Source organism: Rhinopithecus roxellana, chromosome 15, assembly GCF_007565055.1.
Source record: "Rhinopithecus roxellana isolate Shanxi Qingling chromosome 15, ASM756505v1, whole genome shotgun sequence".
Classification (NCBI taxonomy): domain Eukaryota; kingdom Metazoa; phylum Chordata; class Mammalia; order Primates; family Cercopithecidae; genus Rhinopithecus; species Rhinopithecus roxellana.
The window spans coordinates 111,974,017-112,118,195 of record NC_044563.1 but is presented as its reverse complement, the minus strand read 5'-3'; the positions used below and the strand labels follow the sequence as shown (position 1 = coordinate 112,118,195).

The 144,179-nt window shown below is 45.1% G+C and overlaps 2 protein-coding genes across 4 annotated transcripts; one reads left to right on the top strand and one right to left on the bottom strand.

Moving 5' to 3' along the window:
• Positions 1-78,109: 78,109 nt before the first annotated feature.
• Positions 78,110-125,847, bottom strand: WT1 (WT1 transcription factor). Of its 3 annotated transcripts, none has more exons than XM_030918917.1 (10): positions 125,018-125,847; positions 118,921-119,043; positions 118,382-118,484; positions 107,935-108,012; positions 106,841-106,891; positions 89,963-90,059; positions 86,596-86,746; positions 83,018-83,107; positions 82,332-82,424; positions 78,110-79,517 (listed from the first exon to the last, which is right to left on the bottom strand). In XM_030918917.1, exons 1-10 carry the CDS (start codon positions 125,457-125,459, stop codon positions 79,396-79,398), a joined length of 1,350 nt encoding a protein of 449 aa, XP_030774777.1. In that variant the 5' UTR covers positions 125,460-125,847; the 3' UTR covers positions 78,110-79,395. The 3 variants fall into 3 exon arrangements, with proteins under 3 accessions (XP_030774777.1, XP_030774778.1, XP_030774779.1); XM_030918918.1 differs by having other exon boundaries at positions 82,341-82,424; XM_030918919.1 differs by lacking the exon at positions 106,841-106,891 and having other exon boundaries at positions 125,018-125,706.
• On the top strand, positions 125,548-143,432 carry LOC115893643. The gene is made up of 4 exons (XM_030918653.1): positions 125,548-125,587; positions 125,964-126,160; positions 128,773-128,877; positions 143,356-143,432. The coding sequence occupies exons 1-4, from the start codon at positions 125,548-125,550 to the stop codon at positions 143,404-143,406; spliced, it is 393 nt and encodes a 130-aa protein (XP_030774513.1). The 3' UTR covers positions 143,407-143,432.
• The last annotated feature ends 747 nt before the right edge of the window (positions 143,433-144,179 follow it).

The window sequence follows — 144,179 nt, the reverse complement described above, 5'->3', positions numbered from 1 at the left end:
AAGAGGATTTTGATATTTTTCTTCTTGGATGTCTCAGTGCAGTGCTCCAGTCTGGTAAGACCATGCTGAATCTCTGCTTGGTCATGAATGGAATCTGCTTCTCTCCCAGTTTTAAGTCATCTCTACATTGCAGGGGAGCGGGTGTATCCAGGGCAAAGCTATATGCCTCTAACATCCCATTTCTTTTCATGACCAAATAATGAAAGAGGGAGGAGATTTTTCCATGCAAAGCTAAGAACCAAGAATCCAGGGGTAGACACAATGATGGGTAAGGGGAGGCTCTATTGTGCCAAAAGCACACAGAAGCAAAAAACTTGGCCTTTCAGGTCAGAGGGATCAGAGTGAGTCCAGTTTCTCCATTTTCTATGTGGTCTCAGCCATGTGACCTAATCTCTCTTGGCCTCAGTTTCCTTTGCTGTAAAACGAAGAGAACAATAATGCCCACCTCATCATAATACTAATTTCACGGAGTCCTCCCTGTAGACCAGACACTGTGCCAGGAGCTTTGTATGCATTATCGCATCCATCTTCACAACCTCCTTGTGAAGGAGATGTTATTCTCACCATATTACAGGCAAGGAAACTGAAGCCTAGAGGAGTCAAGCAGCTGTTCCTAAAACACACCATAAGTTGGCAATGGAGCTGGCATGAGAACCCCTCTCTCCTTACCTGGTAGGGTCGCTGTCAAAGTGAATGAGATGATTTGCAAAAATATGAGCATAGGGGCTGGCAGGTATGGTAATTACGTTATCATTGGTTTTGGTAGTAGTAGTAGTAGTAGTAGTAGTAGTAGTAGTAGTAGTAGTAGTAGTGATAATGTAAAGTTTGGTCAATTCAGGGCCCCTGTCCCTCCTGCTATTCACCTTTGACCACATTTTCATAATGAAACCCAAGCAGGATGTGGCACAGTAGGACAAGCACAGGCTAACAGCCAGACAGTTACCAGCTGTGTGACCTTGGGAAAGTTATTCAATGTCTCTCAGCCTCAGTTTTCACATCTATAACCTGAAGATCATAAGACTACCACTAGGACTGATGCAAATTGTGAAGATAAAATGAAGTGTTTGCATAACTATATAGTTATAGGCAAGGCCCATATACATTTATATTATATATTATATATTTTTATATTATGTGCATTATATAATATTATATAATAATTATATTAACATAATTATAATCTTTATGAAAGCAGATATACTCATGCAACTTGTTAATTGCTTTAGTAGAGGAAAGATAATCCAGAGGAAAGAGCATTGGAGAACTCTCAGAGCTTTTCATCGGAGTGGAATAAGCCTTGAAATCCATTTAATCCTGGCTCTGACATTTACTCCTCCATGATCCCAGTCAAATCAATGGGACTACAGAAAAAACTACCTCAGTGGGGAGGTTGTGAAGGTCAAATGAGAAAATACATGTAAAAAATGACTTACAAAATCAAAAGTACAATTATAATGATCCTTCTCCTACCTCACACACAACAATAACCCCCAATGAAAAGACATAACATGGGGTGTTTCATTAAGTGACACAGCCTGGCAAAGAACTGAAATAAACATTTTTAAGCTAGTATTTGTCACTCCTCATAGTGAAACTGAAATCTGAGTCTATTGACTAATGACCAAATTATGTCAGAGCCCCCAAATTGCACACCATTTCCATCTCCATGGCCTCCAACAGGCTTTAGCGCCAAACCTAGTCTAACCATGGGGAGTTATGTTTGTATTTTGTTTAAGGCCAAGTTATCCATTGGATTTGCCAAGACGGAATAAGCCCTGGCAGCTCCATGTGCAATGATAAGTGATAACAGGATCGTTTCTGGGGGCTGGGAAGCTCTCCCCATAGCAAGGATATCAGCAGGTTAGGTCACCCCACAGCAGGGAAGGCGGAGGAGTGTATTACCGGGGTTTCCAGAATTGGATAAACAAACCATCAGCGCTCAGACCCCATGGCTAATGCAGAGCAAAGAGGGTCTTCAGAAAGAAACCTCAGGAGAACTAGGTTTATTTAAAAATTCCTCCCCAGGCCATCTTTATAATAATTATAATCTTTTTTATTGGTTGGTGGTTATATTATAACCACCAAGCGGTGGTTTCTGTAAAAGCCAGATTAGGTCATCCTGGTCTGCCTTTTAGAAGTTTCCACAACAGATGGAGAAACACAGCTTTAGAGGAAAGTATGGCTCACATCCGTCTGCATTCATTATAGGCCCAGTTCTCCAAAATGCTATATGTTATCTTGAGCCTGTTTGTTTTTATCTGTCAGAGTGGTTTATTGTTAGGGAAATAGGGTGTCAGCTGTCTCTTCCCCACCATCAAAGCCGCTTCATTAAAGTTAATAGTGTTTGACTTGCAGAGATCTCTTACCGTGGTAACCCAAGAAAGCCCCTGCTGGCTGTTATTTTTCCGGCAGTAAAGGCACCAAATGGATGCAATAACTGCATTAATCTTTTAGGAAAAAGAGAGAAAAAAAAAAAGTTGTATGACTCTTCCTAGTAGGTGCTCAATAAATGTACGTTGAATTCATGAGGCTGACTCTACCCTCCTATGTGGGACGGGATACAGAACCGAATGACCTGGGTCCAGATCCTGCCACTCAAGGTTCTGTGGCCTGTGGCTTTGTCACTTCCCCAGGCTAAACTTCAGTTCATTTATCTCAGAAATAAAGGGGATGGATTATGAGGAAGCCCTTTTTTCTTTTTTTGTTCAAGAGTCATCTCACAAGGAAGCATGATATATAAACGCAGGTAAAAACAAATTTACTTCTGGATAAAGGGAGGGAGACCAGAAGTCCTACGTCCTCTGCATTTTACCTTCCTCCACACTCCCACCACCTAAACCTCATTCTTTTCCTTCCCCCAGGAGGTCCTGAGCAACCTCTGTGGGCTGCCATGCCCACCCTGGACTTCCTGGAATAGCATTTGAAATCTACTAGTCTGAAGGAATTCTCACTAAGGTCTTTTCTGCTCAGACTATGGCTTCAGTGCTTAAGTAGGCTGGAGTCAAACCACATGAAGGCAGTTTCTAGTCAGCGTAATCATTTTATGGAAGAGTTTCTGCTTAGTGCCTTACAGACATGAAACAGGGTTTTGCTTTGTTTTCTGTGTTTTGATCTTCTCATCACTGCTTTCAGCTATGTGCTGTCAAATCTCCCTTCCCTCCTTGAGTCGTGGATCTCGGGCAAGTTCCATCACTTCTTGGTCCCTGTCACTTACTGCTAGTTAGTTCAGTTTTTGTCAATTGTGACTCAGTTTAAGTCTCATCCCCTCGCTCCCTGGCAGGGCACTGGAGCTGGAAGTGTGACTCTTTGGGGTGCATCTTCACCGCGTGGGTCACCCCTTGAGTGGGAGAACAAGCAGGAGACTCAAACCTGAGAGCTCTGCACCAGTATGCTCCTGACTGTGACACACTCAGGCATCCTTGCCACATCAACCAGTGCTGTGCAGGCTGCCCCAGGGCCGGCCCTCTCTGCACCTTGCCGTCTGTCTCCAGTTCTCTTCTCTGCAGGAGGCCAAGGGACAGATCTACAAGCCCTCCGACCAAGCACATGTCCAACGGTAAACCTAAAGCCAGTTTTCCCTTCTTGCAAGTAAGAAGAAATATCTCCCCTCATTTAATTTGTTGCAAGAATTCCCCTGCCCATTGTCATTCCCTCCCTTTGGAAAGAGGAGAAAACCATGAACACTATTCCCCTAAAAGGGAGCAACCAAGAGAACTCTCTCCCTCTTTGCCTCCCACCAGCACCTTTGCAAAAGGCCTTCAGGGTAAGAGGCGACTGAGTCAACAGCTGGAGCTAGGAGGTCTGAGTGGGCTGCCTATAGTAGACTGGCCGATAGAGGAGTGAAGAAGGGAAGGGGCAGAGACCACAACTGCCATTGGCTTTCTTTAAAATGTTGCATTTGCAGCTGGGGCTCTAGTTGCCAAATCCAATACTACAGGAAAAATCCCACCAAACAGCCTGTACACATGTAATACTAGGATGTCTATCAGAATATGTTCATGTTTATGCATGTGGCTCAGACTTGGATGGGTACCAGCACAGTGCACCTGTGTAAAACTCTGAAGAATCCTAAACCACATGTTTAGTTTTATTTTTTGGCCCAAGCCTCTGAGGGAGAAAATAAAATGGAAGCAAAGAGAACCAGTCACTCATTCATTTATGCACACTGTCCACGAGCCTTTCCTTGTACAGGCAGGTGCTAAGCACCGGAGTGAGGCAATAGAGAATAAAGCATGGTTTCTGGCCATTATTATTCAGAACCACAGAAATAATTCCACTGGTATAACAAGAAACTTTCATATCCCATAGCTCATTAGGATCCTAACAACAACCTCATAAGATGGCCAGGGTACATACAATCACCGTTTTAAAACTGAGAAATAGAAACATGTCAAGGTTAAGTGACTTGCCTAGTCCCACAGCTAGATAAGTGCAGGGCAATGATTAAAATTTAAATCATCTGCTGGTCCCAGACTGTTTCTGTTTGGCTAAACCATAACAAAATGAATCTGCGACTTCCTTGTATCTGCCATTACAATGGCTCTACATCCCACATTTTCAAGGTTTCATTCAATTTCTAATACTCTGTTCCCTTGTCTTCCAGATTTTCCTTGTCAGACCACTTGTACTAATTTTGAAAATACAGTCACTCGGCCCGGTGCGGTAGCTAACATTTGTAATCCCAGCACTTTGGGAGGCCGAGGTGGGCAGATCACTTGAGGTCAGGAGTTTGAGACCAACATGGCCAACATGGTGAAACCGCGTCTCTACTAAAAATACAAAAAGTAGCTGGGCATGGTGGCGGGCGCCTGTAGTCCCAGCTACTCGGGAGGGCTGAGGCAGTAGAATCGCTTGAACCCGCGAGGCAGAGGTTGCTGTGAGCCAAGATTGTGCCATTGCACTCCAGCATGATGACCAAGTGAAACTCCATCTGAAAAAAAAAGAAAGAAAAAGAAAATACAGTCACTCATATTAGTTTTAGGTTCAAAAAATACAACTATCATAAACCATCTTTATTATTTCAAATGGACTAAAGTCCAATTTAGACTTTATAGTATCAAGACTAGGCAAGACTCAATTTTTCAATCCATCATCCTTTGGTGTAGAAAATGATTTCACTACACACATTATTTAAGCTATTCTGAAAACCACCCTAATGTTCTTTTTATTAATCTTTTTCTAGTTTCAAAGCTTCCATCAGGCATTTCTGTCAGGCTTCTGAAGGGCCCCATATGCACACTTCCAGTTCAGAAATGTGTTCTTTTTTGGTTCATTGGAATTCTTCAGAATATCTGGCACTGAAACATATTGGCTTTAATTAAAAGGCTATGATTTCTGTGAATTCCCATTAAGCTAGTGAAAGAAATCTGTGTTTTAAAAAGGTTAACACATTAAGATACAGTTGTACTAAAAAATGGTTCATGTTTAAAAGGCTACTTAAGTAGATGAAAATAAGCTGCCTGTTATAAAAATCTGCTCATTTTTAGTAAAATCCTTCATTTCTAAATAGAGGGGTTTTTAGTACATATGTGCCCAATTAGCCATAAAAATTCAACTAGACATGAACCATGCAATCCAACCATCCGCCTGTTGATGTTAAAACACAGATCCTATTAACAGAAATGTAATTTGAATGGTTAAAAAGTGATAAAGTACATAATTCTAATCTGATAGGGTTTGAAATATGATACTGCTCTATACCAATGACAAATCAGTTTTGAATTATGATTCCAGTAAAGTTTGAAATAGCTCAAGCATGTTAATTAGTGATCCAAAACTCAGGAACTGCATTATATATTATATTCAGTCACACCTCTTTGCCCAGGAGCAAAAGCATATTCTCTAACATTCAGAGAAAGAGAAAGCCATGTAAATTGTCTTCAATTCTAGGTCCTGGATGCCCTAGAAATGCCTCACTTAATTTTCCCCATTCAATTTACTTACGTTTAAAAGGTGTTAGAACTCAAGGTAGTTTCTAGGGAACAATATTTAAGAGGACCCTTACCTAAAGTGCAAAGAAGTTCACTAGTTACTGAGGAAATGCACAAAAAGACATCAGTATAACCACTTCTCTCCACATCTGTGCCCCTATGTGACATGGTCACATTGGCATGGAAGGTAAGACAGAACTGGAGTAACAAAGCTGGAGGTAACAAAGAACTGGGAGGAAGACATCTGAACCATTTCATACTCGCTTTATCAGAGACAAATGCAAGCGTACACACCCAACTTTTATTATAAAAGTAATGCCCTATATATTTTAGGGATAGGCTCGAGCCCATCAAGAATATTCTGATGGCTCTCCAATGAACTGCAGATCCTGTTTTGATCATCACTGCTGTAGGTGCTTATAATATTAAAGGCAGGATTTCTTTTATAAGTATTCATAAATTAGATAAAAATTTGATTGTTTTGGAAGACAAAGTGAACTCCAATCATCTCAATGAACTGTCTCATCTTTTAAAATAGCCATAGGCTGGGCACAGTGGCTCATGCCTATACTCCCAGCACTTTGGGAGGTCAAGGTGGGATGATCGCTTGAGAGTAGGAGTTCAAGACCAGTCTGGGCAAAATGGCAAGCCCTTGTCTCTACCAAAAAAAAAAAAAAAAATTAAAATTAAAAACTAGTTGGATTGGCTGGGCGCAGTGGCTCACACCTGTAATCCCAGCACTTCGGGAGGCCAAGGCAGGCAGATCACCTGAGGTTAGGAGTTTGAGACCAGCCTGGCTAACATGGTGAAACCCCATCTCTACTAAAAATACAAAAAAATTAGCCAGGCATGGTGGTGCACGTCTGTAGTCCCAACCACTTGGGAGGCTGAAGCAGGAGAATCACTTGAACCTGGGAGGCGGAGGTTGCAGTGAGCCACAATAGTGCCGCTGCACTTCAGCCTGGGCACCAAAAAAGAAAAAATAAATTAGCTGGGCACGGTGGCAAGAGCCAGTAATCCCAGCTCCATGGGAAGCTGAGGCAGGAGGATCCCTTGAGCCCAAAAGTTCAAGACTGCAATGAGCCATGATCACACCATTGCACTCCAGCCTGGGCAAGGGAAGCAGACCCTGTCTCTAAATAAATAAATAAAACAAAATGGCCCTAAAACAGCGTGCTGAAGCACCCCTTGATTATGCAGTGCCGGTACCTCTCACCCCCAAAATCAGTTCTTCAGGTTTAATCCAAATCCCATTTGCCCCAATTCAGTAAATTTCCTCTGTTTTTTTATCCATTGGGGAAAAAATAAACATATTGTAATGCCATTCTCCAAACACCATGCTACCATGGCAAATTTAGAGACTAGCTAGGAATAGTGTGCCCTAACATAGGACTTGGTCTCTGGCAAAATTACCAGAGCTGAGACCAAACAGCTGAGACCACCAAACTAGCTGGTGTCCTTAAACTATTTTCTTAGAGAAGGGAGTACAGGGGAAATCTGCATGTGAACACTGGTGAATCGATCTACTTAGTTCTTATAAAGCACGCCCATTGAGTATGAACACTTCCATTCAAAGTTCACCAAATGTTACTGTGGCTTTACGAGAATAAAATGTGAAACTCAAGAAAGAGATTCTGTCATTGCTGACAGTCCTATTAAAGCCCAAGTTCATTCTCTCCTCTCCATTTTCTGTGGTACCTCTTCAGAGTGGCATTAGATCCTACCTGGACCATTGCAGTAGCCTCCTAACTGGTCCTTCTGCTCTGAGTCTCTCATCCTTCACATTGCTGAAAGGTTAATCTCTCCAGCTCTGATCAAATTACCTCCCCATCAAAAATGTGCATCACTGGTTCTTATGTCTGTCAACAGAATTAGGGTCACATTCCTTAGCCTGGGTTCCTATCCATGTTTAAAGCCCTAGATCAGAAATATTCCACCTTTGAAAAGATGAAATATGAAAAACACAAAAAAGTAGTTCCTGGGCCGGGCGCAGTGGCTCATGCCTGTAATCCCAGCACTTTGGAGGGCTGAGGCGGTGGATCACAAAGTCAAGTGTTTGAGATCAGCCTGGCCAACATGGTGAAACCCTGCTTCTACTAAAAACATACAAAAATTAGCCGGGTATGGTGGCGTGCACCTGTAATCTAAGCTACTCAGGGGGCTGAGGCAGGAGAATTGCTTGAGACCTAGAGGCAGAGGCTGCAGTGAGTTGAGACTACACCACTGCACTCCAGTCTGGGCGACAGAGCAAGACTCCGTCTCCAAAAAAAAAAAAAAAAAAAGGAGTTCCTAGATCATAAGCACTCAGTAAACGTTCTCTGTTATCGCTGTTGCTGCCTCTGTTGTCAGCGTGTCATGAAGTCTTTAGTCTTCATAGATGGATTATGGGATTTTAACAATAGCTTTCTGATGATACCTAATTACTTTTTCTTTTCTTTTTCTTTTTCTTTTTTTTGTTTTGAGAGACTCTTGCTTTATCTCCCGGACTGGAGTGCAGTGGCGCAATCTCGGCTCACTGCAACCTCCATCTCCCGGGCTCAAGCAATTCTCCTGCCTCAGCCTCCCTAGTAGCTGGGATCACAGGCGCCCGCCACCACGCCCGGCTTTTTTTTTTTTTTTTTTTTTTTTTTTTAGTAGAGACAGGGTTTCACCATATTGGCCAGGCTGGTCTGGAACTCCTGACCTCAGGTGATCCACTCTCCTTGGTCTCCCAAATACTTTTTATTTTCTGTCATAGTTATTTAACTATATGTGTAATCTCCCCTAGTAGACTATGAGCTCCTAGTGTAGATCTTATTTCATTCATCTTTATATCCTTCATGTCATACATAATACAGGGCCTTTACACAAATACATTTGAAGAAAAATGTTAAATATTGCATCAAGCCACAAGGGGGCACAGTTGAGCTACACTTAATAGTAGAATCAGCCTACAATTAGTAATAAAGGTTTTAGAATTGAGAGGTTTTTCTCCCTTGAAAGTGTAAGTCTGTTTAAAGTAAACGTATATGCCTTATGTATGATTACAAATATATACATGTTAACACAGAAAGATGACTGTTATATAGTTAATTTTTAAAAAACAATAAATAGTAGAATGTATATGATTCAATTTTTGTAAAATACCTATCTTAAATACATATAGAAAAAGGCCTGGAAGAGGAACCTGGAAGTTGGCAACTGTTATATCTCAGGGAGTTGGGAATATGAACGTTTTAATTTCCATTTTGCACTTTTCTGGATTTTTAAAAATAACCTATACATACTAATTTTATAATCAGAAAAATAAAGGTATTTACTTTAGAAATATCTTCATTTTATGGCAAAATATTTATTTTATTTTTCTTGCCATCCCATCTCCAATTCCATGTTTAATGTATTTAAAAGCAAATATACAATTTGGGGTATTTTCTGAGAGATGAAAGCAGAGATTCCCAAATTCTCTTGGTACACAGTGCCCTTAGGGTCTTGGTAATTTTTCATGGTACCTCAGGGAGGAAAGGAATACCTAACAGTTCCATTTGTTAAGTGGTGAAGTCCAAACGACTTGAAAAGCATTTATGTCCTAACAATTGAGTAGCCATTTGAAAGGTTAATACACACACATTGAAAAAATTTTTCATTCCATTCTTAACTAAACACAATTACTTATTGATTGAATGTGTAAACCTATTGGTCATTTTGGAAATTTCTTAAACTCTGGAATAAGACTGAACACTGACTGCTACCCTGATTTTCTATTCCACCCTGCTTTTCATGCGGTACTCAATTTTTATCACGGCAACTACCAAATCCCAGCTTCAAAAAGAAATGATATCATTGAAAGGCATGGAGCACGATCTAATTCTGAATCTATGAACACCTCAAGCTAGTAGTTCACGGGTATCCCCATGCAAATACTGAATATAATTGTGTTTTCCGGCTAGGCGCGGTGGCTCACTCCTGTAATCCCAGCACTTTGGGAGGCCGAGGTGGCTGGATCACGAGGTCAGGAGATCGAGACTATCCTGGCCAACATGGTGAAACCCCGTCTCTACTAAAAATCCAAAAATTAGCTTGGCGTGGTGGCGCACACCTGTAGTCCCACCTACTCAGGAGGCTGAGGCAGGAGAATCGCTCGAACCCGGGAGGCAGAGGTTACAGGGAGCTGAGATCACACCACTGCACTCCAGGCTGGTGACAGAGCGAGACTCCATCTCAAAAAATTAATAAATAAGATAAAATAATTGTGTTTTCTTCAAGAACTTAAAAACATCTCACAGAACCTCTGTGGGTTTACTGTAGCGCTTCAAGGTGCTTTAGGACATAGTTGGAGAACTAGCGGATTCAAATGATAAATCTGGTTCCCTGTGGCCGGGCGCGGTGGCTCACGCCTGTAATCCCAACACTTTGGGAGGCCGAGGTGAGTGGATCACGAGGTCAGGAGTTTGAGAGCATCCTGGCTAATATGGTGAAACCCCGTCTCTACTAAAAATACAAAAAATTAGCCGGGCGTGATGGCAGTCTCTTGTAATCCCAGCTACTCCCGAGGCTGGGGGCAGGGGAATCGCTTGAACCCGGGAAGCGGAAGTTGCAGTGAGCCGAGATCTCACCACTATGCCACTGCACTCCAGCCTGGGCAACAGAGCGAGACTCCGTCTTAAAAAAAAAAAAAAAAAAAAAAAAAATCTGGTTCCCTGTGAGGCTGGCAAGAGGGAAAAAACAAAAAACAAACAAACCTCATCAAGTGTCTACTTCCCAACTAGCCTTGAAAATATGCCACACCTAATAGCTCAGATTTGTTTTTTCTCTGAGCCAAATTCCGCTGGGAAAGAGGAAAGAAGGACGGTGCGGGAAGGTGGGCTGAGGAAAGGACTCTGGTTTCCATCTCCCTCCATTCCACCAATCTGCTCTTCGCTTCTACTTCTGTTCTTCTCTCCCACTCAAAACTAAACCAGCAAGCAGCTCCCAAAGTAGCATGTTCCTGGGAAACACCCACGTTCCTGCACGAGTCTGGGACTGGATTTCCAACCAACCTACTGACTTTTCCACCTCTCTCTCTCCAAATGCCCACAGCCTTTTCAAGGCCTGGGAAGCACAAAGGGCTCCAATGTTGAACTGCTTCCTGGTAAGACAACCCTTTTCCCTTTCCGAACTAAAAGGCATTTACTTCTCCTGCCAGGAATCACTGGTTAGCTTCTGGGACCACGACTTCCAGTCAAGTACAGAACTGCTTCTATTCAAATCCACTTCAAATGGAGATTAAAAAGTGGTCTCTTCTCTAAAGTTTTTCTCTAAAGTTTGATGTGCAATTTCACATCTTGAGTTAGTGAGATGTGATTTTCTATTAATTTTCTATTAATAACACAAACGTAATTAAAACACACCCAAAAGGCTTCTCCAACTTGTGTGGTGGGAAGTACTTAAAGAATTTAAGGTTGGGCTGGGCACGGTGGCTCATGCCTGTCATCCTAGCACTCTGGGAGGCTGAGGCGGGTGGATCATGAGGTCAGGAGATCGAGACCATCCTGGCTAACATGGTGAAACTCTGTCTCTACTAAAAATACAAAAAATTAGCAGGACGTGTTGGCAGGCGCCTGTAGTCCCAGCTACTCAGGAGGCTGAGGCAGGAGAATGGCGTGAACCTGGGAGGCGAAGCTTGCAGTGAGCCGAGATGGCGCCACTGCACTCCAGCCTGGGCGACAGAGAGAGACTCCATCTCAAAAAAACAAAAAAGAACTTAAGGTTACAGGGAGATAGAAGCAACCCAAATGTCTAAGGACAGATGGGTGAATAAACAAAATGTGGTATATCTCTACAATGGAATATTATTCAGTCTTAAAAAAAGAAGGAAATTCTGACACATGCTACAATATAGATAAGCCTTGAAGACAATATGCTAAATGAAATAAGGCAGACACAAAAGAACAAATAGTGTGTGGCTCCACTTATATGAGATACCTAGAGTGGTCAAATTCATAGAAAATAGAATGGTAGGCCGGGCGTAGTGGCTCACACCTGTAATCCCAGCACTCTGGGAGTCTGAGGCAGGTGAATCAGGAGGTCAGGAGTTCAAGACCAGCCTGGCCAACATGGTGAAACCCTGTCTCTACTAAAAATATAAAACATTAGCTGGGTGTAGTGGCAGGTGCCTGTAATCCCAGCTACTCAGGAGGCTGAGGCAGGAGAATCGCTTGAACCTAGGAGGTGGAGGTTGCAGTGAGCAGAAATCGTGCCACTGCACTCCAGCCCGGGTAACAAAGTGAGACTCCGTCTCAAAAAAAAAAAAAAAAAAAAAAAAAAATAGAATGTTAGTTGCCAGGGCTGGGAGGAATAGGAAATGGGGAATTATTGTTAATTAGTATAGAGTTCCAATTTTTCGAGATGAAAAGAGTCCTAGAGATAGATGGTGTTGATGGCTGCACAACATTGTGAATGTACTTAATGCCATGAAATGTACACCTAAAAATGGTTTACATGGCACATTTGATGTTGTATATATTTTATTTTACCACACTTTTTTTAAATCACAGGGATGACTTTCTGGTAAAGGGAGGCTTTGATTTAACTGGAATTATATCCTTAAATCACTTGGACAGCTTGCAGCCGACCTAGAGATGAGTCAGTTTAGATGATCTAGTGTTAAATAACATACATGATGTTTCAAAACCCAAAACCCAAGGGCCCTGATCTGAAGGGAACAATGTCAAAACAAGAGCAGCAGCCAAGCACCAATAATAGAAAGACAGCCTCCACCTCTTCCAGGCCTTCAGTGTTCTTAAGAAAATTCAAATTTCCCCAGTAAATTCCCAGCCTTTCAGGCATGAGCGTGAAATTCTCACTCACTTTCTTTCAAAGAAGATACTGTACTCCCCAGATGCTATAGATCTGAGGCATGATGAAATAGGGCCTAGAATAGCAGCTAGAAGACAAGGACAAATGCAGGCTGATCTGGGTTCCAGAACCCAGCGTCCTGGGCGTGAGGCTTACAATGAGGTGTTTTCTTTATCTAATGTAGGCCTGACGCTGTTAAAGACGACAGCCTGAAAATCCAAAGCACCTGGCTTTCTCCTTACTTGTAGGCCTGGTCTGTAAACACATATCCAAACTCTTCTGAGAAATGTTTGGGAAGGAGGAAAGAGAATTTTCTAAGGTCAGCCTGGGAAATGCCAGATGATGCATTCTGTCTAAAAACTCGGGGAAGTCCTACAGTGTAGAAATTTGACATCCCATTTTCTCACTTCTCAGCTTCACACCCACTGATCTCCCCCCTTTTTTTATGTGCTCAGCAGTTCCTTTCTTGACATCTCCATTTTGTCGGTGGCACCCAATCTCAAAACCATAGTCTTTTCTGATTTCCTCTTCTGTCGACACATTCCATCACTGATCAATCTATAAATTCGGCTCCAGCCATACCTTTTCCATCAATCTCCTTTCTTCCTATCTTCTCTGTTGCCGTATTAGTTGAAGTCTTCATGACTCTCCCCACTAGACTATCCCAATAGCCTCCTCATGGGTTTCCATACCCCTCAGCTCTCTTCCCTCTGATAATATCTTCACCACCAACAGAAGAATGCTTCCAGAGCACAATGCTGAGTATGCCACAACTATACTTGGACACTCCAAGTGGCTCCCCATGGCCCACGAAATAAGGAAACCAGACCCTTCAGCTAGCATGTGAGATTTTTTTGTACTTTTCGCTCCAACCCCCTCAACCAGCTTCATTTCCCATCTCAGGGAACCTCATGGTCTAGTCAACTCAGCTGTTTTCCATTTCCCAAATAGATATCAAGGTTTCCTGCCACCGCTCATCTACTCATCCTCAGTCAGATTTGAGCTCTCTCCCTCCTCTTCTTCTCTACCCAACTTCCAAGTCCAGCTCAAATGCTGAGTCTTTGTGAAGTCATAAGTCTTTGCTTTGAACTCCTCAAAATTCTTCAACTGTTGAAATCTCTTAGTTCTTAATACAATCAGCTTGTATTTAGTATCATGTTTCAATACAGTCAGTTGTACATTAATGTGTTACTTTATTAAATGACTATAAACAGCCTTAAATATTAAAGTCTTAATCATCTCTGTATTTTACCTGAGTGCTAACACAATGCTTTAGATATAAGAAGCATTTAATGCATGTCTGTTGAATTAAGGAATAACATTTAGTCCTACTTCACACACCATTGAATTCCCAAACTTCAATATATTATTAAGCCAGTGACAGCAAATTTTCATTTATTCTTTTTCCTGCACCCTAGACCCTTTTTTCTGATGACTTTATATGTTTTATTTACAGATTAAAACAAATATAAGTGGCATCTCATTTTATATACAGATGTTCCTTGATTTATGATTGGGTTATAACCCAATAAATCCATTGTACATTGAAAATATTAAGCCAAAAATACATTAAATACACTTGTGAACCCTGAAAAAGCCTAAAGATGAATCATCCCTGAAGATGAATCCAGAGTGGCTAAATGGGCCTAAATTTAGATTAGAGCCAAGTGACCATTTGCTGACTAGACATGACACACCTACTCTGAGTTTCCAGAAAACCTGCACTTCTGCTTAACTTTGGTACTTTCATAGCCACATGTTGATATTTATCCCACCTGAACCAACCAATAAACTGTTATCTACATTGACCAATCAGAGCCCAACAAACACCAACCAATCAGAACTAAGCAAGCTTGAATCCTTCGTTTGCATAAGCAGAACTGAATGGCAACCTGGACTGAAATGTTCTCTATAAGAGATCAAGACCATCTTGGCTAACACGGTGAAACTCTGTCTCTACTAAAAATTAAAAACATTAGCCAGGCGTAGTGGCACATGCCTGGAATCCCAGCTACTTGGGAGGCTGAGGCAGGAGAATGGGGGGGCGGAGGTTGTAGTGAGCAGAGATGGTGCCATTGCACTCCAGCCTGGCCAACAGGGACAAAACTACCTAGCAAAAAATAATAATAAATAAAAATAAATGAAACCACTTCCATCCTGGCCAACATGGTGCAACCTCGTCTCTACTAAAAATAACAAAAAATTAGCTGTGTGTAGTGGCACATGCCTGTAATCCCAGCTACTTGAGGTGGAGGCAGGAGAATCACATGAACCAGGGAGTCAGAGGTTGCAGTGAGCCAAGATCGCACCATTGCACTGCAGCCTGGCGACAGAGTGAGACTGTCAAAAAACAAACAAAACAAAACAAAAAACACACCCTGTGTTCTCTAGAATGTACTTTAATTTTATATCACAGGCTGCCTCTCCCCAGTTTGCAAACAGTTTACTGGAATAAAGTCTCTTTCCTCTAAATTATTTTTCAAATAACTTTTGTTCACACACCTGACCTACTGAACATCATGGCTTAGCCTAGCTTAGCCTACCTTATTAAACACGTCATAGCTCCCTGTAGCTACAACAGCATGGCAAGACAGTATCCTACCACACATCACTAGCTCCAGAAAAGATAAAATTCAAAGCACAGCATATTGCTTTCACATCATTGTGAAGTTGAATAATCATAATTTTAGGGAGGCTGTCTGTATATTTACTTTAAATGAAAATGTATAGCACTTCTTATTATCATCAAGTGAACTACTGAGAATAGTAGGCTGTTTTGCTAAATAGAAGTAGAAGATTAGGAGTGTCCATTTACAGTCAGTCATTCCTGTATCCAGTTTATTTCTGCTTTTTAACTTGGTTTCGTGCATTGAGAAAAATCCAAATTCACACAGAGGAGTCATATGTGCAATTTCACGTCAGTGGACACTGGCAGGTAATGGATTTCATTTTGATAAAGCTCAGGTACAACCTGCTATATCAATGACACATAAGAAATGCCATACATAGCAACTAAGAACACAGACTCTGATTTAAATCCTGGCTCCAGTATTTAATAGTCCAGACCTTAAGCATTGGAAATCTAATATTAATAATAGTATTTCCCTCAAAATGTTATGAAAGAACAAGACAGGTCACACAAGTTAATGCCTCAAGGTCTTCAGTGCATTAAAATGAACAATATGACACATCAGAGTCTGCTGTTTTAAATTTTGTATCATATCTTGAGCAGATACCAAAACATTTGCAAAAGATGTGTGAAGGATAAAGAATCACAATATAACAAGATCAATATATTCACCCGGTTTAAAAATAAGAAAATGACCTACTTTTGAAATATCCAGTGTGCCCCTCCCTGACTCCATCCCCTTTCCTTCCCCATGAGGTAATTCTTACCTTCTCCACATTCTATTCTAAATTTGTTTTAGCACGTACCCTGTTACTTACTATGTGCCAGACTCTGTTCTCAGTGCTTTACAAAATTTCTCACTTCTAGTCCTCATAACAATCCCATGAAGTGGATAACATTATTATCTCCTGCTTGTAAGTGCAGTGGTCAGAATTTGAACACAGGCAGTTGGCCTTCTGGGTTTACATTCACTGAATCTATTACTTTTGCAAAAAATCTGACACAGCTGAACTAGAAACCCAGTTTGAAGGGCACTCCCATGCTTCATACTTGCATGAACATTTATTAAACACCCACTGTGTGCTAGGCATTGTGCCGGGCACTGTGAAGCTTAAGGAAAAGCTTCTCCCTACCTGGCAACTGGCAGTTCCCAGAACATCTAATTCCTTCCACAGCTGTGGTCTTTGAACTCCACCCACTGGACATGCAGGCCCCAGCGGCAGGGGGAGGCAGGGGGACCTGTAAGACCCTGGGATTTCTGTGCAGCCTTGAGAAAGGACAAGCAGGCCCAGACACTCCACTTTAGTATTGCCCAGGGGGTGCTCAACAATCACCAGTCCCCAAAGAATCATCCAAAAGTTTGGAAAAGTCCAAACTTTTTTGACGCCCCTCCCAGCCTCTTCCTTGTGAAGGTTTTCTCAAAGACGTGGTTCTTGAGAACCACACAAGAATCCACAGGAATCCATGGCCTTTGCCAGCAAGTAGGCCAGACAGCAGCCTCATGGCCCAGCCCACAAGGAAAGACCTCAACTTTAGCAGCAGGTCACTCCCCTAATTATTCCCTGTGCCTGGAGTCCAAAATAAACACAGCATTTTCATGAGCAGCTCCCACCATGCACGAACCTCAGAACCTCACACATGCAGCCAAGCACTGGGAAGTGCTAAAGGGTCAGAGGGTTCGTGGGGCCAGCAGTCCCCAGGCCTCTGGGGGAGAGTCCCAGTTGTTCTCCAGTCCAAAATCCAGACCCAGAAGAAACTGCCCGAGGCCCCTGCTTGCCTCCAAGTCTTATTTCCTGGAGCTGGTCTGGGACCCTGCAGGTTAGATCCTAAGAAGGGCCAGCGAGTCATACAGCAACTGTGAGCAACTACACCTAAGCCACCCAGGAGAAAAGGCAAGGGTGGGGGACAGGGGACCAAAAATGTTTCCTCAAGGGGCACAATCTCTTAGCAAGTGCTCTCCTGGCTTCACTCCATACTGCAAACTTTTTATTTATTTATTTTTTAGTATTTACTAGATACCAGTCCTGGTAGATGCTGGGGGTGTTGGGGGGGATAGGGTTCCAGAATACAACAGCAAACAAAACATCAAGGTGTCTACTTTTGTGTAGCTTATATCATTCAGGGAATGGGAGACAGGCAATAATGAAACTAGTGAAACCATTTCAGATTGTGGTTAGTGTTCTGAAGTACATAAAATCTCGATGTTGCATGGGGTATGCAGCTATGTGAGCTGGGATCGGAATAAGGCGGAGCTAGCAACACAAAGGAAGGGGAAAAGCATTCTAGATAGAGGGAACAAAAGTACAAGACCCTGAGGGCTCTGATTAAATGCTGATTAGGAGTTTAAGAAATGTTTCTTGGAGACCAGGCACAGTGGCTCAGGACTGTAATCCCAGCATTTTGGGAGGCTGAGGTGGGTGGATCACCTGAAGTCAGGAGTTCAAGACCAGCCTGGCCAACATGATGAAACCCCCCCTCTCTACAAAAATACAAAAATTAACCAGGGAAGATGGCGGGTGCCTGTAATCCCAGCCACCCAGGAGGCTGAGGCAGGAGAGTCCCTTGAACCCAGGAGGCAGAGGTTGCAGTGAGCTGAGATTGCGCCACTGCACTCCAGCCTGGGCGACAGAGTGAAACTTCATCTCAAAAAAAAGAAAGATACAAATGTTTCATGGAAATTTAGTATTCTCAAAACTTAGTACAAGGCAGAATAAAAGATATTTTCTTAAGAATGTAAAGATCAAAGTCCTTTGTTGGAAAGAACTTTCCCTGGCTTTAAAAGAACATGCAATAATAATCTGGGCAGACATATTTACATTTATACGTCTGACAAAGGTCTTTTTTAAAAGCCTTTCATGTCCTTTATCCTTTAAACTTTTATAATATAGGTTGAAAGCATGATATCATCTTTAACTTCCAGTTCATGTATTGGGAGATCTTTTTCTTAGAATTAATGAAGACTTCCGCTCTGCTGGAATGTAATTTACCTCCCTTGTGCCAGAATTTGAACTAAGAATGCCGTGTACCTCTAATTGCAACTATGTAAAAATAAGTGTGCACGAGGATCAGGAAGGTGGGAGTATAGGAAGGGGTGGCGGTTGTTTTTCAATATTCCTTTTTTGTTATGAAAACTGGGAAGAAAAAAATACATTGTGCACAACTGCGCAGTCTCCTTGTCCTCGATGTTAATAAATGTGTTTTTAACTGCGGTTTACATCCCATTTCTAACATCACTACAACCTACATCCTCTCCAAGCTACAATTAAAGTTGAAAAGTGCACAAGGTCTTTACAAAGCCTTGTACAGTGAGTGCGTCTGCGCACGTACAGTCCACGTGCACCCTTCTTTCTCTCTCTGGACAGAATTTCTTGGGGATCCTTCAGCCCCCACCCCCACCCCGGCCGTATTTCTCCCTAGGCTCTTATTAAAACCAGGTGCGCAGAAGGCGGGACAGAAAAGCTTTCGTTTGACCCAAAGCTCCCCCTTTCGGCGTGTTTTCTAGAGGGAATTCGTGAGCAGAGCCGAGGAGCTAGCATGTGGCTTCTCTTGACCGGGGAGACGCGGGAGGTTTGCAAACAGACCTCGGCCCCGGCTGCGCAGGGACAAAGCGTTCAAGGGCAGCAGGGGAGGCTGAGGGAGTACACGGCTGGGGACAATGGACACTGCTGCCCGCCGCACGCAGGAGCGGTGTCTGCACCACTGAAAGGCCCCCGGGACCCACAGCTCTATCCAGGCGGAAGGGAAGCAGCCAGGCCGCCGCGGGTCTTGAGTTCCGGGTGGACCGGACGCCCCGGCCCGCGCTCAGGGCGCGCGGAGGAGCTGGCGGGAGTCTGCAGATCTCGAGGCTCGCCCGCGACCCGGCGCCCTGTTCAGGACGTCCGGGGGCCCCGCAGCGCTTACCCTCTGCAGCAGGAGTCACTGGTGCCTCAGGGCAGGGGCGGGTCCGGCGGGGACAGGTCGCGAGTGATGCGACGGCCCAGTCAGCCCCTGTAGGCTTCGCCGCCCGCAACCTTTGACCCTAGAGGCCCCGCGCTGCAGCTTGTGGCCCAGAGGGACAGAAGTGGGAGCGTGTTTGGGCCCCTCTGCAGCGAAAACGACGTTCCCTCATGGAACTCCCAATAATTAACTCCTGAGAGCTGCGAGAGCTTCACACCGCCAGGCCCCAACCCGACTCTACTCTACGTTGACTACTTGTTAGGGTCAAACATTCGAGTGTTTGCGTCTTTAATTGAACTCTAGAATTATTCAAAGTAGAGCGACAGGCCTCAGAAGGACGAGAGGCGTTGTTAGAACACGAAAAGGGCGCAGAGAGGAACAGGCACCTCAAAAAATGGGCTTCCAAATGGTATAAGTGGCCATTTCCTATTCCTGAGGCCAAAAAGCAAGCCGGCCTGATTTTTCAGTTTCCCTGATTACCGCTTTCAAAGCCCATTACCAAGGTCTATACAGCCTTCCGGCCTGACAGAAACCCTTGCTTTCTGAAGGGATTGCTGAATTTTAAGTACTCCTAGCAAAGAGACAGCTGCCCGAACAAGGTTAGAAAACCCTACCAACCCAAACATTTGCTTGACACTGGCTCCTTAAAAGCCGCTTTGAGGTGGGTCAACCAAGGGTTGTGCCCTGTTTGATGTTAAAAACTCTTCTCAGCCTTAAGCCTAAAATCCTGTGACAGGTAACAAGGGAATTCCAGAGAAGTTTCCAGATTCAAGCAATTCTGGTGATTTCTGACAAAACAGTCTTAAGTCAGTTTCCCAAACTGTGATCCATGGACCACTGACATTCCTTGGAGGTCCTTGTTACAGGTTCAGGACTTAGGGCCCACACTATAGCTGATGTGTTAGACTATGAGGAATTGATGCAAGATTTTTCTCGGCCCCTCTGCCAGTGGGGGCACCCCTTCTACTCGGCAGGCCTGCCAGGCTCAACCCCTTGCAGGAGAGAGCACATGAACAAGTGAGTGCAGAACCCAGCTGGCTGCTCCAGGCACAAAACAGGAGCAAGCTCTGTGCGGGGTCATGGCCCCGAAGCCCCAGAGAGGGTGTTACAGTGCTCCTTCAGTTCCTCCATTGGCAGTTATATGGAGGGCGGTGAGTTAGCAGCTCTGTTGGCCTCTCGCCTTATGGTGGCTTGGGGCAGCTGCCCTCTACCGGCAAGGGCCAGTGTGACAGCCTTTTCTGGGTACCCACACGCGGTGGGTCCCACGCTCTTGTCCAGGTCCAAGAAGAATGAGGTCACATGGACTGTTGAGGGTGGTGAAAGTGGAGAATTTTACTGAGCCATGAAAATGGCTTTCAGTAAAGAGGAGATGTGAGGTTGGTCCCCCTACCCAAAGGCAGGAAATTTCCCCTGTGTGACTGGGTCTGGGGCCTTTATGAACTCAGAATGGGGAGTGTGTGCTGATTGGTTTCTGAGTATGCTAAAAAGGTTAAAGCAAAGACACCACTCAAAGGTGAATATGACAGTGTAGAAAACCAATTAGGAAAGGGTAGGTACTTGTAAAATAGGTGAAGGGTGGTGACCAATTGGGAAAGCACGCCAAACAGGAAGACAAGTTCTCAATCTGGTGGGAGGATTTAACTTGTAGTTTGGCTTTTCAGCTTTAAATTGTCTTCAGTTTGGAGGTGGGGTTTCACCGAGTACCCACCCCTATCTATCTAGGTGTTTGGCTGCTTCCTATCCCTATCAGAATGAGCTGTGCAGGGTGGCTCAGGCATGTAATCCCAGAATTTTGGGAGGCTAAAGCAGGAGGATTGCTGGAGGCCAGGAGTTTGAGACCAGCCTGGGCAACATAATGAGACCCTGTCTCTACAAAAAAATTTAAAAATTAGCTGGGCATCATGGTGCATGCCTGTGGTCCTAGTTACTTGGGCAGCTGAGGTTCGAGGATCGATTGAGCCCAGGAGGTCGAGGCTGCAGTGAGCCATGATCATGCCACTGCAGTCCAGCCTGGGCAACAGAGCAAGACCCTGTCTCAAAAAAAAAAAAAAAAAGGTGACAAAGTCCAGAAACCAGAAACTTGCATTGTAACAAGCTTGCCTTCTGAGGTTTCTGCTCACTAGTTTAAGAATTACTAGACTCTGTCTTTTATTTGACTTTGCTGAAATGGTACTTGTTTTCTGGAGCCCTCACTCAAAAATCTCAGCAGTGTAAAACACTATTTTTATTAAAAAAAAAAAAAAAAAAAAAAAAAAAAAAAAAAGCACACTTAGGTTTTGCTTCCAAATCAATGTGCCTTATTTCAGTGGAGTCATGAGTATTTTTAATGAAATTCTGCCTAAAGCAATACTTCCCAATGTATAGAGCTCTAAGCACATCCAGGTGCTAAGTAGGTGGATTATGCCATGTGCTTTCTACTAATCTTGGGCTGTTTGTCATTCTAAGCCAGACATCCCCTGCCCCGCCAATTTTTCTTCTACTGCTTCACTCTGGCCTCTATTGGCACAGCTTTCCTAAGGTACATGGCAGCTGAGTCTATGACCATGATGGCTTCCAAACTGAACTGTACAACAGAAGAAATGTGTGGAGCTTTTAAAATTGGTTTCCAGACCCATATAGAATTGTAGCATTCCCAAACATATATATTGGTAGAGACTTTATCTCACAAAGCATGGGATTAAAAGCCACCAAAAGTAGAACTGTCAAAAGTAGCACTGAGTTGAATTTGAGGAAATAACAGTGTAAACAGAGTTTTTGCAACAAAAATGTTCAACTTACTGTTGCTTATAATATAAAGAGTTTGGAAAGAACCAAAATTTGTCCCACAGTAGAAAGTTGTTTAAATAAATCATGATACATAAATAGGAAGGAATATAAGACAACTATGCATAATTATCTATTAGAGAATATTTATTGACATGAAAAGATGTTCTTAATGAGTAAATTGAAAACTGTGACATGAACAATTGTTTCTTTTTTTTTTTTTTTCTTTTAAGACTAGTGGTAACTGACAGAAGAGCCACGGAAGCAGAATCCTAAACTGATGATGGTGAGCACTGAGAAGAATCCCAGTTTGCACTGCAGAACTAGGAAACAAAGGAGAAAACAGAGCTTTGATTGGAAGTCTGTTGAAGAAACATTTAGATAGCCTCTCCAAGTTATTGCAGCTGGGTGACAGCCCCTTACCCAGCAAAACACTGAAGGTTTAAGCACTGGAGAGGGTAAATGTAATTAAACAAAAGAATTGGCCTGGCACGGTGGCTCACACCTGTAATCCCAGCACTTTGGGAGGCCAATGCAGGCGGATCACGAAGTCAGGAGATTGAGACCATCCTGGCTAACATGGTGAAACCCCGTCTCTACTAAAAATACAAAAACATTAGCCGGGCATGGTGGCAGGCGCCTGTAGTCCCAGCTACTCGGGAGTCTAAGGCAGGAGAATGGCGTGAACCCAGGTGGCAGAGCTTGCCCTGAGCTGAGATCGCGCCTCTGCACTCCAGCCTGGGCGACAGAGCAAGACACCGTCTCAAAAAAAAAACAAAAACAAGAGGATTAAGTGAAAATTTTCATACAGCCCCAGCCCTCTTCCCCAGTAGGCTGACACAGACCCACCAAAGAGAAGATTGCAGGATTCTTCTCTGGTGAAACAGAGCAGCCAAAGAAAAAAAAACAAAGGATACTGACATGAGGGGCTCCTGATCATGGCCCAACAAGGTCACCCTGTGCAGAAGCCCATAGTTAACAAATCCCATCCACATAGAGTTTCCAATCAGCTAGGGATATATATATATTTGAAGACATGGTGTCACTCAGGCTGCAGTGTAGTGGTGCAGTCACGGCTCACTACAGCCTTGATCTCCAGGGCTCAAGCAATCCTCCCACCTTGGCCTCCCAAAGTGCTGGGATTACAGGTGTAAGCCACTGTGCCTGGCTCAATCAGGTGTTTTCTGCCTCACGTGACAGATAGTCAAGAACTTCCAGATATTAGGAGAAAGATTCTAATATTAAAGATAGAGGTCAGAGAAGACAGCAACTTGAAAGAAACCAAGCCTATAAAGGAAAAAGAAAAACAATGTTTTTGTTTTTTCATTAAAATTATTAGAGAGGCCGGGCGCGGTGGCTCAAGCCTGTAATCCCAGCACTTTGGGAGGCCGAGACAGGCAGATCACGAGGTCAGGAGATTGAGACCATCCTGGCTAACACGGTGAAACCCCGTCTCTACTAAAAAATAAAAAAATTAGCCGGGCGTGGTGGCGGGTGCCTGTAGTCCCAGCTACTCGGGTGGCTGAGGCAGGAGAATGGCGTGAACCCGAGAGGCGGAGCTTGCAGTGAGCTGAGATCTGGCCACTGCACTCCAGCCTGGGCGACAGAGCGAGACTCCATCTCAAAAAAAAAAAAAAAAAAATTATTAGAGACAACAAAGATGCATCCATGAAACAAGAATAGGCTGTCGTTTTGGTTTGGTTTCGTTTGGTCTTTTGAAAAAGGAAATTAGAATAGGGCCGAGTTCTTGAACATTAGGTATGTGACAAAAAGACTAACGGATAAAAAATGTAGGTAAAAATATATAAAAATAAAGGGCAGATCAGACCAACTAAATGATAGAAGTTCCAGAAAGAGAGGACAGAAAAAATAGAAGTGAGGCTGTCATTAGATTAATCATTGTTTTCTTTTTTTTTTTTTTTTTTGAGATGAAGTCTCACTCTCACCCAGGCTGGAGTGCAGTGGCACGATCTCGGCTCACCTGAAACATTCGCCTCCCAGGTTTAAGCAATTCTCCAGCCTCAACCTCCCGAGAAGCTGGGATTACAGGCGTCCGCCACCACACCTGGCTAATTTTTGTGTTTTTGGTAGAGAAGGGGTTTCTCCATGTTGGCCAGGCTGGTCTTAAACTTCTGGCCTCAAATGATCTACCCATCTAGGCCTCCCAAAGTGCTGGGATTACAGGGGTGAGCCACCACACCCAGCAATTAGATTAAAATTAGCTAATTGGCCATCGAGGTGGCTCACATTTGTAATCCCAGCACTTTTGGAGTCCAAGGCGGGTGAATCACGAGGTCAGGAGTTCAAGATCAGCCTGACCAATATGGTGAAACCCCGTCTCTAATAAAAATACAAAAATTAGCCAGGCATAGTGGCATATGCCTGTAATTCCAGCTACTCGGGAGGCTGAGGCAGGAGAATAGCTTGAACTTGGGAGGCGGAGGTTGCAGTGAGCTGAGATCATGCCGCTGCACTCCAGCCTGGGCAACAGAGCAAGACTCCATCTTAAAAAAAAAAAATAACTCGTTAATCAATAGGATTTTCTCAATTTCAAGGACATGAGTCTCCTGATTGAAAAGACCTGTTGAGGTCAGGCACAATGGCTCATGCCTGTAATCCCAGCATTTTGGGAGGCCCAGGCAGTCGAATAATGAGGTTAGGAGTTCGAGACCAGCTTGTCCAATATGATGAAACTAAAAATACAAAAATTAGCTGGGCGTGGTATCTGGCGCCTGTAGTCCCAGCTACTTGGGAGGCTGAGGCAGAAGAATCAGTTGAACCCATGAGGCAGAGGTTGCAGTGAGCCAAGATTGCACCACTGCTCTACAGCCTGGCAACAGAGTGAGACTCCATCTCAAAAAAAAAAAAAAAAAAAAAGACCTGTTGAGTACCCAGAACAAGTTTGAGTTGTTGGAATGATCAGAACCTACACAAAGGAACATCATTCTGAAATTTCATCATTCTGAAGATTTTAACTACTTCTAAAGACAAATAATAAGTTACCTAGAAAAAAAAATCAAGAATCAGAACAGACTTCTCAACAGCAGCAGAAGTTGGAAGACAATAAAGCTAATATTTAGGGTAGTGTTGAACTATATGCCATGCACTATTTTAAGTGCTTTACAATTCATCCTCACAATAACCCTATGAGAGAGCTACTACCATTATCTCCATTTTGCAGAAGACACATCTGAGGTGGAAAGGAGCAAAGTAACTTTTGCAATATGACATGCATAATAACAGTAGAGCTGAGATTTGGACCAGATAGTCTAGCTCCAGAGTCCACGGTAATTGGTGCATCATAATGGCACAGTGACTTCAAAATTCAAAGGGAAAAATACATTTCACCTGGAATTACATATGCAGCCAAGTTATCATTAAAGAGAAGATAAAGACATTTTGAGATATGAATGTTCATATATATATAACTCATACACTTTTTTTCAAAAGCTACTAGAGAACAGTGATTCCAAATTGAGCAGGTCAGCAGGTTCCGAGAGCCATGTCTCCAAAAAGATGAAATTGGTAGAAAACATAATGGGTATTGGCCATATTGAAAAGACATGGGACCAGCTGGGTGTAAATTTGAGGTTAAATTAATAATTACTTTAAAATCTCAGCAAGTAAGCAAAATGTAAGATTATTCCTGGGAAAACTTGAAGTTGTGATAGAAAGGAAAAGTAATCCTGGTACTCTTTGATACTACATGACTCAGCAGTGAATTGTATATATCTAGTCATAGTAACAAGAATATTAAATATTAAACCAAATTCATGATAAAACTACATCAAAAAGATAGTGTATGAGCAGTGTGTTCTTGCTGGATGCGGGGGAGGGTGTGGAGGAGTGGGCAGGCAAGGATGAAAGCCAAATTCTTAAATTCTTATATTCCTTAATGGGAATTAATAGATAAAACCTACAAGAGAAAAAATCGGGAAGTGAATAAGACCTATGTGTTAACTATCAAAATAAATAGCTAAAAAATTTAAAGGCAGTTGCCTTCAAGAAGCAGGAAGTTGAGAAGGCGGGTGTTTCTGAAACTGCTACTTTTTCTGATAAATCTTGTAGAACTATTTGACTCTTTAAACCACATGGATGTGTAAGTTTGGTAAAAATCAAAACTAATGCTTAAAAAAATGAACAACACAATTCTAAATTTCCTTCTAATAGTCCAGAAAAATCTGCTTCGACCTTCTTGTTTTCTTAAGTCAAACTTACTTTATTTTTCAAGCACTAGTTTTCTGCATGACGCCTCTATTATTCTTTGCCATTGTACAGACACTTCCGTAAAACAGGCTTTTGTGAGCTAGTCTGGGCACTAAACCATTGCTTACCTTACTTCCGTGGAGAAATGTATTTCAAGTTCTAACCAAAAAGTTCCAAAAATAAATCTTCAGAATGCCTCCTGTTTATTAGATGAGGACCTTATTATCCATTCCCATAGGACTTTCCAGCTGAAAAGACATCTAAAAAATAAGAGAATATTGCGATTGCATCCAACATTGTACTGTTTGCTGCAGTCAGCGAGTGATACAGCTATTGGAAAAAGGAAGGGTCAACAGGGAAAACTTCATCAAGGGACTCAGTTTAAGGTGAACCTGGAAAGATGGATTGTAACTTGCATCAATGGTGATATCAGTCAGCAGACTCTTCCATGCAAGTGACAGATACGTAGCTCACAGTAGCTAAGCCAGAAACAGAATTTATTGGCTCACTTAACTAGGACATCACTAAGGTCTTTGTTCAGGCAGATTGAATCTGGGCCCGAAAGTGTTGCTAAGTTCTCTCCATCTCCACTGTTCTCCTCTATGGCCCCAGTCTTTTCTCCGTTTTACAGCATGGGGTAGATGGGTAACTACTTGACTATATACTAAAATCCCAGGGGAAGACCCTGACTGGTCCTCCATGGGTTCAGGTAGATGGGTGCTATGATTGGCCAGGCCTGAGTCAACTGCCACAAAAGACAAGATGGAGGATAAACTGCTGGACTGCCAAAAATAATACCTATTACATCCCACTGTAATTGTACATACCAAATATGCTCTAGTGAAGATTTATTACAGCCTGGGCCAATTGGCAATGTACGTAAAAATGCCTCATAAATGCTAAAGCACCATGAAATGTTGGTTGTGAGTCAGTACTAAAATGTAAGTCTGCGTTGGCCCTGCCTAGCCAAACTGCAATTACTCCCGGATCCCTCACTCTCCGAATGGTTTAAGTTTTTCTTTCCTCCTAGCAGATTCATTTGTCACAGTTTCCCCCCAATTGGCCTCTTGTTTTCTAACAGAGTCTGCTTCCAACTGCAGCAAAAAATTTGCTCTTGTCATTTTTCAAAGGAAGTCAGAAGAAAAAAAAAATATCCAAAGTTGGAGAGCTCAAAACTGAAAACATAATTGATAAATGCGTGTGTGTAATCAGATTGTTCTCAGCATCCTTCACTCTACTGTTCCTCTAATCTATTGAGTCACTTTCTTGGCCTCGTTGCTCCAATCTTCAAATAAGCCAAAATATTTTGCTGATACTAGCCGCAATTTATTGAGTGATAGGATATTTGTAATGTACTTTGAGACTGAACTTAGAGCCCTGAGGACTAGGCAATTAATTAATAGGGAAATATTTTTGCCATTTAGAAAAAAAAAACTTCAGATTAATTAAAAGTCTATATTGGAATTTCCCATTTTTATTAGCCTACTTTAGGCCTCTGATTTTTAATTAGGTGTGAGGTGTTCATTTAGTGCTGACAGTGTGAAGTAGGCTGATGCCTAAACTCGCTTCTGATAAACTTCTCACTGATGTCAGCACTTGAATACTTACTGCTACACTGAGCATCATATTTGAAGATAGTGTGGCTGAAAGCTAACTGCTTGTGAGCTTGAGTTTTGCTAAGAGACCTTACGTCACATCCTGGTAGCATTCTCTAAATTGACGCTAAAAAAAAAAAAAAAAAAAAAAAAAAAAAAAAAAAAAAAAAAAAACCTTAGGATGTGGCCTCCAGTTCTTTAGCACAGAATTACCAAAACATGACATTATTGAATGGCTACCCAAGGCCTTTCTCAATTCACTTTTTCCTTGTCAGCTTCCCACTACATACTGAAGAACTCCAGGCATTCACTTTCCCAGCCTCCTCTGTAGCTAGCAAGGGTCATATGATCCAGTTCAGGCCAAGGATGGAGGAGAGAGATGGCTGGAGGATTTCTGGGAAAAGTTATCCCACCCCAGTAGAAGTCCAGATGCATGGGAAGAGAGCCCTTTTCTTTCCTCCTGCCTCCTCTCTGTTTGGGTCACTTTGAGAATGTAATGCCTGGAGCTCTAGCAGCCATTTGCGACCATTGCTAAAACACCAAGTCTCACAAAGCAGCAAGAGTCCAGGTCATTGGGAACATCACTGGGCCACTACACTAAATGGAATGCCTGCCTTCATATTTCATGTTAAGTGAGATTAATAAAGTCCTGCATTTCAGCCATTGGGCATTCTATCACTTTTGACCAAAGATATGAGGTTTGTTCATTTGTTTGTTTTTGAGATGGAGTCTTGCTCTATCACCCAGCCTGGAGCGCAGTGGCGCCATCTTGACTCCACTGCAAGCTCCGCCTCCAGGGTTCACGCCATTCTCCTGCCTCAGCCTCCCAAGTAGCTGGGACTACAAGCGCCCGCCACCACGCCTGGCTAATTTTTGTATTTTTAGTAGAGATGGGGTTTCATCGTGTTAGCCAGGATGGTCTCGATCTCCTGACCTCATGATCTGCCCGTCTCGGCCTCCCAAAGTGTTGGGGTTACAGATACATTTTAATTTTAAGTAACACAAAGATACAAAGTATTTCCCAGTAACGATTTTATGTTCTCTCCTTCTTGACTGTCCAGATTTTTATCTGGATAGTCATTCTCCTGATACACCTTATGTAGCTGATGGAATTCCACCCCCATTTCCATGGATGATCACTAGTTAGATTAAGCCAGTCAATAAATTCCACTCGCCTGGCCCTGAATAGGGATTGATTCAAGGGTTAGCTGCCACTTAAGTTGTCCAACCAGAGTAAATCTTTGGATTCTTGCCTGGAATGTGGGAAAAGAAATGCTCTCACCTTTTTGACTACATAAATGTGAAGGCTGGAACTGCTGCAGCCATCTTGCCACCCTGAGGCAAGTCAGCCTTTGGAGGAAGCTGACACCACAGAAGGGCAAACAGAAGAACAGAAAGAAGCTAAGTCTATGATTATGTCATCGAGGTACTAGATCCCCCTGGTTTTGGACATGCAGTTATATGGGCTCATAAATCTCCTTTATTAAAGTCAATTTGAGTTGAATTTCTTTGAACTGTTCTTTGCAACTTCAGAAGGCATTCTGATTTGATATACTTCCTATCTGGACTGTTAGGCAACAGGCAAAGAGGAAAACCAAATAGGAATCTTTTAAGAACCAAAAATAAAAATACCCCTCCATAGTTCAACCATATTAGGTAGGTCTGTGGTTAGCCACTGTTTCCTTCACTCATCAAAGCTGGAGGAAAAAAAATGATGTGTCAAACTATTACATGTAATGTGCCTCATCCTTACTCACTTGGACTTGGGGCAAGAAACTTAACCTGTCTGAGCCTTGGTTTGTGTATCTGTGAAATGAAGATAATAATAGCACCTGTGTCATAGGAAGGCTCTGAGGTTAAAGGAGAAAATGCACGTAAAGTGTTTCTAACTGGACCTTTGATAATTTATACTCCATCAATGCTGGTTATTCTGATTATCAGGAATCTCCAGTCAACTAGGGATTGAGTCAGACAGGTCCAGTGTCCCCTGCCAAATCTTCCAAATGGTCTTTGGACTGGGTATCCTCTTGTTACTGAAGAGCTCACTCTTCTTTTTTTTTTTTTTTTTTTTGAGACGGAGTCTTGCTCTGTCACCCGGGCTGGAGTGCAGTGGCCAGATCTCAGCTCACCGCAAGCTCTGCCTCCCGGGTTTATGCCATTCTCCTGCCTCAGCCTCCCAAGTAGCTGGGAGTATAGGCGCCCACCACCTCACCTGGCTAGTTTTTTTATTTTTTAGTAGAGACAGGGTTTCACCATGTTAGCCAGGACGGTCTCGATCTCCTGACCTCGTGATCCGCCCGTCTCGGCCTCCCAAAGTGCTGGGATTACAGGCTTGAGCCACTGCGCCCAGCCGAGCTCACTCTTCTTTTGGTCAACAGTGAGCAAAATAAGATCCTTCCAGATTTCCACCAAGGACCCACCACTCCTTGAGTCACACACAGATCTCTTCCCAGTTCAGTCCTGCCTTTCGGAAGGCCTGGAGTACTTACAATGTGACTGATTCTCACCCTCTTGACGGGAAGCGAAAGACACCTCCCAAGCCCCTCACCCCAGGAATCCAGAACTGACCCTGTTGTTGACAGCACACCAACCCCACAGCCCAGCAAGAGAAGACAGCCTACCCTGGGGGATGTTTCATCTTGGGCTATTGCCCACTTCACCCCTTCATCCCCCAGGAAAGAACAGGATGGATTGGTAAGCCCAGAGGGAGAGGGAGAAACCAGGAGACAGAGAAGCAGCCTCTGTAAACAGGGTTCATGGAACGGCTGCATTGGTGATTTCATCCTTGCTTAAGGATGCCATAAAAAAGAGAAATATTCAGTGATCACCAGTTCATATCACTGTAAAAGACAGAAACAGGGCCCAGCAGGCTTGGGTTCCAGCAACATTCTGATTTGACAGGACCTTAAAATGTCTCCTGGAGTCAAGTCAGGGAGAAAAATTCTTAAGGTAACTGAGTGCAGCAAATAACTGAGTAGGAAGAATTTATTCTAATTGCCAAAAGGAATATGGCCAAGGCTCCAAAGGAAAGGGGGGGAAGTGAAAAAGAAAACAGAAACATTATGATAAGAAGAGAAGGGATGTTCATTTTCAAGCAGGAGGTAAGATGCGGATTTAAGTTCATCCTCAGAATTGTGTAGCAAGAAACTTTATAGCCAAACTGACTCCCAACCGGAAAAGTCCCTGTTTCTTGGATCTCCTTGAATTATAGGGAAAACTAATTGGATCTTCATGTTTACCATGGAGGAAACCAAGTGTTACTCAGGATGTAAATCCTAGAGGTACTTTAAAAGGACAACGTTGACCTTTACAAGCCTCTCAACTTATAGATCTGTAAGGAGAAAAAAATTGATTTCCTGACCTTTGACTGCTTCGTTGTCATTTTTTTTTTCCTCCACACAAGGGCCCCCGATCCCATCACTCTGTTCCTGATGTGATTTTTCTGACTGTGCCCTCTGTCCCTGGTCAGACTCAGGGGCAGGGAATCAGCCTATTCTCCAGTGCAGGCTTGGGAGAGGCTGGTCTGGCTGTGGGAACGGCTCTACCAACAAGGACCCTGGGTGAAGCTGCAACCTCTCAGAGCCCTGCACTGTCTTAGAGGCTGGCTCGCCCCTCCAGCAGCTTCATGATGGTGAGACCAGCTGGCACGTCTGGGCACCTACTATGTGCTAGGTATTGTGTTGAGATATTTCCCAGATGTTATCTTAATTAACTCATCCTCACAACAGCCCTGTGAATCTGGGACGCTAATCCACTACACACCTCTCTCATTTCACAAACGGGAAAACTCCCTTTTCCCTGGCCATTTCCTTTCCCCTTCCGCCTGCCTTCCTCAGGCCACCTTCCCTGTGGGCAGAGAGATGAGATCAAGCCAGGACAGAATGATTTGAACTTGGAGTCCAAGGGCAAATGTGACAGTTATTGCAAAGATGAAGAAACGGGGCCCTAGAGAAGCATTTGTCACTCACACAAGGCCCATTGGGTTCCCAGATGGCAGGCCCAGGGGACCCCCACACCAGCATGGCTCCCCTGCCACACACAGCATTATTTCTGCCACCCAAGCCTGGTCACAGGGGCCACAGTGAGTCACCAACCTTCGGTGTGAAGGAATACTCTAGGAGTTACCGGGCATCTTTAGTGTCAGAATCCACGGGGAGAAGAGAAGGGAACTTCGAGGTCGTTTTGGGACTGGAAGGGCTGTGGGTGGGGTGCTTCCCACGGTCACACCATGAGAAGCCAGACAGTGGGTAGTGGTAGAACTGTGGGGCAGGGGATGGATGGCACCAAGTGATTGGTCAATATGAATTCATCCCGAATTCTTATGCAAAAGAGACCCTTCTCAAAGTAGGCAGGGGCCCAGGCAGTGTGATTTGAGACATGCCTACCTCAGGGGCCTGTATGGAGCCCCAAATCATTGAACTCTTTGCCACTTAAATGGTTCACCGCCATGTCTCCTGCTTTTAGTCATTTGCTTGCCATTATCAAGATGCTTGTCACAATTATGAACCAGCTGCACTATTATTTCCTTAACAGTTTAGATCAATTTTTAAAAACATAAATAGAGATATTTTAGAAGAAACTTTAAATCAGTACTATACATTGAAAGCCAGTATCATGTGCCATAGATAGAGGCATAATAATAAAAACAATGAAAAGAAAACAATGTTATTAGACTGGCTGCTTCACTGACTGTCAAAGACTCTGAGCCTGAGCTTTGTTAAAAAGAGAGATTACCAAGTGTTAAGTGTGAAAAACAGGGCCAAATGGAGATTACCTCTTTGACCCACACTAGAAGGATTGACAGAGAAGTTAAATGCTGTTGAACATCATCTAAATCATCTTGAGAACCACCAGTGGTTATCTCAGGCTTTGGGGAATTCTGGGGGCCCCTTTCATGTTTTCTTGAAAAACACCACCATTACACACAAAAAGGAATAATTCATCGGGGACTTGTTATCCAGCTCTGTGAGTTGGGATGATTTACTTCTCTGGAACTCAGTTTCTCTCATCTGCAAAATGGGAGTGTTAGACGAGATAATGTCTTGTAGTCCCTTCCAGCTCTAGCGCCTGCTTCCTCTAATACTAAGAAACAGATCGCATCTAGGACATGAGGCAGCTCAGGAGTGATGGAGAAATCAAATAGCAACTTGGAATTGTAACGAAAATGGTAGCAGCCCTGAACAGTGCAGAAGAGGTAGGGTGTGGAAGTGTCACGGATCAAAGTCCCTCTCTTCCCAGCCTCACTGAAGGCCACTGAAATAACATGTCCATCCCAGGGATATTCAAATGAGAAAAATGTAAGATTCTGATCTCTTCATATCCAACACCCGGATTTCAGAGCTGAATTATCTAATTTGCAGTGGGAAAATTAGACTTCATTTTCCTTTACAAAATCATTTCTACTTTCAGATATAGAGCATCCTGAGTAGACGGGCTTCTGCTTGATTAAGAGATGGGTCAGGGCACTGGTTAGGAACTTGGGATTTGGGGTCCGTCTGAATTTTAGGCCTTAATGCCATCATTTACCAAAGGTGTGCTTTGGGAAAGGAAGTCCCATCTTAAAAGGGAGTTTAATAACAGTATCCACACCTTACAGTTGTGATAAATCAATGAGAAAGTATGTAAAGTGTCTAGCAAACAGCAAATGCATACACAATGTTACCTATTAGTAACTGGCTACTAGTGTTTTCTGCACAAATGACTTTCCTTTTTTTTTTTCTTTTGTAATTGAAACAGGATCTTACTCGGTCACCCAGGCTGGAGTGCAGTGGTGTGATCATGTCTTATTACAGCCTTAAACTCCAAGGCTTAGTTGATCCTGCCACCTCAGCCTCTTAAGTACCTGGGATTAGAGGTGCACACCACAACTCCCAGCTAATTTTTTTTTGTAGAGATGGGGTTTCACCATGTTTCCCAGGCTGGTCTCAAACTCCTGGGCTCAAGGGATCAAGGGATCTGGCCACCTCTGCCTCCAGATGTGCTGGGGTTATACGTGAGCCACTGAGCATGGGCCACGAGTGACTTTTCTACTTGCTGTCCCAATGCAGACTCTGTCTCTACTCTGGCCCTGCCCACTCACATCCTTTTTTCCTGTCTTGATGATCACCTTCCTCATGCTGTGACTGGTACCCCTCTCTATGCCAGTCTCGTGTGCTTTGACAGATAGCCAATACCCAATACATCTGCTGAATTGTGTAGAGGCCCCTTTGAAAATGGTGAAAGCAACCTTTAGATGAAACAGGAGAGATTTTACAGGGATATTTTTGCACTGCCTTCAGACTCGCTGCTGAAAAACCTAACCCCAAAGTCTGTTATATATGGGGAATATTTGTGCAGCATATGCAATCTTTATAGGACTCAGTTGAAAACATTCCTAGTTTGTAAATTAAGATGGGGAAAAGAACATAATCTTCCACTTCTGTTTCATTTCACCCCAGGATAAGGGAAGAAGAGAGGATGCAAGCTTCCTAACTGTCCTGGTTTTCTTCTTGGATTCGTCTACATGTGTTTACAAAACATACACAGTGGACTCCTTAGTAACACACACAAGATTAGCCTCTTCTGATATCTGAAAGATATATGAATTGCTGAACTGCTGATGAGGAAGATCCATGAAGAGTTTTTTAATTGGTTTAGTAAGATTACTTCCAGTCAACAATTCTCTAGTTTAGTGGTAGAAGATAGATCTGTTTTCCATAAAAGTTAAATGCCAGACTTTTGAATCATTCCAAATGAAAATCATTCCCTTAAAGAGCCACTTGCTATCATTTGTTTTACAGCAAAATATAAAGGTTGAGATAGAAACTATTATCACAGAATGGTATGCTGAAGAGGCGTGAGTGGTGATAAAAACACAAACAGCTCCTTTTTTTGTTTTTGAGACTGAGTTTTGCTCTTGTTGCCCAGGCTGGAGTGCAATGGTGCAATTTCGGGTCACCGCAACCTCCGCCTCCCAGGTTCAAGCGATTCTCCTGCCTCAGCCTCCCGGGTAGCTGGGATTACAGGCATGTGCCACCATGCCTGGCTAATTTTGTCTTTTTAGTAGAGATGTGCACCACCAGTCCTGGTTAATTTTGTATTTTTAGTAGAGATGGGGTTTCTCCATGTTGGTCATGCTGGTCTTGAACCCCTGACCTCAAGTGATCCTCCCGCTTCGGCCTCCCGAAGTGCTGGGATTATAGGCGTGAACCACCGTGCCTGGCCAACACAAACAGCTCTTATGCCAGCACTACACTTCCAACTACTGCTTTGGGATGCCTATGCTCATTGGAAAAAAATAAACAAACATAAGCCAACTTACCCTCTTTTGTTTCCACCAGCTCAGTAAAAACTGCTACCTCCTGCTTGTAGAGAGTTTCGTAGTTTGAAAATGTTTTCTTGTCTCATTCCTATTTGGTCTTCAGAACATCCCCAGGAGGCAAATAGGATGGATAAGAGAAGTAGCACCAGAAACAACCCAACCGTCTGTCAACTGAGGAATGGATAAATAAAACGTGGGACATCCATAGAGTGGACTGTTATGCAATGAAAAAGAATGAAGTACTGGCCAGGTGTGGTGGCTCACGCCTGTAGTCCCAGCACTTTGGGAGGCTGAGGCAGGCAGATCACCTGAGGTTGGGAGTTTGAGACCAACCTGACCAACATGGAGAAATCCTGTCTCTACTAAAAATACAAAATTAGCCGGGTGTGGTGGCACATGCCTGTAATCCCAGCTACTCGGGAGGCTGAGGCAGGAAAATTGCTTGAGCCCTGGAGGTGGAGGTTGCAGTGAGTGGAGATCGCACTATTGCACTCCAGCCTGGGCAACAAGAATGAAACTCTGCCTCAAAAAAAAAAAAAAAAAAAAAAAAAAAAAAAAAAGATGGAAATTAGATTGGTGGTCTTCTAGGGCTGAGGGAGTGGGGTTGGAAATAGCCAAAGTGGAGGGGGTTTCTTTTTTCAGGTAATAAAAAAAAATGTTCTAAAGTTGATTGTGGTGATGGCTGTACAATTCTGTGAATATACTAAAAACCACGGACTTGGAAACATTAAATGGATGAATTGTGTGGTTTCTTATGGCTCATTAAAGCTGTTGAGAGAGAGAGACTATCTAGAGCCTAACTTCCGCATTAGATGTGGGTTCCCATTTGAATTCTGCCAGTTACTTGCTGTATGAGCTTAGCCAAGTTACTTAAACATTGTGAATTGCAGCTGCCTTCTTTGAAAATCAGAGATGATAAGACCTCCCTTGCAGGGTCGTGCGGAAGATCCAACTCATGCCCACAGTGCCTGGAATGGTGCTGCACATGACATTAGTACCTTGCAGCCCGGCTTATGACCATTCTCTCTCTCCCTCTCTTTTTTAAAAGAGACAGGGTCTTGTTATGTTACCCAGGCTGGTCTCGAACTCCTGGCCTCAAGCAATCCTCCCATCTCGGCCTCCCAAAGTGCTGGGATTACAGGCATAAACCCTTGTGATCATTTTGACCATGAGCTGACTGACAGGTTCAGTGGGGAAGGAAAAGCTTCAGTGATGAGTAGGAAATTGGTCCAACTGGCCTCCAGACCTGTAGCTCAGAGCTACTTTCTTCATGTTGGAGGCAGAATGGAAAATTAGAAAGAATATCAAGTTTGGAAACAGGACCACACTTTCATCTTACAATGATTCACTGAGTTCCTATCATATGCTAGGTCTGTGCCAGGCCGTGAGGAAAGAGTGGTGGGTTCCATGGCTCTGGTCCTAACCCTAGTGGAGTTCACAGATTAGCAAGTAGGGATGCCAATTCAGGAGTCAAGTTGACCAGAGTTAGACTATGGGCACGACCACTGACTTCCTTCGTAATCCTGGGCAAGTTACTTAACTTCTGTAAGATTCAATACCTGCAAGTATGGTTGCAGTTATGTATTCCCATTATCCTCATACTAGTATGACCTACAAAGTTGATGTGACAATGTCATCAGATTATCTATGTAAAGTACTAAATACAGTTCCTGATATATAATAAACACTAAAGGAACAACTCATTTAACAATATGAACAATTAGTAATACAATGATTTATATTATTAATATAACAATTAGAATTATAAATAATAACTAAGAACCAATATCAATAATTAGTAATAACAAGTATTCCTATTATATTTATTATTAGCATCTAGTGGAGCATTGCATCCCTGAGTAGAGAACAATCTGCAGGATGTTGTCCATCTTTTTGGAGCTTATTTCCTTATTAACAACTTGGCAATGTTAATGGTTGTCTCCAGATTTTTATGTAAGCTAGATAAGAAAATGTATGTAAAAGCATTTTTGATAGGGGCATATTATTTTTATTCCATGAAAGCACCACCACTCAGAACCTTCGGTGAACTAAAGTATTACTTTGTTTTGCTTCAAACAGCAAGCCCTTCTAAATTACAACCCTGGGAAATAAAGATGACAGTAAATTATGCAGGCCATCCCCTGGCCTAGGGCACTTAGGGTTAGGGTTCAGGTAGTAAGTCCTAGAGTAAGTGGACATTTAGCCAGGCTGCAGGATTGATGAGTGCTGAGAGGAGCTGGTTATTTGATCCCCAGGAAATGTTTCTAGGCTGGGGTCACTGTTGCCAGCCTTTGAATCAATAAGGCAGCACCTTTCAGACCAGAAAGTTCAGTTCTATTTATCAAGTCAAGAGAAGTGAGAGAAGTAACAAGCATGATGAAAGCAGGGCACTCGCGGAGTCTCCAGTCAGCTCCAGTGTTAAGAGGGAGGGACCTAGGCAGACTGTCTCCAGGTTTCCAGGGGCTTCCAGAGATGTTCAAGGCCTTCCTTCCCCAGGTTTCCCCCATCCCTCAAGAGCTTCATCATTTTCTAACCTCTCCAGAGAAATGAGTGGGAGACAACAATTTGTTCCATAAACCTTTATTGAACATAGACCAGGGCCAAGCACTATTCCAGTCACAGGGAATGATCACTCATGAATTTGTTCAAAAAATAAGTTTTGAGCACTTACTCTGTGCCAGACCCTCTGATAAATGAAACAATGGGCGAACCACAGCCCTTCAATGGCGTTCCTAGTCAAGTGGGGGAGAAAAATAAATCAGCACTTACAGAGTGATGAAAAGAATAAGAGAAGAGTCACAAGGTGCCATCAAAGCACAGAGGAGGGACACGAGACCCAATCTAGGGTGACTTCCCAGAGGAAGTGATTCTTAAGCCAAAAATTAAGGTGATTCGTCAGCCATATGCAAAGGGAGGAGGAGACCACAAGCAGAGGGAGTAGTACGCCCAGAGTTCTAGGTATGAAACCCACGATATTTTTGCAAAATAAAAAGTAGCTCCATTTGGCCTGGCATGGTAGCTCATGCCTATAATCCCAGCATTTTGGGAGGCTGAGGCAGGAAGATCACCTGAGGTCAGAAATTTGAGACCAGCGTGACCAATATGGTAAAACCCCATCTCTACCAAAAATACAAAACTTAGCCAGGTGTGGTGGTGGATGCCTATAATCCCAGCTACTCGGGAAGCTGAGGCAGGAGAATCACTGCAACTCAAGAGGTGAAGACTGCAGTGAGCCAAGATCGTAGCACAGCACTCCAGCCTGGGTGACAGAGCAAGACTCTGTCTCGAAAAAAAAAAAAAAAGTTCCATTTTGCTATCATAAAAAAGTACACAGTGGACAGTGGCGACTGGCCAGAAACACAGCTAAAAAGGTTGGCTGGAGCCATGTATCACCCACCTGCTCAACTATTCTGCAGTATTCCCAAAACACTCCCAAGGATACTGGCTAGTGGCTCAAGCAAAACGGCAAAGGAAGAATTGTTTGACATAGTAACAGCACCATGCCATGTGTCCCACACCTTGGAGCTGAGAAACAGCAGAGCTTCCTCCCAACTTCCTACTGTGGACAAGCCTGCTTCACCAGTCTGAAGACCGACTTAGCTAGTTTCAGTCCTCCAGAAAGTATGTGTGCCCAAAAACCTAGAGGAGGCATACATTGTAAACAGCAACATAAAAAAGAAGCAATCATCCCAATTTGTTCATAACTTAAAACCAAAACACTCCCTTCTGCTCTCTCCCTACTCCCCTCTCTCCCTACTCCCCTCTCCAGCATGTTGACTTGGTCTTCGAAATCAGAAATCCCCACGAGTGGGAGACCCCTAGAAGTGGTCTTGCCTCAAGTCAAGGAAAAGAATCAAACGCACGTTTATATTATGACATCATATCCTTCGGGTGATTCCCCAATGTGTGTGTTATCTGGCATCCATGAATGCCCACTCCCAGGTTCTCATCTAAAGCATTCCCTTGAGTTGTTTCCAGCAAATCATTACTGAGATTTTCGTACAAGGAGGTATTTGTCACTTGCTGGGTCCGGGGGTGGAGGAGTAGGATGCTTAGTAAGCCAAGCAAAAAGAAGCAGCCAGGAAGGGGCTACTGGACAGAGGCTGCTGGCTTCCCTTACAGAGTGAGAGCAATGGGGGAAAGAGGAAAAACAGATGAGCTGGCTTCAAGACTTGCCCTGGGAGGTACATACGGGTTTCTATCTCTGTGCTTGACTGAGGTTGGAGTGGCCTGGAGCAGTGCTTCTCAAACTTAACATGCACGTGAGTCACTGGTGGGGCAGGCGGCTGGCTCCAATGCTCCCTCCCACCCAGTACATCTGGGTTGAAGCTTGAGGTCTGCATTTCTAAAAAGCCCCCAAAATTATGCCGTGTTCATTGTCTACTGCTGCATAACAAATTACCCCCAAAGCTTAGCAGCATAAACAACAAACATTTATTCTATCACACAGTTTCTGAGGGTCGGGAATCTGGAAGCAGTTTGTCTGGATGATTCTGGCTCGGCCTTTCTTGGGAAGTGACAGGTAAGCTGTCAGCCAGGCCATGGGCTCTGAAGGGGCTGCACTCTCCAGTCTCCCTCCACTGCTGTTGGCAGTAGGCTGGAGCTCCTCGCTGTGTGGGCTTCTCCAAAGGGCTGCCCATGTCATGGCTCTTGCTAAGATGGAAGCTGTAGCCTTTTTACATGTAATCCCTGAAGCGACGGTTATCACTTCCACTACATTCTATTCATCAGAAGGGAGTCATGAACTCCAGCCCACACTGAAGGGGAGAGAAACTAAGCTCCATCCCTTGAAAGGAAGAAAATCAAGAAATGCGTGGACATATGTTTAAAATCATCACAGACACCATTGCTGCTAGTCCTTAGCCTACATCTGGGCTGTCTGGAGAGACAAGGGTTTAAAATACAGCGTCCAAAATAATCCTGCTGAGGTTGGAGTAAAGGCACTGACACTTGCTAGAACGTCATTTAGCCAGGCTGGGGGCAGTGGCTCATACCTGTAATCCCACCACTGTGGGAGGCCGAGGTGGGCAGATCACCTGAGGTCAGGAATTCAAGACCAGCCACATGGTGAAACCCTGTCTCTACTAAAAATACAAAAATTAGCCGGGCATGGTGGTGTATGCCTGTAATCCCAGCTACTCAGGAGGCTGAGGCAGGAAAATTGCTTGAACCCGGGAGGCAGAGGCAGAGGTTGCAGTGAGCTGAGCTCTCACCACTGCACTCCAGCCTGGGCTACAGAGCGAGACTAAAAAAAAAAAAAAGAGAAATAAAGAGAGAGGAGAGAGAGAGGAAGGAAGGAAGGAAGGAAGGAAGGAAGGAAGGAAGGAAAAGAAAGAAAGAAAAAAGAAAGAAAGAAAGAAAGAGAAAGAAAGAAAGAAAGAAAGAAAGAAAGAAAGAAAGAACGAAGAGGAAGAAAGGAAAAAAGGAAGGAAGGAAGAAAAGGAAGGAAGGAGGAAGGGAAGAATAAGGAAGGACGAAGTAAGGAAGGCCTTGCAGCCTTTTAATGTAGGGATTTCAGGCACGTCAAGTACCGGGGCCTTAAGGACTTTCAAGCCTTGAAAAAAAATGTCATTAGCCTCTCGGTACCTCATCTGAAAAATGAGAATAAAATGATCCTGTCAAGCAGGGTTGTTTCCTTAGGAAATAATACTCAGAAAACACTCAGCACAGTATCTGGCAGGCAGAAGTAGTCAATGAATTGTCACTCTTATTATTATCAGAGAAGCTAACCCATTTTTCAGTGGCAGCCCCAGGAGTTCCGGGCTCTGCCCTCTCGGCTCTTAGGTCCCAGTCCTGCTCATGCACTTGTCATCCATCCCCTAAAGCGGAAAGTTGTGTACTCAATTGTGCCAGAATTCCAGAGACACCCTACCTTCTCACCATTCTCCATTCTCCTACACAGGGGCTCGGTAGATGGGTGGAGGTGAGGGTACCAATGGCTAGATAGCATGAAACCAGTCTTTGAGATGTGGCACAGACAGCCTGCAGGCGTTTGGAGCGTCCTCTTGGAACAAGATCCATGAATCAGAATCTCTGCCAATGGAGTCTGATCATCTGCATTTGTAACTTGCTCTCCGGATCATTCTTAGGCACACCAGAGTTTGAAAAGCACTGCAGACAGATGCAAGAGATTTATTTATTCACCTACCTCCCCCCTCACCTCCGAAAAGAGTGGAAGGCTTGACTTTGAGTTCCTGAGAACAATAATGAGCTGTCCTCCTGAGGCCCTGTCTGAGGCCAGAGCTGGACTGGCCCTAGGGTTGACCCAGTGCAGAACTTCTGTCCTGGTGACTAATGATCCAGTCCGGCCCAGCCTGGCTGTGGTTTGTCTACAGGCCCCATGACAGGCCTATCCACCCAGATAACCACAATCTTGCTTTGTGGGATCAAAAACTGGTTCAGAATTTATGAGTCCAAGTAATGACATGGCTGTGCTAGAGAGGGGGCGGGGTAGGAGCTGGGGGTGGGGCAGCACTTCTCCCTCCGAAGCCTTGGCTGCCTTACCTAGCTTCAGGCTGCAGGTCAGGCCAAGAGGACAGGCTGCTGACTGCTTTGGGTAAGAACAGGGTCAGGGTACCAATGAACAGCATAGCAGCTGCTTCATGTCTCCACGCAACCTTTCCCACTGTGTCACATGGTGAAATCACCGCATGGTACACCCTGGTGCATTTTGTCATCCTAAAACCCAGGATGAGGTTAAAAATAAAAAAGCAGCATTCTCCCATTCCACAATTAGGGAATGGAAAAGATGTTTGTCATTGCTATCCCCTTAACAAGTGGACTTAATGGCTCACTGAGGGCTGAGATGCTGCAGTCCTGAGTTGCAACTTCCAATTTGGCATCTTTCTATGTTTGTCCTTCTTTATAAACTTGGGACTGTGGCTTATGGTAAGATACAGCTTTTGGAGATCAGAAAGCATGGGCAAACTCTCATCAGAGTTTGGTGTTCAGGGCAACATTCTTTCCATTCATTCATTCATTCATTTAACTGAATTTGATTAAGTACTATTTGCCACAGAAGATACAGCAACAACCAGGACCAATGATAGAGCTTACAGTCTGAGGGATGCCTGTGATTACAAGTAACAAACAAGGAAACATACAAATTGACACGATAATTTCCAGTTGTGATAAAGCAGGGCTGGAGGTACTTGCTAGGAGTGTTTTAAACTCATTGGCCTGTACTATGGTTGGAGGAAGAAAGGAATTAGAAACTGATCTGCAATACAGATTTTAAGCTCTTCTTGTCCTTCCTGTTCTAAAATCATCCTAAGGATGATTTTTCGCTCTATTTTTGCTCCATTTTGTTTGGATGGAACATCATGCAGACTTACAGCACAGTGATCCCAATAATAGCACGTTGTTACTACAGAGATTTGTCCAGGTCAGATTTTATTGCTTTTGGCCCAAAGCTGCTACAAAATTTACAGAGCAAAGAGAGGTACAGTGTGGTCTACTGAGCAAGTTACTGAGTTAACATGAGTTTCTGTGCTTGAACTTACTTAGCATTTAAAGCCAATTTCATAAAAGTCATCATTAGACTAATATATCACAATAGCAATTCAACAATGATGTCTAAAAGTATTAGCTGTAATTTTAGAGCAGCCAGTATAAAAAAGCCTTGCGCACATGGTTGGGGTGTTTTTGCTTATACATTTTGGGGGTGAGTCCTCTGAGACCTGTGGAATGCCGTGAACCCTGGAAAATGCACACATGTGCATTCACATAAAATTTCAGGGTCCATGAACTCCTGAAGTCCATCCATAGGTTCCCCTGGGGATTCATGTACCCCAGTTTCCTGCTCTAAAATTTATATTTGTGAAAAGATACCCAAGATATTTTAAGTGAGGAAAATTAATTACAGACAGTACATATAACAAGATTCCATTTTTCTTTTAAATGTTATATATAAACGAGCATTCAGTGTCTGAGGGTAGAGGATCAACTGAAAGGATTACTTTTACCTTGTATTCTATAGACTTCATTTAGAATTATTTTATCTGGCAAACACTTTTTTTTTCTTTTTTTGTTTTCTTTCTTTTTTTTTCTTTTGAGACAGAATTTCACTCTTGTCGCCCAGGCTGGAGTGCAATGGTGCAATCTTGGCTCACTGAAACCTCCGCCTTCTGGGTTCAAGCGATTCTCCTGCCTCAGCTTCCCAAGTAGCTGGGATTACAGGCATGTGCCACCATACCCAGCTAATTTTGTATTTTAGTAGAGACGGGGTTTCTCCATGTTGATCAGGCTGGTCTCAAACTCTCGACCTCAGGTGATCCGCCCGCCTCGGCCTCCCAAAGTGCTGGAATAACAGGCGTGAGTCACCGCACCTGGCCCAATCACATTATTTTTATAGTAGTTTTTTAAAAAATGAAGTTAAAATCACGGCCATGTCTGAATCAGACGATGTGGTTGCCATACCTGGGCAATTGATCTGGATTGAGAACCAGTATTGGATTGAGAGCCTGTGTGGCTTAGAATATAAGGGGCAGAATATGAGGTCATCTGGGAGGTCTAGCTCAGGATGTTTCAGATATAGGGTTGCTGGATTTAGAAAAGTTCAAGTACGTAGCAGTGGAATAATTTGGAAACGTATTTCTGACAAAATATGTCTAAAATAAAGAAAGACCAAATTGGCCATGTAGAATGGCCTCCTCAGATCATTTGAGGTTAACTTGGAACCTGTGCTATAACATAATGCATTTTTAGCCAAGATCTCTGTTTATAGAGATCATAGGCCATAGTGGGTGGGTCCTCACGCGAAAGGAATAGAACTGAAACAAGAAAGGGTAGCGATAAACCATCTTCCAACTTCCATGGCTAGGTATAGTTCCAGGAAGTCTTAGGTTTGCAGGTATTTGATCCCACATGCATGATTCTTAGTAGGAAGGTATAGAAATCAGATATATCATGTTCCAAATCATGACCCTCTTCCCATCTGACCCAGAGCTGGTTCCTGCTAAGGAGGCAGTAGACCTTGTGAAAGTTCTAAATAGGGCACTTTGCATTCAGAAATCATACACTGCTTTAGGGGTGGGTTTTTACAAAACCATACAGCTTAACACATCATACAGTGTATTAAAGGGACCTCAGCCATGCAAGGGAAAAAGAGACTGGGCATTCCTCTGAATTAAGTCCAGACTGTCTTTGTTGCTTTCCTCCCACCATGAAACCATGAGCTGTGGAGAGCAGGCCTGGGCCAGCTTCTGCTCCATTTCTGCCTGGACCTGGGGGACGGAGGCCAGTGACATTTACTGGCATCACTCCACCTACTGTGCACGTGGCCCGTCCTTTGAAACTGGAGCCGGACAGGGGTTTATTCAATGCACTTCAAAACGGCTATTCCAGAGGAGGCAGGAGAATGAAGCGATCAGGTTCACTATTATTGGTGTGATTTCAGTGTTGCAGATAGAGCTGCTGCAAGAGGGGGATTATCTCTGCAAAGATCTAACTGACTTCTATGGGCAAGGTGATGCTTTTGTCTCACTGCCAGGGAGTAAAGGCATTTATGGGGTTAAAATCATTCTGATCTTTCCTATCTTTCATTCCCAGTCTCTCCTTGGGACCAAGGCTGTCAGAGGGACAGTCCATGATGTTGATAGTCCATGATGTCATTATTACCAGCTATGACTGCTGCCACCTTCTATTCATACAGTACTTTCCAGCCTACGCAACACAGCCACATGTGTCGTGAATTACTTACCTAATGTGATGCTCACAATACATCAGTGAGGTCCAGATGAGTGTCCCCACTTGACAAATTAGGAAACTGCGGCTTGGAGCAGGTAAAAAATTTCTCCCAAGTCTGCTCACCTCATTGGTGGAGGAGAAGATACTCGGAACCAGGTTTTCTGACCCCAAGTCCAGTGCTCTTTCCCCTCTTTCCCCTGGCTGAGATCAGAAAAGTGGCCACAAACAAAGCACAGTCCAGCATTGAACCAGAAACTACCCCTGAGCATGAGCTGTGTTTGTCCTGGGCATAGCAAAAAAAAAAAAAAGGAAAAAAAAAAAAAGGACTCCTTTACCCCCCAAAACAAAGATAACCATAGTCAGTTAGCATGTTCTTAGTTCTTACGCTCTGCCAGGTACTGCTCTAAACACTTCGCAGCTATATCCCTTCCTGATCCTTACAACTACCAAGTAGAAGTTACCATTATTTTTTTCACGTTATAAATGAGGAAACTGAGACTCAGAGATATCAAGTAACTTGTCCACAATCACAGAAAAAAAGTGACAGTGCTGGGATTACATCCAGGCCCTGGGACTGCGGAGGTCTGGACTGCTAACCACCACGTGTCCCCTTCTCCCAGTGGGCCTGTTCACCATTTATTTATCAAGCAACCCACCCCTGATCCTGACGCCCTCAAGACCTTCGCTTGGTAGCAGGTTACTTGACTGAATCAGGCTGAATAGTTCCACCTCATCTGTTAACACCCCTTCAGCCATGGCACATTAGGGGCCTAAGATCCCTTAAACCAGCAACACAAAATCCCCTATTTCTGCAAAATTGCTCTTTCAGATGGCGGTCAGACTCCATGAGGACACAGAGACAGATTCCTCAAACAGAGCCTCACTCGGCAGCCTAATTAATAAATGTCTTGAAGAGGGTCAGGGGAAAAGATTTGCTGCCGTTTTGCTGGGCATCTGGGGAGCGAAACACAAGCAATTCATATACATTTTTTATTTCCACTTATTGCCTTTGTCAAGTACCTTCATATTCCATAGGCCAGATGGATTAGTCAGAGTTTCTTTCAGTAGTTCTATGTTTCAATGAAATAACACTCTCCCTTCTCATCTCCACCAAGTAATAAGAAAAACCACATAAAAAGAAAAAGAAAAGGCAAAAACCTAAATCTCTGTGTTGACAAATGCCATGGAAAAAGCTTTCTTTATTTCCAGTAAGTGCTTGTAATTGTGTTCTGGCACATTTGTTTCCCTAAAGGAACTAACGCCACAGTTAATACAATTTGGGGGAGAGAAATAAACTTGCAGTGGATTGCCCCCACAAAAATGTGCTGATAATGAAGGCAGGATTTGAGATTTTGGAGAAGGTCTGTGCCAAAAACAGAGAACAAGCCTGCAGCCTGTGACCTGGAAGTCTCAGCCCTTCAAGTGCTGGAGTTCAGCGTCGGGTTTTGGCGTTCTCCTTGGAGACGCCTATTGATAGCTGGTGTCTCTGCGGATACAACTTGAGCTAATTCCCAGGATAATGACCCGGCCGCCCATGATTTACTAACCTCACCGCTGTGCAGCCGCTCCGTCAGGGCTGGCTAATCCTTTAATGGTCCCTGCAGTGTGTCCAGGGCTGCTCCAAAAATTCCAACGCCCTCCCTGGAACACTGAGGGGCATTGAATGCCCCTTCCCCTCCCCTCCACATCTCCCCACCCCCGGCCCTTATCTTATCAGGTAGCTAATTCCCACAAATTATTGTGTGGTTCAGGCAGAAAAATGAAATTGCTCTCAAATCATAAATTTGTCACTTTCCAGACAGCTGCTAAGTCAAGAAAAACTTGACCAAGTGGGGCTTAGTCACTGTTCTGAACAATTAAGACCTATAAGTGTATTTGGCTGTCTCTCAAAGCAGTGTTTATGGATGGAGGGGAAGAAAACAGTTTATAGAGAGATTTAACACTCTATCCGCTCTTAAGTGGAGTGTAATCCTTCATTGAGGAGAATGTGACTACCAACACACTGGGCCTGACAAAATGTCTCGATGGCCCATAGCACTTTATTCATTGTGCCCATCCTTGAGCTCAGTGATTGCCTTTAGGTGGGGAACACCTAAGTTTCCTAAATCTAGTCTCACTCAGAGCTGAAAGTCCAAAGGTGGAAACAATCAAATGTCCATTCATCAACGAATGGATAAACAAAATGTGGTACATCCACACAATAGCATATTATGCAGCCTTAAAAAGGAATTATATCCTCATGCATGCTGTAACATGGGTGAAACTCAAACACATGCTAAATGAAAGAAGCCAGAACTACCAGGGCTTCAGAGGGTCTACAGCCCACAGGGTCCCTCAGAGAGGATATTGAGGAACTTCTCTTTTATATATCCAGGCCAGGTGCGGTGGCTCATGCCTGTAATCCTAGCACTTTGGGAGGCTGAGGAGGGTGGATCACCTGAGGTCAGGAGTCCGAGACCAGCCTGGCCAACATGGCAAAACCTCATCTCTAGTAAAAAAAAAAAAAAAAGTACAAAAAATAGCCAGTTGTGGTGGCACACACCTGTAGTCCCAGTACTCGGGAGGCTGAGGCAGGACAATTGCTTGAACCCAGGAGGTGGAGGTTGCAGTGAACCAAGATCATGCCACTGCACTACAACCTGGGTGATACAGCGAGACTTCATCTCAAAAAAAAAAAAAAAATCGTATATCCAAAATCCTCCTGCATCCCATCACCTCCACCACTATCAGCCTGTTCAAGCTACCAGCATCTTTCACCTGCACTATTACAGGAATCCTCACTGCTCTCCTGTTTTTGCCTTGGCCTCAATTCAATCTATTCTCCACACAGCAGCCCAAAGGATCCTTTAAATATTTTTTATTGAGGTAAAATTCACATACCATAAAATTAAAATGTTTAAGTGTACAATGCAGTGACTTTTAGTGCATTCTTAATTTGTGCAACCATCACCTCTATCTAATTCCAAAACGTTTTCATGATTCTAAAAGGAAACCCACACCCAGTAAGTAGCCAGTCTCCACTCTGCCCTTCCCCCAGCCCCTGGCAACCATTAATCTTCTTTCTGTCTCTATGGATTTGCTTATTCAGGATATTTCATTTAAATGGAATCATACCATATGTGACCTTTGTGTCTAACTTCTTTCACTTAGCGTGTTTTTGAGTTTCACCCATGTTACAGCACATATCAGTATAGTATCAGTATATAATTCCTTTTTGGCAGAATAATATTCTGTTGTGTGGGTATGCCACATTTTGCTTATCCATTCATTGGTTGATGGACATTTATTGTTTCCATATTTTGACAACTGTGAACAGTGCTGCTGTGAACATTCTTGTATAGTTTTTTTTATCAATACCTGTTTTCAGTTCTTTTGGGTGTATAACTAAGAGTAGAATTGCTAGGTCCCTATCCTTGTAATTTTTTATTGATATGTAATATTTTACACATTTATGGGATACATGTGATATTTTGTTACATGCATAGAATGTGTAATGATCAAGTCAGGGTATTTGGGGTATCCATCAAAATGTTAGATTTAAAACACTTGCTGTGGTATGGGTAATTAAAAGATTATAGGGCCAGGCGCGGTGGCTCAAGCCTGTAATCCCAGCACATTGGGAGGCCAAGGAGGGCGGATCACAAGGTCAACAGATTGAGACCATCCTGGCTAACACGGCGAAACCACGTCTCTACTAAAAATACGAAAAATTAGCCAGGCGTGGTGGTGGGCACCTGTAGTCCCAGCTACTTGGGAGGCTGAGGCAGGAGAATGGTGTGAATCCGGGAGGTGGAGCTTGCAGTGAGCCGAGATCATGCCACTGCACTCCAGCCTGGGTGACAGAGCAGAGACTACGTCTCAAAAAAAAAAAAAGATTATATATGTATATATTATATATTATTATATATGATTATATACTATATGATTATATATAATTAAAAGATTATATATAGATTATATAATATATATAAGATTATATATATATAATATTATATATACACATACTCTTTTTTTTGAGACAGAGCCTTGCTCTGTTACCCAGGCTGTAGTGCATTGGCACAATCTCAGCTCACTGCAACCACTGCCTCCCAGGTTCAAGTGATTCTCCTGCCTCAGCCTCTCAAGTAGCTGGGATTACAGGCGTGCACCACCACGCCTGGCTAGTTTTTGTATTTTTAGTAGAGACAGGGTTTCACCATATTGACCACACTGGTCTCAAACTCCTGACCTCAAGTGATCTGTCTACCTCGGCCTCTCAAAGTGCTGAGATTACAGGCATGAACCACTCTGGCTGGCCAAAATATATTTTCCTAACTTCCACAGCTAAAAAAGAGTTTTCAGTTGCAGCAGGACAGTGGCCATAGTTGTAACAGAGTTGACTCTTGCAGGAAAGTGAGAGTAACAAGTACAGAGGGCAAGCCATGGGATCCCGGATTCATTCAAGTGATACATGCGGTGGGTCTGAATTTCAAGAGCACAAGAAATACCACTTTATTTTCCTAAAATGAAACTGAATTTCTGTGTCGAACTCCCATGTCACTGAGATCTTGTCTCAGTCGAGGTTAAAGGTTCTAGTGTAAGTTTCAGAAGACTCATGTACTGCCAAGCCCTGGAAGGTAGTCTTCCTCAAGTTCCAGTGATCTGTGCACACAAGTATTCCTGAGATGTCTGACTGGCCCCTTCAGGCCTGGAGGGCACCAGACACTCAGCTGGGCTGTCTGTGGCACTCTATGACCCTGTCCACCTAAAACATATCACTCAGCCACCCCCAGCCCCTCCCACTGGGGGTGTTGCCATCTTCCTTCTCAAGCTGTATTTTCTTTTCCCACCTCCTCCTGCTTAAAAGAATCTTTTCCTCATCTTCAAGAGAAATTCCTGCTTCTTTTAAATCTTGGGGATTTCTTCTCAGGGCCATTTCTTCTCTATTACCTTCCATCAACCAGTGGCAAATACAACCATAAATATACATAATAACTCAAAGAGAGGGCCGGGCGCGGTGGCTCACGCCTGTAATCCCAGCACTTTGGGAGGCCGAGGCTGGTGGATCACGAGGTCAAGAGATCAATACCATCCTGGCCCACATGGTTAAACCTCGTCTCTACTAAAAATACAAAAATTAGCCAGGTGTGGTGGCATGCACCTGTTATCCCAGCTACTCGGGAGGCTGCAGGAGTCTCGCTTGAACCTGGGAGGTAGAGGCTGTAGTAAGCCAAGATTGCACCACTGCACTCCAGCCTGGTGACAGAGGGAGACTCCATCAAAACAACAACAACAACAGCAACAAAACTTCAAAGAGAGACCAGCTGGCGATTTCTTGTAATCACACCACTCCCCTGAGGAAGAGAACCCCAGGACTCGCTGCTAGAGTAGGGAGGTGGGGAGCAAAATGCTAGGAGAAAAAGAGAGGTTAATATTTCAAAGATGGTACCCTACCACATATTATTGAGTGCATGCTATGGAGCAGTCACGGTTCTGGGTGCTAAGGATATAGAGATGGATGCAATCTACAAAGGGGATGAATTTGTTTCCCATTGTTGCTATAAAAAATTACCTTGTGGCATAAAACAACACAAATTTCTTATATTTTTGGAGATCAGCAATCCAAAATGGTTCTCACTGGGCTAAAATCAAGGTATCAACAGGGCCACATTTCTTCTGGAAGCTCTAGGGGATGATGCATTTTTATGCCTTCTCCAGCTGCCCACGTTTCTTGGTTCATGGCCTGTATCACTCCGAGCTTTGCTTCCTTCATCACGTCTCCTTCTCTGATCCTCATGCTCCTGCTCCCTGCTCTCTGCTTTATAAGGATCCTTACTACATTTAGAGTCCACCTCCAGAATCCAGGAAAATCTCCCAGTCTTAAAATCCTTAGCTTAATCACATCAGCAAAGCCCCCTTTGCCTTGTATTCTGGGTTCTAGGGATTAGGACATAGGCATCTGTGGGGGGCCATTTATCTGCCAACTACAGGAGATTAGTCCGGAGGTGCTATGGTAAGTGCTACCACAGGAGAAATGTGGGGTGTATGAGAGTTTGTAGGAATGCCAGATTTGGGGATCAGGAAAAGTTCCTCTGTATAGCCTGAGACCTGGAGGATAAATAAGAAGGATTTGGGAGGCTGGGCGTGGCGGCTCATGCCTGTAATCGGAGCTACTTAGGAGGCCAAGGCAGGAGAATCACTTGAACCCAAGAGGTGAGGTTGCAGTGAGCTGAGATCGCACCACTGCAATCCAGCCTGGGCGACAGTGCCAGACTCCGCCTCAAAAGAAAAAGAAGGATTTGAGAGACCTGAGGAAGAGGAAGCTATACTTAAAGAATTCATAGTTTAGAACAAAGGCTTAAGAGTCACAGAGAATGAAGTAGATCTTTGGAGCTGGAAGTCATTGAGCAAGTTGTTGCAAGGCTGCAAGATAAGGACCAGGCGTGAAAGGCCTGGGAAGCCCGGGGAAGTTTAGGTTTCATCCTAAGGGCAAAGGGTGGCAAGATGAGATGGAAAAGTCACTTGGCTCCTGTGCCAGTCCAGATTGAAGGGCTGGTGATGGAGAGAATAGCCAGGAGGTATGACAGTAATCCAGAGACAGATGCTGGGACAAGGAGGGCTGGGGACAGGTGGAGGCATGAGGAGAGATTGAGATTTATTTATTTATTTTATTATTATTTTTTGAGACACAGTCACCCTCTGTCACCCAGGCTGGAGTGCAGTGGCACTATTTCAGCTCACTGCGACCTCCGCCTCCCTGGTTGGAGCAATTCTTGTGCCTCAGCCTCCTGAGTAGCTGGGACTACCGGCATGCGTCACCATGCCCGGCTAATTTTTTTTGGATTTTTAATAGAGATGGGGGTTTCACCATGTTGCCCAGGCTGGTCTCGAACTCCTGGGCTCAAGTGATCCACCCACCTTGGCCTCCCAAAGTGCTGGGATTACAGGTGTGAACCACCGCGCCCAGCTGAGATCGAGATTTAGATTTAGGACTGTCAGGGGTCGGCAGTTGGCTGGATGTTGGGTGAGGATTACGGAAGAAGGAGGAGTCCAGTGACTCCCAGGTTTCTGGCTTGAGCTGCAGAGGAAGAGGAAGCTTGGGGAAGAAGGCCAAGGTTCCTGTTTTGAACATGTTGACTTGGTGCCTAGGAGAGATCCGAGTGGACTGCCTGGGAAACAGCTGGCTGCAGCTCAGTCTTGGGGTCTGGTGAGGATTAAATAAAGGAAGCATGGAAAGCACTTAGCCCAGTGGCTGTCACATAGTCAGTACTTAATAAATATGAGATATTATTATTATGTATTAGTTTTATATTCAGGTCTGTGCTGTGCCTTATCAAATTATGCCCTGAGAACCATTTGGAGCAAAATAAAAAGAAGGCAAGTAAATGACGAGAGAGCAAGGAAAAGGGTGGTTCTGTAGCTGCACACGTATCTGTGTTCTCACGCGAGTCCCGCAGGTTAACAGGGAAAGGATGGGGCAGAGCTTGCCTGCTAAAGTGGCAGCATCAGTTAGCATGAACCAAATACAGACGGGGAAGATAACTACCCTGAGTCCGCTCACTCCTGCAATTCTAGGATCAACCATCCCAGATGAGGAGTCCCCATGAAGTGGCATCGTTTGTCTGGGGTAATACCCGAGGCTTGTTGCCTCATGCCAAGGAAATCAAGGACACGGACACACGTGGAGTGAAGATCAACAGTGGAGGGTTAATAGGCAAAATTAAGAGAAAAGAGAAATAGCTCTCCTTCCTGCAGAGAGAGAGGAGATCCCAAGGAAATCTTCTGGTTTCGTGGTGAAATGCACGGGGTCTTACGGTCTGGCTTGCAGAGGCAGTGTCTGACTTACATAGGGCCCAAAGATTGATTGGACCAGGCATGACATTTATATAGCCGGTGAAGAAGTTGGCCACCCCACCCTAATATTTTGTTATGCAAATGGTTTTTTTACCTGGCCAGTACCACATTGTAGGCTCCTTACTGTACACATGGTTGATAAACGAACGGGAAGATGGAGTCTCCATGTTAGACATGTCTAGACCCCAGGTAGCCTTTTCCTATCATCACAGCTGCAGGCATTCACCCTTGCAAGCTTCCGACTGCTTATCTATGTTTGCAGCTCAATTTTACAGGCTGCTTTTTGTTAGAAAAGAAATTATTTGGCCGGGCACAGTGGCTCACACCTGTAATCCCAGCACTTTGGGAGGCCAAGGTAGGCAGATGACCTGAGGTCGGGAGTTCAAGACCAGCCTGGCCAAGATAGTGAAACCCTGTCTCCACTAAAAATACAAAAATTAGCCGGGCGTGGGGGCCGGCGCCTGTAATCCCAGCTATCCGGGAGGCTAAGGCAGGAGAATTGCTTGAACCAGGGAGGCGGAGGTTGCAGTGAGCCAAGATGGCACCACTGCACTCCAGTCTGGGCAACAAGAGTGAAACTCGGTCTCAAAAAAAATGATTTGGGGACTGCTCTTTATTAAAAGGGAAACCTTACCAAGGACTTCCTTATCCTCACTATCTGACTAAATAATTTCTTCTTAACTCCTGTATCTCCCAGATATCCCCGTGAGGAGTCAGGAGGGAAATTTGGGCTGATTGCTGGGATGAACTCCAGGCTGGTTTGTTTTTAATGAGGTGCTGGGTGGGTGTTAGGGAGGGGGACGTCCTTTCTCAACAATATCAACAATATCAGCAACATCAGCAATGAATTGACTTTTCTCTTCACTCTGATTTCAACCCTAGTATTGCCATCAAAGAGAATCCTCTGTCGGCACAACTGCAAATATGGGCCTTAGAAGAAGACTGGAGCAATTTCTCCAAGTGGTTTCATATTAGTACTTGCCCCTCAGAGAGAAGAATGGATATTCCTGGGCAAAAGTAACATTTTGTAGAAGTAAAAGTTTTATGATTTATGATGCACCAGAGACCATATATTTCCCTTAAATATTATCATTACGGTCACAGCACCTTCAAAAGAGAAAAATGGAATTCAAGGAACATTAACCTCTAAATATTTACAGCATTTCAAATCCCTGTCCAGTCTTCATTGTCATTAGGATAACTTTGGGAAGTTGTGAGCACATAGACAATGCAATGAGAAATAGCCAGAATCCAGCTGAGTGTTGTGCTCATATCCTTTTGTGGTTGTCATGGGGCTCCAAGACTGGAAAAATATGAAAAGAATGCAGGATTCCAGCAAGTACAAAGGTCTTTAGAACTAGACCAGAAACATGTAAATATCTTGAGTCAAAGAAATGCACAATCAGTCAAGTGAAGTCACAGATTGGGAAGTGTTCAGGCTTCTCTGAGTAGAGAGAAGGGTGGGGACTTGGTTATAAGACCACCCCCATTTGGAGACCATAAGACATAGAACCATAAATAAAGTTCAGTGGGTCTTTCAGTCTTGTGGACAGCATTGCAGTCAGCACTCAGATTCAACTGTGACAAAGGTAGCCCCGAAAGTGTTCAGGATAAGGAAATTTTTTCTTCAGAAGGTAAAAATTTCCTTAATTCTGAAACCTGGGGTATTTTTTATACATAAGAATAAAATGGCAAGAGAATAAAACAAAAATATTAGCATTTTTATGTTAAGACATCTGTGCATATTTGATATTTTGAGTGTAAGGTTTAAGAAAGTTGGGTTGGCTGGGCGTGGTGGCTCATGCCTGTAATCCCAGCACTTTGGGAGGCCGAGGTGGGCAGATCATGAGGTCAAGAAATCAAGACCATCCTAACCAACATGATGAAACCCCATCTCTACTAAAAAGCACAAAAATTAGCTGGGCCTTGTGGTGCACGCCTATAGTCCCAGCTGCTCAGGAGGCTGAGGCAGGAGAATCGCTTGAACCCAGGAGGCGGAGGTTACAGTGAGCCAAGCTCATTCTACTACTCTCCAGCCTGGGCAACAGGGTGAGACTTCATCTCAAAAAAATTAAAAGAAAGGAAAGAAAGTTGGGTCTATTAGAGTTGATAAGTCAGTCTTGAAATTCTATTTTAAAATGTAATGAGTAATTAATGTGTATGTGTAATATTTAAAGTAAATTCTGATTAAATTTACATACCAGGTTGAAGAGGGCTTGAGAATCACTATATTAGTCTGTTTTCACACTGCTGATAAAGACATGTGTAATTTAAAAAGAAAAAGAGGAAATATATTAATATTAATACATGTTGTACCTATCCTTCTATTATCCTTAAACCCTAAAATTACGAGACTGTGTAATTTAAAAAGAAAAAGAGGTTTAATGGACTCATGGTTCCATGTGGCTGGGGAGGCCTCACAATCATGGTGGAAGTTGAAAGGCACATGGTGGCAGACAAAAGAGAATACTAGAACTTGTGCAGGGAAATTCTCTTTTATAAAACTATCAGATCTTGTGAGACGTATTCACTATCATGAGTACAGTACAGGAAAGACTCGCCTTCATGATTCAATTATCTCCCACTTAGTCCCTCCCATGACACATGGAAATTGTGGGAGCTATGATTCAAGATGGGATTTGGGTGGGGACACAGCCAAACCATATCATTCTGCCCAAGGCCCCTCCCAAATCTCATGTCCTCACATTTCAAAACCAATCTTGCCTTCCCAATGGTACCCCAAAGTCTTAACTCATTTCAGCATTAACTCAAAAGTCTACAATCCAAAGTCTCAACTGAGACAAGGCAAATCCCTTCTGCCTACAAGCCTGAAAAATCAAAAGTAAGTTAGTTACTTCCTAGATACAATGGGAGTACAGGCATTGGATAAATATACGCATTCCAAATGGAAAAAATTGACCAAAATGAAGGGGCTAAAGGCCCCAGGCAAGTCTGAAATCCAGTGGGGAGGTCAAATCTGAAAGCTCAAAAAAAAAAAAAAAAAAATGATCTCCTTTGACTCCATGTCTCATATCCAGGTCACATTGATGCAAGAGGTGAGTTCCCATGGTCTTGGGCAGCTCTGCCCCTGTGGCTTTGCAAAGTACAGCCTCCCTCCTGGCTGTTTTCACAGGCTGGCATTGAGTATCTATGACTTTTCCAGGTGCATGATGCAAGCTCTTGGTGGATCTACCATTCTCGAGTCTGGAGAACAGTGACCCTCCTCTCACAGCTCCACTAGGCAGCACTCCAGTGAGGACTCTGTGTGAGGTTGCCCACCCCACATTTCCCTTCTACACTGCCCTAGCAGAGGTTCTCCATGAAAACCCCACCCCTGCAGCAAACTTCTCCCTGGATATCCGGGCCTTTCCCTATATCCTCTGAAATCTAGGCAAAGGTTCCCAAACCTCACCTCTTGGCTTCTGTGCACCTCCAGGCTCAACACCACGTGGAAGCTGCCAAGGTTTGGGGCTTGCACCCTCTGAAGCCACAGTCTGAGCTGTACCTTGGCCCCTTTCAGTAATGGCTGGAGCAGCTGGGACACAGGGCACCAAGTCCCTAGACTGCACACAGCAGAGGGACCCTGGGCCCAGCCCACAGAACCATTATTCCCTCCTAGGCCTCCAGGCCTGTGATAAGAGGGGCTGCCACAAAGTTCTCTGACATGCCCTGGAGACATTTCCCCCATTGTCTTGGTGATTAACATTCAGCTCCTCCTTACTTATGCAGGTTTCTGCAGCCAGCTTAAATTTCTCCTCAGAAAATAGGATTTTCTTTTCCGTCTTTTCTATCAGGCTGCAAATTTTCTAAACTTTTATAGTCTTTCCTTTTTAAAACTGAATGTTTTTAACACCTCTTGAATGCTTTGCTGCTTAGAAATTTCTTCTGCAAGATACCCTAAATCATCTCCTCAAGTTCAAAGTTCCACAAATCGCTAGGGCAGGGGCAACATGCCACCAGTCTTTTTGCTAAAACATAACAAGTCACCTTTTCTGCAGTTCCCAACAAGTTCCTCATTTCCATCTCATCTGAGACTACTTCAGCCTGGATTACACTGTCCATAGCATTATCAGCATTTTGGTCAAAGCCATTCAGCAAGTCTCCAGGGAGTTCCAGACTTTTCCACATTTTCCTATCTTTTTCTGAGCCCTCCAAACTGTTCCAACCTCTGCCTGTTACTCATTTCCAATGTCGCTTCCACATTTTCAGGTATCTTTTTAGCAGTGCCCCATTCTACTGGAACCAATTTACCATATTAGTCAGTTTTCATGCTGCTGATAAGGACATCCCCAAGACTGTGTAATTTAAAAAGAAAAAGAGGTTTAATGGACTCACAGTTCCGTGTGGGTGGGGAGGCCTCACAATCATGGTAGAAGGCAAAAGGCACATTGTACACAGCAGCAGACAAGAGAGAATAATAGAACTTGTGCAGGGAAACTCCCCTTTATAAAACTATCAGATCTCATGAGACTTTTTCACATCATGAGAACAGCATAGGAAAGACCTGTCTCCATGATTCAATTACCTCCCACTGGGTCCTTCCCATGACACATGGGAATTGTGGAAGCTACAATTCAAGATGAGATTTGGATGGGGACATAGCCAAGCCATATCAACCACCATATTTATGAGTTTAATTTATTAGAATTTAAAGTGTTATTTAGGTTCCCAGGAAAGTTTTGTTTGTTGACTCAAACTGGTATAGTATTAAAAGAAAAATCAAATATGTTAAATGTATAAATGCACTTTAAAATGTTAAAAAGAGTTAAATTAACTTTTTAAATGGGATCAAACATTAATCAAAGAGTTATACATCATGCCAGGGTTTTTAAATTTTATTTTTTATTTTTCTGAGACAAAGTGTTTCTCTGTCACCCAGGCTGGAGTGCAGCGGCACAATCACAGCTCACTACAGCCTCAACATCCTGGGCTCGAGCAATCCTCCCGCCTTAGCCTCCTGAGTAACTGGGACTACAGGTACATGCCATCACGCCCGGCTAATTTTTTAATTTTCTGTAGAGACAGGGTCTCACTATGTTCCCAGGCTGGACTCAAATTCCTGGGCTCAAGTAATCCACCTGCCTTGGCCTCCCAAAGTACTGGGATTACAAGTGTGAGCCACTGCACCTGGCCCATGCTAGTTTTGAAAATAAAATAGTAAGAGTTGTAAACAGAACTTAGAAGTTCATGGAAGAACTAAGGCACTGATTTTGTAACTTTATTAAGTTGAATATTAATTTTTTTTTTGAGACAGAGTCTCACTCTGTCACTCAGGCTGGAGGGCAGTCGTGCAATCTCCGCTCACTGCAAGCTCTGCCTCCCGGGTTCATTCTCCTGCCTCAGCCTCCCACGTAGCTGGGACTACAGGCACCCTCCACCATGCCCGGCTAATTTTTGTATTTTTAGTAGAGATGGGGTTTCACTGTGTTAGCCAGGATGGTCTCGATCTCCTGACCTCGTGATCTGCCTGCCTCGGCTCCCAAAGTGCTGGGATTACAGGCGTGAGCCACCATGCCCGGCCCTGAATATTTATTTTTAAAAACCAAAGTAAGGCCAGTTGTGGTGGCTTACACCTGTAATCACAGCACTTTGGGAGGCCAAGGGAGGTGGATCACTTGAGGTCAGGAGTTTAAGACCAGGCTGACCAACATGGTAAAATCCTGTATCTACTAAAAGCTACTTGCGATGCTGAAGAAACAGAACCACTGCAGTGAGCTGAGATTGTGCCACTGCACTCCAGCCTGGGTGACAGAGTGAGATCCTGTCTAAAATGTAAATAAATAAAAATCAAAACCAAAGTAAACTTTGGGAAAATATTTTTTGTACCAAAGTATGCCTTAGAGGATATAAAAGAAATAATAACCAATTCACACTTATGAATGTGAAAGAACATATTTCTCCATTGCTATAAGCAGTGTTAGCTTTTTTCCCCATTTAATATTATTTTATATATTTGTATGTATGTGCGTCATGCATGTATGTATATGCATGTTTGTTAAAATAGAAATTATAAAGTTCAGGCCGGGGGCGGTGGCTCACACCTGTAATCCCAGCACTTTGAGAGGCCAAGGTGGGCGGATCACGAGGTCAGGAGATCAAGACCATCCCAGTTAACACAGTGAAACCCCATCTCTACTAAAAATACAAAAAAATTAGTCGGGCGTGGTGGCTGGCACCTGTGGTCCCAGCTACTCAGGAGGCTGAGGCAGGAGAATGGTGTGAACCCAGGAGGCGGAGCTTGCAGTGAGCCGAGATTGCGCCACTGCACTCCAGAATGGGCGACAGAGTGAGATTGTCTCAAAAAAAAAGAAAAAAAAAAAGAAAGAAATTATAAAGTTCATCAGCACATGAAATACGTGTGTGTGTGTGGTATTTCAGATACAATGCACAAACAAAATAGGCTCTAATAAATTTTCTTATATTTTGTGCTGCCAGACTCATTTTCTCTCACTGGTCATTCTTAGGCACTTCCATTAGGTCACCTAGATATACAATGATGTAATTAGGTACAATTATGTAATAATTGTATATAAATGATATTTTAAATATATTTTCCCATATGCCTTCTTTGATGAAATGTCTGTTCAAAACTTTTGCAATTTTCTACTTTGCACTATGGATTTTGTATTATGCAAACTTTTGCAATTTTGTATTATGCCATTATTTCGTTTCTGTATCTCCTAGAGTAGTTATTGTCAGCATTTCTAATCTCTGTAAAATAGCAGTGGTAAGCAGTGATGGCTCACACCTGTAATCCCAGCACTTTGGGAGGCTGAGGTGGACGGGTCACGAAGTCAGGAGATCAAGACCATCCTGGCTAACATAATGAAACCCCATCTGTACTAAAAACACAAAACATTAGCCAGGCATGGTGGCAGGTGCCTGTAGTCCCAGCTACTCTGGAGGCTGAGTCAGGAGAATCGCTTGAACCTGGGAGGCAGAGGTTGCAGCGAGCTGAAACCATGCTACTGCACTCCAGCCTGGGTGACAGAACAAGACTCCATCTCGAAAGAGAGAAAGAGAGAAAGAGAGAAAGAAAGAGGAAGGGAGGGAGGGAGGGAGGGAGGGAGACAGGGAGGGAGGAAGGAAGGAAGGAAGGAAGGAAGGAAGGAAGGAAGGAAGGAAGGAAGGAAGGAAGGAAGGAAAGAAAGAAGGAAGGAAAAGTGAGGACAAGAGACACCTTTGTCTGCTTCTGTTTTGAAGGAGAATTACTTTGGTTCTTCTAATATTGCCTTTTGCATTTAATTTTTTAAATCTTTTTTTTTTTTTTTGAGACAGGATCTCACTCTGCTGCCCAGGCGGCAGTGCAGTGGTGCAATCATAGCTCACTGCACGCTCAAACTCCTGGGCTCAAGGGATCCTCCCACCTCAGCCTCCCAGCAGCAGGGACTACAGGCATGTACCACCATACCACCATACCACCATAGCCAACTAACTTTTAAATTTTTGTAGAGACAGGGTCTCACTATGTTTCCTAGGTTGATCTCCAACTTCTGGCCTCAAGCCATCCTCCTGCCTTGGCCTCCCGAAGTGTTGGAATTACAAGCATGAGCCACCTTGCTTGGCCTAATTTCTAAAACTTTTTATTATGGAAATTTTTAACATGCACAAAGATAGAGAGAAAAGCACACTATTAAACCCTCATGTAGTCACCACCCAGCCTTCACAATTTTTTTTAACATTTCTCCATTCTTGTTTTCTCCATTCTTGTTTTATTCAATCTTGTTTTATAACCCCACTCCAAACATTCTTTTCTCCTCCTCCTTCGCCTTTTTTTGCTTTGAGGTGGTGGTCATGAGGCAGACTGGAAGTTTGTTTTTTTTTTTTTTTTCTTTTTTTTAACTGAGGTAAAAATCAATGAAATATATAGATTTTAAGTATACAATTTGATGACTTTCATTAAATGTATATGTCCAAGTACTCAACAATCCAATCGAGATAAGGAACATTTCATCACCCTAGAAAATTTCCCTGTGCCCTCTTCCAGGCAAACATCACCCTCCACAGACAACCATTTTTCTGATTTATATCATCATAGAAATGGTGTCTTTTCTTGAGCTTCATATATTAGGAATCATGCGGTATCTTCCCCTTGGTCTGACTTCTTTCATTCAAGCTTTTTTGGGATTCATCCATGTTGTTGCATGTATCAGTTGTTCATTTTTCAAATTGCTGGATAATATTGCATTGTATGAATGTGCCACACTTTATTCACTTATACCTTCTCCTGTTGATAGACATTTGAGTTGTTTCCAATTTTTAGCTATTATGAATACAAGTAATACAAACATCCTTGTACAGTTCTTTTTACTCGTTCTTGTACAATTCTTATCGTAGATATTTGTCTTCATTTTTGGAGGAGTAGATAACAAAGAGAATAGAATTGGGAGTCATGGGGTAGATGTATACTTAGCTTTATATGGAACTGCCAAACAGTTTTTCCAAAATGGCTTTGGTATTTCACACTCTCCTCAGCAGTCTATGAGAAGTTTTGTTGTTGCACATCCTTGGCGGTATTTGGTGTTGTCAGTCTTTTCCGTTGTAGCAGTTTCAGCAAATATGAAATGGCATCTCATTGTTGTTTCAATGTGCACGTTGCTATGGTCTGAATGTGTCCCACCAAATTTCATATATTGAAATCCTGACCCCCAAGGTGATGGTATTAGGAGGGTGGGACCTTTGGGAGGTGATTAGGCCATGAGGACAGAGCCCTTGTGAATGGGATTAGTGCCCTTAGAGAAGAGGTCCCAAAGAGTGAATTCTCTCCCTTCACCATGTAAGGACGCAGCAAGGGGCCATCTATGAGCCAGAGAGCAACCCTCACCAGACACCAGGCCTGCCTGCACCTTGATGTTGGACTTTCCAGCCTCGTGAACTGTGACAAATAAATTTCTGATGTTTATAAACCATCTAGTTATGTTATCTTGCTATAGCAAGTGTAAATGTGTGTGTGTACAGAAATTCTTCCTAGGCCGGGTGCAGTGGCTCACGCCTGTAATACCAGCACTTTGGGAGGCCGAGGCGGGGGAATCATGAGGTCAGGAGATCGAGACCATCCTGGCTAACACAGTGAAACCCCGTCTCTACTAAAAAATAGAAAAAATTAGCCGGGCATGGTGGTGGGTGCCTGTAGTCCCAGCTACTCGGGAGGCTGAGGCAGGAGAATGGCGTGAACCCGGGAGGCAGAGCTTGTAGTGAGCAGAGATCATGCCACTGCACTCCAGCCTGGGCGACAGAGCGAGACTCCGTCTCAAAAAAACAAAAAAAACAAAAAGAAAAAGAAAGAAAAGTGATAAGGTTTTTGTTGAAGATGTGGTGTTTTATATTTATTAAGATAATCATTTTTCTTTCTAAGTAGTAAACCATTAATAATTTATATGAATGATACTTTCCATTCCCAAAATAAATCTTTTTTGAAAGGAATGAAGTGGTGCTGTGTGCGGCACCACAGATGAAATGTGAAACATGCTAAGTGGAAGTAACAATGACAATCTCCTTGGCCAAACTTTAATCAGTGTCCTCTAAGCCCTTTTCTCAACTAAGCTCAGGTTTGCAGAGCCAAGATTTAGCAAAAATCCTACTAAGTCCAGTGTGTGTGTGTGTGTGTGTGTGTGCGCGCGTTAATTTTTTGAGATGGAGTCTCGCTATGTTGCCTAGGCTGGTCTTGAACTCCTGGACTCAAGCAATCCTCCCACCTTGGCCTCCTGAGTAGCTGGGATTACAGGTGCACACCCAAAATAAACCTTATATACCCATAGTGGACAATATTTTTTTTGAGACAGGGTGTCACTCTGTTGCCCAGGCTGCAGTGCAGAGTGAGATCATGCCCAGGCCCTTGAACCTCCCAGGTTCAAGCTATTCTCCCACGTCAGCCTCCCCAGTAGCTGGGACTGCAGGTGCATGCCACCACACCCAGCTAATTTTTGTATTTTTTGGTAGAGGTAGGGGTTTCACCACATTGGCCAGGGTGGTCTCGAACTCCTGACCTCAAATGATCCGCCTGCCTCAGCCTCCCAAAGTGCTGGGATTACAGATGTAAGCCACCATGCCTGGCCAATTCTTTTTAATATGTGTTGTTTATGTTATTCTAAGTCATACAATTTGATATACCATTTTTTAATCTTTTCCCATGTATGCTTAGTTTAAATTATTTGGTGGTGGGGAGGGCAGGGTAGAGGTAGTACTGTATCCTTGTCAGATTTAAGGATCAAAAACAAATTCAATGTATACAATCATCTCAGTTAACAGGTCATTCCTTTCCCCAATATTTTGAGATAATTCATGTAATAAAGCGATTATTTATAGTGCCATGGAAAGAGCATTGACTTGGGAGGAAAACAGAACTGCTCTTGATGTGAGTTGGCTACTCACCAGCCTTATGACCTAGCAAATTATTTCATTTCTCTTTCAGTATCTTCCACAGAACTGAGCAAGTGGATGGAGAGAAGAAAGACACCTGGTGAATCCTGATGATAAGACTGACGATTGGAAATAAAATTTGCCATGAAACGGGACAAGCATACTTCAGTATGACTGCATCACAATTAATTGCATCTGCAATGACCTTATTGCCAAATAAAGTCACATTCTGAGGTTCCGTGAAGGACGTGAATTTTGGAATGACACTATCCAAACCACACACCTATACTTGTTCATATTTGGAAACTCCATTTTGGGTTATGAAACACGTGCCTTACTTGTTCCTTGCCCTTTGCAGACAGGGTGATGCAAAGCGTCACACAGTGTGACCTGGGTCCCAGTCATTGTCCTGCCTTGTGCCGGATGACCCTGGCCAATCTAATTCATCTTTCTAGGCCTTATCCAAATAATGAAGTTGGGAGAGGTGGTCTCTAAGAACCCTTGGAATTTAACTATTCACAAGCTTTCAGGACCCAGTTAAACTTTTTATCTTTTTTTTGCAGGGGAAATGTAGGAATGAACCATCATGAAACGATGCCAGAGGCTGGAGAGCCTGGATACATTGACATAATTGGGGGATGAGTAATTTATTACAATTCGATTCCAGGACAGCCCAGGCTACATCTCCCCAGGAAGTATCTCTAAAGGTTCTACTTGCTAATCATCACCATATGAAGGACGGGGGGACTGCTTTCATCTGTAGCTTTTATGGGACCATCCAGCTATTCTTCAGAGCCAGTTTCTCATCAAAAATGGGGTTTATTACCACAAAAGTTAAAGACCTTAGTACACATTTTGGTAAACATAGATTGATATCCCCTAGCAGGAATCAAGAGAACAGATTTCATTTACTGAAAGGTTACCAGGCATTGTGCTAAGAGCTCTACATGGCTTTTCCATTTAATCCTCCAAACAACTCTATGAAGTCATGTGCCAGGTAATCAATGTATCCTTCTCAGGTCCAAATTCACCCTTCAGTACCTGCTCTGCCAGGACATGTAAAGCATTTCTCCTTTACATTGAGCGCCATGATAAGCTTTGTCAGTAGAGGGCGCTGGAGAGACATCACGGGAGGATGCCGCTTCTCTTCCTGGTTCTGGCCTGCTGTTTTGCTTGGTTTACTCCAGCTGCTTTGTAAAGCCTCCTCCTGTGCATATGTGAGGACATCCAGTGGCATTCTGCTCCACCCAGGCTCCCAGAGTGCCCAGTCCTTCAGCCACTTTGCAGCCCTGCCAGGGGCCCAGTGACCACCTTGCTGTGTGGCCTTCCTGATGCAAATGCCAGTGCGCCCCAGGGCTCCCCAACACGCTCCCTGGCCTACCCTCCAGCCTCGGTTTGCCTGCCCCCCGGGGAGGGCTGTTTTTCACTGCCCTACTAGCATCAACACCACGAATCCTAGGTCAAGTGTCGCCCTACCAGGAAGCAGATTCTCAGCATCCTGACTCCATCTGCCCATTCACCTTGGCTCACCTGGACCTGGGAGGGCTGTTTTCTGCTACCAAGAAGCCTACAGACTTCACCATCTAGTGGGCGGCACCATGCCTTCTCCAACCTAGTCCAAACCCCAGCCTCGGGGAAGGCCTCCCCATTTCAAGTTTGTCCTTCCTTGGGCACTTACTTTCCTTCCGCCCTGGAGGACCCTTAGAGTTCCCTTCACATCTTCATGGATACTCACCTATCATCGTTTAATACTTTTTCAGATTAAAACAACCCCTGTTCAAATTGCTGTGTGGTTTCTGTCTCCTGATTGGATGCAGACAGATAAAAGTAGGTACTATTATTTCCATTTTAAAGATGAAGGAATGAGATTTAAAGAGGCCAAATGGCTTAGTGAGAATCAGACGCGAAGCGTAGCAGAGCTGGACAGAAACCCCAGGATGGTCTGGCTCTAAAGTCTTTGATTTGCACCTTCTCTGTACATAAACCAGAAGTTAGTGGAAAGATAGGAAAGATACCACTTAAGAAAGAGGGGTGACTCAGCCTTCTCCCTCCCCTCTTTTCCTATGCCTATGTGTCCTGGGTGTTTCAGATGAAAATAAGGGCAAAAAATGCAAAAATGGGCCGGCGCAGAGGCTCATGCCTATAATCCCAACACTTTGGGAGGCCGAGATAGGTGGATCACTTGAGGTCAGGAGTTCAAGACCACCCTGGCCAACATGGCGAAACTCCATTTCTACTAAAAAATACAAAAATTAGCTGGGCGTGGTAGCGGGTGCTAGTAATCCCAGCTACTCGGGAGGCTGAGGCAGGAGAATCACTTGAACCCGGGAGGCAGAGGTTTCTGTGAGCTGAGATCACACCACTGCACTCCAGTCTGGGCGACAGAGTGAGACTTCATCTCAAAAAAAAAAAAAGAAAAAAAAAAAAGAAAACAGAAAAAAATGCAAAAATTAGGCCAGCTCCTAGAGGAAGATTTTCAACAATCAAGAATGTCAATACTCGGCCGGGCGCGGTGGCTCAAGCCTGTAATCCCAGCACTTTGGGAGGCCGAGATGGGCGGATCACGAGGTCAGGAGATCGAGACCATCCTGGCTAACACTGTGAAACCCCGTCTCTACTAAAAGATACAAAAATTAGCCGGGCGAGGTGGCGGGCGTCTATGGTCCCAGCTACTCGGGAGGCTGAGGCAGGAGAATGGTGTGAACCCGGGAGGCGGAGCTTGCAGTGAGCTGAGATCCAGCCACTGCATTACAGCCTGGGCAACAGAGAGAGACTCCATCTCAAAAAAAAAAAAAAAAAAAAAAAAAAAAAAAAAAAAAAAGGAATGTCAATACTCATCTCAAGATAATTTCCAAAATAAACACAGAAAAGAAGGAGAGAAAAAAATGCCCCATATATTTAAAAAACCACTTTTATACACTTTACATATGGTCAATACTCTGCTCCAAATACATTTATTTTGAGGCTATTCAATTTTTGCCAATTTCCCCAGCTTTGTCTTATCTGCTAAAATGCCTCATCTTGCTATGGAGAGAGGTGAAATCCCAGCTTTGGGTCTTGCCTGTATTTGCATCCGGCTCAAAGCAGCCAGATTTCTGGATGATGTATGTCCCAGCACTAAGGGGCTCTGGCCCTCACTGGGGGCGTGCTCAGAGGCAGCATGTCACAGCTTCCATATTCCTGGAAATGAAGCCCCAACTTGCTTGTACTTTATCCTTTAGGGAAATCAGCAATGTGAATCCTAATTAGCCTCAAAATAACAAACCCCAGTAATTAATGATCTTCCTTAGGGGTTGCTCTGGTCCTTCAGCTTTGGTAGGGAGGGGAAAAAAAGAGTCCAGTAGGAGGATTCACTATTTCCTGCTGATTAGAGCCGATGAGCTCTGGACTAAGAGTTAGGATACCTGGATTTGAGTCCTGGCTTTGCCACTAATTACACGGTCCTTTGTCTCTCTGTAAACAAAAAAGATTGGCATCTAAGCTCCTTTCTAGTTCTGTGGTCCTTCGGCCTCAGAATCCTTTCAACTCTATTTAGCCATGCCGAGTTAAATAACAGCACCTTCACTGAGTGCTCACAATGTGCCAGGCAAATTGCTAAACACTTCAAATGCATTATCTCATTTAAGTCTCACTGCAAACCTATGAGGCGAGCTCTATTATTATTATTTTATTTTTTGAGACGGATTCACGCTCTGTCACCAGGCTGGAGTGCAGTGGCGCCATCTCGGCTCACTACAACCTCTGCCTCCCAGGTTCAAGTGATTCTTCTGCCTCAGCCTCCCAAGTAGCGGGGACTACAGGCATGCTCCACCATACCCAGCTAATTTTTGTATTTTTAGTAGAGATAGGGTTTGACCGTGTTGGCCAGGGTGGTCTCAATCTCTTGACCTCATGATCCGCCCACCTTGGCCTCTCAAGTGCTGGGATTACAGGCGTGAGCCACCACGCCCAGCCTATTATTATCCCCATTTTACAGGTTCAGAGAGATCAGAGCATGATGATAAGAAAGCCACACCATGTGTGCTCTCCCCAGATGGGTTACTGACCTCACAAATATGCTCCAGATGGGATCCAGTAGGAGAAATGCAGTCCCTGATTGACATTGTTCAAGTCAGCATCACCCTCATTAGCGGTAAATGAGGAAAAGCAGTAATGAGTAGTCAGGTGGGTGCTTGGAGCGGAAGGCAGGAGGGAAAAGAACATTAATTAGCAAAGCCAGGCACTTTATGCAGGTGGTCTCATTTAATCCTTAGAGCAATGCTATGCATTGGGATTATTCCCATTATACAGATATAAAGAAAATGAGGTTCAGAGAGGATAAGTGACTTGTCCACTTACACTTCCCACCACCAGTCAGCAGCCAACCTGAGATTTCAGTGTATTTTGTTTGACCTCTTCCATCACACTGCATTGGGAGAATCCATTGTTTGTGGCCAGGGATTTCAGGGCCTGGGCAACCATACATACATTTATTGAGGCCAAGACCGTGTCAACTGGCAGTGAAATAACTGTTCAATTCAGACAAAGGGAAGGGGAGGGAAAGGTCTTTAAAAAGTTAGTCCTTTTCTTTGATATTGGCTGAGCTGAGATTTCCTGGGTCTAGGCGCAGCCTCTGCCCCAGAGGAGCCCCTCCAGGACAAGTGCTGTCCCGCCTCTGAGAGAAGAAACCAAGGACCTGCTAATCTTCATGGGAAGTGACTCAGGTGTTGGACCCCAAAGAGGCTTCAGAATAGGCCCATTGGAGGAAGCACAGGAACAGTCTACGAGGCAGGAACAAGGCACAGACCTAGCCATCCTCGAAGACCAAAAAAAGTTACATTTTTTTTTCTATTTCTCTTTTGACCCTATCTTTGAAGACTACACACGTAAGAAGAACCACTCCGCTGGACCTTCCAGACACGAGGAATAATTGAGTACAAAGACACGTTGCTCAGATGCTCTTGGGATATGACTTCTCAGCCACCATCCAAAGAGTAGCCTACCATGGTATATAGGTAAACTGGTTCTCTGGAAAACAAAGCAACAAAGGCAGTCCTGCTTTGTAGCACTTGCCAGTTCTCATGGTATAAACGCTTCCAGTTCAAGCTACTAACACTTTAACATTTGGCTTGCAAAATACCTAAATATTTAGCAACTGCCTTCAGCTAAACAAGAAGTGACATCTTGGTTAGAAAACATGTCTTACACCGGGCGCGGTGGCTCACGCCTGTAATCCCAGCACTTTGGGAGGCCAAGGCGGGCGGATCATGAGGTCAGGAGATCGAGACCATCCTGGCTAACAAGGTGAAACCCCGTCTCTACTAAAAATGCAAAAAATTAGCCGGGTGAGGTGGCGGGCACCTGTAGTCCCAGCTGCTTGGGAGACTGAGGCAGGAGAATGGTGTGAACCCGGGAGGCAGAGCTTGCAGTGAGCTGAGATTGCCCCACTGCACTCCAGCCTGGGCAACTGAGCGAGACTCCAGTCTCAAAAAAAAAAAAAAAGAAAAAAAAAGAAAACATGTCTTACAGGCCAGGCACGGTGGCTCATGCTTGTAATCCCAGCACTTTGGGAGGCCGAGGTGGGTGGGAGCCAGTTGTTAAAGAGTGAGCAGCTTGGCTACTACTAGCAAATCAGTGGAAGCCAGTTCCATGTACCCTGGGTAGCCAGCTCTGAGGGTACACCACTCGGAGCAAGCAAGAGTCTTTTGTGGACAATGGCCCAGTGTTCTGCTTCCCCACTGTGGCTCCAGGTATGCCAAGATATTCCCTGTCCTTTTAATTCCTGCATTTCCTTTTACTTGGAAGCTTCTTCCCTTTCTCTTCCTTCTGAAAAACTCCTATACATCCTTCAAGAACCAGGCTGAAAATAACTCTGTTAAATCTTCCCTCTGTTAAAAGCTCAATTTTGATCCTTTGCACGTGCCTGTATTACCTGTTTAAGTGTCCGATTCTTCTACTAGACTGTGAGACCCTTGGTCATATGGTTTGGATCTGTATCCCTACCCAAATCTCATGTTGAAATGTAACCCCCAATGCTGGAGGTGGCCTGGTGGGAGGTGACTGGATCATAGAGGCAGATTCTCATGGATTAACACCATCTCCTCTTGGTTCTCTTGTCCCAATAGTGAGTTCTTGTGAGGTCTGGATGTTTAAAAGTGTATGGCATTGCCCCACCACTTCTGCTGCTCCCCACATGTGAGACATACTTGCTCCTGCTTTCCCTTCAGCCATGAGTAAAACCTCCCTGAGGCCTCCCCAGAAGCAGAAGCCACTATGCTTCCTGTGCAGCCTGTGGAACCATGAACCAATTAAACCTCTTTCTTTTAAATTACCCAGTCTCAGGTATTTCTTTATAGGAGTGCAAGAAGGGACTAATACACTTCGGGAGAAGGCAGTGCCTGATTTATCTCTGAATGAGGGACCAGACACACAGGAAGCTCACAATCAATGTCTGCTAAATGAATGAAGTTATAAACTTATCTATGATTTTAAGAAATGAATGACATCATTCCTTCGCCTAGTTTAAATGTCCATGTCTCCAGAAAGTCTATAGAAGCAATTCCAGTGGTGGTAGTTGGGCAACAGCAGCTAATAGGATACATCTCTTCTCCAACTATGGGCAAGAACTGACTACAGCAGTGGACAGGGCTCCTCCTGGCCTATCTCAGCTCTGAAGGGATGTCCTAGGAAGAATCAGACCACTACAGCTGGCGTTAACCTTTTTGGCAATCAAAATAAGGAATGGGAGAGTTTAAGGCCAGAACTTGGTTGTTCTCCTAAGTTCCCCCCAAACCTATAAGCCCTCCAAAGGGATGCACTGCAGCCAGGGAGGGCACACCCTAGATGTTCCCTCGGGACCTGCCATAAGAATCCAAGCAAAAGGGCCAGACCAACTGCCTCAAACTGAGAATTTCCAACCTGTGAGAGAGAAGTGGAGGGAAGGGATGAAAAGTGAGAGAAAGGATGGAGAACAAGTAATGTTCTTTATGTAAACAGGTGATAATAGCAATGACAATATTAAGAAAATAAAAACACTGCCATGAAGATTTATAGACTAGCTAATACAGAGCTAAATCGTCAATAACTTGGACTGATAAAAGGCAACGGGGCATCAGCCATGTAAACAGCTCGTCACTTCAATGCTTCCGTGTATATTATGATGACACTGGTTTGTTGATACCACACCGCCCCCATGACCCCAGGCACCAGGAGTGGGGCCTGACTCACTGTGGGGAGGTTGTGCAGGGTTGACACTGACGAGTAGCTTTTTCGGAAAGACAAGTTATCCTTGACTGGATGCAGATGGCCCGGTGAAAAATGAAATCTGCCAGCAGACACTGCCTTTATCAGCTGTAGAAGTTCAGCAGGGACGAGACTTCCCCATCCCTGGCCCGCCTGGACGAGCCTCTGGTTTCAGCACCATATCACAGGCTGTCCTAATGAATTCTTCCACGAGGTTGGAGCCTTCACATATCTGCTTCTAGGAGTGCATCCTGGCGTCTGGAGCATGGTACGGAACTCGCCTGGTGTTTGCATTCCACCTCATGGAGTCGTCAAGGAATGCTTGCGGCAGAAAGGGAGCGCTAGCCTTACCAGGTCTAAATGCCCTGCCTCAACTGGGCTATCTTGCCAGTATCCTGGGCCACCCTCATTGACTTCCAGGTGAGGGGTGCCCAGGAAAAACCAAGAGGCTCCCCAGGACATGTCAAGCCAGACAACCATTGGTGTCTACAGTGTGGAAGACAGTAATAACAAGCACCACTGTTAATTAGCTTTCTCTTATGTGCTGACTCCCATGCCAGGCACTGTGCCTCATGTAACACACATGTCTGTCCCATGAGGTTACTGTTAGAGCCTCACCTCATAGATGGGCAAACTGAGGGCTACATGGACCTGTCCAGAGTCAGGAGGCTGGGAATTGGCAGATCCAGGGAATAAAACAGAACTTCACATATCCACAGAGGCTGTAACCTTCAAAGGACAAATAAGAACGAAAATGGGCAAAATAAGACTACATATCTGGAGATTTGGCACCATACAGTCAGATAAATGTGCAGGTGCTTCGGTTTCACTCATGATGCAGTTGCATCGTTGAGAAGGCCGCAGTCTGACAGATCAATCTACCACGTGGATGTTTTTTAAACACTATAAATTCATTTTGGAACACAGCACCCGAAGGGTTGAATTAGCGCTGCTTGCGGTTATTTGCGTCACTGTTCTGCTCCTTTGAAACCGGAACTTAGGAGGCAAGGTGTCTCCAAGGCCCCAGATCGCCCCGTGAACTGAGCCCAATTCTTGATACTGTCCCTCCTGCCAACACACTCAGGTGAGAAAGGTGTGATTGTGTCAAGCGCTTTCCATGCTTTCTTCCTCTCCTCTTACCTGGGAAGTTGAAACTGGCTGGAGGCATTCTGATGGGTTCAGAGAAGACCTTTATACAAACGATGCACAAGACAATTGAGGCATGGGCCTGGCCTCCGATGAGGGTGTGTCCCAGCCAGTCCCCTAACAGCACCTTCCTCTCTGGGGTGAGACAGATGGGCATGTGTCCCTTCCACTTCCTGATTTGAGCAGGTCGAAGGAGGAGAACAGAGACAACTGTGTGACAGGGGAGTTTGGCAGTGACTGACCCCAGCTCCTGCCTGCTCCACCCAGCGGTGCCCAGCTCTCCTCTCTGCAGTGAGGCAGGGCCAAGGCTCCCTGGCAGGAGTGGTGCAGGACCAGTGCAGGCCAGGGCCCCGCATCAGGCTCTGCCTCAGTCCTTTCTGAATGGCTGAACCTGCTCCACGCACAGCCAGAGGCCTGGCTGCCCTGAGCAGTGCCTGCCAGCAAGCACCTGTGGCCTCTCCTTTCATCTTCAGGACAACCTGGGAGATGAAGAGTGGTGCTGTCTGAGTTGAATCTCCAAGGCGCGGAAGGCGTTGCCAGGCTCACGGGGCTGAGTGGCAGAGGGTGTGCTAGTAGCCGCTGCACCTCAGCGCTGGGATATTCCTGTCTCTTTGGGGGTGGGGGCCATGCCACCCCACTGCCTCTTCCCAAGATCCTCACCCTTTGCTCTGGTCTCTTTCTAGGCTGTCCTTCGTGAGCAGAGGTGAGCAGAGAGATTGGCCAGGGGCTGGATCAATAGGCAGAAATGTTGTGGCATCTTGCCACTAGCCACTAGCGGTTGAATGCTACTAACACTGGAGCGGTGTCCTTCAAGGTTCTCCTCAGTGGTGTTCTCTGGGGCCTGGGAACCCCTGCCTAGAAACGGTGGTGGTTTGTCTCCATGAGGCAGCATCGGGAACATCTCTCTTATCAGGCAGCATCAGGAACATTCACTGGGTGGGCACTTTTGTTGCCCACCCAGTGAATTCAAAGTCAGCTCTCTCAGGAGGGAGAGGTAAACTCCGTCTCCCCGAGCCTAGTTATGGGGTGAAGGCAGAAGCTCTCCCACCCAGCTCCTCTTTCTTCCCCCTACAACAAGCTCTCCATGAGCGGAGCAGGGAGCACTCCTTCCCAGGACACTGCTAGGGGAGAGGTTTGCTGGGGCAGGGCTGGAAGGCTGACAAAGATAGAGGCCACCGACAGGGATGGTTACACTTTTAGAAGTCAGAAAAATTGGGACAGGCGGTGTCTCTAGGACAGGCTCCCTGGCTTTTTTCATTTGGATGGTAAGGACTCATCTTTTAAAAGTGGAGGCTGCCTGCTGAGAAGTGAGACAATCCCATCCATGGGGTCACATCCACAAAAGCCCCCACACCCCTCCATCCCTGGAAACCAACGGCTTCCTCCTCAGCCCGCTCCCTCTGACGTAGAACCCCTTGGGAAAGCAGGATACTGCTTTTAAAGAGTAATCGTTGACCTTGAACTCTTAAGATGTGTTTCTCAATTTTCCCCTTTTATCACTATCCGGCTAACATTATGCCATGTCATTTCTTGAGTTCCGGTATTTAATACAAAATGTTGAATGAAAACATATTTTGTAAACAGGCTCTACAACTGGGTATGGGGGAAGGGAACACTGTGTCAGTCCTGCCCGTCCTTTCTCTGGGCACTTGACAAACATCCCTGGTATCCCAGCAAGTGGGCAAGACATCGCTCTTGCATTCTCTCAACATTCCTGCTCCTCTGGTGCATGAGGCCAACGTGCCCTGGGACGGGGGACAAATGTGGTACAGTGTAGGAGTGAAGAATATGGGCTCTGACTCAGTCAGATTAAAATCTCAACTCTGCCCTAAGCATGAACTGCATGATCCTGTGGGAGGTACTTCTGGAGTCTCGGCTTCTTCATCTGTAAAATGGGAACCACTGTCAAAAGGAGGCGAGTGGAGAGAGTGCATGTAAATGGAGAATGCATGTAAGATGGCACTGAGCTGCACATAAAGGATCAATACATGGTGTGCATTGATCCGATTCACTGTTCATCACTTGAGCATCTCCTAATTGTGAAAGTCCTAGAGTGTGCATTCACAGGCCAGTGCAGGTTCATGCTGGGGGCAGGCCCTGTGAGACAGAAGCCCCCTCTTCCTGCAGACCTCCCTGACATCCGCACTCCATTCCTCATCTGTCTCATCTTTCTTCCCAGACTGGTCTTCCTCACTCCACCCCTCCTTCTTCTTTCTCCTGGAGCCCAACTGCTTCCTCCATGTCCCTCCGAATCCCTACTGCATCAGGCAATCCTTCATGGCCAAGTGTCAGCATCACCAATGCTCCTGGGATGACAGGAGTGGGGGAAGCCACTGGTCTCAACCAACCTCTCCCCTCTGCATTTATCTCAGCCCATCCCCCGGACCATCCTTCAATCCTCCCCTGCTCCATAAAAACATCGCACCAACTCCGCAGTTCACATTTGCTCATTTGGTCTGCTTGACTTGCTTACTATTGCGGTCTCCCTGTCTGAGGCCTCTACTCGAATTGGGATGATTTTGTCTGTACTTAAAGGCACTGACCTTCCAGATCCCTGGACTTCAGGAATTTGTCCTCATCCTCTCACCAGTCTCTGAAGCACAACCTTATTCAGGGGTCTGGTCTTGATTGTCCTAACTGTGCACGGCTGGCCAGTGGGTTTCCAGATCTCTGAGATACTACCCTTCCTATGCTGTCTGGCTCTCTCTTTCCTTCTCAAGGCCAGCCTAAGAGCTAACAGAATCAGCATTTTGCTTGAAAAACGGAGGAAAGCCCAGAGCCCTCCATGGCATCAGCTACTTTCTCAGCATAACATCAACTGACAATAGAAATCAGACCAGGTGTGATCATCATCATGAATATTTATATTTATTTATCAGTTTTGCAAGATCCTATCAAATAAATAATTGCACATATTTCAACCACTTGATAATTAAAATAGTCACTAGAAGCAAAGACCTGAATGAAGAGCCCTTTACATTTTCATAGAGATTTGTTTCCCTTTTTGCAGTTCTCATGCATTTACCTACGAGAAATTCCTACAAGCCACTCTGCCTGATTCAAGACTTTGAAGAAAAATGCCTCCTGCCAGTCAGTTAATTCAGAATGGTGGATTAAAGACAGCCCAGACAGCAATTCTTAGCATCACCCCTCTCATCTGGTAACAGTCCATCTATAGCAAGTGACCTCCCTCTTCTATGCCAGGGTCTCTCAACCAGGAGACTATTGACATTTTGGGCCAGACCATTCTTTGGGAAGGGGGAGGAAAGGGCTGTCCTGTGCACTGTAGGTTGTTTAGCAGCATCTCTGGCCTGTATCCTCCAGATACCAGGAGCACCCCACCCCTGCCCTGGTCATGATGATCCAAAATGTCTCCGGAATTGCCAAATATCCCCTGGGCAAGCAAAATCAACCCCCCACCCCGCCACCCCCCCGCCACCCCCACAAACTTCTTCCTGGCACATCCATTAGTACAAGATTAGTGTTGCAAACACCCTTCAGGGAGGACAGGGCTCCAAGGACCATCACCTTTGCTCTTTGTTACCCAAGAGAGCCAAGAAAGTAGTTCCTAGTAGCAGCAAGACATGGGAAAACCCTGCCTGCCAGTGAGGCTTGGGGCTCACAGGGAATACATGCTCACCCAGGCCATAAGACTTCAATTTGTGGATGCTGGAAAACAGGGCATCAGGGAGGCAGGGGTCCACTGCTGAAATGTGTGACTGAGTGAGGTGCAAGGACTGGAGAGGCAGGTGTGGCCCCTCACCACACTTGATCTTACCTGTGGAAGTCTCCCCAACTTGTGGAAGTCACCAACACAGGATCCGCCAACTGTGTTTGAAAACAACCCCCTCATGGGTGGATTTCCCTGGGCTGGTGCACAGTTCCTCTGACTACATTCAGCATGTGTGTCTTGACCCACAGTAGACCTTCACACTAGGGCCCTGGGCCGACTTCACTGACTCCTCTCAAGGACTAGAAGGGCCGAGCACCATCCCAGGATAGTCAAGTGCTAATCTCATCAGTCACCCTTCAAGTACTTAATAAGCCCACCCTGTAGATCCTTGCTACACACAGTGTCATCCACAGGCTGGCGCAGTGGGAATCCCCTGGGAACTTGTTAGAAAAGAAGACTGTCAAGGCCCCGCCCCAGAACTTCTGAATCTGAGTCTGAACTTTAGCAAATTTCCCAGCTGCTGTCCATGGATGTGAACGCTGAGAATCCCTAATGGAAGTAATGCAGGAAAGGAAGAAGATCTCCTTCCCTCTAGAAGCTCACATTCTGGCAGAGAAGATAGGATCTATAAAATGAAGGTCAGCGCGGTGGCTCACTTCCACAATCCCAGCACTTTGGGAGGCCAAGGCGGGCGGATCACGAGGTCAGGAGTTCGAGACCAGCCTGGTCAACATGGTGAAACCCCCATCTCTACTAAAAATACAATAATTAGCCGGGCGTGGTGGTGCATGCCGGTAATCCCAGCTACTCAGGAGGCTGACGCAGGAAAACTGCTTGAACCCAGGAGCTGGAGGTTGCAGTGATCCAAGATTGTAGCACTGCACTCCAGCCTGGGCAACAGAGCAAGATTCCATCTAAAAAAAAAAATGGACACACACACACACACACACACACACTAGCCGGGCATGATGCCATGAGCCTGTGATCCCAGCTACTCAGGAGGCTGAGACAGGAGAATCGCTTGAACCCAGCAGGCAGAGGCTGCAGTGAGCCAAGGTCGCACCACTGCGCTCCAGCCAAAAAAAAAAAAAAAAAAAGGATATATAAAAAATGAGGCAAGGGAGCAGAGTGCAAGTCTACACCACCAAGCATGCTTGGGAGGACACCTGGATGCTGAAGACCAAGACTAAGTGCTGCCTTAGCCACTTACTTCTACTGAGCCTCAATTTCCTCATCTCTAGAGTGGGGATAACACTTGCCCTATCTACTTTACAGGAGTGTCCTAAAGATCAAAAAGGAGGGGAAAGCACTATTCTGACCTAAAGTACTATTTAATGTTAAATGTACTCTAAATGTTACAGAGGTTCAGAGAGGAGAGGGCTCCGGGTGACTGGAAGAGTCTGGGAAGATCCAGCAGAGGGAGCTGGGGAGCTGGGAGTACTGAGCCATATGCTAAATGAGGTGCTGCAGTAAATAAAACAAGAGGGAAAAGTGCACATGCTGACGACTGCACCCAACACCACCTCAAGCCTGGGCCACAGGGAGCTCCCACTGACTTACTTTCACCCGCTAATTCCTCACAGTCTATGGAAGAGCAACACCGTGGGTCTCAGAAACACATACAGTGTTCACGAGTGCTTTACAGAAGACACAGCAAGCAGAGATGGTCTCTGTGGCAAGGCTGGCAAGAAGCTCAATTGCTGCAGAAGTTATTAACTCTGGGTTGGGGCAGAGGGCAATGGACTTGTTTCCATTTTTCAGAGCTGACCTGTGGGGATGGCTAGACACTGCAAGAGGATGCCTGGAGGAGGGGGAGGTAAAAGAAATGAGCCAGTGAGTTCTTGGGTAATAGTTTTCCTAGATAACGTTTATAAGCCTTTGCTATGTACTTGATGTTTTCATACTTAAAAAAAATTAATCCTCACTGTGATCCTATCAGGCAGGGACTTTTGTCCCCACTTCACAGATAAGGAAACTGGAGTTTAGAATTTGAAGCCAGGTTGGTCTGCTTTCCAAAGCCCATGATCTTAACTGCAAGCTAAACTTGCAGGGTCGTCTGAGAATCTCTGTTCTTCCCTGTGCAGTTGAAACAATCAATGTGGCTGTACTTTTGTTGTAAGACCTGGCTCTTTCCGACTCGCTGACGTTTGCCATGCTTGTCCTGAGCTTCTCCAGAGAAATGCTGTCTTCTGGCAGGAAAAGATAAAAATGGCTGATATAAATGAGTCACCACACTCGCTATAATTAACAGTGATGCAAGAGCCAGATGCAAAATAAGAGGGGCCTCTGGACCTGACTTTTAGGCTGCCCAAACTTTGAGCTGCACTTCAATGCAGAACAGTCTCCATGGCTAGGCTTCCATCTGTTTGAGATGTATTTTAAATGAAGAAATAAAACCCGGAATGCATGCAAGCCCCAAGACAAGGGAGCTGAGAGGAGCTGCACCAAATTAATCTCCTTATTTACAATTCAAAAACCACACACCAGAACAGAGAGTTTATAGTTTATGGATAATACAGATCTTTGCTTTCACACTCAGTAGCCCTGGAAAGGCTGAGCAGTTTTCAATCTGCTGAGCTGATTTATAGCAAGTACAGTTGTAAATTCAATTGTACTAGGTGTTCAGCCTATGCCCTCCCAGTGATGTATCTGTGAACTTTCAAAAGGACAAGTTATCATTAACATCTCTCTATTTTCTTTTGCTGATCTGGAGTAAGAAGTGATGCAATGATAATCTGCCTAAAATATACCTTAAAACATAATCCCCACATCATCCACAGACCCCATCCAACCACAGCACGAGCACGATCACTCTGTAATGCAAGGTGAAGGCATTCTCTGCCGCTTCTAGGACATGTAAGTCCCTCCTGAAGTTTGACAGAGATAAATAAATTGTGGTCAGGACCTGGATAGGCTCACTAGTAGCCATCGACGTCGGTGGCGTCTTCTCTTACCTGTTTAAAAGAGGCTCAGTGGCCTTGAGATTTGAACACAATACAGCTGATGGAATCTTGCCACTTTCCTTTTGAATAGACTTTAATTGAGAGCGAAGTGAAAAATGCAGGTTACAATTTTAAGTGTTATCATCAATATCTTGTAAGATCAACACCCAGTGATGCATCTAGTACTTATACAGTCCTAACTTTAGTTGTCAAAGAGCAAATCATTATCAGACATATATTTACACAGTAATTTCAAGCAACAGTAAATAATAAATTCCCTCCCTTAAAAAACAAAACACAACACAACACACACACACGCACACGCACACACAACCACTTTTAAACAATGGATTTCCTCACCCAGGAAGTCTCATTTTTTTCACATATACTTGTAGACCCAAAGTTACTTAAGTTACTTAAAAACAGTCTTATCAGTGGAGATTCTGGACCAGCCCCTATTTTCTTTTAAAGTCACTTTCATTTTTACAACTTGAAGCCACATAACCAGCATGGTTTGTATACACCAAGGACACCCCCAATGATGAAAATGAATTCCCCTTCATTTGTGCGAGGAGATATGTACATCTATGAAGACACATATGATTACTACTCAAAAGAGTCAAAAACATACACAAAAAAATCTCAGATCTTCATAGTCTCTTAAGAGCAGTGTGCCAATGTTCACATTGAAATAACTGAATGGTAAAATTCTTTTAGATTTCTATACAGAGATACTGGTTAGTTCTGATTCTTTCTTCAGCTGCTTGAAATGCATGAGCTTTAAGAGTTGCCTGGCAGAACTACATCCTGCTTTCCAGGTTAGCAGCCTGGCTGACCTCGGGAATGTTAGACAAGACTCACCCCCGATGCCTTGCTCTCTGATTTATTTCTTGCTGATGCTGTTAGTAAATGGAAACCATGACAAAGTTTACATTAGCAGACACATACACATGCCCTGGCCTATAAATATTCCATGATAGAAAATGGTACAATAATTCCATCCCCAGCAAAAACGAGCATAAAAAAAGAAGGGAAGGGTCAGGGGGACATGATCAGCCATGACTCTTCTTACAGTAGAAAATCCAGACCAAATGGCAATGGGCTTTTAACTAACCGGACATTGTTAGTCGCTTCTCCAGGGCCTGTGAGTCAACTAAAAGCAGGCAGAGCAGAGACCAACTCTTCCAGGCACACCTGGTGGTTTCCAGAGGCACCGGTATCTTGTCTTGGAAGTTGGATGAAGAAGATCAACTGAAGTTTCCTTCTTAGAGAAGTGAGGGAGGAGGAGTGGAGAGTCAGACTTGAAAGCAGTTCACACACCGTGCTGCCTGGGACACTGAAGGGTCCCCGAGGGAGACCCCCTCAAAGCGCCAGCTGGAGTTTGGTCATGTTTCTCTGATGCATGTTGTGATGGCGGACTAATTCATCTGACCGGGCAAACTTTTTCTGACAACTTGGCCACCGACAACTGAAGGGCTTTTCACCTGTTGACACAATTGCCAGTCAGAGACACTTGCAATGAAGAGACGGGCGCAAGTTCAACTATCAAGGCCTAAGTCAAGTCATTACAAGGCACCCACTCTGAATTCCCCATCATTCCGTCCCTGAGCTAACCAACTGAGCTCATTTCCCAGACAGCCTTGAAACAGCAGCACCTCTGGGGGCTTTAAGGATCGAAATATTGTAAAAAGTTATATTCTTAGGCCAGAAAACTTGGAAAGTGGGAGATAAAGAATGAGTCAAATTGGGAGAAATGTCTGAGCAATTCATAATTAAGGGGAAGAACGTTTGTTTCAGTCTCTGCTGACAGAATGTTTTGCGGACTGTGTAAATTTCTCTCCCTTGCTGAGTAAGTTGGGAACTGAGCAGAACTGGGCTGCAGAAGCCTCCAGGTCATCACCCTGGGTATTACTGAGTGATCACTGTCCAGGGATCTGAGCTGTGACTGAAGCTTTTAACACTTCTATCTGTGTAGATACCCTGGATGGGCTGGATACTTTAAAATAAATCACTGATACCAGTTTGCATGTTATGTGTTGTTGTTTTTTTTTTCTCTTAAAATGTCACTGAGAGCATAATCCTGTTATATGGAAGACTCTAGTTGGGGCGTGGTTCTTAGATTTTTAATAAGCTTGCCAAAAGATCGAGGCTTCTCCACCCAAGGAGCCCTCAGACATTCTTTCCAAGCCTCATTCTCATTAGGGAGAATAACTATCATTTATTTGATGCTTAACATATGCCAAGCCTTGTGCTGGGCTTCACACACACACACACACACACACACACACAGACACACACACACACACCCTCATGTATTCCTTACAACAGCCTGTAGGGGAAGCGTTATTATCCCCACTCTACAGATGAGGTAGGACATCTATTGAAGGCAGATCCAGGCAGAACTCAAAACTCCAGGTCTGTTGAATTCCAGAGCCCGTGCGCTTTCCTGTATCACACCTCCCAGGCCTAGCCATGATGGAAAAGCAGCTGCGGCTCCATCCTAAGGAAGAATGTGCAGAAGCCAAACCCTGTACCACTTGATGGATCTTCTCAGATACTGCTGGTCCCACTTGGCCTTCTCTGAGTACTGATTTGGACAAGCACTGAGAAATGTCCCAGGAGGGCTGGTGTCCCAGGGTCAGACTGGAGGCCAATGAAATGCAGTATTAAACAGTCTGCTGGTGAAACAGGTCATGTCACACTTACTTGGTAAGTGTGACAGCAGTGTACAAGGGACTATAACACTTTACCACCAAATTATGAGCTCAGGACTAAGTCAAAGAAGCATCAAAGGCACCTGAAGAAGGGAAGCAAGATCCCATCCCACCAACCATGGGCCACAGGTACCTTGGCTCTGTTTTTAAATGCAGCCAGTTTGGGCGGAGAATCTGGGGCTGCCCAGGGGTTTATGATGTCATGTTTTCCTTCACTCGCTGTTCCTCTGCTCTTCCTGGCCTGGCTCCCACTCTCCAACCCCACCTCCAGCCGTGCCATCAAGGGCTGGCTCCTAATGGACAAATCCCAACTCTGTCTCTCATCATTTTCATTCCTCTCAGTCTCTCAGTGGTGTTCAGCTTTGCTGACTTTGACTCTCTGCTTGACTCTCCATGCTCCCTGGACTGCAGAGTAAATGCCTGTTCCTTCTCCAATAAAGAAGCAAGTGGGACAAGGTGGGCTGGAAGCAGACAGAACTGGATTTGCTACTTACTAACTTTGTGACTTTAGATAAGCCATTGAATTACTATTGCCTCAGTCCCCTCATCTGTAAGATGGGAATAAAACATGCCTACCTTACTTTTTTGTTTTGTTTTGTTTTGTTTTGAGACAGGGTCTTGCTCTGTCACTTGGGATGAAGTATAGTGGTGGGATCACAGCTCACTGCAGCCTCAGCCTCCCAAGCAAGCTCTAGTGATCTTCCTACCTCAGCCTCCCCCAAATAGCTGGGACTACAGGTACACACCACCATGCCCAGCTAGTTTTTGTATTTTTTGTAGAGACAGGGTTTTGCCATGTTGCCCAGGCTGGTCCTGAACTTCTGGGCTCAAGTGATCCACCCACCCCAACCTCCCAAAGAGCTGGGATTAGAGGCATGAGCCACCACATCCAGTCCTATCTTACTCTACTTACAAGCATGTTGTGAAGATAGATTTAGATAAGCTAAGCATTAACCTTCTTCCAAAGGTAGAAAATATGCAACAAAGGTGGTGCTATTTTTATTATGAATCACACCAGCCTTGCAGAAAGCAAAAACCTTCAGCAGCCAGTAAATAAATGTCTTATTCTCTTCTCTGTACTAGTACAAAAGAAATAATATCCACACACTGATACTGGTCCCACAGAAACCAAGACCGCTCTGGGGGCATTAACTTTCAGCAGAGCAAGGACTCAGTTCTCTGAAAACAGTGCCATGAAACATGTGCTCTCAGAAGAATAAATGTTTGGCTTGCTAGAATTTCTGCTGCTTTTCTGTAAAGTTGATTATCATATCAAACAGAGTGACAAAATGTGTGACACGACAAACTGGAAACAGTAGGGACCTGGCTTATCTCTTCATTTTCATTCTGCACACTCCAGCCATTCTTTTCCCATCTTTCTCCTTCTCTGTATTTCCACCCTCCCCTTCTTTAAAAAATGTTATTATTTATTATTTAAAGATAGCCATGCACTATTCCTTCTCTCAGCTGAGGCTAAACCTTAGAACTTTTACACTAGTCTTTTCCAATCCCTCTCATCACAATTTCATTCCACAATAGTTAAAAAAAATAATGAAAAATAAATGTGAAGAAAAGTTTACGCACTTGTTTTACCTGTATGAGTCCTGGTGTGGGTCTTCAGGTGGTCGGACCGGGAGAACTTTCGCTGACAAGTTTTACACTGGAATGGTTTCACACCTAAATGGACAGAGAAGGTCTAGCCTCGGCCCTAACAATGTGGGGCACAGTGAGGCCCACAAGGCTGACTTCCGACAGCTGGAGGAGCCCAGCATTTCCAGCCATGCCTGCAGTGTCTGCATCTGCCTCACCCTCAGATTTCCCCAGTCCCCCAGGCCCAACAAGAATCCCTGATTCTGCACAGTAATCTTCAAGGACCTGCTTCTAGCTTGGGAACAATCATTCCTTCACCACAAAGGTCCAGCTTCTCACCAGCTGGAAGATCTCAGCTGTGTCGGAGACAGGAAAAGTGAATCACACGCTACAAATCGGATTCCACTCTCTGTCACCCTCATTCTTTGCCGATGCTCGGTGTATCATCAGCCCAATGCTAGTGGGATCTCGCTGTTCTGTGGTTTGCAGGGGAAATGTGGGGTGTTTTCTTTCTTTTTCTTTAAGAGGAGGAACATCTCCAGAGATTATGGGGGAAAAAATACTGGAAAAACTAAACACATGGTTGACTCTCTCATTCATATTCAACAACAAAGAGAATCATGAAATCAACCCTAGCCCAAGGGAACACGCTGGCAACAATGAGAAGTGAACCTACAAACCTGTGTGTCTCCTTTGGTGTCTTTTGAGCTGGTCTGAACGAGAAAACCTTCGCTCACAGTCCTTGAAGTCACACTGGTATGGTTTCTCACCTTGGGGAAGACACATATTCTATTTGAAAATGACACTGGAAAAGGGGATCTCATTAAAGGCAACCTCTCCTACTAGGACTGAACAGATCCCAAAATGCCTAAAGCACTTTGTTAGAGCTTTTTAGGGTTGGATGATCCCCAACCTGCAAGTTAGAAATGAATGGGAGCTCAGGGGCCAGAGGATTCCACCCTGAAGCTCACATCTAGCTCTGCCATTGAAAAAAAAAAAAAAACCCTGGGTGAGGTGTGGTTTCTTTATTGTAAAATGGGTCCAATAATCCAACAACTTCAAAGGATTTATGACCTTTGCATAAAAGGCTCAGCCCAGGGCCTAGCACAGAAGGAGTGCTCAAAAAATATTAGCAAATAAAAAACAAAATATTTAACTCCCAGGCAGAATCTGAGGCAGAATTCTGGGATGCATGTGCCTTGAGGTCAACCTCAGGAAATAAGAGTTTTATGTTTTATGGCCTGAAGATCTGGTGTTCTGTGCTACGACTCCTTGTTCTTGAGTCAAGCAAATATGACTCCATGGTTGTGAGACCCTCGAGATACACCAAAAGCATTGAGGAAGTTTTTGGTGTGCTTTATCCAAGAGAAGCCAGTAGTGGGATTACGCAACCTCCTGACTCAGAATGGAGAAGCCTCACCCCTGTCCTCACTTGAGAAAGTTCAGCCAAATACTGGGACCTGAGCCCCAAGAGAAGTGAGCAACCCCAAGGCTTCCCACCTTCCTAGGAGAATCCTGAGTCACAGGCATCTGGGATGGAAACAAGCCATTCTGGAATCAGTCAGGTCCTGTTACCTTTCCAACCTCAAAGCCTCTGCTATTTCCCTCATGAATCTCTATTCCCCACTATGCCAGAGCTCACATCCTGAAGTCTTCCTTGCACTCTGCTCACACTAAATGTCCCCCATCCCTACCTCCACATCGAAAAGTCCCCTGTATGTCTCCTTCTTCTGCAATGCCTGCTTGGAAACTGCATGGGTCAATTTCCCTTCCTTCCCTCATTACGACATTTATTTCAGGGTATCTAATGTGGTGAGCTATGTCTGGGTCTACAATTCTACAATTCTTCCATGGGCTGGAAAATCCTGAGGACTGGAGCCTTTTTATTTTTATTTTTTTTCAGAGACAGAGTCTCTCTCTGTTGCCCAGACTGAAGTGCAATGGTGTGAGCCTAGCTCACATGCAGCCTTGAAATCCTGGGCACAAACCATCCTCCCACCTCAGCCTGCTGAGTAGCTGGGACTACAGGCATACACCAGCACACTTGGCTAAATTTTTTAAAATATTTTTTGTAGAGACGGGGTCTCACTATATTGACCAGGCTGGTCTTGACCCCCTTAAGCAATCTTCCCGCCTATGCCTCCCAACATACTGGGATTACAGGTGTGAGCCACTGCGCCTGGCCCCTTTTTTTGTATTTGTATCCAGCTTGGTGCCTTATGCTTCACCTCTGCATGCTGGAGAAGACAATACCCCATTGAGTCTGATTTCCTTCCCCTGCCTTTGAGCTTCTGCTCATCTATCACTTTCTCTGCCCAACCTACCAGCCTTCACTGGTTAACCCAACCCCTTCTTCCTCCAAGAAACTTTCTCAGATGACCCTAGTTCAAACTGATACCCTCCAAACTCCTTGGTGCCTCCTGTCTCTGATTTAGTACATGATCATGTACTCTCTTAGTCACTTTTCATTTGTTTATATCCTCGCTCCCAAACAAACCACCAACTCTTTGAGAAGGGGGATTATAATCTGCAGTTAAAAAGCAGGAGCCTGAGTCCTCTTTCTGCTATATCCTACCCTCTTAATAAACGTTTTGTGAGTAAGGATTAAATGAAATATACATGTAGAGAGCCTGACACCCCAAAGGTACTTAATATAATAGTCTGTACTGTTGTTATAAATAAATAAGAAGTTATTGCTCTCTTTCAAGGGGGGGCTGTAGGATTGTTAAATACCAACCTGCCCCCGTCTTCTGCAAGGAAGAGTTTCTTAAAGGCTCCAGTGGGTCTGGGGTTCTGGCTATCTTGTTCACTGCCTTCCCTTCACACAGTTGTCTAATCCTCACTGCATTCTTAGTGCTTCTCTCCCATTAAAAGTTTCTACAACCATATTACCTTCATTTATTCCCTTGCATTTTTCAGGCAGGATTTTACTTTTTCATTTTCCTTATAACCTTGACAGTCACTTTTCAAATGATCCCATTTGGGGAAATGTATAAAAATATAACATGCCACTGGTCCCCTCCTCTTTAGCCTCAAAGTCTGTGGCCCACTAAGTGCAAACTCGGGTTGATACCAGAATTGCATCCTCTGGAAACAGTGAATTAGCAACATCCAGTGGTCTAAAGAAATCTGAATGCAGCTCACTTTTTTCTCCAGCTTCCCAAGAGCAAAATCAGCAGTAATATTACAGTTTAACAGTCATCTTATAATTATGCTGTTCTTTGATTGTAGGAAAAGGTAGCAGTAGCTCCTCTGTAGGAAAACCTGGGTTTCACCACACTCCCACACTCCCACCTAGTGCCCACAAGGCCCAGAGCAAACGTTCTGTGACACGGCAGTCCACATTCAAGGTGGCCAACACCAGACAATGCCAGTTCTCTGTTTCCCAGAAGCAGCCTCCTTGACCTGGAGGAAAATCCAGTTTCATTGGAGTATCTTCAAAAATCAAAAATCGTCATCTCTCTCTCTCTCTCTCTTTTTTTGGCAGATTCTTGCTCTGTTGCCTAGGCTGGAGTACAGTGATGAGATCTTGGCTCACTGCAACCTCTTCCTCCTAGGTTCAAGCAATTCTCCTGCCTCGGCCTCCCGAGTAGCTGGGATCACAGGTGCGTGCCACCACACCCAGCTCATTTTTGTATTTTTAGTAAAGACAGGGTTTCACTTTGTTGGCCAGGCTGGTCTCCAACTCCTGACCTTGGGTGATCCACCCACCTCAGCCTCCCGAAGTGCTGGGATTACAGGTGTGAACCCCTGACCTTTTTTTTTTTTTTTTTTTTTGAAGTGATCACACAAAAAAAAACAATCAATTTTCCCCTTCCTGTCTGGTTGATTATTACTGACCTAAGCAGGTAAGTTTTTCTTTGGACCATCTCTTCCAAAATTTCACAACGATCTTGCCCATTGACCTTCTAAAACCATCTGATGACTATATTCCCAGGCTAGCTCCTCTCTCTTTAGAAATGCTAATAGTATTCTAACACCAACACGATTCCCACACAGGTCTCTTTAATTCTGTAGCACTTTCTCTCTACCATTCTGCTCTGCCCTTCTGGAAGACAGTTTGCTGACTTCTGTAATAAAGGATGGATAATCAGAATGCAAAATGGCCTCACAGCCTCTTTACATCACCTGGATCAGACCTTTCAAAGCAGTGCTTACTTTCCATCCTGGGAATGACTTGGGTCCTTAGCAGCATGACAGCCTGGAAAAGGAGTTCTTGAACCATGTTTGCCCAAGGCTGGACAGTGGGCACACTTACCAGTGTGCTTCCTGCTGTGCATCTGTAAGTGGGACAGCTTAAAATATCTCTTATTGCAGCCTGGGTAAGCACACATGAAGGGGCGTTTCTCACTGGTCTCAGATGCTGACCGCACAAGAGTCGGGGCTACTCCAGGCACACGCCGCACATCCTGCAGGCAGACAGTAAGAGGCAAGGAGGCTTTAAGCCATATGAGAACATTCACGTAGGTCTTGAGGGAGAGTGAGCACTGGAATATATTCAAAGAAGGGGTGGCAGGTGCAGACCTAAAACCACTCCCATTCACACTCCAGATCGCCATGGCAGACATCACTAATGGATGCTAGATCAGGACATTCTACAATGCAGTGCTCTAAGGTCATCACTACTGAGCAACCAGAAGTGGCTCTTCAGATGAAACCTACATGACATGGCTGTCCCAGAGCCTCTGCAAAAGAAATGCTGGTGCCTCGAAGAGCTCCCAATCCATTCTATCTCTCAGTTTCTTCTCTTGAGGTGGTGATGTTTCCAAGTCCAAAGTCCCAAAGCCTAACTACTCCCTCCCGCTTGGAGACATGACCACATGACCTAGAGCCAATCTGCAATGGGTGGGGGCATCCTTATTTGAAAAAAGTGGGATAATGAATGAGCCCCAAACTGACCAGATCGTCCAAGTATAGGTAAATGACAAGGAAGAAGGAGCCCCTGGATGTGGTGGTCCCATCTGTGAAAGGAAGCAAAACCCACCAGAAGGCCACGGTGAAGCCAGCACAACCTTTAATAGTGACACCAGAAAGTACTGGAATCCGTCTGCCTTCTGTGCACTGCACACATCCTTTGCAGGGCATCTGTCCCTCCTCTTTATCTTGTGGAAGTGCAGTGTGTGTGTTGTCAGTCTTCCAAGAATAAGAACTGGAGGAAAACAGAGAGGCAAGCTCCCCTTCCTCTTCTTGGGGTCAGGGAGTCATAAATGGGAGCTGAGCAAGTGCCTGAGTGGGCACTAAATTCTCCTCATTCCTTTACAGATGTGCAAATCAACCCCATAGAGGGTGAGATGCTGTCACTAGAGTGCATCCATGTTTTGGTTTTGTTTGTTCTTAAGACAGGATCTTATTCTGTTGCCCAGGCTAGAGTGCAGGAGTTGCCTAGGCACGATCGGGGCTCACTGCGGCCTCGACCTCACCAGCTCAAGTAATCCTCCCACTTCAGCCACCTGAACAGCTGGGATAACAGGTGAGAGTCATCATGCCCAGCTAATTTTTTTTTTTTGGTAGAGATAGGATGTCCCTGTGTTACTCAGGCTGGTCTCGAACTCTCGAGCTCAAGGGATCCTTCCACTTTGGCCTCCTAGAGTGCTGGGATTACAGGCGTGAGCTACCATGCCTGGCCTAAAGTGCATTCATGTTTTGTGCTAAGACCTGGAACCACTTCTGAGTATAACCAACTCCTTGCCCTGTGCATTTTCCACTCTACCCCATGCTTGTGTTCTAGTCCCTATTTAACATTGCCCTGCACTGAAAGGTCACTTTCTTTTTTTGGAAGAAAAATGCTGTAGTGACATAAAATGCAGCATTGATGTTAATAGGCTGTAGTGTCTCAGGGATAATGGTGGCATAAAATTAAATGGTGAGCCGGTTGTTGGATGGGAATATTCAACACCTGTCCAGTCTGGAGTTATTTAGAGGCCATGACAAGGGAGCCTGACAAACTGGACTTGATGGGAAAGAAAGCAAAGGAAGCATTTTCCATTTCCCTTAATTCATCCGAGAAGCAGTGCACATGGGAACAGTTGTTAATCTCAGTAAGGGCCCTGGTGAAGGATTCTGATGGTATTTGTCAGGGGAGAGGCTTGATGTCTCCCCAAACCGTCGTCAGATTTCCGTATTTCTGTAACTCTTGCCTTTATTCCTCTCCATTGAAAGGCTTGGGAGTAGGGAGCACACTGTTCTCTCTTTGTGACACTTCTGGAAACATTAATCAGAACATCTCAGAGCTACTTGCCCCACATATCATGTGGGGTCTGGCCTGGATACAACTTATTTCTAGAGTACTGACCATTCTGGTGAAAGTATCACTGCTGTTACTCATGTTGCAGCCATGGATTGATGTTTATAAGCCATAAATGAAACCCTTAGTAACTGTGTGTGCTTCTGACCACCCAAAATAGGGACTCTGCAAGGAAGGTAGGCTGAAGGTCTATGGAGGTGGCAGACCAAAATGTCTATTGAATTCTCTGAAACTTTTACCTTTATACTTTACTTTCCTCATGCTCCTTGGAGACCTCTCCCTCCCCCAAAACTGTTCACCATCCCCTGCCTCCCTAAGAAGCAGTATCAGGAGGTAGGTATAAACAGGGGATCTGAAGTCAGGCAAGACCTGTGTTATTAGTCTCGGCTCTACCATTTACTAGCTATGTGATTCTGGTCAAGTTATTCATCACCTCTGGGCTTCAGTTTCCTCACCCATGGAATAGAAAGAATAACAGTACCTACCTCATCAGGGTGTACTGCAGATGAAATGAAGGGGGAAAGGCCACATATAGACATGGAGAAACCTTACACTGCATATTGCTAAGAGAAAGAAGTCAGCCTGAAAAGGCTACATCTAGTATGATTCCAAATATATGACATTCTGAAGAAACACCAGTGAATGTTGGGAGAAGAAGAGGGAGGGAAGAATAGGTGGAGTGTAGGGAACTTTAAGGGTAGTGAAACTATTCTGTATGATACTAGAATAATAAGTACATGGCATTATGCATTTTTCAAAACCCATAGAACTGTACAATAAAAAAGTGAACCCTAATGCAAACTATGAGCTAACAATAACTTATCAGTATTGGCTCATCAATTATAACAAATGTACCACATCAGTACAAAATGGTACTAATAGGGTAAAGTCCATTTTTTTAAAGTCTATGTAAAAAACTTAGCACAATGCCTAGTATATAGAAAATGTCCAGCCATAGGCGGTACAGTTAGTATGATTATCATCAACACTTGCCAAGATGTGTCTATCTGTGGGCACTTTACGATGTAGACCAAATCTTAGAAGTCAAAGGTCCAGGCGGTTAATTCAAACCCAATTAGCTCAAAAGCAAAAGCCACACAGCCTGCCCTGGAGAAGTCAAATGGAGCAGTAAAGGCAGAAAGGAGAGGATTCTGTAGGACGCATCTTGGGCTGTGTCAGGCAGCAGGGCAGCCTCTCTGGGAGAGGACACAGCCGCGTTATCAGACCCAGGGGATGAGCAGGGGTCCCTGATGTTAAAGGAGCCTGCAATGAAGAAGAGGCTTGCCAGGGCCAAAGAGTCCATCAGTAAGGAACTAAAGAGCCGGTAAGCAGGAAGAGGCAGTGCAGCTCCCTTCCCGCTAGGGCCTCTCTGCGTGCTCACCTGAATGCCTCTGAAGACACCGTGTGTATGTATTCTGTACTGGGCGCCGCAGAGGATGGGCGTTGTGTGGTTATCGCTCTCGTACCCTGTGCCGTGGCTGCAAACACAAAGAAGGGGAAAAAGGCTCAGGGTGGCTCACAGTCGCCATTTGGAAATGCTTATCTGCAGTCAGGAGGGAATGATTGTTTTTACAGTTCACAGAACAAAAATAGTTATATTTTGACCCCCTCCATGGGGCCACTTTAGATGCAGGGTTCTGCGGAAGGCGAAGCCGCTGGATCCTGGGGCCGCCACCTCGCAGTCCCTCTCTCATCCTCCGATTCTCGCAGGCGTGCACCGTTCAGGTCTAGGTCTCGCTCAGACAAGCCGAGGAAAGCCGCAGTGGCGGGGTTTCATCCTCGGCAAGTTGTTTACCATCTAGACAGCAGGGCTGACAGCTGCAAGAATCTCAGGAATGAGCAGAATGCCTCAAGCTTCACGTTAAGTGCACTTAATTTTTGTCGGCACCTCATGACTCAGTTTTTACCAGATAACACCAAAAAAGTGATGACGCAAGAAGAAATGTCGTGTCCTCAGAAGTGGGGATTACACATCTGTGGACGCATTCTGTTTAAACGACAGGTCACTTTTCCAGATCAACTTAACTCTTGGTAGCCTGCCTGTGCTGTAGGTGGGCACTGGAGAATCTTCCTCCAGCATTCGACTGACTAGTCCCCTAACTGGTGCTCAGGTCACCTTCAACTACATAGGAAGAGCTGAAAAATGTGCAATGCTGGAAAGGACAACTTGGAAGGGATGGATGTTCTGCTCTAAAATTATTCTCTCCTTCAGATACAATGCTGCTATCTGCTCTACAGTTATTTTACTTCCAGATGAGATGAGGCGGACTGAGGTTTTTCAACCACACCAGCAGCACATTAGAATCACATCTAGAAGCACTGAGCAGAGCTCTTATGAAATAGTTCTGTGAAATGATGCAGCTGCTTTGCAAAATATCTGGCAGTTCCTCAAAAGGTTAGACATAAAGTTAATGTATGACCCAGAAATCCCACTCTTAGGGATATTCCCAAGAGAAATGAAAACAGATGTCCACACAAAAACTTGTATACATGGTGCATTAGCAACATTACTCCTAAGAACCAAAAAGTAGAATCAACCCAAACGTCCATCAACTGATGAATGGATAAACCAAAGAGAGTATCTGCATATGATGGAGTATTATTCAGCAGTGAAAAAGAACAAAGTACCAATACATGCTACAATATGGATGAACCTTTAAAACATCATGTTAAGTAAAAGAAGCCACTCACAAAAGACCACATGTAGTATGACTGCATTTCTATAAAATGTCCAGAATAAGCAAAGCTATAGGGACAGAAACTAGATGAGTGGTTGGGCGCCTTGAACTGGGGGAGTTGGGAAGACATAGAAAATGACTGCTGAAAATGTCCTAAAATCGTGGTAATGGTCATACAACTGTGAATATACTAAAAACCATTGCATTGTACACTCTAAATGGGCGAATCACACGGTCTGTGAAATCCATAAATCTGCTTTTAAAAAAGTATTGGTGGGGGGTTAGTCCAAGAGGGATGCATCAGTATATTTATTTATTTACTTGAGATGGACTCTCGCTCTATCACCCAGGCTGGAGCGCAGTGGTGCGATCTTGGCTCACTGCAACCTCCGCCTCCCGGGTTCAAGTGATTCTGGTGCCTCAGCCTCCGGAGTAGCTGGGATTACAGGCGCACGTCACCACACCCGGCTCATTTTTGTATTTTTAGTAGAGACAGGGTTTCACCATGTTGGCCAGACTGGTCTCAAACTCCTGGCCTTAAGTGATCCACCCATCTCAGCCTCCCAAAGTGCGGGGATTACAGGTGTGAGCCACCAGGCCCAGCCACATCCGCATTTTTAAAACCCTTCAGGTGGGATTAAACTGGCTGCCAGCACTAAGAATTCCATTCTCTGCCTCCATTACTCTTAATAGTTTGTTCCAGGAATCCTGGGCAGGGAGGCAGGTAAGCTGGTGGGCGGATCAGCCCACTCCATCTGATGTAGTGTGGGGAAGCCTGGAGCTGACCCAATACTCACTCACCCAGCAGAGAGAGTGCCTGGACAGGAAGAATGTCTGCCAGGACAACTGAAATGTCCACACCCCCTAGGGCCACAGAAGCTGTGGGGTTTCACATTTACTTCTGGCTCTAAGCATTTTAGAAAGAACTGCCTGCCGCTCTAAACTGCCATACCCTGTCTCCACATCCTTCAAGTAATTTTTGAATTATCTGGGACAGGGGGAATGTCTCAAAGAAGTAACCCCAGGGTCAAACATGCAAAAATTGGGCAAAAATGCCAAACCAAAAGAACATATGCCCTTCTGACCCTTAGGATGTGTTTACCAGGAGAAAAAGGCTGTGTCTGCCTTCCTTACAATTACTTGGTATAGACAGTGGGAAAGTGAGAAGTGATGACAATGGCCATGTGGCAGCAGAAAGACGGCAGGACCAGAATGGTGCCATGGTGCTGCCAGAACATTTTGCCTCAAAGGTTGTGAAGAGAAGCTGCCTTTGCTTGCTTCAGTCATCTGCATGGAGCCACAATGTGACTTACACATTTTCTCTCTTTTTCTTTTTTAGAGCTTGCTCTGTTGCCCAGGCTGGAATGCAGTGGTGTGATCATAGCTCACTGCAGCCTTGAATTTCCAGGCTCAAGTGTTCCTCCTGATTCTGTCTCCCAAAGAGCTGGGACTATAGGTGTCCCACACCATGCCCAGCTGATTTTTATTTTTATCTTTGTAGAAACAGGGTCTTGCTATGTCCTCCATAGGATGGTCTCAAACTCCTGGGCTCAAGTGATTCTCCCACCTTGGCCTCCCAAGATGCCGGGATCACAGGAGTGAGCCACCGCACTTGGCCTACTTTCCACATTTTCTAGGGCTGAAGGAGTTCTAGGGACACAACATTAAAGTTCTGCCATTGAAGGGTAAAAATTAGAAATCTGTCTCAACAGCTAAGCTCTGGGTGTTAGCTGGATTCCTGGAGGGTGGGGGCATGGGAACAGACTTTCCTGAAGACAACTAACTGTCTCATGAAATGAAGCGCTGTGACACTCAAAGGGAACAGCAATCTGCAGAGCCAGATGCAAACCACAAGCAAAAGAAGCAACAAGCAACAAGACAGTGCCTGCCAAATACGCCAGTAGATTCTCCTACCAGGTGCATGAAGAAAAAAAAAAAAAAAAAAAACAGCCAGGCCCCTGCCTATGGGGACTTGGGTCTCCAAAAGACAAATACACCAATGCAATTCCACACTGTGGAAACCTGCGATTCAACACTTCCCAATGTGGTGTGCCCAGAACCCCAGAACACCAAGTATAATGTACTGGCATTTGATGTGGTGACAATTCTCTCTAAATAAGTTTATAAAAAGCACCTCGGTGGTCTGGGAACCACAGACTAATAGAGATAGAAAGGACCTAGAAAGGCCATCTACGCCAACCCCCCTTCAAAGCAGAAATCTCTTCCAGCTCATGCCCAACAGTTGATCAACATGACTGGTGACTAGTTTTCAAGAGAGCCCATTCCATTTTAGGAGAGCTTTAAAAACAAGCCGAAATCTGCCTTCTCGTTTCTGACTCCTGAAGAACCACTGAGAGAATATTACTTTTTAAAATTTTTTTATTTTATTTTTTGAAACAGAGTCTTGCTCTGTCACCCAGGCTGAAGTGCAGTGGCGCGATGTCAGCTCACTGCAACCTCCGCCTCCTGGGTTCACGCCATTCTCCTGCCTCAGTCTCCGGAGTAGCTGGGACTGCAGGTGCCCGCCACCACAATTGGCTAATTTTTTTGTATTTTTAGTAGAGACGGGGTTTCACCATTTTAGCCAGGATGGTCTCAATATCCTGACCTCAAGATCTGCCTGCCTCGGCCTCCCAAAGTGCTGGGATTACAGGTGTGAGCCACCCCGCCCAGCCGCGAATATTACTATTTTACAGCCATCTGTGTGTATCTCCTCTGCCCCATTGTAAAGTTAGCCTTGAATACAAAGACTCCCTGCTCCTCTCTGCATCCTCTAAACTCAGTGACTGAGGCCGGGCATGGTGGCTCACGCCTGTAATCCTAGCACTTTGGGAGGCCGAGGCAAGCGGATCATGAGGTCAGGAAATCAACACCAGGCTGGCCACTATGGTGAAACCCATCTCTACAAAAATACAAAAATTAGTTGGGCATGGTGGCACGTGCCTGTAATCCCATCTACTTGGGAGGCTGAGGCAGGAGAATCGCTTGAACTCGGGAGGCGGAGTTACAGTAAGCCAAGATCGTGCCATTGCACTCCAGCCTGGGCAACAGAGCAAGACTCTATCTCAAAAAAAAAAAAAAAAGATTTCAAACAGTTTTCGTATTTTTCTGTTTTGTTTCCTAGTAGACTTCCTTTTGAGACATAAGATGACTGACCCTGCTGAATGACAGGGAGAAGGGATTTGATGAGTCCTTGGCCAAGATATTCAGGAAGATCACAGGAATTTAAAGCAAGGTGTCATGAGGCTATGGTTCCAAGTGAGGAAAAGAACCGTGAGTCTGAGGCAGGCAGGTAAAGACAAGCGAGAGGAGGTTCAGGGTAATATGACTGCTTCTCCTCTCCTGCCACAGAGGCCACTCTGCTAGAAGCCACTCTCCAACTTAACAAAGATACTTTAGACAACTGTTCCTTTGGTTTTATTGTTCAACCAAGCACAAATCATCCATTTAAGTATTTAGCCCATCATCCCCTTTCCTGTCCACAAGGACACCAAAAATATCAAATATTTTTTGCAATGAAGAGCCACTGTATTAGTAAGCTTCCACTATTGGGCTGGTAATTCTACCCAAAAAGAAACAGGCTTGGGCACATGTCTTGCATGCCGCTAACCAACGTGGGTAATGATCCCTGTTTTCTCCCCAGCTTGTTCTCAAATATCTGGCTTAATAACTTATCCAAGAATTCATGCTAACTCTGTGGTTTCCAGAATCCACTGGGTTTTCTTTCTACTTGAAAACTAAGACATTTATCTGTCTCAACTCTTCAGTCACCTCTCTTATTCTCCATGAATTTCCAGGTTATTGGATGAGAAGGCAGTTATTTTATGTGTTTGCTAAATTGGTCAGAATATAGATTTGACTCTATTTAATTTAAAACAGAGCCACGAACTCAAATATTCCTACAGGGGCCAAGTAAGACAAGTAAAATGAAGGCAGCCCTAAAGAATGAGATGACATTGAACTCACAGGGACGGCCACCCTGGCCACACGACCCTCTGACCAACAGAGGCAGCCACGACTCAGCTCTCCCAGCCAATAACTGTAAACAATGTGAATCCAGCATTGCTATAGCTTTCCATTCTCAAAGAAAAGCAGGAAATCTGGACTTTTTTGAGAGCACCTGAGTTATAAGTTCTTGTAAATAATTGAAGTTTTAAAGAATCACTCTCAGGTCAAATAAAACACACATCTGGCCCAAGGGCCACCAATCTGCAACTTATTGCATGCATCTCATGAGCCTGGTGATTGAGATCAATAACATTTAAGTTTTTAGGGCATGTGGGTGGCTCACGCCTATAATCCCATCACTTTTGGGAGGCTGAGGCAGGAGGATCACTTGAGCCCCAGGAGTTCAGACCAGCCTGGGCAACATCATGGTAAGACCCTGTCTCTACAAAAAAATTAAAATAAAAATAAAAATTAAAAAATGCTGAGTGTGTTGGTGTGCACCTATGGTCCTAGCTAGCTGGGAGGCTGAAGTGGGAAGATCACTTGTGCCCACGAGTTCAAGGCTGCAGTGAGCCATGATGGCACCACTGCACTCCAGACAGAGTAAGACTCTGTCTGTAAAAAATATATATATATTTTATATACATGTTATATATATTTATAAATGTATAATAAAATATATATTGAATATATAAATATATAGAGAATATATACTCATACATAAATATATATATTTTTCAATCCTTAGCAGAACCCTAGGAGTCATTCATTAAGTTGTATCACCTTATACAAATGGCATAACTTCCTCCCTGTCCTCAGCTTCATGTAAATCAAAATAACAGCACTTCCTCCATCAGACTGATGCAATAGGTCAGGTAAGTAAATCACAGTACCTGGTATGCACTCAATAAGTGTTAAACTGTTGCTTATATAGTATTATCCCCACTTTATAGCAAAGAATACTGAGGTTTAAGGAGACATTGCATTATTTGCCCATAGTCAGACAGATGGCAAGTGGCAGACCTAGAGTTTGAGTCCAGGTCAGTGCTTTTCTTCCTTTCAAATGAGCTGGACAATCCTGGTGGTATTAAACCCCACCCTACAGGTTCACTTTTATCATCATGACACTTGAATGACTCCCAGCTCTTTTCTCCAGGGGAATGAATGAAATTAGACATGCTGCAGGTTTTAAAGGTGAACTCGGGTAGAGGGAAAGGACTGGGGTAGAGGAGAGTTGGGGGAGTGGGGAGGGACGGGTTTGAAACATTCCCTCTTTAGCCTTCTTCAACTTCTACTTGGAGGCACAACATGTCATTTTGTATAAATCAGTGGTCCCCAATGTTTTTGGTACCAGGGATCAGTTTTCTGGAAAACCATTTTTCCACAGACCCAGGGTGGGGAGAGGTGGTTTTGGGATGAAACTGTTACCCCTCAGATCATCAGGCATTAGTTAGATTCTTATAAGGAGCACGCAACCTTAGATCCCTCACACGCGCAGTTCACAATAGGGTTCACGCTGCCATGAGAGTCTAATGTCACCACTGATCTGACAGAAGGTGGAGCTCAGGCAGTAATTAGAGGGATGGTGCGGCTATAAATACAGCCTGCTGCTCACCTCCTGCTGCACGGCCCAATACCTAACAGGCCACAGACCACTACCAGTCTGTGACCCGGGGGTTGGGGACCTCTGGTATAAAGAAAGCACAAGGCTAACTGATGGAAATAGCTGCTTATGTGCAATACAGCACGATCTTTACCCCCCACCAAAAAAAAAAAAAAAAAATTATTTCTATTGAACTGGGAAAATAAGCAGAAGCAGTTATCAGCAGAACATCCACTTTGCCACTTCACTTCTGGCAGTGGCCTGGACTGTACATTTTCCCAAACAGTTTTAACATGCATAAAATGTATGCTGAGAAAGTTTGCTTTTCCTAGACAGCTTTAAAATGCATAAATACAGCTGGGTGTGGTGGCTCATGCCTGTAATCCCAGCACTTTGGGAGGCCAAGGCGGGCAGATCACCTGAGGTCAGGAGTTCGAGACCAGCCTGGCCAACATAGTGAAACCCCATCTCTACTAAAAATACAAAAATTAGCCGGGTGGGGTGGTGGGCGCCTGCAATCCCAGCTACTAGGGAGGCTGAGTTGAGAGAATCGCTTTAATCTGGGAGGCAGAGTTTGCAGTGAGCCAAGATCTCACCACTGCACTCCAGCCTGGGCGACAGAGTGAGACTCTGTCTCAAAAACGAAAACAAACAAGCAAACAAACAAAAACGCATAAACACTTTCCTTAGGAAGTCTGCAAAAAGAGAAAAGTGTCCCTCATATAACACAAATTGTGAGCTCTTTTTACACTAGAAACATGTACATTGAGATTTGGCCCAGGAAAAAAAAAAAAAAAACAACAAACACTTAACATTGCAAGAGTGGCTTCTTTAGAAATGATTAACTTTGATATTCCACAGGCATGTGAAAATTAATAAAAAGGAATTGAAGTTTTACAGATGAGGAAAACCAGAGCCGCCCTGAAATCCCTTATCAACAGAAGAGGTAAAAGAGAGAAAAGACAAAGAGCCTTTGGAAGGCAATTAGCATTCATATGAATATTCAAAAAGGGGGAACTTCGGCCTGTCATTTCTCTCTCCCACCTCTAGTTATTGGCCAGGCAGGCATCCCCCCATCTTCACCTCTGTCTTCTCCCCTCTGCAGAGTTAATCAGATTGAAGGGAAGCACCTGGGGACATTCAAACTCTTGTGTCTCTAAAACAGGGAATTTACCCATCAACCCCTCTTCTCTCCCCACCCTTGATACTCAGGGCTCATACATGAGATGCTGAAATGCCTGAAACTTTTCGATGTTGACAGTAAACCCCACTGCAAGCCTTGAGAGCCATCACTCCCTTGTTTAAGGATTTGTGCTAAGAAACTATGCTTCCTTAAAGTTTAAACACAAGAGATGAGGCTGAACACAGCGCCACTCATCAATTACATTTACCTAAAAAAGAAAGAAATAAAAAGGAAAAAAGAAAAGAAAAAAAGAACCCAAATCGAATCAAGCCTCTAGCAAATACAGGGGAGGCCAGGCGCGGTGGCTCATGCCTGTAATCCCAGCACTTTGGGAGGCTGAGGCAGACGGATCACTTGAGGTCAGGAGCTTGAGACCAACCTGGCTAACATGGTGAAAACCCATCTCTATTAAAAATACAAAAATTAGCTGGGCATGGTGGCATATGCCTGTAATCCCAGCTACTCGGGAGGCTGAGGCAGGAGAATCGCTTGAACCAGGGAGTCGGAGGTTGCAGTGAGCCAAGATCACGCCAGCCTAGTGAGAAAGAGTGAGACTCCATCTCAGAAAAAAAGCCTGGGCGTCATGGCTCACCCCTGTCATCCCAGCACTTTGGGAGGCCAAGGCAGGCAGATCACTTGAGGTCAAGAGATCAAGACCATCCTGGCTAACACGGCGAAACCCCATCTCTACTAAAAAATACAAAAAATTAGCCAGATGTGGTGGCACGCGCCTGTAGTTCCAGCTACTTGGTAGGCTGAGGCAGGACAATCGCTTGAACCCAGGAAGTGGAGGTTGCAGCAAGCCAAGATCGTACCGTTTCACTCCAGCCTGGGCAACAGAAGGAGACTATGTCTCAAAAAAAAAGAAAGAAAGAAAAAAGAAAAGGAAGGCAGGCAGGGAGGGAAATAATGAAAGAGAGAGAGAGGAAGAAAGAGAAAGAACAGAAAAAAAAAAAAGAAAAAGAAAAAAGAAATACAGGGGAGACAGGGGAGAGAGGCCCAAGTTTAAAAGACTGTAAGATAAAGCAATCTGCCAAATCCAGATTGTGGGATATTCTACGAGACAACTGACCTGCTATTTCCAATAAACCAATAGCCTGAGAAGAAAAGGGAGGAGGGGGCTGTTATAATATAAGCTGGACTTAGGAGAGGACTACTACCAAATAAAACAAAACACAACAAAACAATAAACCTCTGCATAAATACTGTACTCACCGTGTACTCGTATGAACCATAGACTGCTGGACTTGAATTAATCAGCCCTAAGGGAGTTAGGGCCAAAAGATCCAGGAGCGTTCCCTAGGAATTCTCAGTGGTTATGCCACAATGCTTAGGTTTAACACTTTACTCAATGAATATCCAATTACCCTGTAGCCACAAGTAATTTCAAAAGTCACTTTCATACGCACTTATCAGATCTTATTTGGGCAATGAATAGATATGGATTATTCACATTCAGAGCTGGTGGCAACCTTGCACAGATGCCACTAGATCAACATAAATATTATTTTATTATTTGCTTGAGTGTGACATGCTCCATCTCTTTATTTTAAAGAATAAAATTTTAAAAATACCAGAAATAATTAAATATTTTAAAACACTTGGGATGGGAAAAATCTAAGCATGATCCAAAAGTCAAAAACTTGAAACTGTAAGACAAAAACTTACTATTTTTACCATAAAATAAAAATATCTGACAGAAAAAAACCCATTAACAGAATTAAAATACGAACCAGAGAAAATATTTTCATTACATATGACAAGCAAAATAACTCTTATAAAAAAATAACTCTTTTTCTTTATTATTATTATTTTTAGAGAGATGGTCTCTGTTGCCCAGGCTGGAGTGCAGTGGCATCATCATAGCTCATTGCAGCCTCAAACTCCCGGGCCCAACCAATCCTCCCACCTCAGCCTCCCAAGTAGCTGGGACTACAGGCATGCCACCATGCCCAGCTAATGTTTTAATTGTTTTGTTTTCTGTAGAGATGAGATCTTGCTACATTGACCAGGCTGGTCTTGAATTCCTGCCTCAGCTTTCCAAAGTGCTGGGATTACAAGCATGAGCCACCGAGCCCCACAGAAAGAACTCTTATAAATTAATATTGTTACTAGATGAACTATCCCAGCTTCCAGCTAAAGCCAGCCCCACCAACTTATCTATGGAGCCCCTTCTCTCCCACCTCCTTCAAGGACACTGTTCCAGTGATTCCGTCCCCTCCCAATGACCATTTTTTTCCTTTTGTTTTTTTTCTTTTTGTTTTTTTGAGACAGAGTCTTGCTCTGTTGCCCACACTGGAGTGCAATGGCACGATCTCGGCTCATTGCAACCTCCGCCTCCTGGGTTCAAGCAATTCTCTTACCTCAGCCTCCCAAGCAGCTGGATTACTGGTGTGTGCAACCATGCTCAGCTAATTTTTTGTAAGCTAATTTTTTGTATTTCTGTAGAGACACGGTTTCGCCATGTTGGCCAGGCTGGTCTCAAACTCCTGACCTCAAGTGATCCACCCGCCTTGGCCTCCCAAGGTGCTGGGATTACAGGTGTGAGCCACCATGCCTGCCCCATTTTTTCCTCCTCTTGATCATTCTCATCAGCAAACAAACATACAGATACTTCTATCTAAAGATAAATAACTAAATAAAAACAGAACAATTTAAAACAAAACCACTCATTCTCCCGACCTTCTTTCCCCAGCCAGCTAGAACCCCATTTTTTTTGCTCTCTTTGCAGCAGAACTCCATGAAAGCATGGTCTTTACCTTCTCTCCTTATCTCTTAAACCCATCTGTTTCATGCTTTTGTCTCTTCCCTCTAATCTGTTTAGAGGTAACTGCAATTAATAGTCTGATAAATGTTTCCAGAATTTTTTCTCTAAAGATATAAATACACCTCAAAATGATTTTTTAAACAGTTATCTCTGGGTGGTGAGACGACAGATGAATTTTCTTTTCCTCTTTATTATGTTTTGGTCCAGTCTGAATTTTTTAAAAAATGATAAGCCTCTGTGACTTTTATAATCAGGAGAAAATAGCTGTTTTCATTTTAGATAAAGTCGCCATCTAGGCATACAGAACTACATCTGTTGTTTTAAAAATGAAGAGTTAGAAATAAAGCTAGAATAAATAAACTTGTTCGCTTTTAATAGAAAAACTTCATCTAAAATATGCAGTAGCTCCTCGTTTCGGAGAAACACTTATCTGGATAACTTTTTATTAGTGTAGCTTCTAGATCAATATTCTTCTACCTAGACGTTATGATCTTTTCTTGGGCAGATGACAGGCAGAAGGATAAATGGTGAGTACAGGGTCTCAAAGAGGTCAGAGATAGGAGAAGTCCAAATACTGCTTTGGATCATTAAGGTATCTTCAACTTATCTGATGTAATCTCTCCCTCTCCAATACACACACACACACACACACACACACACACTTTTTTCAATCCTCATTAACCTCACTTCACCTCCCTGTGCTACGATCACTGTGTTCCTCATTTCCAACTTGGCCCCCTTCTCCATCCCAACCTTTCTTTCCTGTCTTTCCCATTCAGCTCCTTTCTTCTCCAGATCTAAACAAACCTAGCATTTTTCCTCACCTCCACCAGATGAAAATAATTCCTTGCTTTAAAATAAAATAGTTAGAATCATGGTATGGAGATAAGTCTGCAGAGCCCAAAATTTTTTTTTGAATATTTTTTAAGAGGCTGAGAATATTTTCAAGAAGTCAAAGCCATCATGACAATTTCGCGACGGACTATAAATATGCATTTGCTGAATTCAATCTCACCTGAAGCCAATCATTTTTATAAGAAAGAAGATGGCACAAAAGTACATGCATGAACAGGAAAGGGTCTAAAATTGTGTGCAACATCTTTATCACCGTAGTTTCATCTGGGCTTTTGGGGGGAGTTTTAATTTCCTTCCCTGTGTAGTTGTATTTTCTAACTATTCTATAAATTATACACATTACTTACATAATGAAAAAATTCAATACATTCATCAAATGCATGTCCAAAAATAAAAGGATAGAAAAGGCCAGCAGCCAGGGAGGGGAAAGAAGAAGCAGAAAAGTGAGAAGCAAAGGAAAGAAGCTTCCGAATCAGTCCACACTAAGTGAGAGGGACACAGAGCTAAGTCACAAGTCTCCATCTTTATCAAACCCAGGAGTCCCATTCTTTGTTCTGGTTGGCAGGGTTAACAGACCCCAGGCCAAGTGCAATGCAAGGCAATAATAAAGAAAAAAAAAACCTCTTTAAATGGTATTAAATGAAACTGTTTAAACGGGGGAAAATTAATAACTTGTTGCTGGGGGTGGAGATGAAGGAGTAGGCTCGGAAATGCTGATATTCACAGAACTGAGGCTCCCCACCTTCACTTTGAATCTCAGGCTCCAGGAGCCACTTAAAAGCGAGCTATCTATTTCCAAGAAGTAAATCTCTTGGACGGGTACCTTATGTTCATGAGCCTGTGAGGGAAGGTGCTGGGCTGTGTATTGGAGCTCCCAGCCAGGGAAGACAGCTATCTCTTTTGGCACAGGTTCTCAGGGATGAGACCATGTCTAGCGGGGATTTTCTCCAGATTCGACAGCCTTGGCCCTACCAAAACGCACAGCTTTGTTTTCACTATACATCACTCATTGTTGAGTCTTTTTTGTTTTTCCTCTCAAGCATCCACAGGTTGAATACTGCATGTTCCCAACAGCCTGTGAACTTCTTGGACTAGCAAAGGGACATTCATTTTGCTGAGCACTCCTTTCACATTTCTATTGTGTTCAATTTCCCACTCCCCCTACCCGAGTCCCCAGAGAATAACTTCTTCCTTGTTTTAATAACTTGGATCACAGTCAAGGTTGATGTGTTTCTCCATTTTGCAGGATATTTTCTTCAGAAGAGACAAAACAGAGGCCAACAGGGTAGGAGAGGTTTGTTCGGAAATCAGCAGCCATTGAGAACACACAGAAAATGTTTTCAAAGAAATAGAAAGCAGATAACACAAGGCACCATCAATAGAAGGCTTCAAAATGGTGGAGTCATACTCAGAAAGATTCCCCAGCAATGTTTTCTCCCAGGGACCCACTTTAAAAATCTAATTTCATTTGTTTGGGGCTGAGGGAGAAGAAGGTGGTTCTTTCTATAAAGTACCTTCTCATTACTTAAATTGAAATACCTTCTCCCATTGGAGGTCATAAAAGTAGCTGTGATCCCAGTGGGTATGCAGAAATTAGAAAATGAGTAAAGGGAGAAGGAGGAGAAAGGAGTGGTTCAGCCACACAAGTATATCCCACCTCTAACACAGCAAGTTTTCATTTCATCTGCCCACCTTCTTTATCAAATCCTATCCCCACCCATTGTAACACTGATCCCTGACATCTAATGAAAGATGTCTCCATGGACTTGCTTGGGATACAAGGAAACAAATCTATTCTTTGTGAAGCCACTTTTTAAAAAAGAAACATTTTCAAGGAAAGAAGACCTGAACCAGCATTCAGTGGGGTTTAGTCTGAGGTACATGATCTTTTAATAAAAAATTGATAATGCCTCTTTTTATGAGTGATATGGAAATTACATCTTTCTTCTCTAAAACATGAGTCAAATCACCAGTTTTCCTGTAATAGATCTACCTTGTCACATGATTTTTCTAACCATTGATTTCAAACAGTGTCAAGACACTAGTTATGAATGAACGCAAAAAGTTATGTGTCTGAATTTGTCTTCATGGAGTATCTTTTCTCAAATGTATTCTCCATATTAATAGTTTTCATACCATGGCAAAAGAAAGTAAATCCAGTATCACAGAGAACAATGACCCCAACCCAGATTTGTCTCCCCTGGGGAAAGGCCAAACTTTCTACTGGAATTACAGATTCAACTAAATCCAGTTCTGGGCTGTTCATAAGTTTGGAGGAGACAGCCAAGATGTCACCATGTTTGAATGCTAAAAGTGAGGCAAACTGTGTGTTGTAAAATCAATCTAGTACATCACAATCAGCATTTTGAAAAATGAAATGGGAGGGAAAGTATCAGCATGCAGAGAAGGTCATAAGAGTATTGCTCAGTGAAAATCTGTGGGGGGGGGGGGGTGTGTGTGTGCATGTGTGTATATGGGCTGTCACTGTAAAGGGTATTTCTAACTGTAGTCACAGTCTAAAAGGTTTCCACTCATTTAAGAAGCTCTAATCTAGGGCCCAGGTCCTGGAGTCAGACAGAACTGATTCCAGCATGGCTCTGCCACTCACTCACTATGTGACCTTGGTTAGTTAGCTTAATCTCTCCACCCTCAGCTGAAAGATGGATGTGGCCAAAGTGTCCTGGAGGTGTTGTAAGATCATATCAGAAGACGAAACATGTACAGCCCCTCATACAGCACCCAATAATGTTAATATACATCCTTAGATGAATGTCCAATTCACAAAATGGAAGCGGAAATTCGTGGATTTACAGTATGTTCTACAGGGATAAATTCACAGTGTGAGAGAAGATGGTAGGCAATTAGCTAATTGTAATTTTTAGGTCTGCAAAAGAGTTGTTCTTTTGTGGAACTATCTGTTGGGCCATCTAGCCTTTTTTATAACAGCTCCCTGAATAAAGTTAATATTCGAGAAATATACATATATATTTTGTTTGTTTGTTTTGTTTTGTTTTGTTTTGTTTTTTGTTTTGTGGAAGGGTCTCACTCGCCCAGGCTGGAATGCAGTGGTCTGATCTTGGTTTACTGCAACTTCTGCCTCCCAAGCTCAAGCAATCCGCCCACCTCAGCATTCCAAGTAGCTGGGGTTACAGGCATGTGCCACCATGTCTGGCTAATTTTTTTTTGTATTTTTTGTAGAGAAGGGTTTTCACCACATGGCCCAGGCTGATCTCAAACTCCTGAGCTCAAGTGATCCACCCACCTCAGTCTCCCAGATTGCTGAGATTATAGGCGTGAGCCACCATGCCAGGTCAAGAAATACATTTTTAGGCAGGGCACAGCAGCTCACACCTGTAATCCCAGAACTTTGGGAGGCCAAGAAGGGGCGGATCGCCTGAGGTCAGATGTTCGAGACCAGCCTGGCCAGCATGGCGAAAACCTGTCTCTACCAAAAATAGTGGCAGATGCCTGTGATCCCAGCTACTCAGGAGGCTGAGGCAGGAGAATCACTTGAACCCAGGAGGCGGAGGTTCCAGTGAGCCGAGATCGTGCCACTGCATTCCAGCCTGGGTGACGGAGTGGGACTCCATCTCAAAAAAAAAAAAAAAAAAAAAAAGAAATACATTTTTATTTCAGAAATCCTTTCAAGATGTAAGTAACAGACCAATGAAAACTCTTCTTATTTTTTTTCTTATGCAGTATTGAACAGAACAAATTGTTCACACTTTGTGCTTCATCCTTAAAATACAGCTTCTGCCTCCTCAGCAAGTGACTAACAGTATGTGTCTAAAGACCTTAAAAAGTATCAAAATTATCTCAACTATGGAAAGATCCAGCTGCAAATACACGCCAAAATTCCTTATCTGTAATTTTTGTAACTGAACAAACAAACCCCTTACAGCATGAAGAAGTTTTTGAAACTGAAACGTACTGCTCACTTCACAATCGTGTTCTGTCTATCCTTGCTATTTAGCTTGGGGAACGTTATCAAGTTCTGAGGAGAGGAGAAAGGAGAAAAGGAAGGGAGCCAGAGAGAAAGGGTGGGACCAAGAAGCCAAGGAACTTAAGACGAGTTAAGAACAGGTAGAAAGGCCAGGCGCAGTGGCTCACGCCTGTAATCCCAGCACTTTGGGAGGCCGAGGCGGGTGGATCACCTGAGGTCAGGAGTTTGAGACCAGCCTGACCAACATGGAGAAACTCTGTCTCTACTAAAAATACAAAATTAGCCAGGTGTGGTGGTGCATGCCTATAATCCTAGCTACTTGGGAGGCTGAGGCAGGAGAATCGCTTGAACCCGGAAGGCGGAGGTTGCAGTGAGCCGAGATGGCGCCATTGCACTCCAGCCTGGGCCACAAGAGTGAAACTCCCATCTCAAACAGAAAGGATAACAGCTAAATGCTATAATTGTCAGCAGCCCCTCAGATGGAAGACGGGAGAGAAATAATTTAAAACAACAGAAAGCCTTTTCTTTGAGGTCCAGAGAGAGGAAGAGGAGATCTGGATAAAATTGCTGAAATTTTGGGGGTGGGGGTGGGGGTGAGGTGAAGAATTCAACAGTAAGTCTTGGAAGATGAAATACAACTCTGTCGATTACTGAAGGGTGAAGCAAATAACAGGACTGGGCCAACACACGGAAGAAGAAAAGAGGGCGGCTGGTTGTGGAGTTTAAGCAGAGAAAAGAAAAAGAAACAGCTACAGAAATGCCCCAGGGTGCAGAGTATAGGGCTGGGGAAGGTGCGAATGTTTGGGAATAAAAACAAACTTTGAAAAACAACAAAAAACAAGTCTTTTCAAACCTGGCCTCAGACTTAGGGTAAGTTCTCCCTGAGAAATTTAAAGGTAAATAAAGAACAAGCAAGTAAGTTAAGACTGAAAGGCTTGACTGATCTAACAAGAATATGTGGCATTATGGTTGTAATGCCACAAATTTAGTATTTAGTATTTCGTATTTTGTGAAATACTCAAAAAGAAATGAACAGGATTCCTATTGCATAATTTTTTAAATTGTTTTCCAGGGGCACATTGATGAGAAATGCCACTCCCTCCATTTCGTCCCCAGCATGTGTATGATGAACAAGAAGAGGTGGGGGCAGGGGAGAGAGACTCTTCCCATCCACCAAATGCTACCCTGATTACCCACATCAGTCCTAACTCCTGCATTGCCCCAGGTGCCAGTCAACAAGGCCTACGCCATTTGCTTTGCCATCTCCGCATTGTCCACTCACTTGCTCTGCCCTTCTGTCCATTTCACTGAGCTGGAGCTCCCAGCAGCAACTCTAGAAGAGAAGAAGAGGTGGGGAGTGGGGAATGGAGCATGCATGGATCTGGCAAGCCCCCCAGATCCCAGAATCCAATGAAAAGCCCCTCAATACACAGAGACATCAAGCTAGCTTTCAAGAGTGCTGAACTAAGTCCCCAGTCCCACTGGGGCCAATGGTGGGACCGAAGGCACCACTGGAGGCTGCAAAGAGCTTGCGCTTTGGAATCAGATCTGGACTTGGAATCCCAGCTCTAACACTTACTAGGATGTGAACTTGGGAAGTAACTTAACCCTCTGAGCTTGGTTTACTCATCTGTAAACCAAGCAGTACTTAGCCCTCATCAGAGTGTTGGGAAGATAAGATGAGGTAACCTGGAAGGGCGCCTGACACGCTGCAGGCACTTCACGAGTGCTCTATGCTACTGCCCATCTCTTTACACTTGTTAGAAAATGAAAAGTGAGTTCTTTCAATGGTGAAAGCAAGTCCTACCTGCCTTCTTTTTTTTTTCTCTCTCATTTTTAGGTGCAAAGAGTAGCCCCTTCCGATGTTTCCTGGCTGTATTCTCCCTATTCAGGTTGTATTATCAAGTATGGAAAGAAACACCCTGTTGGTGCAATCAGGTATGGGCATATCTGACTGTGCATTGCCCAGATCAGCGCCACACAAATAGAATTTAGACCCTGGAGTTTCTTATCAAGAATGCACCCAAAGCACTTCTTGATAAGATAGTGGAATGATTAACAACTGTGATATAGTAAAACACAATTATTAAATGAGGTTGAATGGCCTTTGAAGAATTATAAAACATTCAACAAGACCATAATAAGTGTCCTCAATATTCCTTGTTCCAGATAGAAACACCCCCTATTGATATTTTTGAAAATTTAATACTGAACACAACTCACCAACTAGGGGAAGGAGGAGAGCATTCTAATGCCACAGAGAGCTCTGCCCATTCTTCAAAAACTGTACTCTCTTCATAAGTTCTAAGCACCTTTAAAATGGTTCAAACAGGTATAAGTTACTGTGGAAAGGCAATGAAATAGAGAAAACCTTACCCCTTTAAGGTGGCTCCTAAGTTCATCTGATTCCAGGTCATGCATTCAAGCTGGGAGGTCATTTGGTATAAATTGTCACTGTTAGAAAAACATCCAGAGTTAGGACACATAACCACAAAATAATACACAATTGTTTCTTCAAAAGCAATGGAGTTTTAACTTTTCTTGAAAGTACAAGCCTCCACATTTTCCAGAATGACAGAATATGCAAGTCTGAAATTATTTTCATTTCATCCCACTGATCTCTGCACAGTTATACACATCATACACAGCAGAAGGGATGTGAGAGTAACTTTGAAGCATTTTTTAAAACCTTTGTATAGCAATCATTGAAGTTTCTAAAGAAGTATTAAACCTTTGAGGGGAAAAGGCTAAGGGGAGTGAAACTTTGAAAGGCAACACAGGCTGGATAACTCACCATTAAAGTTAAAAGCCTGGAGCTGAAAGTAAAGACAGCAGATTAATTATTCGTGAAAAGGCCATTAAGTTGTTTTAATCAAAAGGATAAGTATCATGTGGATTATGAGGGTCTGAAAAGTCAAAGAGTGATGGGTGATAAATGGTCTAAAAAGCAAGGATGTGACAAGCAGAAGAAAGATGATGATAAACTCTATGCACAGCTGAAGGAATCATTTTCTATATGTTTTATAATCCTGGTACAAGTCAAATGTAAAAAAAAAAAAGAGCCCAGTTCTATAAGATTCTATGAGGGAAATGGCTGATCATTTACATTAAGACTCCAGAGAAGTCTTACACCACCATGTAAACCAACCAAAAGCTGTTCTGTCCCCTCTGTATTTATTTCATTCCTAGAAAATTAGCACATGAATCAATGGCCAGAAATCTCCTAAATTACCAAGCTCCATCAGGAATAAATTTATGCCTGAACTGAAATGGTTAATTATGAAATTTGAGACCCAAGAGACCAAGAGTTTGTCTGGGACCTCTTGATCTAAACACTTTACAGAAGAAAAATTTCACTCTACCTTCATGGCAGAAATGAAAAAAGGTAAGAGGCATTTAATATCTGATGTGTGGTATCAGATTGCAGATCTCAGACCATCTCTGTCTGGTCGTGGCATTCTTTTAAGCTGCTTCACTGGGCAGAGGCAACACCAAATTTTAATTCAGAAAGGCTTTTTTCAGGCCAAGCATAACTGGGAACTTGAGGAGGGGAGAGGGAAATTACAGTAACTCAGAATAAATGAATTTTGTGCTCTCTTTCCGCATAGCTTGATAAATCGTGGCAGAGTCCATCCGACTTTCATATAACAACTCTGAAAATTATTTGGAACTCCTTAGTGGTGGGTACACAGGATAAGGAGGAAATCAGATTCCAGGAGGGAATTTTGCATATGAAAAGTGAAGTGACTTCAAACTCAAAGTATGTGCCATTTCATTAGTCAGTGTATATCTGGACGCCGTCACTCATCCCCATGTCTGACTGGCTATTATGCTACTACAATATCCTACATATCAATGAAAAAAAATGATGAGTTTCTCCTGCAGCTTCCCCATTTGTAGCAGCAGCCCGTGCTGGTCTGTGCCACAACGTTTTGCAATTCCACAAATTCTTGCTGTAAGGCTGGAGTAATTAATTCCTGAAGGACCCCAACTTTTATTAGAAGTGCCAGCCTGCTGCATTTACCACAGGAGAGTTTCTTGAACTTTCTTTGGGCTGACAGTTCATTAATAAGCGACCTCCTCCACAATCTCTCTACTGGTTTTTGTTCTCCTGCGCCTTTTCATCAAGCAATCCATTTATTAATCTTACCATTAATCTCAGCCAACAGGCATTGTATTCCCCAGGCAGCTCTATATTTTTGTCACTAATTTTTAAAAAATTGTTCACCAACTAAAATCACTCAGCCCCAGTTGACAATTTTCCTAGGCCCTTTGGGGATATGGGATCTTTCTGAAATTATTTCATCCTTTCATATGACTCAGAAAACCATAATTTTCAAGAGAGCTGGGAAAGAAAGATGAGTGATAGACGTTGATGCAGAAGGGTGAATGAATCCCAAATATCTAACTTTATGAGTTGGAAATTTTCTCACAGACTTAAAGAATAGTCTGGTTGATTCCTAAGGTCTCTATAACGAAGTACCCCAAAGAGAAAATAAACATTTTTTTTTTTTTCGTTAGACAGAGTCTTACTCTGTCACCCAAGCTAGAGTGCAGTGGCACTATCTCAGTTCACTGCAACCTCGGTCTCCCATGTGCAAGCAATTCTTCTGCCTCAGCCTCCCAAGTAACTGGGATTATAGGCATGCGCCATCACACCCAGCTAATTTTGTATTTTCAGTAGAGTTGGGGTTTCACCATGTTGGTCAGGTTAGGTCTCAAACTCCTAACCTCAGGTGATCCACCCGCCTCAGCCTCCCAAAGTGCTAAGATTACAGGTGTGAGCCACCACGCCTGGCCAATATTTTTAATGGCATTTTCTTGGCCCTCAGAAGGCAAACCTTCTCAAATACAGGGTCTATGTCTTACACATATGACTTTTTCTAGTGTGTGCCTCATAAATACTGTGTATGGTACTGTCTAATATGGTAGCCACTGGCCACATGTGACTCATGCCACACATTAAAATGATAAGATTTTTTGCTATACTGAGTCAAATATGCTATTTGAAAAATTAATTTCACCATTTCTTATTTTTTGAATGTGGTTACTAGCAAATTTCAAATTACATGTATGGCTTATGTTATGTTTCTACTGGACAGTGATGTTCTATAAGTTTTGGAACACTGAACAAATCAGTTCAGCTCCCTGCCCCTCAGTTTTCTCATCTGTCCAATGGGAATATTAATCTCCATCAGTCTAACTGTACAGGAATGTTGTGAGGCCCATAGAAGGTAATGCCCTCAATGGCCCTTTGCAGATGATACAGATAATATACTTTAATTACTTTAATTTGTTCTAACCTACCAAATTTTGCACAGCACTTTCACACATTCTCAATACTGCTCACAACTTTGTGAGGTAGATGTAATTATGAGTCCCCATTTATTAGATGAGGATTGAGGCACAGAGAGATGCCCAGTGCTGGCATGCCTGGTGCCCCCACCCTCACTCTGCCCTGCCCCTATGAAGGCATCCTGAGCCTCATCCTCTCATTATCATTTATATAATAATAATAATACAGACAAGAGTCTGGAGATGAAAGAGAATATACTCAAGGGAACATCGTCACCTACTTAGTCTCTAGAAAATGACGATACTGCAACATGCCCCATGCATCCTCTTCAGCTCACTAAGAACAGTATGCCAAGATCCCAGTAGAAGCCCCCTTTGCGATTCTAGCTGTCCTGATAGCTTAGCCTGCAAACTCTCAGAAGAGGAAAGAAGGTGGGGAGGGTGTATGGGAGAGAAGGACTTTCAGAAAATCCCCAAGCTACTAATAGGTTTCCTGAGGCCAGAGATAGGATCAGAGCACAGTTTTAACCACATCCTGCCTTTTGCTGGCTAGGGCTCCTCAGCTGCTCAGTCAGTGGGCCTGGCTGGCACAGCCTTTCAAATGGAAGTCAATGACAGCAATGACAATAACGGCTGCTGGGGAGAGGACAAAAATGTGAACTGGAGCTAAAAATACTGGGCCCAAGCATGCTCAGGCTCTGATCTCTTTGGGCAATCGCTCAACACCCAGCCCTCATCATGGAAGCCCATGGAAAGAGGCAGCTTCATTCAAGGAATATACAGCCTCTGGCAAATGAAGCATCTAATTACTCAATAACCACTGTAGGTGCCGACCACCTCATTCCCAGAGGAGATCAGATAAGCAGGTGGTTTGGCTTACAGCGACCACTGTGGTCACGTAGGCATTTCAGCTCCAACCGTCTAACTCTGCCTGTTCGGAAGTGAACTTTCAAATTGCAGGCTGCTAAAATGTATTCCAAAAGTCATGGTGTCCTTTATATTTTTTAAGTAGATCTTTAAAAAAAAAAAGTCACTTGTTTCCTATGTAAGAATGTTTGAAGTTGGAGGCAAGGAAAAGAGGAAAGAAACTTCTGTAAGTGGGATTAATGCAAGTTGGAGTAAAATAAAAGGAAGTCAGTCCTAGCAAAAAGGGGGAGCTTAAAAGGAAATCAGTAGTAGATCATATAGAGTTTGTTTTGGCCTCAACTGCAGTATTACTAAGTTCTCGACCTCTGCACAAAAAGAAAGGAAGAAAAAAAGCCTCAGCTATTATCTAGACGAGAACTCCTCCACTCTTCAAATGCATGTGTGATTTAAGCACATTTTCATCTTTAAGCCTGTTTATTATATTCAGCAGAATAATTCGTGTCATCAAGGGAATACAACCATCTAACCTGGCTAAGATTAGGGTCACCTCTGCCACGCAGTTGCTGGCTGGCCAGGTAACATCTTGGAAGAAGTAAATAGCTGACCCCACTGGATAAAAAATAAAAAGGCTCAAAGTGGAGATAACTGGCATCTGTGATTAGAATTCATGTTTCCAGCTTTTTCGGTAATAGCTGTGCCCCACACCAACAGAAAGTCCTCTGTGGGTGTATCTCTACCTAATAACCTAACAGAGGGTGCAGCCAGACTTCCACACACCCTTTTCCTGTGCTCCTCCCTTTGAGGTGCCTTGCAGCCTGCCTGCCTGCCTAGAAATTTCTGCCCAGCAGGCCATGATGAATAATTATTTCAGTCACTCTCTTGGTATTGTAATTTCTCTCAAGCTCACCAGCTAACCAAAGAAAAACCCACTGGGGATTCCATTTCTATTAATAAACACTTGGTCAGCACAAAAGTTACAGGAATATTTGGAACTAGATTTTTCCTCCTCCCTGGAGACGAGTTTAATTCAAGCCTGTGGCTTTGATAACATTGCCCATCACCCTGGAAGCCATTTCAGACCTTCCACCTTCTGCCTGTCTATGCAGGAAACAAATATTGACTTTGTACTAAGTGAAAAGACAGTGTACAATGTACATAGGTACACAAGTGAAAAGAGGCATTATTAATGACAATTTTATTTTCTTGGGCATGGGCTGTCATGTGATTTATGTCTACATTGAAGGCCAACCCAAGTGGTGGATCGGCACTTCCCACTGAGTTGTGGAACCCAAGATTTCCCAGAAACTCTATGGCTGCTAAGGAAGTTTCTCTCACATGAAAAATAATCTACTTGTAACAGTCTCTACTGTTAATGTCACCATTTGTGAATCATCAACATTCAGTTCAAAACAGACTAACAATGATTGCTTCCAGAATCGGAGTGGTTTTACCTGCTAACAGGCAAAAGTACAGCAAAAGGAAATATTCTCATTTAAAATGGTAGCACAGTTGCTAAAGAAGAATATGCAAAACTAATAAAAGAGCAAAAGGAAAGGGAAAGGGCTAGAATGCCTAAAAGAAACAATCAGTGTTCACGGGAATATTTTTCAAACACAGTGCACAGAACTTTTCAAAGTAGCCATGAGGATCATATGTGAAGTCGGCATAGTCAAGGACTGGGGGCTCCAAGGAAGTCAGTAAACAGATGAGGCAAAGGGACTCTGGGAAGGAAAGAGAGCAGAAAAGGCCCAGTTAGCTGCCTTTTAAGGTAGAAATTAGGGGGGAAATTGTGCCTAGTAGGGGTGGACCCCACTACTCCCTACACTGACAGAAGAACTTTTCCCTGCGACCTTCCCTCTGGGCAAGCCCAAACCAGGGTGGTCCTGGAAGCAGTCATTCTTCCTGAGTCTGGATGGACAGGGAGAAAGGTCTCTGCCCTGTGATTGTTTAGGTGCCTGGGCTGAACTTCACCCCAACAGTTCATACCCGGTGGTAAAGACGAAACTGGAGGCGTCTGGAGTTTGAAAGACAGCTGCTCTGTGAGTTAGAACTTCAGGAGAATGCTCAAGTCTGCTCTGATAATGGCCTTGAGGGAAAACGTTGTCCCAAACCAAGAACTTTCTATTGAAAGCTACAGGTAAAACTAATGGATAACTGGACTTCCTTCACAACTGTGGGCAATAGAAGACCATTCTCTAGCGAGACTGAGGACAGATGCCACCTTTAGAAAGAGAATGGCACTTATCCATCTAGAGAGAAAGCAAGTGCAGAGGGTAGGAGGATGGATTCTGGAGCTGTATTGCCTGAATTTGAACACCACTTCCATCCCTTAACTGTGTTACATTGGGGAAATTTACTTCTCAGGGCCTGAGTTTCTTCCTCTGTAAAATGGGAGTGATAACCTGTTGTGTCCCTCAGAGTCACTAGGTGGATTAAATACATCAATACTTGCAAAGTGCTTACAGTGGTACCTGATACATGGTAAGTCCACATAAGCATGTGCTCTTACGATTTATGAGCAAAACTGATACATTGGCCGGCGCAGTGGCTCTTTACGCCTCTAATTCCAGCACTTTGGGAGGCCAAGACAGGCGGATCACAAGGTCAGGAGTTCGAGACCATCCTGGGTTAACACGGTGAAATCCCCCTCTCTACTAAAAACACAAAAAATTAGCCGGGCAAGGCGGTACATGCCTGTAGTCCCAGCTACTTGGAAGGCTGAGGCAGGAGAATCCCTTGAACCCGGGAAGAAGAGGTTGCAGTGAGCCGAGATTCTGCCACTGCACTCCAACCTTGCAACAGAGCAAGTCGCCGTCTCAAACCAAAAAAAAAAAAAAAAAAAAAAAAGTGATACATTGACTATACAAGGGGAGTAATCAGATAGGGAATCCTGCAGGATCCGGTGTCACTCAGTGATTCAGAGCACAGCTGGACTGTCAAGTCACAGAGACTGAGGATCAAATCCTGATTCTGATTCTCACTTGGCGTGTGACCTTGAGCAAGTTACTTTGAGACTCTGAACTTATTTCCTCATCAGTAAACTAGAAATTATAGTACCTGCCTCAAAGAGTAGTCAAAAGGGTTCAATGGGTAAACTAAGTGAACCATTTAACATCATGCACAGCATCATATAGTCAGCATGCAATAAATTCCAGTTATTACATTACAAGGACTCATGCTTTCATCCAACAATGATCACTGGGTTCCATAAGGGCAGACACCTGGTTTCAGAAACCCTAGTGACCTTTACACAAACTCCACCCACCTTCTATATGAGAGGAGAGGGTAAGGAGGATGGAGAAAACCACCTCCTGCCATTTCCCATAAGTTGTTGATTGGGTACATTTTCTGTTCACTGTTGTTCATAGCCATAACAAATATAGATGCAGCTGCAACTCCTCAGGTCTGTCACCCGAGAGAAAGGAGGGAATTGTGCAGGCCACAAGGAAAGAACTGGGATTTTGAGAACGTCCTCAAAGCACACTCCACACTGTATTCTGCTTATTTAATGTCAGATCTGTACCATCACCTTTCTTTTAGGCTGGCAAGGGAAAGTATATCCAAAGACTGGGGAGAGGCCCAGCACAGTGGCTCATACCTGTAATCCCAGCACTTTTCGAGGCCAAGGTGGGCAGATCACCTGAGATCAGGAGTTTGAGACCAGCCTGGCCAACATGGTGAAATCCCATCTCTACTAAAAATACAAAAATTAGCTAGGCGTGGTGGCAGGCACCTGTAATCCCAGCTACTTGGGGGCTGAGGCACGAGAATCGCTTGAACCCGGGACATGGAGTTGCAGTGAGCCAAGATTGTGTCACTGCACTCCAGCCTGGGCGACAGAGTGAGACTCTGTCTCGAAAAGAAAAAACGAAAAAAAGAAAAAAAAAAAAAAGAAAAAAAACAAAGACTGGGGAGGGAAAAAGTTTGGTGAGGGAGGGGGAGAAAAAAGCTGGGCAGTCAGCCTCAGGGAGTCAAATGCAGCAAGGCAAACAAAATACAAGCAAGCTTTCCCCAGAAAGTCCCAAACTTTAGACAGAAAAATGAATGAAACCAGGGACCAGTAGAAGCACCACTGAATATCTAAAATCCAAAATTAGGGTGTTAGGCAATTAAAGTTTAGTCCTTTTTTATGCTTTTTCAAACACTGCATTCACAAAAGCATTTAAATACCCTTTCAAACTTGTTCAGGAGTAGGAAAAAGGGAAGCCATATTAACTGCAGTAATGTTGGTGCACAGATCCAGTTTTAAAACATCCCTACACCTGCCCATGTATCTTTAGACTGCAAGGGAGGTACATGATCTTTGAAAACTGATTGGAAATGTTAATTTAGAGTGAATGGAGCTTTCAAGATCCAGACAGTACAAATTCCAAGGGAACAAACTCTTCCTAAGGGGTCACAAATTCTTCTTTGAGATGTTACTACTTGAGAAATGTTCTGTGAGAGGGAAAAATAGTATTTTTATTGGATTTGTGTAAAAATAACAGTACCAAAGAAAGTTCCTGAATTATAAAGAAAGAAGATAGAAATAAACAAATACTTCTGAAAGGTGAATTTGACAAAGTGCTTAATGCAGTGGCCAATCAGAAGCTGGATTAGAAAATGTGAAAATTTATGTGATATTTCCTACTTCCCTAGCAACCACAAAATCAGACCTAAGTCAAAATCCACCATAAGGCACCCTGGAGAATTGCTATTAAACCAGTAGTAGTGATCGCTTTTTCCTGGACTCCTCTTTCAAGGCTGCCAGGTCCTCTAATGGACGCCTTCCTAGGGTCCCACAGGGTGAGTCTCGGCTTGGGAGAGGGGAGTAACGGATGTGTGTGTAGCTTCGAGTCACTGATGCACCAGACTGCAATGTCTTCCAGTCCCTAACCCCCAAGAACACCTCCCATCTCGACAATGCCCACTCCCGCATCAAGGTCTTCTCTCAGCCTAGTGTGACACACTAACTGAGTCCACAGGGAGCTAAGGAGGAAGGGGTGGACCAAGGTCATTACGTGGAAACCATCCCAACAGCCCGCCTGATGGCTACCAGAATAACAGCAATGACACCCTGGCAATGGGCGGGAACAGCTACTCAAGAAGAACTCAATGACCCTGCTGCCAGTTTTGCTAGGGAAGGAGATTCACCTCAGAGAATAAGCGCGAATCCTGCCTCCATTCCAGAGACTTGACCCACCGAAGGGAGGCGCTGTGGTGGCAGGCTTGGGGCAGCATGCCGCGCCTGTGGTGCAGAACAGGAATGATTTCTAGCTAGGGAGGCAGAAAAAGAAGGATGGAAAGGTGCGACCATTTCGTGTCCTTGCCCACCGCCTGCCTCCCCCCGCCCCCCAAAAACAAAGTGTGATGAGGAATCCAAGATTCGAATAGATAAACCGGATGTTCTGGGGAAAAAAAGAAAAAAAAAAGTTTCCCCAGTCCGTGCGCCTCAGGCGTTAGAAATAGAAGGGGCGCGTCACTGCACTCTCTAGAAACTCCCGGGAAGGAGAACCTTAGATGCGAGAGCCAGGCCAGCCCCGGGCTCACTCTCGTAAGGGCAGCAAGGGCCTGGGGCTGTGCCTGGCTCCGGATCCAGGACTCCCGCCCCTCCTCCACCTGCGGGACTGGACAGTCCCCCAGGCGCGGCCACTCCCCCACCCAATCTCCCAGGGCAGGCGCTTTTCCTTCCTTCATGACCTCACTACCTCCTTCCCTTGACGTCAGTCCCGGGTCCCCGCGCGGAGGGGCGGGAGGATGGGGATGGGTTTGGGGGCAGCCGGTGTCAGGATCCCCGAGCACCCGGGAGGAGGGGGCTATGAGGTCATGCGCGCCCAATCCCGGGCCGCACAGGCCGCGCGCCGCCGCTCCACGGCCCCCGCCCCACCTTCCAGCCCCGTGCTGGCTGGTGTGCACTGCAGTTACTAGGCAACCCTATCGCAGACGCGGGCGGCCGGCCAAGTTCACCCAAAGTTGAAGAAGAAATTTGGGGGAGAGAAGGTGGAGCGAGAGGCGAGAAGAGGAAGCACGGAGCGGGAAAAAGCTTGGAAGGGAATGAAGCTGGCCTTGGGCCTCCCGCGCACAGGAAGAAGGTCCCACGCAGGCCAGGGCAGCCTCCCCGCAGGGCCCTGTTGCAACCCGACCTCCGTCCCGCACCCAGGCCGGGGGCCCATCCCAGAGCGTAGCAGAGGTGCTGGGAACCACGCCCACAAATCGCTGCCGCGGGCCGAAACCCTGGAGGGTTGAGGTGGGGAGAAGACTGTGGCCAAGGCTGTGGCCGAGGGTACGCGGTAGTCTGGCCGGTGTAGTCTGGCCACTGGATGGGTTTGAGGTCTCAGAACCGAGTGGGAGAGGACTCCTTGTTTAATCTTTAGTCCCGATGAAGGTAAACTCCTCCCAGTAAAGACCTTCTAAAAATAATAATAACTTTTCAAGCGCCGCTCCTTCTTCAGCTCGAAACAGTAATTGTCCTCATTTGTATACAAAATAAGAACAACTCAGAGACCAGGAAGATCAGCTTTAATTTCCTCTAAGTAGTAGAGTGGAGTCGAGGCGTCCCATGCCTCCAAGACCCTGCATGCCGCAGTCAAGGCTGCCCGGCTGGGGTATTCTAAAGTCCGCCGGCTCGTGCGTCTCCTCTGGAGTCCCAGGGACCCAGACGCAGAGCGCAGCGCCTTCCTACCTGCTGTAGGGCGTCCTCAGCAGCAAAGCCTGGCTGCCGGTGCAGCTGTCGGTGGGGGTGTGGCAGCCGTAGACCGGGGGCGGCACCGAGTACTGCTGCTCACCTGCAGAGAGAACCGAAGACAGCTGAGCGACTGCGCCCCAAGGGCTCGGGGTGCGAGGCTGCGGGCAGGGGTTGGGGGAGACGCGAGATCCTGAGCTTGGGGCACTGGGGCCTGGATGAGCGGCGTGCAGAGCGAGGCGTCCAGAATGCGATAAGCTAAGCCTCTCACTTTACATTCCCCTAGCAGTCGCTGCGCGGTGCACCCAAAAGGCCCGCCGGACATTCATAGACTTAGCTGGATGGCGATGTCCCTAAGGTACTTGGGATGGAGGGAGACCCAGTCTTGTCCTTTAAATACAGTGCCATTGGGGTAATGATTTCTAAGGTCCTTTTAGATGTCCTCCTTTGCCTAATTTGCTGTGGGTTGGGAATTCCTGGGGGAAGAGGGGGATAGCATGGAAGAAGGGGAGGACTCCACTTGGTTCCCGTTCGCTTACCCAGCGAGCCCTGCTGGCCCATGGGATCTTCATGCTTGAAGGAGTGGTTGGGGAACTGCGCCGCGTGGTGCGAGGGCGTGTGACCGTAGCTGGGCGTCCCGTCGAAGGTGACCGTGCTGTAACCTGCGGGAGCGGCGGAGAGAAGCACAGTGTCAGCGGGGCTGTCGTAAGACAGGGACAGTGGGTCTGAACCAGCCACGGGCAGGGGATGTGCGCTGAACCCCGCATTCGGACCCCCAGCGGAGGAGAATCCAGCCCCACCAGCCTCCAGGACTTTCGGCGGGAAGATGGCCCAAGTCCCTGGATGTGACCTCGGGACAGGCTTCTCCATCCTTTTCTGACTAAAACCCCGACCTCGCTTTTTCCCAGTTTATTTATGCCTCAGTCTTCCACGGTCTCTGCCGCTTCTGCAGCGAACCCCTGGCAAGTTAAATATAAAACTCGTTGCCTGATCGACAGAGAAAGTTGGTCCACCCCAAAAAACCAACTCCGCAGCTCTCCCGCAGGAGCAGCGCGGGCAAGCGAAATGAATCTGCTGGGCTAACCCCGCGCTGACTCCGAGCTGTAAATCAGGGACCCGCGCACCAACTTTCATTAATTACTCGGAGCCAGTTAAATGGCCTGGTCTTAAAAATGGGAAGAGTAATTACCGAGTAATGTTATCTGTCTGGAACTACCCAACCCGACACCACGACAGCCGAGGCCCAAAGGAAAGCTGGTGAGGGGGAAAACAAGGGCCCCTTCCAGTTGGGCCTTCAGATGGCGACCCTGCACTCTCCTCCCCCTCCCGCTATGGGACCCACCTTGCGCCCAGGGATCCGACCCTGACCACTGCTGTAGGAGCCAACTTCCTTGCTCCCCAAGCTGGACAACCAGTTTCCTTTAGAGTGTGCCTGACACTGTATCTCCCTTTCCCTCCATGGTAGTGCTTGGGTCCTTTGCCTCAGTTTCCCCCCAGGGCAATCCTGGCATTTTTCCCCATCTCTCCTAAAGTGAGAAAAAGAGCGTGGAGCCTCGGTTGGAAAACATAGTCTTTTATAATTTTTGTTATTAAATTGCTTTAAACATATGCCCCACAAGCTTCTGGAAAGCTGTTGCTGCCTCTGGGGAAAAGGATCCTTCCGCTAAAGATCCTCACTGGCCCTGGAACCCAAGGTGGGGTCCCATTCCTCTACAAGTTCCGGAGTCTATGGCCTGAGGTCCAGGCACAATGGCAAAGGAGAGCTGCTCCTATGGGATCCTGGCAGGGCCACCCCACCAGCCTCAGATCCTCCTGGCCCAGCGACTGCCCTGGGTCTCCAAACTTCACAAAATTCTCAGGAGTAAGTTGGGGCAGACAGCACCCATTCTCCCACTCTTGCGCGATTTTATCAAAGTGCCTCCAAAGACTTAAGCAGGACTCAGCCGATGAGCAGGACCCAGGGCATCGTTACCTCCATTTTCGAAACACACAGGCACACTCATGCAGACATACCACCATCCCCCGCCCAGAAAAAAAAAAAAAAAGCTTCTCGGGGCAACAGAGGCATAAGCCTGGAGGGTGGTGTGGCAGAGTGCAAGGGAGGGAAGGAGGGGGCAAATCCTAACTCCCTGGTAGTACAGGTCCAGGCTTAAGTCTCACACACCGCTCAGCACCACAAGTTGGGGATTTGAGAAGCCACCAGCTTTTATCATCTGCATGACCCCGAGGGCTTCCATTTCTCGCCTGCTAAGTGGGCAAAGATAACCCCCGGCCCCGTTAGCTCTCGGGCGTGGGTGAGCACGTTTGGGCTTCCAGAGACTTCCTTTTGAAACCTGAGGCCTGGCCCTCTTTGAGGACTATAGATCAGCTTACAAACGAAATTTGGCTCCGGGCACCCACCGTTGCCCGGCGGGAAGGCCGATTTTCTGAAAGGACACTAAAAAGAGAGAGAGAGAAAGAGAGAGAGAAGAAATAGAAGCTACTAAGAAGTTTTCTCTAGGCGAACCCTTCTCCATTCCAGAGCGGAGGAGTAGGCAGGGACCCGGGGCACTGCACAATCCTCAGAGCCCTGCTCCGCAACTGTCCGTGCCCGGCGAGGGCCGTGGGTTCCAAATTGCGGCACCCACTCTCGCGACGTCCATCTGCACCCCAGAACTCGGGCCCAAGGATGCCCGTGGCTCCCCTCCCAGACGGGACATGCAGACCTCGGCGGGCAAAGACCGGCCTCGAACCCCCTCCTTCAGGTCCCCCCGGGAGGGGCAGTGGTGAAAGCGCCTGTGGAGCGGAGGGAGGTCTCTTAATTAGAAGCTTATCGGACGCGGGTTTGATTAGAGCGCGCTGTCCCTGGGCCCAGCGCTGGGCCTGGCGCGGAGAGTGCGGGGGCAGGGGCCGGGGGAGGTACAGCTGCTGACTGGAAGGAGCAGCATGTTCAAAGGCTCCTTGTACAGGCCTTGAGGGGAGAGAATCGAGTGGCCAAGGTAGCGCCTTTCCCACGGTTAGTCCCGGCCCGGGAGGGGAGCGCAACCTTGACCGCGAGCGAAGAGGCGAGACGCGCTCTGCGCCCTCCACTCCCGCCCGCGGCTGCAGAGAAGCCGGGAACCGCCTGGCCCAGCCGGGCCGGGAGAGCTGAGGGGTGAAAGGGACAGCAGGCTCAGCCAGGAAGGTGCTCAGAAGGCTGAAAACGATGACTGCAGCTGCATCGTGATTGGGGAAAACCTGTCCCCCAACAAAATACCCTCTTCTATGTGACCGGAAGGGGGAGCCTTTGCCCTCGGGCTTCACAGGCCTCCGCACCTGACCCTAGGGTGGCCTGATGATACCAGGCCTAATCACGCGTTAGGCGTCTGCGAGCTTGCGGGGCTGCGGGATCAGTAGACTAGCAAGCAATCTCTCTCTCTCTCTCTCTCTCTCTCTCTCTCTCTCTCTCTCTCTCTCTCTCTTTGGGACGGAGTTTCACTCTGTCGCGCGGGCTGCAGTGCAGTGGCGCGATCTCGGCTCACTTCAACCTCAACCTCCCAGGTTCAAGCGATTCTCGTGCCTCAGGCTCCCGAGTAGCTGGGATTATGGGCGCCCGTCACCACGCCCGGCCAAATTTTTTTTTGTATTTTTAGTAGAGACAGGGTTTCGCCATGTTGGCCAGGCTGGTCTCAAACTCCTGACCTCAGGTGATCCAACCGCCTCCAGCCACTGCGTCCGGCCCAAGTAAGTTTTTTTCCCTCCTCCTTAAGCCTTGCATCTAGTCTGGGGCTACTCAAGTCCTCGCCCCACATCTGCCCTCACAAACCCGTCAATCCCCACACAAGGACTAAGAGTTTGCTGCCCCTCCCTCGGGCCAGAAGAAATCCATCTCAACGGTGGGGCCAAGATCCCTGGAAAAGGAATAGAAACACCCTAGAATGGTCTGGGTTCAAATACCACCTCTGCCACCTAATCTCATAGAACCTGTATTTCCTCATCCAAAAAAAGGGGCTTCTCCAGGATTAGCTGGTGAGTTTCTTGCAGAGGTTCTTGAGGCCGTTGTATTCAGTACCCAGTGCCTGGCCAGCAGGCGATTGATGTTTGCTAAATTAATGTTTGCAAGATTAGGATGCCAGATACAATATTTAAGAAATTAAAATATGAACATGCTTGTGAAGTTTTGGGCGGTTGTGACTGGGCACCCGCAATTGCCCCTGCCTGTGCGCCATGGCTAGGCTGCCCTAGGAATCCAGAGACGGCCTTGATTCCTCTCCCCTGGGGTTTGGCCTTGGCGCTCTGATGGCCATTTCCACATTTTTGAGAGAGTTGATGCCCTTGCCTCTAATAGTCCAAGTCTTGGGCCAGGCCCTGCATTTCCTGGGGAAGCAGCAGGAACCCTGGAAATCAAAATAATTGTTGCCTACTCCAGGATAGCAGCCAGAGCACTTCTCACATCCAAGCTGCCCAGTGAGCCTCAAGGGCTAAGTAAGCTCGACCCATCCGTTTTCATTGCAAGACAAAACTTAAACCTGGAGATAGTGCTTCCAGGCTGTATGACTTGAATCTGGGGCCCTCTCTCCATTGGGCTTTTTCTCCAGGGTGGAGAAGGAGGATACATTCACCTGCTAGTCCTGGTCCCCTTTTAACTTTTTTCTCTATGACAGCCACGCCTGTGTATTACAGAGGAATCCAGATATTTTCCAGAAATGTAATGCCTGCTAACTGCAAAACCCACAGTCTCGCCCCCCACGATGTGTGATAAGATCCCAGGCACCAGACCTGCCCTGAAGAGGGCTGGACAAGGGACCCAAACTGAAGCGACAGAGCCCAGGTTTCAAAAATCCCCTAGAAGTACTAAAAAGATAATGGCATAGCAGTATTTTGTGCCCCAGGGGCATGGATTCGATGGTTTCTCAACCACCCCCAAACAGCACACATGTAGACAGAGATTCATGGCTTCTCAGTCACAGATGTTTAGACGGGTTGCCGAGTTCCATATTTAAAGCCCCAAGAGGGTGGTGGGTCGCGCTTCTGCATCTATGGAGTATAACTTCAAGCCGGACCCAATCTCCAGGTTGCCCATCTCAGCTGTCGTCTTATAGATGGGGATACTGAGACCTAGAAACTCCCCAAAAGTAACATCAGCCTGCTAAACAAAGGTGGCGCGATCTGATCAAAGAACACAAGCCTCAGCGACAGTAAGTTGCCCCAACGACCCTTGAGTACAAAACTCTAATTTCACTAACTAAAGGCATAGAGTGGAGGCAACCCTTGGGTCTGCTTGCAGTTCCTCCGCAGGACACTGATCCCAGATTCTCCGGAAGAAAAGGCCGGTTTCGATTTCTCCAAGGCCTCGGATGGGCCCGGTGCTCCTTGTTACGCTAAGGTAGGAGCGACCTGAAGACGCGCGTTTAGAAGGCGCGGGTGAAGGCTGGCAACAAGGGCAGAGCCCTTCTCCCGAGCCTTGGGAGAAGGCACCTCCTGCAAAAGATACACTCTGCTTCCCACGCATTCCAAAAACATCCCAGTCCCGAGGCCCTCGAGTAATTTTGCTCCAGGAAAAGCATCCGCCATTGTATTAGTAAAGGGTTTACTAAATTACCGAATCAAACCGAACTGGCTTAGGTTCTCAATAGCGCGGAAATCCACTGAAAATAAAAGAGAGGGCAAACTACAGTGGCTCCGCAGGATCGCGTCCGCGCAGCCCAGGCTAAAGAGAGGTGGGCGGGCGCCGGCACAGGATGAGAAACCAACCTGATACTTATCGTGTGCAGAGTTCCCTCCATGTATCCTGACTAAGCACAGCGAATAATCCTGTCTTTGTTCTAACCCCAGGTCTTGAAGAAATATTGTCCCAGCTGAGCCCCGCGTTTACAAGATTAAGAGGCGCCCCAGATGGGCTGAAAGAAAGGTCAAAGCTCGTGCCTCCTTCTACTGCCTGTGGTAGAAGCTGGTCCTGCATAGCTTGGAATCGGACAAGTCAAGTTCTCTTTCATCCCCAGAACCTGTGTGGCCGCCGCCTAAGCGAAGCCCAGAAAAGATCCACTTCTGTATTATCACACGCGGGAGTTATCCGCGGACACGACGCGGTTCCAGAAAGCCATTTAGTTACCGGCGGTGCGTTTGCTCATTCTAGCTCTCCACGATACTTAATATGAACCAACACCGTATTATAAGGGCTGGAGGTGCTCCTGGACGTTTTAGCGCGGCGGAGGCAGCACAGCACAGGCGCTCACCCCGCGCTGGTCCGACTCCGAATCCAGAGTCCGAACGTCTGAAAAGCCCAATGCTTGGTGACAATTTGGTGTTGCCTTAATCAACAAAACCTCTTCCCGAGGCAGAGCCAGACACTGCGCTGGTTTCCTGGTCCCACTCCCGTGAGGACTACCAGTCCCGGAATCTCTCGCACTCTCAGGGGCCCCAGACGACCTCCCGGCTCATGCGAACAGTCAGGCTCCCAGCTCTGCCTGGCTTTGGAGGATGTCGAGGGCCCGTGCCTGCGTGCACTCCCACTCCCCGGCCTCCTCCCCAGCCACCGCTTCCGCTACCCTCACGGCCCTTGGGAAGCAGCTGGGTAAGAGCTGCGGTCAAAAGGGGTAGGAGGAGGGGGATGTCCTAGAGCGGCGAGCACCTGGCGCCACTGCCCCGCGCGTAGGGGGCGCTCCCCGGCCTACTTACCCTGATTGCGAATAGCGGGCTGGCTCTCCAGGCAACTGGGCAGGTAGGGCGCGTTAGGAAACATCCTGGCCTGGCCGGTTGACGCTTGGCTGGGCGGAGGAGGACCGAAGGGCCCGTAACGACAGGCTCCGGCTGTGCCAGTGAACTGGCCGGAAAAGTGGACAGTGAAGGCGCTCAGGCACTGCTCCTCGTGCGGCTCCGCGCCGCCCCAGCTCGGCTCCTGTTTGATGAAGGAGTGAGGCGGCGGCGGCGGCGGTGGCGGCGGAGCCGGCGGCGGCGCGGGGCCGCCCAACGACCCGTAAGCCGAAGCGCCGGGGGGCGCAAAGTCCAGCACCGGCGCCCACTGCGCGGCGCCGCTCACAGGCAGGGCGCAGCCGCCGCCGCCACCCAGCGAGGGGACGGCCGGCAGCAGCGCATTCAGGTCCCGCACGTCGGAGCCCATTTGCTGCGGCTCAGACCCGGACGCCCGGCGGCTCCTCCGGCCCTGGAGACGTTCACCGCTGGCCTCGGCCGCGCCTAACTTGACCCAGATGCCGCCCGGGTCCCGGACTCCCTGCTGCTCTGGCTGCGGTAGGCACCCAGTCCCGGAGCGGAGCGTGTGCTGAGACGCCGGCTCCGGGGCACACGTGGAAGCCGACTCCTGCAGCAAGAGGAAGTCCAGGATCGCGGCGAGGAGACGGCGGGGCCCGGGTGCCTGGGCTGCCGTCCCGGCTCTGGGTGGGTGGGTGAATGAGTAGGTGGGAGGGAGGGCGGGAAGGGGGGGAGCGGACAGGCGGTAGGGTTGCGGAGAGCCCCCGGGTGTGGGCGCTGCCTTTAACTCCTTACCCCAGCTGCCTGGCTGCCCTCAGCTTCCCAAAGCTCAAATAAGAGGGGCCGGCGGCGCGGGGAGGAGGAGGAGCCAGGAGGCTCGGCAGCTCCATTCACTAAGCAGCCCAAGTCCGGCCAGGCAGCGCGCGCTGCTCCTTGGGGGCGCCCTCGCAGCGCGGGTGGGGGCGGGTCCGAGGGAGCGTCCCACACGGAGACACCCTCCTCTTCAACCCAACACCCGCTCTCAGCTGGCCGGTGTGGCACAACCCTACCCCCACCTCCCCTTCTTGGCCTTTGCCAGTGTGGGAGCCTCGTCTCACTGGAGAGTCCCTTCAGGTAAGCAGTGAGTCCGGGCAGGGTCGAATGCGGTGGGGGTAGAGATGGGGTTATTAATCTATGAGAGTGGTTTGGAGGGAGGAGCAGGTAGGTTACAAGAGGGCGGGAACTTCAGGAAAGCGCAGAGAGAACTCTCTCAGGCTTCAGAGAAGCGTATACCCTTACTTTGCACCCTTGAGTCTGGCTCTTGCTTCTAGAGCCGTCTGATAGGGGGTGGCCATGATCTTGGGTCACTGGGGAGAGAGGTAGCCCTTTGTGGCTTCCAGCGGTCGGTACTGAAGGCGAACGTGCCTCAGTTGGGTGGCCGGGAGTTGCACCAGTTATAAGCCGGGCGTGTTTCGATCCGCTGGTAGTTGTTTACTTGGTGAGGTTTGCGCCCGGCGGAGGGCGGTTGCCGTATACCTAAAATCGGAGTCAGCAGCACTTTCCCTTTCCAGTGAGGAATATCAATTCTTCTACGGTTAAGCCGGGAAAACAGCGGCTAGTTTGGGAGGGAAGAAACCCCTTGGGCAAACGCCCAAAGCCTGCGTATATTCCGGCCGGAGCATCCTGGCGCCCAGTTTGGGGAGGAGGGGTGAAGGGGAAGGTTTGGATACGAAGCCCGGCAGGGAGAGGGTAACTGCTGGAGCCACTCCGCCGAGCACTGCCTGCGACCCTGATCGAGGATACCATTCTGGTTGCTCACTGATTGACCAGGAGGCGGAAGCCAGGTAGGGGGACCAAGGAGTGGAGTAGGGAGAGCCTCCATCGGCCCACGAATGCGAGGTAGTGTTCGAATCTTTGGGAGCTCGAAGAGCTTCGCCAAATCTGACTTCCTTCATCTAGTCTCTGTTTGACAGTCCCGCGCCCCAGAGCAGGTGTTTGGGGCGGGAAGGGGGGTTGTTTTGGTTTGGTTTTTGGATCTTCTAAAGGAGTCAGGATCTATTGGGAAACAACCCCTAGGCAAGGAGAAGAACTGGGAGCCCGGAGCGGAGCGTGTTTCAGAGGTGCGTATAAAATCCCAGGGGCGCCAGGAGGCAGCAGCGACGGCGCAGCGTGGGACTGCCAGGCGCGACGGGAGGGAAGCAACCGGTTGCAGTCCGGCCTCCTGTACCTGGCTGGTCCGGGCTGGGGCTCCAAGCTTTCCAGCCAAACATGTGAAGCAAAGTAGTTGTAGTTTGACAAAGAGTGGCTTTTCAATAAATGACATAGTCATTTTTTACGCTTTGGTTTTTTGCTTGCATTGCGTAAACGTTGTCGCCATTAAATTCTGGCTGCGGACCCGAAGTGTGTGCGGGTCCAGGACTTAGTCGAAGGGCGCACTTCTTGGGGATGCGCATCTCGTAGGCGCAGGAGACCCTGAGGGTAAAGGTACGGAACTTGAGCCCTCCGCTTGTCCCCCAGGCCACCTTTGCTGCTTGACTTTGCTTCGTCTCCACTCAGAAGTTTTTTAAAATCATCATTGAGAAAAAGATTCTCCAAGACACTGCCCCCTACGCTGTCTGCCCAGTCCTCTCCCACACGCTCTATCCCTGAAACCTTTCGCGGGGCTCAGGCGTTTGGTTTGTTGAGTGGAGACAGGACTCGCGAGACAAAATTTAGGACCCCCCCCCCCGAGATCCCTGTATCTCCCTTCCTTCTCTCCGCCTATTATTTCTACTTGGAAGTCTTTTTTCTTAACTAGGACTCAAGCACTGAGGGTTGAGGAGCCCTTTATGAAAAGCCAGGGGCTTTCATTTCCAAACGAAAAAATGATTGAGATTGTTTCTTCTTTTACCATCCTTGGCCCTTTTACAGGGGGAGAGGAGGTTATCTGAAGGGAGGCAGGCTTGAATGTGAGTCTTTGTGAAACCCAGGTAGGGCAAAGACACGTAAATCTCTGCCAACATTTTTTAAAAATAAGTTTTTGCCCCGGGATAAGCGGTGTAGGGGTGGGTAGGAGGAAAGGGGAGCCAAGCAAATGTAGTACTCCTCTCTCTGCCATTTATTTTCTCAGAATCCTTGCGGGGGGAGGGGAAGAGAACCGGTGCGAACCCCGGGGTGCCCCCTCGCCCGACTTCGACTTCTTTGACTTAAGAGGTGGGAGGAGTTCCCTGCAGCCTGCAGGGCCGAGAAGTAAGTGCTAAGCTCAGGAGCCACAGTCGGAGGACCCCAGGGACCCGACAGGAAGTCTCCGTTCGACCCCCACGGATCCACATGTCCGGAAACCCAGGCTACCCTAAGCTAGCGCTGGGGAACTGACGTACTCCTGCAGTAGCTGGGCGCTCCATGCCTCTCTCTCCTCTTCTTTCTTGGGGATAACGTTCTCTGCGGGAGACCTGAGGTTACCCAAGGGGAACTCGCCCTCTACACTGGTCTTGGCGCCCTGAGATAAGCACCAGGACTCACAGCCTAGCTCGAAGGCAGGTAGCACCTTCACCCGCCGCGGAAGATAGGTGCTCTCCTGCACCTCCTTTAGCTCACGAGGTCCGCCCTTCGAGAGGTCCCAGGGAAAAGCAGGCTGTGGAAAACTGGGCGCTCCCTTATTTCACCCACCTTCTTACCCCTGTCAGCTCCGAGATCTGTGGCAGAGGTTCCTGGTCTGAACAACCAATTGGTAGAGAAAGCTGCAGATTAAACTCCTCGTTTTACAGAGAAGGAAACTGAGGCCCAGACAGACGAAGGAGAGGCAAGCTATGGAGCGCAGCGGTGAAAAGCAAGGGATTGGTGGCCCCAGAATGGCACCTCAGCTCTGCCAGGTAACCAACAGCTGTGTGACCCTAGAGGAGTTCCGCAGTCTCTCTGAGCCTCGGTTTCCTTACTGGTCAAACGGGATAATGGGATACTAGCGCCCACCTCATAGAGTTGTTCTGAGGATTAGATAGGAGAGTAGTGTTGACCTTGGACTCAATCAACTTTACAGTTTTTGTTACTACTACTGTTTAAGGACAGGAAACAAGTTAGTGGCAAAGCCGAGCTGAAACCCAGGTCTCTCAACATCCTGTTGGAGGTTTTACCCACCACCCTTCTGCCTCTTTAGAGTTAATGGGATGCAGAGGCGAGGAGAGCCCCTGGAAAACCATGTGGCGTTGATACACTGGCAAAGCGCAGGCATCCCCGCCTCGAAGGTGCATAATTATTTCAATATGAAAAAATCGAGGCTGGGTGGGAGCAGGGCAGTGAGGATCTCTCAACCCCTACTTTCACCCCGGAGCTGTTCACTACATCTGACCGAGCGCGGAGCTGGGCTGCTATACAGCCGCAACCCCAGGGACCAGTGCGCACGCCCGGGTCGCCCTCCGGGTGACACCCCGCGGCCGCGGACAACTGAATAAACACCCCAAAGCGCTGCGATCGGTCAAGGGCGGTGACAGCCACCCTGCGTACGGGGCCCGCCGGCCGTAATAAAGAGTGACTCGACCTCGCTGCCGCCTGTCGCGGGAGAGGAACAGGCGTTCGACTAGCACCTCTCTCCGGGACCCGCGCCCGGAGCCCCACGCACAAGACAGCCCTACAGCTAGCTGCTGCTCCCCTCCCCGCCTACTCCAACTCCTCGGAATCTGCCCACTCGGGGCTGTGGGGCAAGTGTTTAGGATGGTTTCCAGCCCCGCACTGGCGGTAAAAATTTCAACGTCATTTCTTTAATTAAAAAAAAAAAAAGGCAAGGGAGGAGCTTTTCTGATAACTACTCCCAGTTTCTTCTGATCATTTCAAAATGGACTCAATTTTTTTTTTAACCAGTCCCCACTTACGGTTCTAATTCTCCTCTCTGACCCTGTCTGGGGGCCGGGAACCATTAGGTACTGCCGAGTGCGGTGCAAAATTTTCCCCATTCCCCCAGTTCGCAGTGCCTGGAGCCGCGGGGTTACCCGTCTGTCCTGATGCCACCGCGAGATGGTCCCCAAGCTCCCCGAGAGTCCTCAATGAAAGGATTCCGCGGCGCTGCCTCTATTATTATACCGTAAATCTTTTTAAATTCTGGAACTAATTATATAGAGGATATGTCTCAATTTGTTCTGCATTAATGCCACAGTGGGGATGGAGGCCAGGCTGTGGCCAGAGCAGATATGTAGGCCCATGAAATTGATGAACTGAGAGTTGCTTCCAGTCCTGAGCGGACCATCTGGAATTCCAGTCTGAGGTTACAATTAGAACTCCTGACCCCAGATTCAACTTTGCAAACAACAGGGGAAAAAAATGGGAAAAAGAAAAACCACGAGAGAGGGAAAAAAAAAATTATTCTGCACCTGTAAAAAAAAAAAAAAAAAAAAAGTCACACACAATCTTAAAATCTTTCCATCTTAGACAATTCTTTCCAAGTATTTCTTTTGTGCTTTCTAACCTATAAAAGATAACGGGATATGTTTTATAGACTGGATTTTATCTCACCCCCTTTCCCTCTCCCAACTGCCCTCAGTTTAATAGTTGTCAGTTTTACCTCAGTGTTGAATTTAATTATATAGGAACAAAATATTCCTCAGTAAATTAGCTTGCTAAATATTCTGTCACATTTACTTCCCGTTTGAGAAATGGCTTAATTACAGAAATCTACCTGCGTCTAGGAACTTTTTTTAACCCTTTTTTTTTTGACTGCCATTCCAGCTTAACTGTAAGCAGAGATTTTATTTGTGCAGTAATTTTATTTGTGTTCTAAATTAGTTTGGCCAATTTCTTATTTCTTTAGTAACACCCTGCTTTATTTTCCTCTCACTTTGACCCCCTGAAGAAAACGAAGGACCAGGCAGTGCTGGAGAATCTGTTAAATTTATTAGCATAAATGCTTAGACAAAACGAGATATAAATCATTCAGATGTATTAAGCCATAAAGTATCCCAATGAAGTCAGTCCCTTGCCAGGGTCCTGGTGTATAAATGTTCATATAAAACAAGGTATCAGTATTATCTTTCAAACTGAATATATGTTGTAAAAGTATCCAAGGTTGAGTTAGGAATATGGGGGGAGGGTTCAGCAGGACAGGAAGGGGATATTCTCTTTTTTTTTTTTATACTTTAAGTTCTAGGGTACATGTGCATAACGTGCAGGTTTGTTACATATGTATACTTGTGTCATGTTGGTGTGCTGCCCCCATCAACTAGTCAGCACCCATCAATTCATCATTTATATCATGTATAACTCCCAATGCAATTCCTCCCCCCTCCCCCTCCCCTCTACCCCCTCCCCCCTCCCCTCTACCCCCTCCCCCCTCCCCCCTCCCCCCTCCCCCCTCCCCCCTCCCCCCTCCCCCCTCCCCATGATAGGCCCCATATTCTTTTTTTTTTTTTTTTTTTTTTGAGACGGAGTCTCGCTCTGTCGCCCAGGCTGGACTGCAGTGGCCGGATCTCAGCTCACTACAAGCTCCGCCTCCCGGGTTTACGCCATTCTCCTGCCTCAACCTCCGGAGTAGCTGGGACTACAGGCGCCCGCCACCTCGCCCGGCTAGTTTTTTGTATTTTTAGTAGAGACGGGGTTTCACCTTATTAGCCAGGATGGTCTCGATCTCCTGACCTCGTGATCTGCCCGTCTCGGCCTCCCAAAGTGCTGGGATTACAGGCTTGAGCCACCGCGCCTGGCCAGGCCCCATATTCTTTAGAGCAGTCTATTAACATAGTGGTGGCTCAGAGAGCCGGGCGCGGTGGCTCAAGCCTGTAATCCCAGCACTTTGGGAGGCTGAGACGGGCGGATCACGAGGTCAGGAGATCGAGACCATCCTGGCTAACACGGTGAAACCCTGTCTCTACTAAAAATACAAAAAACTAGCCGGGCGAGGTGGCGGGCGCCTGTAGTCCCAGCTACTCCGGAGGCTGAGGCAAGAGAATGGCGTAAACCCGGGAGGCGGAGCTTGCAGTGAGCTGAGATCTGGCCACTGCACTCCAGCCTGGGCGACAGAGCAAGACTCCGTCTCAAAAAACAAAACAAAACAAAACAAAAAAAAAAACATAGTGGTGGCTCAGAAAGGAAGGTGGATAGGAAAACTCTCAACCGTTTGCATTTGGAGCCTTCTTAGATAATATGTTTTTAAAGAAAGGTATGCAGGATATATTTGAGAGCAAAGGAATAAGACGAAAAAAAAAGATGACTAGAGGGAGAAAGGCATTGCTTTCTGTAGAATGCATTTCCCCCAGAGGTCAGTTTGGCTTCACAAAAATCCACCCAGAGGAGGCACTGACTCTTCATTCAGATAACGGATTCGCCAGTAGTGAAGAGCTACCTGGGCCTTCGTCTGGGAACTGGGATATGCAGCTGCTAGTCAGCAGAAGGATATGTATTCATTAGTGGTGGAAGAAGAGGAAAGCGCCCGGGAGTGAGAAAGGGGAATGGACAGAATTCCTGGCAGAGGCTTACCAAGACAAAAATCAGACACAATGTTTCAGCAGCAATTGCTCCTGAAGTTCCTAACCATGGCTGTCTGTAAATCTTGGCAAACCGGGGCATTCTTTGCCTTTTGGAAATGATTGTTTTCAAGCCTTTTTAAAAAAAAGTCAAGTTGTCCACCAGAAAAATGGAATAGCTCACCTTCCCCACCCTTTTTATAAAGCATCCTTTCAGTGCCATTCATTCATTCATTCACTCACCATGCAACAAAGGTTGTCTTGCACTGTAGCAGCAAGTAGGAGCACAAGGTAATGACAGGTTCACCCTGTTCTCACAGTTTTTTTCCAGTAGGTATGACAGATACATTACAAGGAAACAAATGAAACATTTTCATATTGTAGTAATTGCTATAAAAGAACAAGGAGATCTGTAAGACTAGAGAATGACTAAAGGTGAGATGGGAATGAGGAGCAACAGATAGCCCTCACTTCCTTTTGCCTTCTGCCCACACTACTACATTTCAGTGTGTTTAGGAAGTATTCCACCTTACTATCCAGATGCAGGAAGGATTTGAAGGATTTGGGATGGTTGGTCTGGATAAATCTCTGCCTACAAGACTGGGCTTTAGGGAATCGGCAGGGCAACTGTTTAAATAGCTGGCTTAAAATCACCACTAGCTGAGTGACTCTGAAAGCTATTTAACCCCTGAGAAACTTCGTTTTCTGCTCTTCAAGATAAAAAATAACGGCAAGTTATGAGGACTAGATAAGGTAAGGCATGTAAATTTCTTAGCCTTTAGGAAGCACTCAATACATGTTGGCTATTATCTATGTAGACATAAATTCTATGCTTTGCTTCTAATTGATTGGTAAGTTATAGGCTTAGTATTGATATTGGTGTGAATTCAGAAAAGGTAGCAATCTTCATTCTTGTTGTATCAGGGAGAAGGGCAGGAAGAGAAACCTTTCTGAATCTGACCTTAAACGAGGTTGTTGCCATCTAGAAGGAAATTTAAATCATTTTGCACTACACCAGGATCCTAAAACAGGAAATATGTGGCTTTTGCCTCAAAATCAAGCTTAGGTTTCTTCTTTTAGTACAGAAATCTATAAGTTAACAGCCTGAAAATCTTAGAATTGCATTGAAAATCTTAGAACTGCATTGTTCCTTAGAGCCACATTTCAGGTTTGCAGCCTTGTCCAGGATAAATAATTCTGGGGTAGGTATAAAAACACCTGAACTCAAGTCCTATCTTTGCCAGTTACGGTGATCTTAGGGAAATAGCTTCAGCTCTCAATTTTTCAATAGCTTTACCTGTAAAATGGAGATGATATAAAACGAAATAAAGCATCCATAGGTGATTTGAAAACTATGAAGTGCCGGACAGTGCAGAAGACCATCATAGCATTGTTACATGTGAACATGTGGAAAGGAATATGTCTATTCAGAACACTGGAGCACATTGCTTGCTCTCACGGTTCCTCATTTTTAAGTGAGTATACTATCTTTCATGCATGGCTGTTGTGATAAGTAAGTGAGATCATATATATAAACTTTCAAAACAATACATAGCATAGAATGTGTGCTATGTAAGTGTCACTGCTACGGTTATTGTTACTGTTCTCTGGCCATCTTGTTGGGCCAAGTGTTGAACCTTATAATTTTCACACAGAGAGCTTCTTACTGTAGAAGTTTACAATAGTATAGAGAGCAGGGCTTTGGGATCAGATGACTGGAATTTAAAGCCTCCTCTGCTACTTATTTTCTGTATGGCTTTGGGTGACTTCCTTATTTTCTCTGAGCTTTAATTTTCAAAACTGTAAAACAGGGCTAATGATACCACCACCGCACAGGGTTGTTTTGAGAACAAATTAAAACACGATATGTAAATTGCTTTCATGGTGCCTGGCATATAGTAAGAAATCAATAACTGGTAGTTATTAAACCTCCAATTTTTCTAATCAGAAAATATTAGCTATGACTTAAAACAGGTGAGCCTGCAAGAGCTTGAATTACAGCATGATTCTGAACAAACACAGAAAGTAATTTCTATCTTCTTTTAAACTCACCTATACCACACTGAAATCTCACTCTTTCACATATGAAAGACTTTGCAACCAAGGCACTGACAATGATTTCCTTTTTGACTATGAGCCTTTAGGTTAAAATTTTGAATCTCATTTATTTTTAATGGGTTTCTTTACAAAATACCCAGCGTATGTCAAGGACATTGGTAATCCCATGTTTTTCAAAATAAGCAGGAAATTGGTTTCAGCCAATGGGGAGAAAAAGTAGTTTGATCCTCTTCCTGGAGTTACCACATAGCATTTATTAATAGCACTGTAAAAGGTCTGGAACACAGTATCAGCTTGCTGTTCAAAATATGACAAAAGTTTATGAGAAGTTGCTTAGGAAAAACAAGATCTAGTCATTAGAAATCTGACACTGGTCAATAGTACATTTATTCCAAGTCTCCATAAATCACAAACAAATGAAACTTCTATTGTGATCACTGTTCCAGATCTAAAAGAAGCACCCCCACCCCTTACCTCGGTAGAAATTAAATACATTTTAGAAAGCCCAATATTTTTTTCTCTACCAATAGAGGTTAATTACAAAATTTCCCAAGAAATGATAAATATTAAACTCTAATCAACAGATGTGACACAAGATAAATAAGAAGCACATAAGTTAGCTTTCATTCTCTATGTAGGGCACATGTTTATCTTTAATTATCCCCAACCTGGGGATGGCATAAATGTGATCTCTTTTATTTATTATTTGTATCTAGAGACACCACATTTTGATTTTGCCCAGGACTGTCTCAGCTTAAGCTGTTGTCCCAGCTTAATGATTAATTTCTCTCCTTTTACTCTCAAAGTAGTCTACTTTTGATGGTAAATAAGGACTTCACTTGCTTAAAATTTTGTTTTATTAAAAAAATGACAGATTTAAGAAAGCCATTGGAACAAGGGTAAAAGGCTAAGTGGGGCTAATGAGAAGAAAAAAAGATTGAATTAATATTAGAATCAAAGGATGCAGATAGTTACTATAATTGAGCATAATACAATTCTGAACTTCCTGACAGCCAAGTAAGAAAGGGGAAAATAGCACTGGTTATGTATCTTTCATGATGCAATAAAGGGAAGTAACCTAGTTTTTCAGAAGAGATGAACTTTGTATAGTACTAAACTCAAAGAGGAACTTACCATACTAACCTTTCTATAAGAGTTATCAGACAATGGTTAGTGACTTCAGCAATAATGTTTCAAAAGATGCAGTGACATTCTCTGGTAGTTTATTTCAACCCAATGTCCACAGCATTAAAATTATGGTTCTGTAAACTCTAAGAGGAGAGAGGCAATATGTAGTCACTTTTTGTAGTTTTCTGGGAGATCTGACCTGATTCAAATTAATCTGATTTGTTAATTTTTAGAGTGTACCTATTGGTATGTGTGTATGTATGTGTGTGTGTGTGTGTGTGTATATATATATATATAGAGAGAGAGAGAGAGAGAGAGAGAGAGAGAGACAGAATCTTGCTCTGTCACCCAGGTTGGAGAGCAGTGGCCCGATCTGGGCTCACTACAACCTCTGCCACCCGGTTCAAGAGGTTCTCTTGCCTCAGCCTCCCAAGTAGCTGGGATTGCAGGCACCCACTACCCCACCTGGCTAATTTTTGTATTTTTAATAGAGACGGAGTTTCATCCTGTTGGTCAGGCTGGTCTTGAACTCCTGACCTCAGGTGATCCACCTGCTTCGGCATCCCACAGTGCTGGGATTACAGCTGTGAGCAACCACACCCGATCCGGTAATTTTTTAAAAGCATCTTTTATTCATTAATCATCGGTTAACTTGAACCCAAATCCAAACGCTGCAAAGGACCTGACCATTGTTCTCCAGAATCTGCGAACGATTTGGTGAGAGCTCTTGGGCAGTGGTTGTTCTCAACTGAGATGATTTGCTCCCCAGCAGACATCTGGCAACGTCTCGAGATATTTTTTGTCACGACTTGCAATAAGACAGGATCACTAGATGCACAGTCCTGGCATCTAGTGAGTAGAGGACAGGGATGCTGTTAAACATTATGTAATGCACAGGACAGAACCCCCAGAACAAAGAATTCTCCAGCCTAAAATGTCAATAGTGCTGAGACTGAGAAACTGTGCCCTAGGGTACTGTTAGAAGAACGGATGGAAGGCCAGGTGCGGTGGCTCACGCCTGTAATCCCAGCACTTTGGGAGGCCGAGGCTGGCGGATCACAAGGTCAGGAGATCGAGACCATCCTGATTAACACAGTGAAACCCCATCTCTACCAAAAAATATAAAAAATTAGCCGGACGTGGTGGCGGGCATCTGTAGTCCCAGCTACTCGGGAGGCTGAGGCAGGAGAATGGCATGAACCCAGCAGGCGAAGCTTGCAGTGAGCCGAGATCGCACCACTGCACTCCAGCCTGGGCGACAGAGCGAGACTCTATCTCTAAATAAATAAATAAATAGAAGAAGGGATGGAGACATCGTTTTTTAGCTGGAGTCAAAAGAAAAAAACCTCATGGGGAAGGGGAGTTGGGCTAGATTCCTCCATCCCACCCAGTGGAGCTGGAGGGTGTCCCTCCCCAAGTACAACAAATGTCAGGAAAAAAAAATACAAGAATAGGCAAGTCATTTGGAAATGCAGTCCACAAAGGGAATTGTGGACAAACTCCTTTAACTAGAAAGGAAGAAGAATCTATGTAGAGCAATAAGAAAGAAAGCCAGATAGCACATGCAAATTTAGGGCAAAGAGTTTCTGTTCTGATGTTATGCTCCAAGATCCCTAAATATTGCCAGTATTTTTTAAAACCACACAAATCAAGGGCAGCATAAACTTTTATGTTCCCAGAGATCATCTTTGGAATACTGGCTTATAGTGTATATGAGGATATGCACGTATTTTGCTTCCTCTCCTCCACATCATTTTTTACCACTTACATAATAGGGATTCCTTGGAACTCAGTTTTATATCACATTAAATTTAAAAATGGGTGCCTACTTAAAAATACAACCTATCAAGGCACAGAAAATTCTGAACCGCTGCTGTAATGAGTACATCATAGGAATCTCCATTAAGAAATATTATTCTGACCTAGTTCTCTGTGTCATGCTGCAGATTGTCCTTCTCTTGACTCATGGAATGCTTTGTGAGAAAGAACTACAAAGCCGGGTCCCTCGATATTAGCCATCTCACCCTTCAAAGTTCAGCCAGGAGTGGGACAAAACCCTCGTCACCATGTTGACATGTTTACTTCTGGCCTAGGAAAATACTGCTGTGGCCCAATTTGGCTTCCCAGTCCATTCACTTGCCTGGAGACATGTATTTTATGCTTTCCTTTGATGATTTACAAATAAATTAGCTTGATTCACTAAGGTCTGCCAGCATATATGCGTTACTGGAGAAATCTGAGATGTTGAAAAAGTATTGTAATTTATTGTATCCCAGTACTTTCTTAAGAAAATTTCTTAAGAACCAAATAAATATCATCAGCTAGTTTATATACCTGACATATTTATTGCAGTATTCCCGCTGAGCACTTCCCATTGTCATGTGTTCTCACACATTGTTTTCACAAATTGTGTTTTGAAAGAAGTCAAGGGAAATTCAGGCCAGAGAAGCAAGATGTTATCTTTTGGAAAGGATGAGCCCACTCTAATGGAAGAGGATAATCCATTCAGAGGTTTGTGAAGCCAATAACCCCCAGTGGGTGTGATAAATCCACAGTGTCTGAATCCAGAATTTTGCACTGGGACCTTGAAGTTGCATGAACAATTTACTCATGTTCCAAATAAACACAGTGTATCATTATTATTATTGGATAAACATGAACATCTGTTAGGTCAAGTTTGCCCTATTTCCTTAAAGGCAACTGGAGTCCGTGAACACAGTTCTCATATGTCTATCACAAATGGATCTGAGATGGGTGTATGATGCCAAAGCAGCTCCTTGACCATCTCTGTGTTTGGAAACCAGATTTTAAAAAGAAAAAAAGTCACCTGTTATCTGAGGTGGGTAACATGCCTAGAGAGGGCCATAGAGACTCTAGTTCTCTTCTGAATCCCATCAACAGAGCTATTGTCAAAAGATGAGAATATTTGAATCAGCCAGCCTTGTTCGTTTTTAAAGCAATGTTGTACATATTTTAAGTAATTATTTGGGGCAAGAGGAATCTAAGTGTCACCATTCTGTTGTCCTAACTCAGCCTGGCACCTTCCCAGCTGTCTCTCAGTGGGCACAGGATGCATAGGACGATTTCTCACCAGGCTGAATCAGCAGGTTGCAGCAGGTTACAACTACAAGGGACTTTACAAAGCTTCTAATCCTACCCCTCATTTTTCAGATAAGATATTATTGATACGATCTGCCCAAGATCATGCACTTAGTGGCAGAGCTTTGCCCAAGGCCAGGAAATAAAATCCATCTTTCTGGAACAGCATTCATTGGTTTCCACTTACCGAATACCTTTTACAGGCCCAGTAACTAAACCAGGATGTACAAACCTGGCTCTCAACTTGCTTACAGTCTGGCTGTGCTTCAGGATTGGGTCATTATTGAGGCAGGATGTGCAAGTTCTTGTAAGAAGTATCCTTATGGCCAGGTGTGGTGGCTCACACCTGTAATCCCAGCACTTTGGGAGGCCAAGGTGGGCAGATCACGAGGTCAGGAGTTCAAGACCAGCCTGGCCAACATGGTGAAACTCGTCTCTACTAAAAATACAGACATTAGCCGGGCATGGTGGCAGGCGCCTGTAATCCCAGCGACTCGGGAAGCTGAGTCAGGAGAATTGCTTGAAACCAGAAAGCGGAGGTTGCAGTGAGCGGAGATCAGGCCACTGCACTCCAGCCTGAGCAACAAGAGTGAAATTGTCTCAAAAAAACAAAAAAAAGAAGAAGAAGAAGTATCCTTGTAACAACCCTCACTTTTACCAGATCCAAGAATTCTCTCCAGTTCCTCCCTATGTTGTTCAGGGAGACTGAAGTCCATTTCATTAAGTTTTACAGAGAAGGCCCCTGGTGAGTATGTAAATAATTAGCTCATCACTATATTGTGAAAATTAGGAAAGCATCCTCCTACTTCACAGAGGAAGACCTGACATATAAAGATACCTCAAATACTGACAGCTTCTTTTTGCCTGAATTAAGTCAATGATGCCTCATACAGGTTTAGCAAAAAGGATACCCGAAGGGGGAGCTCTTCTGGTTTGGAACTGTATTGAAGAGACTGGTTGATCAAACCCCAAAGCACATGTCTTTTAGAGCTGCATTTAGTAGCACAGTCAAAGGAAGATAACCAGAGGGCCACACGGAAATTGCTAATCTTCTTTACCCTGTATTATTTGCCTATTTGATGCTGATGAAATCCTGACAGCATTGGGGTGGGGGGGAGTGCGGTGCAGTGCGAGGGGGAGTGAATATTACGCAATGTGCAAACATGCAGACATTTACCAAAGATCAAGTTCCAAGACGTAAAAATGAAACAAAAATCTCTCCTAACAAAAAAAAAAAAAAAAAAAAAAAATCCTAATTTGACTCCCAAAAGACCCGAAAAGCATTTCAAACGTGTCCAGTAAGGCATTAAAAATAATTATCCCAGAGAGGAATAACTCCCTTGGTTGTTTTGATGTATTTTTGTCTACAAACAAACAAATTTTCTAAACCTCTGCCTTGGCGTCCTTTAAAAGGTCTCTAGAACAAAAGTACTTTGGGTGACCCCAGGATTACTGAGCAACAGTAACCAAGGATGTGGATGAGGCTGAAAAAGATAAAAACAGATGATGCACTTTTTGATGTCAACTCTAAAGTACTATATAATTAAAACAGAATAAAATGCAGAAGTTTAGAAACAAAGAAATAATCCTATCGAGAAAATTAGCCAGCTTGTTTAAGAGAATGTTAAGATTTTTTTTAAAGCATCCTATAAAATCACTCTTATGCTGCCCAGATGGCTCTGGGGGGTGACTTCTTTATGTAATTAAAGTTCGCTGTCCTCCTGTTTTCCTCCTCTTTCCCTCCTCCTTCCCTCCTCCTCCTCCTTTTTTTCTGTAATAGTAGTTATTATTATTAGCCATCACTAATTGAGTGTCTAGGCTCTCTCATACATTCCCTCCACTTCTCACAGCAACCATTTCAATTAGAGGTTGTTTGCTATTTCCTAGATGAGGAAATGGAGGCTGGGAGGTTTGGGTTTCCCACACTTAGCCATGTAGAATGTGGGGTAGCCAGAGTAGCAGTCTTCAGTTTCGAGGACCCAGCATCAGAATTCCAGAAGAAAGTGAGGTGGAGATAAGGAAACGGGAAACCTCTTTGGCACCAGCGCTTGGGATAGCTTATGCTCAGAGTCAAACCTACTGTGCGGTCCAATTATGCCAATGTCCACAGCCCCAAGTACAATTAAATTGCATTGCCACAGAATCTGTTTTCACCGTACAATGTCAACTAAAGTCCGATCCACCTGCTTCTTGTTTGTATCAAATTCTAGCATACCTTCTTCGTACAGTAGCTGTGCTGTGTGCCTGAAATTATTATTTTTTTGTTAAATACAATGAACAGTAGTGCCAGTGCACTGTGGGGGAGTTGCAAAAAGAATTTGCTATTTCCGGGAATCTCAAGGTGATGTTGTTTTTCTTCAGTATCATTCCTCTCTCTCCCTCCCTCCGAACTTGAATTTTTATCTGCCAGGGTTTAGTAGAGCGGGGGTGGAATGCACGAGCACACCAATATTGTATCTCAATAAAGCAAGAGCCAGCTCAACTGAAACGTCCGCTTGGATTTTTAGCATGGTAGCTCTCAGAAGATCTCAGAGCTAGGCTATTTCTGATGGTCACAGGGAGAAGAAAATGCAGAGGTTTCCGCATTTTTAGAACCCAGAGGCTCATAAGTAGCACTGAGTTTAGGGAGCCAGACTGTGTGCTGCTGAAGTCTTCATCCTTTCTCTCTGTGCTCTTAACATGAATCCTGTCTCTGCTCTTCCCTTTCTCAGTGACCTCTCATTTACTGAGCTGGGGCTTCTCACTCTCACCTCTCCCTTCTACACCTTCCATCACACAAGCAGTCCTGAAGGACTGAGCTAATGGAATATTGCAAAGAAAAAAGGAAAATGGCTTCATGGGGCAAACTGGCACCTTCCACATTTGTTAAAAGACAGAACTCCATCAAGGTTGATTTTCTGGGCTTCTCATATAGTTAGATACAGGAGTTAGATACCCCAGGCAGGGATTCAGATGCTCAAAACTGAAACAGTTCTGGCTGTTTGAGAACATCAGGAAGAGAGCCAGAGATACTCAGTCAGGTATTTGGGATCACATCTCTTCTAAGAAATGTGCCTTGATTCCAGTTACTCCTTTATCTTTGGCAACGAGCACCAGGGTCATGAACTAAGGACTGTGGGTGGAACTTGGAGCCAGGGCCAGAGGATGCCCCACCCTGCCTGTCAGGGTTTAACCCAAAAAAGCAACAGCAGTGTTCCTCACCCAGGATACCCTTCGAGGGTTAGAGGCAGGTAGCTTGCCACTTGGTCCAGCTTTCTTCTGCACCCCTTCAGGATACATAAATGAAACTTTGGGGCTTCCTTCGGGCCATTTGGCCTGTTTGTGCTGTAGGCAGCCATTGGCAGGCCAGCAACGGCAGGAGGTTACTAATGATAAAGAGTAACTACCTTTTATAGATGCTTCTTAAATGACTGGCACCGTGTTACAGGTTTTCTTAGATTATCTCATTTGATCCTCACAAAAATCCTGGGTGAAAAGTCATTTTAAAATTTTTATTTTATAAATGAGACATAGAGAGCTTGTCATTTGTCCAAAGTCCCACAGCTAGAATATGGCAGAGCTGGCTGGCCGTGGTGGCTCACGCCTGTAATTCCAGCACTTTGGGAGGCCGAGGCAGGCGAATCACAAGGTCAGGAGATCGAAACAATCCTCGCCAACATGGTGAAACCCTGTCTTTACTAAAAATACAAAAATTAGCTGGGTGGGGTGGTGCGTGCCTGTGGTCCCAGCTACTTGGGAGGCTGAGGCATGAGAATCGCTTGAACCCAGGAGGCCAAGGTTGCAATGAGCTGAGATCATGCCACTGCACTCCAGCCTGGCAACAGAGGGACACTGCCTCAAAAAAGAAAAGAAAAGAAAAGAAAAGAAAAGAAAAGAAAAGAAAAGAAAAGAAAAGAAAAGAAAAGAAAATGGCAGAGCTCAGATTGAAGTGATTCTAAAGCCTTTGATGCTAATTGCTATAGCATCTTAGAGGAGTGAGTAAAACCATTCCCTGTCATTCAGGTACCAGTGTTAGTTAAGCTCCTGCGAAAACACATTCACATGGGGTAATCAAGGAACACTTAATGAACAGTCTGGTTTTTTGTTTGTTTGTTTGTTTGGTTGGTTGGTTGGTTGGTTGGTTGGTTGGTTGGTTGGTTTTTTGAGAGAGAGTCTCATTATGTTGCCCAGGCTGGAGTGTAGTGGTGCAACCTCTGCCTCCCAGGTTCAAGCGATTCTCCTGCCTCAGCCTCTCAAGTGGCTGTGACTACAGGTGTACACCACCATGCCCAGCTAATTTTTATATTTTCAGTAGAGAGAAGGTTTCGCCATGGTGGCCAGGCTATAATGAAGGGTCTATTTTAAAAGGTGTAGGCAGGGTTAAGGGAAACGAGTGAGGGGTAGTGAAGTCCCCTGGCTCTAGACACTGTAGGGAGTCTGTTACCATCCCTGTGGCTGAGAAAGGAGGGAAGAGGAGGGAGTGGTTCTGGAACCCAGACAGAGGAATTGAAGTTGCTGGAGAGAGTGAAGAAGCCTACTGAATAAAAAGGCCGAACTTCTGAAAGGAACATGGTTAACTTGAGCTGACTTAGCAGGGAAGGAGCCAAGGAACACAGAGCCTGACCTCATTCTTTCTCCCTCCAGGCTCTGCCACTATTTCCCACTGGCCAAACCCTACTGGAAGTGGAAGGCTAAGAAGTCCACTGGCGCAATCCATACAGGTCAGTCCCGGGGCCCAAAGTGGGATGAAAAAAGGCGGGGATGCACTTGAGGGAGCTTTGTGTGTCTGAAAATAACTTTATTCTAGCCTTTTCTTGACTGATATTTAGCTGTTTATATGATTATACATTGAACATATTTTTTTCTCAGACTTTGCAGACATTGCTCTTTGCTGTTAACTTCTAGCATTGCTTTTGAGAAATCCAAATCCATTATGAGTCTTGAACCAATATGTGCAACTAACGTTTTCTCTCTAGAAGTTGGTAGGCTATTCTCTTTATGAGTTCACTAAACTGCCCAATTCAGTTCCCAATAATCCTTGTTTAAAAAAAAAAAAAAGAATCAATCTATTTAATAAATGATCCCAACAAATTTTAGAATGGTAATTCACAAGGACAGAAAAAGGTATTACTCATTGATATTTGAAAAAATCACTTTTCCCTTTAAGCAGCATTTAGAACACAACCTAATGTGGGTCTTGAATTGTAAATTCTGTTGTAAAAGGCATTCTTTGGGCAAATAATGTTAACAATGGGGAGAAAACAATTCATGATTGTGGGAGCATCCAGAATTATTTTCTCCTCAGCATCTAAAATGTCTTAGTTATCCTGTCTTCACATGAAATTGCTATTGGGGTTCCTGAACACAGGCCCAGGTCAGCACTAAACAACGTGTGTCTCTAGAGCAACAGACCCTTCAAAACGCAGACCTACCAGATATTTCTCTTAGAAAAATAATGTATTTTTTTG

What these genes read in the sequence shown, in the direction of transcription:
- WT1 (XM_030918917.1), bottom strand. Translation starts at nt 125,459, where the DNA reads ATGGGCTCCGACGTGCGGGACCTGAATGCGCTGCTGCCGGCCGTCCCC. An exon ending in GCCCGCTATTCGCAATCAGG is followed by an intron (nt 119,044 to 125,017) that starts GTAAGTAGGCCG and finishes CCGCTCCCGCAG; the next exon opens with GTTACAGCACGGTCACCTTC. An exon ending in TGGACAGAAGGGCAGAGCAA is followed by an intron (nt 90,060 to 106,840) that starts GTGAGTGGACAA and finishes TTGTGTTTGCAG; the next exon opens with CCACGGCACAGGGTACGAGA.
- LOC115893643 (XM_030918653.1), top strand. Translation starts at nt 125,548, where the DNA reads ATGCCGCCCGGGTCCCGGACTCCCTGCTGCTCTGGCTGCG. An exon ending in TCCCTGCTGCTCTGGCTGCG is followed by an intron (nt 125,588 to 125,963) that starts GTAGGCACCCAG and finishes AAGTCCGGCCAG; the next exon opens with GCAGCGCGCGCTGCTCCTTG. An exon ending in TGGCACCTCAGCTCTGCCAG is followed by an intron (nt 128,878 to 143,355) that starts GTAACCAACAGC and finishes TTCTCCCTCCAG; the next exon opens with GCTCTGCCACTATTTCCCAC.